General features: G+C 35.1%; 4 protein-coding genes across 4 annotated transcripts in view; 2 read left to right on the forward strand and 2 right to left on the reverse strand.

Annotated features, from left to right (window-relative positions):
- Positions 1–3971, reverse strand: part of LOC127802105 (uncharacterized) — a 5687-nt gene extending 1716 nt beyond the window's left edge. The window contains exons 1-2 of the mRNA XM_052337795.1: positions 3357–3971; positions 2442–2549 (exon numbers count right to left, since the gene is read on the reverse strand). Coding sequence (XP_052193755.1) covers positions 2442–2549; positions 3357–3971 — 723 coding nt within the window. The remainder of the gene's footprint in view (positions 1–2441; positions 2550–3356) is intronic.
- Positions 3972–35870: 31899 nt separating this feature from the next.
- Positions 35871–37878, forward strand: LOC127801098 (protein GRAVITROPIC IN THE LIGHT 1). Its single transcript, XM_052335954.1, has one exon. It carries the CDS (start codon positions 35880–35882, stop codon positions 37488–37490), a length of 1611 nt encoding a protein of 536 aa, XP_052191914.1. The 5' UTR covers positions 35871–35879; the 3' UTR covers positions 37491–37878.
- Positions 37879–42574: 4696 nt separating this feature from the next.
- On the forward strand, positions 42575–87054 carry LOC127802106 (uncharacterized). The gene is made up of 5 exons (XM_052337796.1): positions 42575–43132; positions 44486–44653; positions 86033–86102; positions 86261–86537; positions 86631–87054. Exons 1-5 carry the CDS (start codon positions 42575–42577, stop codon positions 87052–87054), a joined length of 1497 nt encoding a protein of 498 aa, XP_052193756.1.
- A 5686-nt stretch (positions 87055–92740) lies between these two features.
- Positions 92741–96035, reverse strand: LOC127801122 (axial regulator YABBY 1). The gene is made up of 7 exons (XM_052335987.1): positions 95707–96035; positions 95389–95541; positions 95129–95243; positions 94100–94148; positions 93460–93535; positions 93197–93274; positions 92741–93069 (listed from the first exon to the last, which is right to left on the reverse strand). The coding sequence occupies exons 1-7, from the start codon at positions 95821–95823 to the stop codon at positions 93001–93003; spliced, it is 657 nt and encodes a 218-aa protein (XP_052191947.1). The 5' UTR covers positions 95824–96035; the 3' UTR covers positions 92741–93000.
- Between the last annotated feature and the right edge of the window lie 48144 nt (positions 96036–144179).

The raw sequence follows: 144179 nt of genomic DNA on the forward strand, positions 1-144179 counted from the left end.
ATATGAGGACAATGGGAGCCTGAGATGGAACCATCAACACTAGGAGTGTTAATCTCAGTTGAGAAAGAATCAGTATGATAAGAGGTGATATTTGGGTCAATAACAGGTTGATGTTGAGGTTGGGGGATAACCAAATCAGGAAAAAGATCCACCATATCATGAGAAGAGTTAATATTATGAAAAGGAAAAACATTCTCATGAAAGATAACAACTCGGGAAACAAAGAATTGTTTAGTAGTGATATTATACATCATTACAAAAAAATCAACATTTAGCGACGATTTTTTTTGCATTTTGCGGTAATTCTTTTGTATTTTGTGGCAATTTTGAAAACCACAACTGTTATATCAGGCGTCACAAAGCATTAAGCGGTAGTTTTCAACACCCCTGCTAAATGCTACTTTTTATGGCAGTTCATAAATCGTCACAAACTAAGTGATTTAGCGAGATTTTTAAAATATTTAATGGCAATTTTGAAACCGCTGCAAAAAAATCGCAAAATATTGAATTTACAAAAAATTCAAAATTTTTGAATTTTAGTGGCGGTTTCAAAACTGTCACAAAAAAATTAAAAAAATTTGAATTTTAACTGTCGCTATTTATTGCACCGCACAAACAGCGAGGCTGAGCGCCCGGCTGCTAGTGGGCGCGGGCTCACACGCCCGCGCGCCACATGGCCATGTTGAAAATTTAATTTTCCAGCCTCTTCCTTTCTTGGATTCGAAACCCGCAACCCCCTATACGTGCATGCGCTCGCGAAACAATCTGATCTATGAAGTCTCCTTATTAAATATTCGCGCATATAAATTATATACTAAACCAATCCCATTTTTCAGAATTATATTCTATATTTTTTTAATATAAATTAAAAATAAATTAAAAAAATAAATTAATGGATTATTTTTAAAAGGATACTAGAATAAATTTTAAATAAATTAATTAGATTAAATTAAATAAATTAATTGATTAAAAAATAAAATGAAGATTTTATATATTTTTTAAAATTTCATTTTAAAATTATTAAAATTTTGCTGCATGTTTTTTTTATTTTTTTTAAATTAAATTTTTTAATGAAATTTTATTTTTAATTATTTAATTATTTTTTGAATTTAGCGGCGATTTCTAAAAATTGCTGGTAAGTTGATTAAAAAATTGTATTTTGCGGCGATTTTTTAAAACTATTGCAAATATTAATTTAATTTTTATTTAATTATTTTTTGAATTTAGCAAAGATGTCTAAAAGTCACCCCTAAATTGATTAAAAAATTATATTTTGCAGTGGTTTTTCAAAACCGTTACTGTAAATATTAATTTAATTTTTATTTAATTATTTTTTAAATTTAGCAGCGGTTTTAAACTGCCGTTAAATTGATTAAAAAATTGTATTTTGTAGCGGTATTAATTTAATTTTTGTTTAATTATTTAATTTTATTGGAATTTAGCGGCGATTTTTCCATAATCGCGGTAAAATTGAATTTTATTTTTTAATTATTTATTTATTGTCTAAATTTAGCGACGATTTTTTGAAAATCGTCGTAAAATTAAGTTTTTAATGAATTTTGCGACGGTTTTGATAAACCATCGCTAAATGTTAAAAAAGTCACCGCTAATCGCCGTGAAAAATCATTTTTTTTGTAATGTATACAACCTATATCCTTTCATTCCAAGAGAATATCCAAGAAAAACACAAGCAATGGCTCTAGGAGAGAATTTGCTTCTATGAGATAATAATGTAGAGGCATATCAAAGACAATCAAACACTCTAAAACAATTGTGATCCACAAGTAATTGATAAAGAAACTGATAAGGAGACTGTTGATTCAATATAAGTGTAGGAGTACGATTGATTAAGAAAATGGCATTGAGGATGCACTCACCTCAAAATTGAATAGGAACTCTATATTGAAACAACAGTTCTCTAGCAACACTAAGGAGGTGTTGATGCCTACGTTCCATTCTACAGAATTCTATTCAGGCCTCTCAACACAAGAAAACTAATGTAAGACTCCCTTAGAGGCAAAATAGTCTTGAAATTTGAATTCAGGTGCATTGTCAGATCTAAACTTCTTCACCTTAACACTAAATTGAGATTTCGCGATATTAAAGAACTTGGGAATTATGTCTTTAGCTTCAGATTTATGTATCATTAAAAATACCCAAGTGAATCGTGTGCAATCATCAACTAAAGTCAAGAAATATCTATGACCAGCATGTGTAAGAACATGATATGGACCCCAAATGTCACAATGAATAAGATCAAAAGCATGCTGAGATAAGTGATTATGAGAAACAAAAGACAGCCTCCTTTGTTTATCTAAAGGACATATTGAACAATGAGAATCAATACTATCATTTCCAAACAGCAGCAAATGTCTTAATCTGTCCAATTTTTCAAAAGAAAGATGTCCAAGTGTATTGTGCCAAGTATTTCTACTTACAACCTGTGCCACATTGACACTATTAACATGATTTGTCAAAGATTCAGCATCAAGCACATAAAGGCCTTCATGAAGCCTACCCCTGTCAATCATCTTCGATAGCCATACATCCTGAACAATACATGAACCAGAAAAAAACTAAGGTTCATATAATTCCTTCTTACTAGAGTACTCACTGATAGTAAATTAAACTTGAATTGTGGCACAAATAACACATTTTCTAGCACCAAATGTTGATTAATCCTCACATCCCCTATAGATTGAACAGATATTTGAGAGTGATCAGGTAAAGTAACATATGTGTCACTACAGGTCGTAAGAAATGAAAAAAAAGTCTTGTTAAAGCACACATGACTAGTAGCTCCTAAGTCTATTATCCAATACCTAGGGTCATTTAGCATTGGACTGACTGATATAGAAAAGAAACTACCTGATGCTTGCTCTTATGGAGCATCAGGTTTTGTCTTCATCTTTGATACCCCAAAAGAACTCAACATACTCCGCAAGTGTTGGTACTAAGTAGGATCAAATGTTTGTACAAAGTCTCCAACCTGACTGCTAGAACAATTTTTAGCATAGGCCCTACTACAACAACATTTACTTGTTTAGGAGCATTACTAGTATTGTTCTGATTAGTAAACTTCTATTTCACCTTATATCCTGGGGGATAACCATGCAATTTATAACATTTCTCTATAGTATGACCATGATATCCACAATGTGTGCATATCGGTCTCTCCTTCTTCTGACTAGATTTATTATGATTAGACTTGTTCACTTCATACTTGACATTAAAAGAAACAAAAAATCAGTATTCACATGTCTTACCACATTTCTCTGTTTCTCCTCTTGTGATATTAAGGAAAACATTTTGTTAATTGGGGGAATAAGATCCATTAATAACAGTTGAGCTCTTACCTGAGAGAAAGATTCATTCAATCCCATAAAAAAGGATATAATATACTCCATCTGATAATGGTCTGCCAAAGCCCTAATACCACCACAAGAACAGCTTGCACAACTACAAGTAGGCCTAAAATTACTAAGTTCATCCCATATTGTCTTGAGCTTTGTAAAATAAGCACTTACAAACATGGAACCCTGAGATAGGTTCACTAACTCACGCCTCAATTGAAAAATTCTTGGCCCGTTGCTTTGTTGATATTGCTCCATAAGATCAATCCAAATGTCTTGAGCAGATTCAAAGTAAATCACACTAGCCGAGATCTCTTTCGAAATAGAGTTAAGGATCCACGAGATAACCATTTTATTATTTCTAACCCAAGCATTGAGTAAAGAAACATCACCTGGTGTAGGTCGTGGAATAGTGCCATTTATAAACCCTAACTTGTTTTTCACCGATAGAGCAATTAGCATTGCACAACTCCATGAGACGTAGTTATTCCCTGTCAAAGGTTGAGAAACCAAAAGAAGACTTGGACTGTTCAAGTGATGCAAGAAAAAAGGACTAGAACCATCGTCCACAACAGAGTTAAACCTCGACGAGGAAGAAGATAAATCTGGATTTTCCATTCCGATACAACGAATAAATAGTCTGAGTAAAGGATGTGAAGGTAATCGATTTTCGAACAAAGGAGATTCGTAAGCAATCAAATAGAAATTAGAAAGGAGTTACTAATCTCTGAACAACAGAGATTCGTACCAGTTACCAGTCACCAAAGAAGAATAACACGGTGCTAAAATCAACAGAAATGATAAACGAAACTAGCAGAAGGAATACCTAGGGCTCGATGTCGAAGACCGACGGAGAAGAATCGTCGAAGCTTGATGTTGAAGTCCAACGAAGAAGAAGATGATGTCGAAGATCGACGATCGAAGCTTGATGTCAAAGACCGACAGAGAAGAAGACGATGTTGGAGATCGAAGATCGACGATCGAGTGACCTAGGGTTTTGAAGATTGCTCTAATACCATGTTATGAGACAAGACAGGCAAGAAGATGTAAAAATGCCTCATCGATCTTTTCATTCTTAGATCTCAGCTTAAATAGTAAAGTAAAGTCTACTGTTAAATTACAAGAATGCCATCTACAAAATATCTAACTAATACAACAAACAAAACAAACAAAATACAAAGAAAATAAATTGAAAAATACAACAATCACTTAATATCAGAGTGAGAAATATGACTTAGGATTTGAGGTTGTCCCCTTTACTACATTGGGCCTTCTATCTTTTTTCTTTGCTAAAAAATTTAAGAATCTAATAATATTAATAGTATATGTAACACAGTAAAATTAATTCAGAAACCCACGATAAAATGGCAGACATTGCCATTATAACAAATGTGTTCTCATATAAAACATATCATAATTTGGAATGATCATGAATTTTAATTGGACAATAGTTTAGTGATTTATTTTTATACGATTATGTCTTAAATTGTAGCTTGTTATTAATTATAGATAAATAATAAATACAAAAATACACTACTTGCGTCTAAAATTGGGCATGTTTCACTAGTTTTGGAAATTACAAAGAGATCCCTTAATGTTTAAAATTTCTATTACCCACAAATATCGTAATTAATAAAAAATAGGAGTAAAAACATAAAAATACCTTTATACTTCACTAAAAAAATCGCGTGCCACCTTTAACATTTAAAATGTCACATTAGACACCTATATTCTAAAAAATTAGAACTTTTAAACATTTTTTTACCCATTAAACAAAATCTACAAGAGCACGCGTCACTAGTACTGTTATAATTGTTATTCGAAATTCAAATTTATCTGAAATTGGGACTCTTGATTTGACACTAATTATGACTTCAAATTTGATTGTGATTGAGATGTTGTCAAATTCAATTTTAAGTGATATTTATCTCGTCTTGAGGAATATCCCCTTAAATCATCTTCTGATCAAAATATGATTTCTTGTAGTCATCTATAGATGATTTTAGGTCTATAAATAGATGCTCAATGCTCTGAGATTAGTTACAACATATTACTTTTGTTGTAGCAATATTTGCTTAGTGATATTTTATTTTTTCTACCCGTGGTTTTTCTCGATTTGGGTTTCTATATAAAAATATATGTTTGTGTATGGTTGATTGGTTTGATTATGGTTTGTTGTCGATTCAATTTCGTAACAAAGTGGTATCAAAGCCGTTGGATCAGACCATCAACATTTGGCAGATCTCAGCTATTGGATTTACACATCTTTGTCATCTTTAAGCCAGAACACAATTGCTCAGCTGCTGTTACCGCCATCATCATCGTCAAGAACTGTCTTCACCGCCGTCGCCACAAACAGCCTGGTCTTTTTCATGCTCACGACCAACCCACAACCACTATCTATGCGACATTCCTCATTCGTTTAGGGCTTCCTTCCTGTCAATCTGCCTCCTCCGATCGCTTCGCCATTAGCTGCATTTACTTATTGCCATTCGGGAAACAAATGACCCTCGCCTCCTCAAGCCACACCATTACTGGTCTTCTCCTACTACCGTTAGATGCCTTTACTTTTTGTCTGGGTCGACCATTGACACCAGCCTTCGTTGATCTTCTCTGTTGACAACCATCGAGTCTGCCCAGCATCGATAACTGTCGGCCTTCCTTTGATATACCTTGCTCGCTGTCACCGTTGATGCCACCGATGACCCTCATTTAGTTGCCATTAACACACATGTACTTTAACCATTGTTGGCTATCTGACCCAGATTTGGGTCTACCCAACGTATCAAGATTTGACCTACTTTAGATTCGATCAACCAGATTAACAGATCCAGTATTTTAGTTCATTTTCAATTGCGATTTTGTTTATGGATCGCATGACATTATTTGAGATTATTTGATCTTCGTATTGGCTACTTTAAAGTACGATATTCTTTTGTTGAATCGGAATATTTGATTTTCATTATGGTAAATTAAAATGTATGCAATTTTGGATGAAAGGATTTATATGAAGGTGGAGTCATTAAGGGAGATTTACATTGGTGAATGTGGAGTTATTAAGATTAGTAAATATATGTTAGGTTGATCTCGTTGGTTATACTTTAAGTGCGGTTGAAGATATTTACTACAATAAACTTCGTGTGGATTTGAGTGGTATTTCTTGTAGTGCAATTTTGGTCTGTATTTATCAGGAGATTAATTATCCGTTATTTAATTGGAAGAATTTTTTTTGAATAATTCTATATTTGAATTTCGTGTCAAGGTGGAGCTTGTTATAATTATGACCCGAAATTTAAATTTATTTGAAATTGCGACTCCTAATTTGACTGTGATTGGGATGATGTCAAATTTGATTTTAAGTGATATTTATCTCGTCTGGAGGAATATTCACATGAATCATCTTTTGATTAGAATATGATTTTTTGTGTACGTTTATAGATGATTTTAGATTTATAAATAGGTGCTCAATGTTCTAGAATTAGTTGCACCTATATCACTTTTATTGTAATAATATTTGCTTAATAATATTTTGGGTGTGACAATATCACTTTTGTACTAACAATTATTTGCTTAGCTAGTGATATTTTATTTGTTCTGCTCATAGTTTTTTTTTATTTGGATTTTTCACGTAAAATTCTGTATTCGTATGTGGTTGATTGGTTTAATTGTGGTTTATTATCGATCTAATTTCGTAACATGCACATTTAGCGAGGCTACTCATCTTTTAATTTCTCTCAACAAAATATGTAAGAGCATGTGCTCACTAGCACCTTTAACAAAGTCATTCACCCTTCTTTCTCTCTACCATATTTTTATTAGAGACACTAAACATGCAGTAAGATGGAGAGGGACGAGCATGAAGTACTTGGAAAAATCAGCGTGGTCCCAAGAGTCATTCATCGGACAAGTTTAGGGTAATGGCTTGGGTGCGGAGCCAGCTGAGGGCATCAAAGTAGGTAGTGGAGAGGTAGTGCTCGGGGAGAGACGATAGTCGACCGAGAGGATGAGGGCAGATAAAGTTGAAAATATTAAGATTCTTAAAGGGTAAAATTGTAAAACACTTGGTCAACTATATAAGCTGATAATAGCATTTTGAGAAAAGTTAGGAAAACTTTTTTAAAATACTATTAAAATAATATTTAACATCGGTAGCCTTAAATGTTTTTAATTTTTAATAAATATATATATAAATAAAGTACATAATATTTAAACTCTGTGTAAGCTTATTAGAGGTCGAGGGTGATTTAGTTCACCCCTCTTTAACGAGGTAACTTTACCTCTCGTTAGTTTGGGGGGTAAAGAGGTCATTTTTATAACGCCCTACTTTCTCGGGCGCGTTATAACTTGGGATAATTCCGGAGCAATAAATTTTTTGCTTTCACACTTAAAACTAAACTACATCATACCTCGAATTCGTCCCAGAATTTCTCATTTATTTTTTCTTGAAAGAGAATCACTATACACATCAAATGTGGAAGCAATGATCGAAACCTGATATCTTACATTGATCATAAATCAATCCTTACATCTTTATTAACCATAAGGATACACATCAACATTCCTCAAAACGTTCAGAATTTAAAGTAGCAGAACTCAAATACATTAGACTACATAACATACATTCCATTCCTCATGCACTCTGCTAAGTGCCATTTCATGCCTCATTTATCCTCGTATCTGTTACAATCTCCATATGGAACGTTTGAATATTCCAGGGGCAAAGCCCAAGTTAGATGATGAATCATCTAAGTAAGGATACAAAAAACATATTTTGTGCATGAATGCAATGTCTTTCCTCGTAGGTGTCAACTGCACCCCTCATGCTACCTACCATTTTTGCGGCCACCTCTTTCGAAGCCGGGATGTATGGATGCACCCTTGGTAAAGCAGCAGTGCCAGTTCGTACTCCCTACGACCTCAATGCTAATGATCAATGATATCAGCGTGTATTTATACATTTCATAGTCATGTCATGTATGCAGTCTACGTTAGACATGGCCAAAATTGAACCGGACCGGTGGTTCGAACAGGAACCGAACCGGTCGGAACCGGACCCGGAACCGGTCGAACCGGAACCGGAACCGGAACCGGACTGAACCGGCGAAATTCGGTTCGGTTCCGGTTCAAGGTTCCGGGGAACCGGAACCGTCGGTTCCGCGGAACCTGAACCGGAACCGGAACCGGAACAGCCGGTTCCAGTTCCGCGGAACCGGAAAACCCCCCCCCCCCCGTGCCCCCCCTCCCCCAACGGTCCAAAATTGGACCGTTGGCTGCCACCCCCCCAAGCCAATTTTATTAATTTTATAATTCCTATCTATATATACCCCTCCCTCCCCCACTCATTTTTCACACTTTCTCTCTCTCTCTCTCTCTCAAGTCTCAAGCTATTATTCTCTCAATTTTGTCTCTTATTTAATATTTCAATTTCAATTTCTTCAATCTTCTCATTTTGTTATTTATCAATTTATTCAATTATATTGTTAATTATTTATTACTTGTTACTATATTATTTTATCATTATTATATTTTTTTATTATCATACTTTTTTCAAAAAAATGGCAAGTGAAGGTAGAAATTTTGAAAATGTTGAAAATGTTGAGTTTGAAGCTCAAAATTTTCAAACACAAGAGAGTGAAACTCAACAAAAGGGAGGTGGAAAAATTTCTACTTCTGATATTTTTAATATTCATTTCAAGAAAACACCAAAAGGAGATGGTAAATTTGATGTATCTTGTAATTATTGTAATCAGGTATACAAATTCAAGCAAGGAGGTGGATATGGTACTTTCGCCCGACATTTGCAAACAAAGCACCCGCTCAAGGTTGGATTGAGCCGCGATCAAACACAAATATCCGGGTTTGCTACCTCTTCAAACTCTCCTCAATTATTTCATTATAATGAAGCTAATTGTAGGTCTGGTTTAGCTGAAATGGTAGCAATTGATCATTTATCTTTTAGTTTTGGTGAAAAATTAGGTTTTACTCGATTTTGTCAAAACTTTGTTAATCCTAGTTTTAAATCAATTCCTAGAAATACTTTGAAAAGGAATTTGTTAAAATTGTTTAAAAACTCAAAAATTGAATTGATAACATATTTTCAAAACAATAATATTAATGTTTCTATTTGTAGTGATATTTGGAGTGATCATTGGCAAACTCATTCATATATGGGTATTACTTGTCATTGGGTTGATGAAAATTATGTTTTACAAAAAAAAATTCTTGCGTATCGATGTTTTGATGAAAGTCATAATGCTGAAAATATTTGTAGATTAATTCAACAAATTTTACAAGAATATAGATTAGTTAATAGAATTTTTTCAATTTCTTTTGATAATGCATCGGCTAATACTGCTTCTATTAATGAATTGAAAAGAATTTGCCAACCAAATTTTGGTGGAAGATTTTTTCATGTTAGATGTGCATGCCATGTTTTAAATTTATGTGTTCAAGATGGTATTAAGTCACTTAATTCTTATTTAGATCCAATTAGAAATGTTATTTCTTATATTTGGGTACACCCTCGAACTGCAAAAGCATGGGCACATTTTTGCACCTCCAATGGTCAAACCCCAAAACGTTTTTCAAAAGATGTCCCTACTCGTTGGAACTCAACTTTTAAATTACTTAATCAATCTTTTGAATATAAAGATTTATTGTGTTCTTTTGCAGCAAATTATATTCCACAATATCCTATTTTTCCAACTATGTGGAATGTTTGTAGTTCAATTTTGAATATTTTACGAATTTTTAATGATGCTACTCATACACTTAGTAGTGTTTATAAACCAACTTCACATCAATTTTTAATAGAAGCAATGAATGTGGTCGGTGTATTAATGGAAGGAATTAATGTTGAAGAAATTTGTCATGCTGTTTTAGAAATGAGAGAAAAATGGTTACGTTATTATCAATTTATTCCTGAAATTTATCTTGTTACTATGGTATTTGATCCTAGGTGTAAATTTGATGGTTTAATTGAGTGTTTGTCTAACTATTATTCGTTGTTAGGATTAGAAAATAATGAAGAAATTGATGTGAATATTATAATTTCTAAGGTTAGAACTTTATGCAATCAATTATATGAAGCATATGTTATTGCTCCTAGTAGTGAAGAATCATTTCCATCCATGGCTTCGCATTCCTCTTCCTCCCAACCAATGAAATGGGGTCATAAATTTTTAGATCAAAGGAGGAAAAAACCTAGATCGAGCTCACATTCGGAGCTCGAAACTTATCTAACCACAGTTTTTGAGTTTGGTGATGATACAGGTTTAAATTTTGAAATTTTGGAGTGGTGGAAAAGGCACAAGGAGACATTTCCAACTCTTGCAATTATTGCAAGTCAACTTCTTGCAGTTCCAGCTTCAACTGTAGCCGTTGAACAAACATTCAGTAGTGGAGGCAACATTTTGGACGAAAGAAGATCAAGATTGGCTCTAGAATCATTGGAAGCTCAAGTTTGCCTCGATGATTGGGAAATAGCTAACATGCGACGTCAAGAAGAACTTATCCATTCATCATTATCTGACGAATGGGTTAATGATGGTTCAACAACGGCGACTTCCGACTCCAATGAAGATGCGTAGGATCCAACTCATCCAAGTCCATATTTTATTTTTTTTCACATTTGTAAAAATTAATTTCTTGTATTACATTTTTGTTGTAATTATTTTTTAATGAAATTAAGTCTAATTCTATTTTTTATTTTTCACATTTGTAAAAATTAATTACTTGTATTACATACTTGTTTAGTTGTTTTAATTATTTTTAATGAAATTATTACTTATATTTCTTCAATTTTTAGTAGTGTTTTTTTATTAAAAATATGGTTGAGAATATTTATATTTACAATTACATTTAACAATTAAAAATCGAAACCAAACCGAACCGAACAACGGAACAAGGACCAAAATTGAATACAACAATATTTAAAAAAAATTAAAAAAATTCGGTTTGAACCGGAACTGGAACCGTTGACCGAACCGGCTCAAACCGTTGACCGAACCGGTCCAAACCGTTGACCGAACCGGCACGAACCGGAACCGGAACCGAACCGTCCCAAACCGCCCTTGGGCGGTTCGGTTCAGGTTCAAAGATTTCTTGAACCGGAACCGGCGGTTCATGAACCGGAACCGGCGGTTCATGAACCGTGGCCATGTCTAATCTACGTGATGGGTACATATCAGAGTATGTCAATATGATGAAAACATTTTCGATGAACATAATTCACTTACAAACCAAGCATTTTTCATAAAACTAACTTTAATTGGGAAGTACCACTTACCTTCTCAAGCTTATCGGGCTACCTCGATATCTGTGCCTTACCTCGTACATCACCTCGATTTGCGTGCCAACCTCAAAATTTGCACAAGTCACTTCAACTTTAGCCTCAAAGCATCCTAAGCACCATAATTATTTAAATAAACATTAAAATCTATTTTTTTCATAATTTCTGGCATTTTCTTTAATTTTCTCTCTATTTCTTCTTATTTTTCCTCAATAAATCCAAACTAAATATTTCTAAAATATTTTCTCAAATATTTTAGTAGGACAATTCATAAAAAAATATTCTTGAATTTTTAGAATTTTCTAGGGAATTTTACTTACATTGACTTAGCTTTTCCAGCTTCCTCGGTATGCATGCCATATTCTCGAAACACGTGCCCGAACCGTTTTTCTCTCCAAAATCTCCGGGATATTACTGAAATATAATTTCTTATTTTCTAGAATTTTTTTGAAAATTTTTTTTCTCTATTTTTTTTTTCTTTTTCTTCTTTACTTTTTTATTTTTCTTTTCTTTCTTCCTTCTCCTTGTTCGCCTTCTTCCTCGCGCAGCCCCTGCACGCGCACAGCTTCCTACCCAGCCACTACCTCGGCTAGCTTCGTCGGTCACCGTAGCCGCCCCCACAGCCACCATCGACGTCGCCGGCTGCTCCATGCCTGCCGTCGCGGCCGCGCCTTGCTGCCCTCACGACAGCAGCTGCTCCAGCACCGCTGCTCGCTAGCATCTGCCATGGCCGCTGCCGTCTCTAGCTGCAATCGGCGAGCCCCCGGCCAACTCCATGGCTTCCCTGCGCCACCACGTTGCTGCTTCGATCGCTGCTGGAAGCTTGTCGGCCGCCCCTGCTCTTCTTGAACTTGCGGCCATGGCCGCTTGAAGCTTGCGGCTATGGCCGTTTGCTGCTTTGGGCCGCCACCGACCGGCCTCCCTCTCTCTCTCGGCCATGCTCAGCCTAAGCTCCCTCTCTCACTCAACTCTCTCTCTTGATCTCCCTGCTGCTTCTTATTTTGCCGAGCTTTGTGCCTATTTATAGGCATTTCACTACCCCCAAATCAGCTTGGACGCCACTCTTAGCGTGCAAAATCTTCCAAATATTGCAGGGAATGGGTTGCAGGGTATGGGACAATTAGCAGAGGCATGGGCGAAGCTTGCAGGGGATAGGAAATTTGCAAAGGCGCGGCTTCTCCCACGCACACAGCCATGTATACATATAAATACATATATATATAATTATATATTACACTTTAAATTAAGAGAATTTACACATTAAACCTCAATTTTATCATAATATCACTTGGGTAATTTTCTTATTGCAACCATGCCCTCAAACATCGATTAAATTTGCATATTAATATCGAAAACGCAAAATTAATAACTTGAAGCTTAGTTAAAAAGGACGATTTAACCCCAGCATCCTCACCGGGCTATCGTTTCATCCTAAAACCACTGAAGGGTTGCTCATTACGCAAAATCGAAGCCCCCATAGGGTTTCGTTGATTTTTCGAGAGCCTCCTACAACGATTCGATTTTGCAGCCTAAATGGCAGCTGCATTTTAACTGTACCGAAAATTATTCCCCTGGCAACCTCATACGAACATGAGGTATTACAATTTTTTAGGGGAGGGGGTTTCTACCTCTTCCCATTTCTCTCTATCCCTTTCCCTTGCTCTCAACTCCTTCCTCTCATTGTCGATCGTCTCGCCTCGTCGTTGCATCGTTTCTCTACCACCTCACCATTGCCTGACCGCCGCCTCTACAAGGGCCCACTCTTGAATATTCCCGCTAGTATAGGATATTCGAAAGGACATCATCACAGAGATGATATAGAACAAATCATAATAAAACAAACAATTCATTTCATTACTAGCAACATAAACTAAATTAAGGTTCAGCTACACTTCCAATATCTCATGAGTTTGGGCTCAAAGGCCATACAAAATAAATAAGAGGCTCTAATGTTGACTAACAAAATAAAAATCATTTCATCTCAAGTCTCACCAAAATACTAATTAGAATTTTCAAGTTAGGACGCGTCTCCATTACTAGATCCGCCCCCAGTAACAACCTTTCATTTACCTAGAATGACAAAGAAGATCAAGTGAGTTACAAAGTTCAGCAAGTTCGAGAAACAATGAACAATGTATAGGATCCAAGAATATGATGACACCAAGAAGAGTAATCAAGGACTCCACAGTTATATATAAGATTCATAATTCATGAATCTATCAATTCAAACTTAAATATATCATGTCACCATGTACCACTATGTAAATGTGCATAAAATTTCAATGTCAGCATCAAATGTCGCAGGCTCGCAAGCCATCAATTAACACATGCAAATGTGCATCATTTCAATGTCAGCATTAAATCTCACAGGCTCTCAAGCGATCAATCAACATATGAAAAATTGCATCATGTAAATAGAATCTTACAAATAAATATGGAGCCAACCTACCGGGCTATGGCCACCTCGTCCCGCGCCAGGTGTTCTAGGGTACCTTTTTCCCTCCACGCAAAATAGTAAGTGTGCAATATATATATATATATATGACATGTACATGTACATGTATACATCATGTATGCATTTGCCAACCACATGCATTTAAATTCTCGTTTCCTTAATAGTCGTACTTTCAACACCATTTACCCATATCGGGTATTTTACCATCATCAGATAAATTTAACAAATCTTACCTCAATGCATTTACCACATTCAATATGTAAATTATAAATTAGAAATAAATTTGGAATATGTTATTTAAGATTAAATCTTGATTCACCATTTGAGGAATATTATAGACTTAATATGTTATTTTTCCCATCATATAACCCTTTAAATTCATTTAATAATTATGCTAAATTGATATTAATGTGTATTTTTGGAAAAATTAAACAGGAGCCATTCGAATGGTGTATAAGCATATATGAGGGTGATTCAGATCATTCCAAAGGCAATTCAAATCGGCTGTATATTTGTATATATAAGGGGTGATTTGAATGGTATATGGAGCATTCGAATGGAGCATGTATGATTCGAATGGTACTTTGAATGTATATTGTAGCATTCGAATGGGGCATGCATAAGTATAGGTGATTCGAATGGCAGGGGCATGATTCGAATGGCATATGAATGTATATATAGGATGATTCACAATAGAAAATTCTAGATTGTTGTCCAAGATTGATGAGGTCATTATAGACTCAATATAAGGCCAAATAATGTGGGTAATATATCAAAACAAATCATAGGATTTCTAGTTTACAATCCAACAAACGGATCGCAATTCAGAGATGGGAATAGAAAGTTATAGGCCAAAGAACACCAGGAGGTCAAACTACACTCAAATAGTAAGTTATGAATTTCTTGGCAGAAATTAATTAGGTTGTTACGGACTCAAAATGTAACCAAATCATTCGAATAATAAATCAAATTGAAGCCTATAAAGTCTAGTTTTCAACTCATTAATCGAATTTTAAATTGGATATCATCACAAGGAGATATACCTAAAAGAATGAAGTATGGTCAGATTCACTACAATAAATCATGAATTTAAGAAGCACATTCGGATGATATATGAGAGTGATTCGGATCAGTTAGAGGCCATTCAAATGAGGCATATGCATATCTGGTGAGTGTGATTTAAATTGGGGGTGAGTGATTCGAATTGGGAGTGAGTGATTCGAAATGCTTGAGTTTCCAATGTGCGCTTATCCCATTGAAGCCCAATTTTGACCATGATGAAACTCGAATCTCTTAAAACTCAAAACATAAAAGTTGTAGATATTTCTCTTGTCATTCTATATCATCTTGAATCACCTTAATTAGAGCTCAAACGAGAGAGTTATACCCAAAACTTGAAAGGATGTCAATTCTGTCCAAATTATGCATTTTTATGTGTATATTTATATATGATTCAAATGGAACATGGGGGTGATTCGAATGGTTTAAGTATGTGCACAAGGGTGATTCAAATGGTTAAGTATGTGCATAGGGGTGATTTGAATCAAACATATGGGGGATTCGAATGGCTTTAGTTTGTATATATATATGTGGTTCGAATTAATGAGTATCATATATGGGAAGGCTATTCGAATCATGGGTATTCTATTTGTGTGTAGTGTATATATACATGTATGATTCGAATAGGACATGGATGGTTTGAATGGCCTGAATGTTTAAATGGGTGGGATTCACATGATTCTAGGAGCAATTCGCATTGTGTATGTATATGCAGATATGGCTGATTCGAATGAGTAAAAGGCATTCAAATATTCCTCTACCAATTGACTTACACAGATACAAAGGAAAGCAAAACTTCGTATCTTCCTTTATCTGATAGAATGCCATTCACAAAATAAATCTAGGGGTGGATAAATCCCCTTTGCAAAAAACAAGGAGACTCATAGATTGTTGTTCAATGCATACAATATATATATCTATATAGGTGTACTCAGGCAGAGAAAGACTTAATAGATTAGAAAACGTTATATATATATATATATATATATGCACAAAGTAAGCATGAACCAATGAATAATGAGATGTTTGCATGAAATGAAATCAAGAGACGAGAGGGGAACTTGCACTTAAAATAAAAGGCAAGTGTAAGAAGAACTTGCCTGGAGAGAAGAAGAAATCCAAGAAGGACACCACTAACCCTTTTTCCATTGACCTACTCCGCCATGATAATGGAGAAGAACAACAGCAACGCAATAGTTGCAAAAATGAATAGTGAAGGAAGACAAGGAAGCTGAATAAGAAGACTTCAATGAAGAAAGAGAGATGACAGGTGAAGAAAGTCGGACGTTGGCAAGGTTACACGGAAGACACTACAAGAAAAACGGGTTTTAACGAAGGGAAAATCAGTCGTTGAAAGTTGATTTCCGGTCGTTAAAAAGTTGTAACGACGGGAATTTTCCTGTCGTCGGTCGTCGTTATTGCCTCCGAGAATAAAAGTCTTTAATGACGGGAATGATAAATTCGTCGTTAATTGTATTAGCGACCGTATTATTCCCGTCGTTAAAAATAATTATTAACTACCAAATTATAACTCAATAACAACAATATTTTTCGTCGTTAATAGTCTAAACAATTAGCGACCGTATGATTCCTATAATTAAAAATAATTTTTAGTTATCAAAACACAAACCAATAATGACAATATTTCCTCTCGTTAATAATGTGAACAATTAGCGACAGGTTGATTCCTATCGTTAAAAAAAATATATTTTTTAATTTTTTTATATTTTTTTATATTTTTTTAATAGTATGAAAACAATTGCTAGTCATCAATGACAAAAACATCTTGTTTTGATATAAACCACCAAACTTATATATCATTATCCATAACAAATTAGAATAACACTCATAAAATTAAACACGTCATTCAAATAACACCAAAGTAATCATTATCCATTAGGATTTACACATCAAAATAGTATATATATAAGTGTTAATTGCCAACAAATTATACCAAAAAATATGTTCAACTAAAAATAACACTTTGACAATTGTATATACTATTCAAAAATGTACACCAAAAAAGATATTTAACTAAAAGTAACACTTTAACAATCATATATACTATTCAAAACTAATGTACAACAAAACACTATATATAGTCATAAAACTATTCATGTACTCCAAGACAACAGTTGCTTCCTTTAGAGTCTTGTTGTCTCATTGACCTAAAAAAAAAAAAAACATATATATATGAAATTAGAGTCAAAGAAGTGTTCATGTTTTCTTTATAAAATATTAGAAATAGAATTAACAAAGCCCAAAACGTCTGCATCACAAACTACATAACATACAATCACTAAAATATACCAAAACATAAAAACCCTTAAATATAGAGTAGATTGTGTTAGGCTTTATGAAGAAGAATTTGAAACTTTTTTCAATTATAAGTGGATTATATTATAAATACAAATATAATAAAGCAAACAACCTTCAAGTGTAGTATACCTGAAACTCAGGTGAGCTCAACCACTGCACGAAATCTCTCCATTGCTTTCTCTCAATGTCTACTTGACCCACTTGATTTCTCTCCTCATCTGTGGTGTACACGTCGTAGTATTTTGCGCCATTTAACCTTTTATTCACTCATAACTTACTTTTGGCATCTAACAAGCTCACATACAACACACTATATAAAAATATAATTAACATCTAAGGCTCACTAGACGAGTCGTTACATATTAAATCTTATCACTCACAGGATACATATAGTATTAAGCATTAAAAATTTTAAAAAATGGGTGATCACCCACCACCCGGAGGGAGTGATTAAATCCTATCACTCACAGGATACATATAATACTAAGCATTCAAAATTTAAAAAAATGGGTGATCACCCACCACCCGGAGGGAGTGATTAAATCCCATCACTCACACGATACATACCTTGAACAATGTTGGTATCACAAATAATTTTCAACTCCATTAACATACTGGTCAGAAAGTCTATCATCCAATTGCATCCAATTCTTATCTATCGTACTAGATACAACAAAAATTGATAGTATTAGAGATAGATTAAATTAGCGAGCATGAGAATATGGGATAAAAACACTACCAGTATTCATGTACATATATATATATATATCTACCAACCTAAAGAAACAAAGCTCTTGTATTAGTATTCTTTACATATATATTAATAATTCAAAAAAGTTAAAACTTTTGGTAGATAGCAGTTCAAGCAAGTATATGTATAGAATTCAACCAGCTGAGAGTAAGCAATTGTCCCTAACCTAAACAGTTGAGACATAGCACTATGGGTGTTTGATGGAAATATTAACAAAGAAAACAACCTAATCCAACTCTTTACTTTACAAGAATTTAAACTTGTGATTAAAAAAAATAATAAAAATATCCCTAACTGTAATTGTGAGTAAATACAACTAAAATAAATTACTTACAACACTTCTTCACTAAATTAAACATGAACATAGAAAAGCTTTTCATCACCAATACTTCTCCTATTTTCTTTAACACATGAGATAACTAGTAAGCCAAAAATCTCACTTACATCTATTAGTTTGATTTTGATAGTGTTTTGATGATAAATGTTTCAGCACAAAACTTTAATAAATGATGACTAAATCTTAAATTACTCTGAATGATATTTAAAAATGGCTTTTAGAAATAATGAGCCAAGGATTAATATATTTAAACAATACTTGAAATTGATAGATTACAAAATGTAGCCAAAGTTTAAAATGCAAAGGAAAAACTGTCAACTGCTCATCAATTCCAATAGCTAGTTGTCTACCGGGGATGTCAAAGACTATATAAATACAAGACCCTTGACCTAGATCTGTGACCTTTTGATCCCAGAGCAACCATACTGTTGCAACTAAGGCTCTCCCTCTCACATAATGTCCTAAGACAGACAATTACACGTTTTAAACTGTACTCTTTACATATGCCAGGAAATAAGTAAAAATCAAATTTTGAATTCAAATATGTAAGCATCTTTACAGCATGTGCATCTGGGTAAGCATGTGTGAAAAGTGTCGCAATTCACAAATCACTTGGTAATGATTACCTCCATATCTGACAAACATCACCCTGTTTGACAAAAAACCACACACACAAAACCGTGGACAACAAGAATTTACATTTTCAGATCTCACTTCATAAGCGTGTGTTTCATCATCACCTACCCAAAAAAGGTGGCGTGGAAAGTGTTCAGATAATTTCTCATTCTTTACTTTTTCCCTTCCCTAGCACTGCGCCCCCCTAGAGGAAGGGGGGGGGTGTTATTTTGACCTATCCTTAAGATTTCCTAAAGCACATCAATGTTGTTCAATAGTGGCACATAAATGATATTCATTCCTTGTATATTAGACTATCAAAATAGGATATTAAAAATGATCTGCAACACTTAATTTAATCTAAACAGTAAAAAATAAAAATCAACAAATATAAATCATGTCAGTCCGCACAACAATCTCCTAGCATCATATGGCAGGGTTCCACAACCAGTCCAATGTAAATCGACATTAAACCATTTAAATTGAAATTTGTGCTTAACGCAAACCACATATCACAAAGTTTTGCAATTACTGTAAAAATTGCCAACCAAAATATTATAGGACAATCCCACTATGTAGGATTGGCTTAGGTCTAGAACCAGATAAACTCAAAAAGGATGTACATGGTGAACAATTCCAAAAAGTTTTTACAGAAATTTATCTCAACATACACTAATTAATTAGAAACACGAAAGTTATTTCTATTATTTAAAAAAAAAAATCATCGTCTAAAAACTAGAGTCATCTAAAGCTGACAATGTTTTCAGTTACATCAGCTCTAATACCACTTATTGGATAATCAAACTGATACCACTTCATGCGGAATAAAATAAACACAGAATAAATGTTGTAACACCCACGCAATATCAAAATTAGAGAAACCCAAAAAAAATGGTTCGACAAATTGCCAACATCCACCCACGGACAAAGGAGGGACACAAGGGTTCACAAAAGAGAGAAACTCTCACGCAAACTCCATTACTCCCAAACTCACCACTCTTTATGGTACACCCTAATTGGTGAGCCCTGCCACCATCTAAGAATTAGACGTGCGGCTTTACAAATAAAGAGAACAATATATGTCCTAAATCTAGAACTTACTGAGTTTTGATGAGCGAGAGCGAGGCCGAGCTAGTGAGCGAGAGCGAGGGTGATGGCGAGGCAGCGGACGAGTCGCGAGAGCGAGGCCGAGGGCGAGCTGCAAGAGGCGAGAGAGAGAGCGAGGGCGAGGGCGATGCAGCGGGCGAGGGGTGGGAAAGGAAGAGGAGGGCGATAGAGCGAGAGCGAAGGCGAGGGCGAGCTAGAGAGCTAGAAAGGGGGGATTTGGGGGAAGTTTGGGGACTTAGGGATTTTGGGGTGATGAGTGGGATTGGGGGTGAAGAGGCGGGGGTGATTCCCGCCTCTTCAATTTATTTGGTTTTTTAATATTTAATAATTAAATACAAAATAATATCATTGATAAAAATAATATTAATAATTATTTAATTAATAAAAATAAAATAATTTAAATAAAATCTTATTATTAGATAATTTAAATTATTGTATTTCAAATTAATATTTATTTAAAAATATAATTATAATAAATTAGTTTGATATATTGAATATTTATTAATAGTTTGTTATCTCAAATAATTAATTTTTTTATAAATAAAATTATATTAAATGAAATTGGCAGAACATCTATAAATTACTAGATTAAATCTCGAGTTTCACAAAAATAAATTAAAAAATAAAAATCCAAAACTTTCACCGCACTTAGGGTAAATCAAGAGAGAGGGATCTGAATTATACATAACACTTAAACTTCAAAAATAAAAATTAACCCCCTATAATTTTTTTATAGTATAACTATTAAGGGGGAAAACCATTCCATATTTTCATTCGAAAATCATTCTGAACTTATATTGATACTCTCTTATTCTGTTCATTTTAACAAACACTACCTAAATATATTAAATAAATATTTTTTTATATTTTTTAACAAGAATAACACATGTAACTTCTCTAATTGTTTATTATGAATGACTTAATTGTACATTTAATTGTATTACAATGTTTATATATTAGATAGTGATATATGATATTGTTATCAAATACAAGATACAATGTCATCTATATATTATGGTTTTTAAATTTTTTAGCTTAGTAAAAAATTCTCTATTTATAGAGAAAAATAGATTGACAAGATAGTTCTTAGACTCCATTCTATATAATGTAATCGCTTGATATTGTTTCATTTTATGATTTCTAAAATTTAAAATAATAAAAATTTTAATAATATTATGATTTTTAAACTTTTCATTTATTTTTCAAATGTAGTGTTTAATTTCATGCTTGATAATTTTTTTTATTATTTTATGGTTCAAATTAAAAAAATTAGTCATTAACGACGGGAAAATGATATATTAACGATGACTTATTTTGCTTGTCGTTAAAAGTTATCTTATAACGACGGGATTTATATTTAGTCGTTAATAGTACTATATTAACGACCAAAACTAATGTTGTCACTAATTTTTTGTCGTTAATACCTGTTTTTGTTGTAGTGAGAGGAAAACCTCGAAACAACAGAGGGAAAAAGGAGAGGGCTGCAGGCCTGCACGCTGCATCTCTGCCGAATTACCTGATTGCCCTTCACCTTTACAATGGTCAAAAGAAAGACCAAGGGCACTATTGACAACTGACACCTATTTTTATTTTAACTTTTCATTTTTCTTATTCGCATAATAAAATTGAAGTCCTTTACTTGGCCCAACCCAACAATTTATTTAGCCCACTTGATAAACTCACGAATCCATTAACTAATTAGATGAGGCCCATTACATTATTTTTAATTTCTTAAAAAATTAGACTCATATACATTATTTTCACGATCACATGAACCATAATATAAAATTATATAATCCAAAATTATTTCTATGCCATAAGAGTAATTTATCATTAAATATCAAAATATTTAGAGCCACATTTAAAATATCATTAAACTGACATTAAGTAATAAAACACCTAGACCCAATATATGATCATTACAACCTTTCTATTGCCTTGCCACTGCATTGCCTTCTTGCCCCACCTCGCCGGCGTTGATGGCATGAGGCTAGCTAGAGAAGAAAAGGAAAAGGGGAGAGAGGAGAGGAGAGAGGAAGGTTCGAAAAAGAAGAGAGAAGCAGAAAAAGGAGAGGCCGTTAGCTTTCATGGGGTTAAAATAACCCCGTTACATGGGTGAACAAAATCGCACTCTAAGAGGTCAAATCGGAGTGCCAAACACTCTTAAACTCCTTTAATTTCTTCCTTCGCGAACAAGTATATTATGTATATATGTATATATACATATCTATTTCCCGACCTTGGAAAAGGCTGCGATTTTATCCTGCCTTTTGTCGTATTCGCCTGCTATATATATCCGCCCAAGAAACGCTCGGCCGATGCTCAAGTGCAGTCCATAGACGTTTTCTGCACTTGGGCCTAGTATGTCTTCATCAGTTATATCTCTTTGGACCATGTGCAATAGTGGAATATATGTACAGTGGTGGAGCCAGGGGGCGCAAAGGTGGTTGGGGGGTGGTTAGATTGCGACGGCGTCGTGGTGGTCGAGCGGTGGTGCGAGATCGGACCCAGCGTCAGGCTTTCTCTATTCACCGACCTCCTCGGCGACCCAATTTGCAGGGTCCGGCCCTCCCTCGCCTGTCTCATGCTGGTAAGCCCCAAATACACACACATATGTATATAACCTTTTGCCAATCGACAACGAAGTAGAGTCTCGTGAGTTTTAGTATTATCCAATCGGATATAACTTTACTCACATGAAAACGGTGGTTTTTGGCGGGGCAGAAGATAAAGAGGAAGCAAGGGAATAGGAAATAGTGGGTCATTTTGCGTGAATCTAAAATCAGTGTTCTTTCAATGTTTAAAAGTTTTATTTTTATTAGAGCATAAGTGTCTGACATTTTCAAAGTTTAGAATATCACGACGTTTTAATAAAATACATGGGTATGAACATTTTTATGCCTTCACCCAAAAATAAATGCGTGATAACTTTTTCATAATGTAAAAAATGCCCTACTGCTTCAAAATCTCTCTCTCTCTCTCTCACACACACACACTCTCACACACACACACACAAACTTGATCTCTCAAATCACAATGAAGCAAAACCATGCCTATAGTTCTTTATCCCATAGAGAGCAATTCCGCAGCCATGGGGTATTAAAATAAGATCTATGCCAGCATGTAATTGATTGTTACATGTAAATTTGACATTGTTTTCACTAAAATGAAACGATAAAGAAGGAAAGGGCCCTAAAATTGGAAATGCCTATAGAATGTTGCCTCTCGTATATCATTTTCACGTTGACATAAACAATGGTAGTAGAGATGTTAATCTAGCTACGATTAATGATGTTATGATTTTGGATAAAAAATAAATCATAATTAAACTATCAAATACACAAACAAATACAAAAATTTAACGTGAAAAACTTAAATTGAGAAACTTACGAATAGAAAGAATAAAATATCATTATCACTATAAAAAATCAACGTATCAAAATTTGTCGCTAAAAAGAGTGTTGCTAAAATTTAGCGACAGATATTTTTAACGACGGAATCAGCAACAACAACAGGTATAACCCCGTCGCTGATTAAAAAAAATATTTTTTTGTGTAAATAAAATATATAAAAAATATAAATTAAAATTATAACATAAATTTTTATTTTTATTTAATATAAATATATAAAAATAAATTTCTGATAATTAATAATTTATTTTAATTAATTAATTAAAATAACTAACTCACCAACAATATTTATAACATTATATTTTTATTTTTAATTTTAAAATTATATTTACTAAATAACTAACTCCACAACAACATTTATAACATTATATTTATACTTCTTATTTTAAAATACAAATGAGAACTAATTAAAATACAAATATTAAGCTTTTTATTTAAAATTATTATAATATATTTAATAAATAACTACTTAAAAAAAAATTTTACAAATAAATTGTATATTCATTTTATTTTTAATGTATAATTAATATTTCATTGAAAAAAATTGACATAATAATTTTTTATTTCTAATTTTTTTTATCTTGTTTAAATCATCAATAATATATACACTATACACAATAATATATATACATAATATGAAACTATATAAATGTAAAATAAATAATAATATACATGCAATAAATATGAACAAAACATGGATATTTTTTATCTAAGAAATATTCAAATATGCATTTAAAAGTTAAAATAACAAAATACTAAAAATACAATGCACAGAGAAAAAAAAATAACTTACAAATTTTGGTGATGCTCGTATCTTCTAAATGAAGACTCTACGATAAAAAAAAAAAATTAAACAAAACATTAAAAGTGAAGAGGGAGAGTGTAGAGGGGGCGAGGAAAGGGGGAAGAGAGGGGAGATAGAGAGTGAAGAGGGGAGAGACAGAAAATGTAGAGGGGCCGGGAAAGGAGGGGATTTATATAAAGGGGAGGGAAAATTCAAATAGGGGCCGTCGCGCGCGCGCGGGTGGTGTGGGGGTTTAGCGATGAGCATCTTCTCGTCGCTATTTAGGGATGGGAAGATGCCCGTCGCTAAACAGGAAAGGGGAGGGGGCGTGCGAGGAGAGGGTTTAGCGATAGGAAGATGCCAGTTACTAAATAGCGACTGGCATCTTCTGATTACTAAATGGGAAAGGGTTTAAAAAATTTTTAAAAATAAAAAAAAAAATTTCAAATATTTTTAAAAAAAATCATAAAATATAAATAGTATATATGTAATACCCCGAGAGTTTAGAGAATGGTAGTATATATAAAAGATAAATAAGGAATGAAATAACACCAATTGGATATGTTTTGGGCTGAATGTAGGCAAGGAACTCCCGGATTAAGCGTACTTGAACTAGGGAACCTCAAGGATGGGTGATCCTTGGGAAGTTCGCGTAGGCTCATCAGGGTAAGTTGTTCCGATCCTTCATATTGCTCGATGCGGGATATTATAGGTGATATCAGAGCCGACCCCTGAGCCTCTAAGCATGGTGGTGGGGTAAACCTCAACGAGGACGTTGAGTCTCTAAGGGGGGTGCGTGTAGGCACCTTAGGCGAATCCCACATCGGCCATGCAAAGGGGGTAGATCTGGGATTAGTTGTAAGATCGCATGACGCGGACGTCATGTACTCAAGGGGGGAAAATGTAATACCCCGAGAGCCTAGAGAGGGATAGTATATATAGAGGATAAGTAAGGAAGGAAACAACACCAGCTGGATACTTTTTGGGCTGAATGTAGACAAGTAACTACCGGGTTAAGCGTGCTTGAGCGAGAGAAGCTCAAGAATGGGTGACCCCCTAGGAAGTTTGCGTGGGTCTATCAGGGTAAGTTGTTCTGATCATTTTTATTGCTTAATGTGGGATGTTACAATATATATAGAGAAAAATATATTTTATACTCAATAATAAATATAAAATAATATATATAAATAATAAATAAAATTCCAAATTTGGAGTATCCTATTTTCATGCAATTCACAGGGTTCAACAAACAATTGATATTTCACGATCAATGATATATTGAAAAACATTTTTAGATCTTCTAATATTAATAGATTGATTGTTTCACCTCTTTATATTCCAAAAAGAAAAATAATATCTGAGAGTTATTTCTTAAATTTGAAATAGAGTACTTGGGTTCTCCTAATAACTAAAAAATATAACATGCTTGCATCTAAATAGGGTTTGCAATGGTGGAAGAACTGGATCGAAAAAAGAAGAATTCTAGTTGTAGGATATCTAACAAAACTGTCGTTGGAATTGAGATCTTATTCAAATAGAAGAATTAATGCATATATAAATAATACACTAAATAAAAAAATTATAAATAAAAAATACAATATAAATTATATATTTATACTAAATAAACAAAAAATATATATAAATAATATTTTTAAACTCTAATTTAATGTTAAACTAGCCAAAAAATTATTTACGATTTATATGTTAGAGAAATAATTTTATAAGTAAATAATTCTAAATATTTGATAGAAAATATATTCAAAATCTAACAAATTTTGTAACTAACTCTAAATTTATTTATACTAATAATTTTTATACAGATAAACAATGATCGAGTGCCTTCCATGATATCCGAATATGCAAATATATGTTTGTGTTTTGCATCCATATATGTTTTATTCTTTGTGTGTTATATCCGAATATGTTTTACTTATATTTGTCTTATATCTATATATATATATATATATATTGTTTTTGTTTTATATTTGAATATGAGGTTCTTTGTTTGTCTTGTATTCGAATACAGATGAAATATTCTGTCGCTAATTCAAACGTATATTAATTTTAATTTTAACGTTTATTAATTTTATTTCGTTTCTAATTCAAATGGAAGTTTTACAAATTATTATATTTCATTGCTAAAAAATATTTTTCTTGTGGTGTGAAGAAGGAATAAAATTATTTTTTAATTAAAATATTTTTCAATAGTATGCAAGTTTATTCTTAATTATAAAATGGGAGGTAAAGATTAATATTTTATTTTTTAAATGATCAATAGTTTTTATGTTATAAATAATAATAATTATATAAATTATTTTATTAATTAATTTATAATTTTAAATTATATATATTCTTCTAGCTAAAAATGATTTTTAACAAGTTATATTCTTGGACAAGTCTATTGAGAGGAAAGCAAAATGAACAATGATCACTTTAAAAGTACTCTTTGAGATAAACTTCAAGATCTTTTCATTGATTAAAGAATAAAATTTTATATTATTATTTAAATGAGTAAAACAATATAGATAAAATATGGTAGTAAAAAAGACTTTGCAGTATTGCTTTTATATTTGTTACTAAAAAAATTAAAAATATTATAAAAAATTATTCATCTCAATTATACAATTAATTGGAGTGTAGCATAATAAAAAAATTAGTTAGCTAATTAAATATATAATTTTGAGTATGATATTACAATTAAAAATATGTATCTGCTAATTGGCATTTCCTACTCCACTATTAAACTCATGTCCGTCATTGTTTAAAATAAATTTAATTTTATTCCATCATTAAAATGTTTTAATTTTAATTCAAATATTCTTCTATTTTAGCAATGAAATTGTTTTGTCCCTAAAAAATTTTAAATTTAGTTAAATTTTTGTTATTAAAAATTATTTGTATTATAGATCTAAAATTTATAATTTAATTTTTTAATTTTTTATTCTATGCTGAGAGATTTTTATATTAATTTATATTTTTAATTTAAAATTTTACTTATTTTAGAGACTGAACAATTCCATCACTAAAAGGGGATTTATTTAATTTTTAAGTTTTCTTTTTTAGCGACGGAATTTTCTGTCGTTAAAATATTTTAATATTAATTTATATTTTTTCAAATCTTTTAGCGATGAAATTAATTTGTCTCTAAAACATTTAAAATTAAATTTTAATTTTAATTTCTTTTAGTAACAGATCTCTTCCATCGCTAAAAATTATAATTTAATTTTTAATTTTTTAAGTTTAGCAATGGATCTAATCCATCGCTAAAAGATTTGTATATTAATTTTATTTTTACTGACATATTTTTGTTGTCGCTAAATATAAAAAATATTTAGTGACAGATCTTTCCATCACTAAATTTGTGATGACATTTTTCGTTGCTAATTTATCGCTAAATTTTTGCAAAGACAAATCCATCGCTGGCCCGTTGCTAATTAGTGATAGATTTTTTCCCGTAGTTAATTCCGTTGCTAAATAGTATTTTTCTCGTAGTGTATGATGATATTAGTATAATAATTTTAAAATATTGAACACTTATTTATAGATCTAACACTCATCTGTAGATATATATAATAAATTATATCTTGATTAGAAGATAAGTTAAATTTGATATCCCAATCATAATCAAATTTGAAGTCATAATCATGGTCAAATTATGAGTTTCAATCTCAAATAAACTTGAATTTTGGGTTACAATTATCACAATCTCTACCTTGACACAAAACTCAAATATGAAATTATCCATAATTCTTTTTTTCAGCAAAATTGTAGAAAATTAATCTCTCTAACAAATATCAACTAAATTCACACCACGAGGAATACCAATTAAATTCACACAATGCTTATTGTAGTAGATATCTTTAGCCACAGTCAAAATAAAGGCAACAAGATCAACCTCAACATACCTTTAAGGGAGTTTGATGTTTCTTTTAGGTTTGTATTTAGTAATACAATACTGTGATGGATCAATATTTTATTTTGGACTTTTCTTAGAGCTTGGCTTAATTTGAGACAATGACTCAGATGCATGATTCTTATCAATTTCAAACTCCACTTGAATGTCAAAACTTTGCTGACTTATAAGCTCCACCTGAATGTCAAAACTCTGCTGACCTGTAAGATTATATTCTTTTAGAGACAAATCACAAAGCATTGCAATTTTCATAAAAAATAATATTTTTGTTAATTACAATTTTAGATGCTTTTGGAACACATAATTTGTAACTCTTAACACCAGATTTATAACTAAGGAAGATGTATCATTTAAACCTTGGTTCTAATTTTCCATCATCAACGTGAAGAAATATACATCCAAAATTTTTTAAATCATAGTAGTTTGTAAGAATACCAAACTATACATCTTTTGGAGTTTTCTTATCAATGGCAAAGAAATGAGACTGATTAAACAGAAAACATGCGATATTTGTAGCCTCAGCCTAAAATGACTTAGGTAAACCTGAATTAAATAGCATACAATGTACCTTTTACATCAAGATTCTATTCATCTACTCAGTTACACCATTTTATTGTGGCATATTTGAAATTGTTAAATGCCTTAGAATTCCTTCGTTCCTACATAAATTATTAAATTTATTTGAATAAAATTTTAAACCATTATCAGTGCAAAGACGATTAATTTGTCTTTCGATTTTTTTTTCAATCATAATTTTCCTTTGTTTAAAAGTAGTAAAAACATCAGTCTTCTATTTCAAAAAGAATACCCAAACTTTTTAAAAAAAAAAATTATTGATGAAAGTTAACATATATTTGACACCACCTTTAGAGAGTACTCTGTCAAGACCCTAAAGATCAGAATAAACATAGTCTAGTATCCATTTCATATCGTGAATACCTTTATTAAATCTGACTTGATTTTGTTTACCAAGGACGCAATAATACAGAACTTCATTTTTATAGTACTGTGCTCTTCAAGAAGTCATCTTTTGCTTAATTCAACCTACCTATTTCACTCATATATCTAAGATGCATGTGCTATAATTGAGTGATATATATTGGTATCAGACAAAAAACAAGTAGAAATAGCAGTATCACTTGTAATAGTAGAACCCCATAGAACATATAATCTATTATATTGCTTTTTATCTTTCATTACAAAAATAGTACCTTTACTGGCCTTGATTTACTCCACATTTACCAATGAATTTGTACGTATTTAAATCAAGAGTACTCAATGAAATATTCTCTTAAGATTGGGAACATGTTTGACATCAGTTAAAGTTTTAACAATGCTGTAACACCTCGTTTTTCCCAAGAGTGTGTTAACCCGGAATTTTGAGAATATATATATATATATATTTTTCAACATATGCTTAACATAAATCATTCCCAACAATCCCGTTCTACCCTCTCAGTATATCAAACTTAAAAATCAATAAGGTAAGACAGGAAACATTGTCATAAAATGCAGAAACAAGGTCGAAACCTTAAATGATACATAACCGTAATTCCTTTATTTATAATATGAAAACTGTACCATTGTTTGACATGATATCTTCAAAACAAAATACATAGAGATTAATCCTTCAGCAACACAATTAAACACCTCAAACATAATCAAAATATATGCTAAGGGTCTCCAATGTAATCAACGGCTACATCTCGATAACCTCATTTCCCTTGGCGCCACTGCTTTCACCTGAAACGTTTGAATATAGTTCAAAATTAGATACTGAATCATCTAAGTGAGAGTTCAAAACATTTTCATAAATATATGCAAGACCATGAACAATAGACATATCTCGACATGCCCTAACCCAAGAGAATCTCATACATCGCTTAACCTATACCACGAGAAAAGAACAATGTCTCTAAAGGCAATATAATCACATCGATGCATTGGCATAATACAATCCTAACATAAAAGGGGCAACATCCACGCATCTCTCCTACATCTTGGGAACAATCGTTACCACTCTCACCACATGAGGGTCAACATCAACGTAGGAATCCGGCTTACCATAATCATGTCAGAGATTATGTTCCCACTCAAAAGTATGCCGAAAACACTACCCATTTCCAACACACATGCCAATGTCATAACCACAACATGTAATGATGCATTACATAACATGTAAATAAATATTTTGGATGAACCATCCACATGAAATCAACTATTCACATGCCAAAACCATTGCATGAAACAAAATCAAGTATAGGGTCGAACCACCCACAAAAATCAAGTTTGAAGTAGAAACTCTCACAATAAACCAAGTTATAGGAACGAACACTCACCTTGAACGTACTCAGAATATCTCGATTCTTGTGCCTAATCTTGATTTTCCTACTAAGTCTCAAATAATCATACTATTACTCAATCTCGAGCCCCAATGATCCCTGGACATTATATTCATTTAAAATAATATCAATATCTATTTTCCCTAATTTTCTTCCTATTTTTTCCTTAAAAATTCCAAGATAAATATCTCCTAAAGAGTTTTTCCAAAATTTTCTTCACCATAATTCATAAAATATTTTTTTAAAAATATTAAAAAAATTCAAAAAACACCTCTCATTCACGAGCCCTCACGCGCCACCCACGCGCCCTGCGCGTAATGAACAACGTGTTTAATGCATGCGTCGGTCGTCTTATACCTTTTTTTGATTGCCGGTGATGCTCTGATGGTCGATTTCTTTCTCCGACCTTGGTTTACTCCTTGTTTCGATCACGATAGCACCCTTGGATACTCGAAATAGTGGCCGAAAATGCCTTGATTGGGTGTTTTAAACCTCAACTCCAGCGACCCTACCCGTTTTTCTGGCCACCTTCAAAACCCACTTAAACTTTCATGAAAACACTCCAAATTCTCCAAAAATAATGCCCACACACTAAGAAACAAAAGCCCCTTATCCAATCTCTCAAAAAAACTCCCAAACTCGAGAGATTTGATGCTCCATTTTTGGTTGAAACCTTCGCCTATTTATAGACGAAATCCGGTTACTCCTAGGCCAATCACAGGCTATAATATTGCTTCACCATACCCTAGCAAGATCCGACTGTCCATTATCGAATTAAGGCTCCACATGACGTGGCAGGTCGGCCATGCTGTTGGCAGCAAGTTCCAAAAATTACACTTTGGCCCCCCAACTTCTTCCTTTTGCATTTTGGCCCTCTTTCTCAAGTGCTTAAACTTTGATATTTTACCACATGAACCCTTAAGTTTCATGATTCTCAATTGGCCCAAAAAATTTGGAAAAATATCATTTTCAACTTTTTTTCATTTAGATTTAAAAATTACACTTAGGCCTAAATATAAGTAAGATCGTGTTTTGACAACAAATCTTTTTGTTTCATCCTAAAATCACTTAAGGGTTATTTTTTTATGTTAAATATGAATCTAATCAGGGTTCCATTGACTTTCCAAAAGTTGCTTACGATCATTCAGTTTCTCAGCCTGAATCATAGATGTGTTGAAAATTGTCTTTGATCCAATTTCCCTTTATGTCATAAATCTTATCTCGGGACGCTTGTTGATCAAACAACATTTTCTTTAGATATCTAAGCTCTAGGGTACTACTTGCAGTTGATTCGGTTACCTATTGAGGGTATTTTGATATCCATTATCCATGAAATTTCATATTTCCATCAAGACACTTATTTACAAAATTTTTAGGTATTACAAATGTCATCAAATATTTTAATTTTAATTATTTTAATACCAATAATTTTACAAGAAAAATTATTTACCATCAATACATCACCAGTACTCAAAGTTTTATATGTCAAAAATCAATCCCTATTATGAGACATGAAAGGTGTATGTTGTGTCAATGATCAAATCTTCACAAGGCTTGATAATCTCATTAGTTACAACTATAAATTCTCCATCACTATTGTTATCTTTGACAACATTGGTTTCACCTAAAGTCTCTGATTGTTTTCCTTTTTGATCAGATTCTTGTCTCTTAAGTTTGTTCTATAGTTTTAATACTCTTTCTTGATGTGTTCCTTTTTTTTACAATAATGATAGGTTTTGTCTTTATTTCTAGACTTAGATTTACTTTTTCCTTTGTCACCAGAATTTCTATTATGTGTTCTCCCTCTAATCAACAGACATTCTCCCTAAACTTTAGAATTTTTCAATAATTGTTTATCAATTTTCTCTTTCTAAAACAAAGTATCATAAACTTCATATAAGGTGTGAGTATTACAACTATAGAGTATAGTTTTTCTAAAAGTTGAATATGAGAGCAGTAGAAAACATAACAAAATTAAGCCCAAGTCCACATCATCATATTTAACCTCCATACTTTTCAAATAAAAAATAATTTTCTTAAAAATAGTTAATTTTCAATAGATGTGTCTTCTGCCATTCGATGAGAATATAACCTTTGTTTTAAATGCAAGTTATTGGTCAAGCTTTTTGTCATACACAACTGTTCCAGTTTCAACCATAGAACAACAGTAGTATTTTCTTTCAAAACATCTTACAAAATTTGATTCGATAAATATAGATGTATTTGAGATAAGCTTTTAAGATCCTTACGTTATTTTTCTTTAGTACTTTATGATTGTGACATTTTATCAAATCCCAAAAGTGCATCATCTAAATTTATCTGTTCCAAAATTGTACGTATCTTAATCTACCATATTGAGAATCTAATATTCTGATCCAACAACGGAATATCATACTTAAAAATAGCCATTACGAAGATCAAATAACCCTAAATAATGTCAAACGATCGATAAATAAAAATTTAATTAAAAATAGACCAGGATAACAAATTTGGGTAGCAAATCTAGGCAAATATGGGTTGGATAGATCTAGCGGGTCGAATCTAGTTTGATGGGTCAGATCTAAGTTGAATAGATTTGAAGTGGATCGGAATAGGATTGGTCTGGTTTGGATCTAGGTATATTTGGCCAGATCTAGGTAGAGACTTAATCTAGGTAGAAAATAAGTTTTCAATTGAGATAAATTCCAATCGCAGTCAATTTTGATGTCTTCCTCATGGTTAAATTTGAAATCATAATTATGGTCAAATTAATAATTCTATTCTTAGATGAATTTAAATTTTGAATTACAATTACCACAAAAGAGATTGGGCATTGAGATAGGAAACATCATAGTAGCTAATGAAGAAAAGCCTAGGTTCTTTAATTTTGAGCTAGGTTACATGAAAACAGAAGCGAAAAATGTTCTGATACGAAACAGAAATGTGAAAACGAACATTTATCTAAAAAATTAGGCATAAATAGAGTTCAAAACGAGAATAAAAAACGTTTCAAAAACGGAGAAACGACTCTAAGCCTTTGTTTCCATGCAACATAGATTTTGAGTTCTCATTCTCTATTTTTCTATCTTTCTCTTTTTTCCTTCATCATGTTTCCCCTCCCCCCCTCTCCTTTTTTTTTTATATCATTCGGACCTTAATAATAAGTAATAGGTTTTGATAACTAATCACAATGATGATTGGAGTTTGATCTTGGCGTTAGTTGCCACCAGTAGTTTTTTTTTTGGTAATTCTATTGAAATGATAGAGAGGTGAAAAAGAAATGAGAGAAAAATATGGAGTAAAATATTTATTTTATTTTTAATTTTTAACAACTCTATACAATTTTAAATTAGAGAGGGAATTGCTACAATAATGTTAAACCTGAAAGATAACAAATGTAGTTTATCTTAAATAATAAAATTATGATTAACAATGAGGTGCCATTCCTAATCAAGTTTGCCACTTGAGAAAGAAAATGGTGGACAAAAAATATGTCATACATATTAGTTTGCACAAATAAATCTTAAAAAAAAACATAGATAGAGATAGTAACCGAACCAGAGAAGTTCCTTTTGAGGCGTCTTTCTTTCATTCTGTTTCTCTTTCTATAAAAAGATTGAGAGCAGAGAGCACAGCCACGTCCATCAGTCCATGTGTTGTGCAGATTAATAATAATAATAGTAGTAATAATAATAACAATGCGTGAGGGTGAGGCGGCCCGCCCGGTCCTGTCCGCGTGCTGACGACCACCCAGTGCCTCATAATTGCTGCCACTAACATTACTCCCTTCTTCTTTTGTTTGCATTTCGGAGCACAAGCCCAAAGAATCTCTCAATTTGCTCTGGACGTCTCTACTTTCTGACCTACCATAAATTTAAATGAGGAAATGGATAATATTAACAAGTGGTTTGAAAACATATAAATATATTATATTTTAAAAAAGTGAGTTTTATTCATTAAAAGATAATAAATATATTTTATTTAAAAATAAGATGTATTTATTTATTTATAATATCATTTATTTATTATTATTATTTCTCAATCTGGTTGGCTTTTTCCCAGTTGGTAAAAACAAATAGAGACCTGAGCAAAACCAGTCTAGAGAAACGAACACCCAAGTCCAAGTGGAGGAAAAAGAGATTTGTTGGACCCAGTTTAAGCAGTTTTAGTGGATAGTCTTTAGAGATTAAATAAATAATGATTTTCTGTGTCTGATTCTGATCTGCTTTTTGTTTGGAGTTCAGATTTTGTTGACTTCACCCAACAGCCCTGACCCTGCTGGCCTCGCCACACAAATATGCCCGTTTCTCCCCACTATTTTTCTCCCCACCCCCCTCTCTCAATATGAGCTGACTTTATGCAGAATCTTACCCACCGCAAGCTGTTCTATGTATAGGTTAATGGAAGATTTTTTCTCTGATACTTCCCCACCCCCCATCCCCCCAAACCCCACCCCCCCCCCCCCCCTCTCCTCTAGAAATTGTTTAATATGTTGTTAACAAATGTTAAATGGCTTTGATAATAATGTGTGCGATTACTAACATGGTTGTCACATTGCCCAAAGTCCACATTAACTTATTTTCATTGCGCCTGTATTTATAAGATTGATAATATTTTAGATTCTAACAATAACATCATTATTATTTATTTTATATTTAAATTTAAAGGAAAAACGACCCGGTTAACAAGTGCACAGTGAGTTCACTCCTTTCTGTTAATTTTAGAGGACAGGTCAGGAAAATAATGTGGATGAAAGCCTTACCTTACCTTACCTTATAAATAAATAAAGAAATAAAAAGGCGAAAACTTATTAGTATCCCCATATATGTATCCATACGAGTATTGAGTGTTTTCGGAACAGAGTCAACCTAAAGCCCGGATTTAATTATAAGGCCATAAAGTAGTGTTTTAGGGCTGAAAACATTATAAGGCCAAATTTTCAGTGGCTTTGATTAGTGTTTGATTGGTCGGCCACTGGGAAAGAGAGAGTCGCGTTGGCTGTCGTCTTAATCGTCTCTTCTCTTTTTTTGACCGTTAATCAACGCCGTGTTCTCAAATCACAAGCCCCATCCCCAACGGCATTAAAAAAATTTCAGAATACGGCATTAAATATTGATGAATAAACAAAAGGCCGAAAAGAAAAAGGTAAAGAAAGAAAGGCTTTTATGCCAAACAAAAAACTCACACATACCTTCCTTCAAAGTGATCCAAGGGACCAAAGCCGTCCACCATCGCCACCCCCCCTCCCCTGTCTCTCTCTCTCTCTCTCTCTAAATAGCAAGCACTTCAAAGGGCGGTTTCTGGAGATGCCGGTGATGGATGGGTCGGCGAAGCCACCGCAAATCTCGGAGATGTTCCAGAAATTCGCTCTGGCTTTCAAGGCCAAGACCTTCGAGTTCTTCGCCGACGAGGAAGATTCCGCCGCCGCCTGCGGTGGAATCGACGACGGCGCCGACGGATTCACCCTCCTCGACTCCGCCGAAGAATTCATCCCCGACCAGAAAGTCGTCGTCATTAAACCGGACCAAACCCACAGCAAATCACCAGTTTCAAAGTCGGCTTCGGCTTCCCCTCTTCGGCCGACCGCTACCCAGTTGAGAGAAAGCGTTGTGTCGTCAATCTTCGCCACGGTTTCGTCGTTCGAAGCCTCGTATCTCCAGTTCCAGACCGCCCACGCGCCGTTCGACGAGGACGCCATTAAAGCCGCCGATAAAGCTTTGGTTTCTCACCTCCAGCGGCTTTCCGATGTGAGAAATTGGTACAGAGATCTTCGGAAGAATTCTGATTTCAACGCCGAGTTGTCAATTGGGTCTTCCTTGGAAGCTCAGGTGCAGGAGAATCAGAGCAAGCTTCGAACATTGGAGACCGCATTCAATCGATTGCAGTCGGAAATTGATGAGAAAGACGACAGGGTTTCGGCTCTGAGGCAGGAAGTAGACAAAATTCACGTGGCTAACTCGAAACTGTCCAAAAAATTGCTGAATTCAGCTCCGAAATCGAAAGCAACCTCAAATTCGACCATGGAAGTTATGTTGACGATTCGGGTTTTTGATTCGTTACTGAGGGAAGCTTGCAGATCATTGCATAGTTTCACTAAGCTCTTGATTGGTTTGATGAAGAAAGCAGGATGGGATTTGGATTTGGCTGCAAATTCGGTCCATTCCGACATCGATTATGCGAAGAAAGGGCACAATCGTTATGCGTTTCTCTCATACGTAAGTTTGGGTATGTTTCGAGGCTTCGATTCAGAGAGGTTTGGGTTGGAAGTAAGCGGAATCGTCTCCAACGGCCATGACTTGAATTCGGGGAAAATTAATTATTTGAAGCAATTAGTCGAGCACATAGCCTGCAACCCTATGGAGGTTTTGAGTAACAATCCGAGTTGCGAATTCTCCAGATTCTGCGAGAAGAAGTATCAACAACTCATTCACCCTACAATGGAATCATCCATTTTTAGCAATTTGGACGAGAACGAAGTTGTGTTGAGTTCTTGGAAGTCCTTGAGTGCATTCTACGAGTCGTTTGTTAAAATGTCAAGCTCAATCTGGTTGCTTCATAAGTTGGCCTTTTCATTCAATCCCGGTATTGAGATTTTCCGAGTGGAGAGAGGCGTAAATTTTTCGATGGTGTACATGGAAGATGTCACGAAGAAAGGTGTAGTTCCAGGCAAGAGCAGGCCAAAAGTGGGGTTCACAGTAATTCCAGGTTTTAAGATTGGGGAAACTATCATTCAATCTCAAGTTTATCTCATAGACAGTTTGAATTGCACAGACTAGACTAGTAATAAAATGAGGCTACACTAACAATGGTTGAAAATTGAAAACTACTGATGCTGCTGGGGATTCAGAATGAATCTGGGTTGTCTGAGGTGCCTTGCCAAACCATGCAATCCAGAACGGCCACCTGCTGCTATTGCTATTGCTATTGCTGAATTCTAGTCTCTCTGTATTGTTTCTCAATTTGCTTGCTTTCTGTTGAATGGATGTAGAGGTAGCTGTAAATATGTTATATACTTGTTTGGCGGGGTGGAGGGGGCTGTTTGACATGAGTATACATATCACCAAAATTGTATGTAGTTCAGAGTTTCTATGACAAGTTGTAACTGTGTTTCAATTATTTTTGTCAATTGAAATTGCTAATTGGATTAATAATCTGTCGCCTCTGTGGTCTCCCAATTGGGTAGTGAAGGCTCATCAGTTGTAGGTTACAGGATTTGAGAGTTTTGTTTTGTGAGATCTCTTACTTAATTTGCAGTTCTATAAGGAATTATTAGCTTCAAGAACATGGCAAACCATAGGGTAGCAAAATCTAATGCCTATGGTACTCAATTCTCTTCTTCTACTCTCCCCTCTGCCACAACCAGCTGGCTGGCCACTCTTCTTTGATTCTACTTGGTGACTCTACTGGGCAGCAATTTGATTGGAACATCGCTATCCTTAGTTGAGATTCCCAAAACAGGGTCTCACAAGTCGGCCCACGTATCGCTATTCTTCTCCTACCCGAAAACAGTCTCGAAACGCACAGAAATAATCTGTGTTAGGAAACTACATTTTACAAAACAGTGCTCTTCAAACTTCTTCTCTAGTTGTTAGAGATTCAACCTAATGTTTATACCAGCCCTGTTGAGATTCAAACTTCTTCTTTACTTGCTTTCTCATTCTCCCCCTCCTCCCCCTCCTCCATTTGCATTCTCTTTTTCTAATCATAATTGGGGAGCCCCAGAAATCGTGGAGTCTAACAGAAAATTGTCCCGTTACAACATCTAAAGAAGAAAAAGCCTCAACTTTTTTCTGATTATATACCCAACAATCGCCCCCTTCTTTTTTCCTTTGACCAAGTATATTTCAAGATTATGATAACCAAAAAAATGAAAGTATGTTTTAAGATTATTACTTCTATTATTGTTGTTTTATGTTATTAAAGTAGAATTTATGTACCCAACCTCATATAAGTGGTTTAAAGTTTGATTTGTTGCTGTTTCCTGGATGAAAATCTGTAATTAATTATTCTTCATGCAAGCAGGTAAACTTATTGAGTATGCCAGTCATACATATACCATGAAAACACACAAAAATCTACAGTACACGTGGTGGGCTTGTAAAAAAATTTAAATGCTAATTGTGAAGGAGACCTCTATAATTTTTTATCTCCACACCCAACTTCTATGGCTTTAATAGGTGTGGCTTTGTTATACTCTGTAAGTGTGTTTACTTGTTGGGTCTTCTCAAGGGGGATAAGAGTTTAAAGAAATAAAATTAATTTTGCATATATATATATATATATAAAGTGAACTGTTTTAACAGGTGCTTGATTCCTGTTCTTCTTATCTTTCTTCACTTAAGTAAATATGAAAAATAAGCAGCTTTCATTTTTCACAATTCACAATCCAAGTAACATAAAAATAAAAAAATTTCGGCCCATTCTATTAGAAGTATATATGAATTAGAAGCTGTGTATATACATAATAAAAAAAACCATTGAAGAATATTTTTATTGTATGGCAGGGGAGCAAATCAGAGTTGGTCCACTCCGATTTGTGTGGTTCTACCAAGATAAGGACAATCGGAGGTGCTCTCTACTTTTTGACCTTCATTAATAATCATTCAAGGAAGACGTGGTTCTATACCTTGAGGATAAAAGATCAAGTGTTGGATGTGTTCACCAGTTTCAGGCCTTAGTTGAGAGAGAGACTGGAAAGAAATTAAAGTGTATCCGAACTGATAATGGATGTGAACATTTAGGACCGTTTGATGAGTATTATAGAAAATAGGGCATTCGACATCAAAAAGCATCACCAAAAACCCCTCAGTTAAATGGTGTGGTTGAAAGAATGAACGTGACATTCATTCAAAGAGTCGGATGTTTACTTTCACATATAGGTCTGCCAAATTATTTTTGGGGTGAAGCATTGTAGGGGTGTGCAGCAGTTCAGTTAAACCAAACTAATCGAACCAAATTGATCGAACTAGTCGGTTCGGTTTGGTTAGTTTGGAATCGGTTATCGGTTCGATTAAGGTGGGTCAAAGTTTGGTTTAAATAAAATTGGTTCGATTTACTCGGTTAACCAAACCGATCGTTAATAAAATTGACGTCATTTTGTATATGATAAAACGACGTTTTACGCAAAAAATTGAGTCTGCATCGAGAAGACTATCGCTTTGAGAATAGGGGCTACGAATGCATCCATTTAGACCATTCCAAATTCCAATCCATTGTACGAGAGAGAGAGGGAAATTGAAACCCTAGTAGTACCCTAATGTTGTTGTTGCTTCCAACTGTCGTCGTCGATTCCTTCCTTCGCAACATCGTCTTTTCCTTTGCCGTTAGATGTTGACAGAGGTGAGGTGAGTTCTTGTTTGTTAGTGACTTTGTATCTTTGATTCTTTGAGTGTTTGAGAGCCCTAATCCATCCTAACAAAAACTAAGAGAATGCCTACCGTCCATTGATTCGTCGTCATTGATTAAGTCCTTACCTCATTTCATTCTACTCCTAGTCCTAACCGAAACCCTAAGCCTAAATCATAATCGATTAGAGCTAGACCACACCTAGTCACTGATGATCGACCCACATGGCCACACCCTATGACCAACACAGAGGTTAGGTTAGTTTCGAATTTTCGTTAGGTTAGGGTTTCAGATTTTTTAAATTTTTTGGACTTTTGGTTACTGGTTTGAACTTTGGGGTTTTTTTGTTTGTTGTTGTTGCCATTATTTTTCTCATTTCTTGTTGACTTCTTGTTGTTTCCATTCTTCATTATGTTGTTGCCATTCTTTGTTATGCTGAACTTGTAGTTCTTTTTTCAAAAAAATTTCAAAATTCTAGGCATGTACTTTTTCTCCCAACCTTATTTAGTTGTGTAATGTGGTAGAAGTGGATTCCATGTTTAATCAGTTGCTTTATAATGAAGGGAAAAATTATAAACCAAACACATTTTCATTTTCATATAATTAGTAGAAGTGGACAAAATGAGATACCCTGTCCCATTTTGTCATTCTCATCTTAGACAAGATCCTTGAAAGAATAAGGTGGCCAAACCAAACACATTTTCATGAAGATCAAAGCTTGAAATCATATCACAACAATTAACACCCAACAGAAAAAAGAAAAAGAAAAAAAGGGTAGAAACAAAACAACTTTACTGAACTTATAGTGCTAGTATTAGGAGGATGATAGAATTTTAATTGCAGTCCCTTAATTTTTCTTTTAAATTACAAGATTGTAAGTTAATCACAAAAAGACATTTTAACTCACTGTTTTAATATATATTAATTATAATTGTATTAATTTTAGATGGCTAGAGAAGAAGACACTAGTCACGCTACAAACATCCCTAGTAGTATGGATGATAGTTCAAGACTTACACCAATAGTACCAAGTCAAGGTAGTCAATCTCAAGCTGATAGAGGTGCAACATCCATAGGAAAAGCAAAGAGAAAAACAATAAGAGCTAGGTCAGATGTGTGGGATCATTTTACTAAGTTTACAAATGTAGAGTGTCAGATTAAAGGAAGATGCAACTATTGTTCTAGGGAGTTCCATTGTGATCCCAAAAAAAAAAAAAAATGGGACTACGGCTCTAAAGAATCATATGGGAACATGTAAAATACACCATCATACTTTGGAAACCCATCAAATGTAATTAAACTTGCAACCAACTTCAACGAGGGCTGAGAAAGAGGGGGAGAGTATGGGATTGGTAAATTGAAAATTTGATCAAGTGCTTGGTAGAAAGGTTTTAGCTCGCATGGTAATGCTAGATGAGATGCCTTTCAAATTTGTTGAGCATAAGGGGTTTAGGTACTTCATTAATGTGATTTGTCCAAAATTTTGGATTCCTTCACGTTGGACAATTTCTCGTGATTTTTTTGAATTATTTAACGAAGAGAGGTTGAAATTGATGAATGAGGTAAAAAAATTCATGTGAAAGAGTTAGCTTAACCATTGACACATGGACCTCCATTCAAAGGATTAATTATATGTGCTTGACGACACACTATATTGATAATAATTGGACATTGAAGAAAAAAAATTAAAATTTTTGTCCAATATATAGTCACAAGGGTGATGCCATTGCTATGGCAATTAAGAAATATCTAATGGGATGGAAACTTGATAGAGTTTTGACGTTAACAGTAGATAATACTAGTTCAAATGATGTTGTTATGGGTAACTTCAGGAAAAAAAATGGCAAAATGGGATGCTAGAATTATGCGTGACAATTATTTACATATCAGGTGTGTGGCTCATATAATAAATCTGGTTGTGCAATATGGGTTGAAAGAGCTAGATGAATCAATAACAAGAGTTAGGGATGCAGTCAGATATATTAGACAATCTCCAGCAAGACTAAGAAAATTCAAAGGATGTGTGGAAGTGGAAAAAATCAAATCTAAGGGCCTATTATCGTTGGATGTTGCAACTAGATAGAACTCCACATATTTGATGTTAGAGACTGCTTAAAAGTTTGAGATGGCTTTTGAGAGATTTGATGAGGAAGAGTCATGTTTTATGCTTGATCTTGGTACAAGTAGTTGGAATAATGACCTGCAATAGGTTATTACTATTGATGTAAGACCCAATCCAGAGGATTAGACGAGCCTCAGAATGTTTGTTAGAGTGTTGCAACAATTTTATGAGTTTACTTTGTGGGTTTCAGGTACTTCATATGTTACCTCCAACATTTTTTTCCATGAGATTAGTACTGTTCATTGACTCTCACATGAGTGGGAGGAGGGTGACGATCTTGAGTTGACTAAAAAAATAAAACAAAAGTTTGATAAATATTGGGGAGATTCAAAAAAAATAAATCACCTGCTTTACATTGTTGTGGTGCTTGATCCTAGGCATAAGTTAGATTTTATGGAGTATGCACTTCAAGAGATGTATCCAGGTGAGAAAGGGATTGTTGCAGTTTTGTTCTTAAAAAATGCCGTATATGCTTTGTATGAAGAATATAAGAAAAAATTGGCACCTCAAGGTGAAGTAAGAGAGCAGTCTCAAGTGTTTACTCCACTTTTTGTGGAGAATGTCGAGAAGGAAAAATCTAGTAGACCAAACTTGCTTAGTTCTCGTTTCAAAAAGTATAAGTATGCTAGTGGTAGTGGGTCCACAACTATGCTTTCAGAATGGGATAAGTATTTAAGTGAAGTGTGTGAGAAGGAAACTGATGACTTTGACATTTTGAATTGGTGGAAAGTTAATTGTCATCGGTTTTATATTCTATCTTCTATGGCTCGGGATGTGTTGGCAATTCTAGTTTCTACCATTGTGTCCGAGTCTGCCTTTAGCACATGGGGTCAAGTACTTGATCCATTTAGGAGTTCTCTTTCTCCTAAAGTGGTTGAAATTCTGATTTGTACGCAAGATTGGCTTCAGTCATCTACCACCCCAATGAGCGTTGAAGAAGATTTGGATCATGTTGAACAACTTGAAGAAGGTAAACTCATTGTTATTCTTTTTTTTTTTTTTTTTTTAATTTTAGTTCAATACTTGTTACTTTTAAATTATTTAATTAATTTTATATATTGTTTTAGAATTGGCAAATGTTATTGTTGACAGCCCCGCACCTATGAAAATTTAGATTTTAAAGACTCATGCATTTGTAAGTAAGAGAATTTGAACCTCTCAGAATTTCAATATCTATTGGTTATTTGGTTTGTTTTGGTTAACTGTGTTTGAAGTTTTTTTTAATTGCCAGCACTCTATGTGATAATCTGTTCTGAAAATTTGTTTTAAATTCTATCATTTGGAAAAGTCTTAGGTGACCTTAACGTGCAACATACATGGAACAAAAACTGGGTCTTGGTGTGTTTGTTTGTGCGTTGTCAATTCGATGTTTCCTAGGGAGAATTTAGTTCTTTTGTTTTCTTGGTAGTTTAGTATCTACAATTTTTTCTTACTTATTCGATAATTCCTATAATGTTTGAGTTGGGATTATCGTGGTTTCAAAATTAGGTATGCGGTTGTCCAGGTGTTTGATCACTTGGATTTGTGGTTTTTAAGCCGCTAGCACATTGTCTATGACCAACTTTGTCTATTTGTCTTGTGGTTGGGAACTTGTATATTATGAATTCATGCATGTTGAAGAAAGTTGGTTAATCCTTCTAGCTCTTTTAAGTTATTGCTAATTTTCTTGACTGCTTAATTATGACCTCAAACAAGAACTGGCATCTATACCCAAAGAATTTGCACAAAAAATATCTAAAAAAAGAGAAAAAAAACCATTTGGTGTTTGATGTCTACTGTAATACCCTTAGATATCGTAAATAATAAATCAAAATTTAGTATTTTGAGACCCCAAAGAAAGTAGTAAGTGTTTATCAATAGGGTAAGTATAAATTTATTTTTAAGTTGTATGTAATTAATTTATTTTAAATCATAGTATAAAATAAAATATATAGTATAATTAAAATATAGTTATGTACCAAAAATTATAAATAGTATGTATTGGAATGCTGTTAAATGTATGTATATAGGTGTGTATATAGTATAGATAGGTATAGGTGTATATGTATATGTATGTATATGTATATATATTAAAAAAAAGAAGCAAAAATCTGGAAAAATATGGAGTAGGCGCGCGACCATGCCCTAGTTGCGCCTGCAAGTGAGTTCCAGGGAGAAGGGGGGAGCAATTAATGAAGGAGTGACCGTCGGAGTGGCTTCCCGGATGTGTGGCGATCTTGATGGGACAAGACACGCCAAGTTTGGGCTATAAATAGCCGAGTTTGAGCAAGGCTATTCATCCAAAAATTTCATTGCTTAGATCAGGTATTTGGGGTAGTGTTGAGAGGATTTGAGAGCGGGGTTTTGATCCTTGCTTCGTGGGCAACATTTCTGGAGTGTTTGGTGGCCAACAGAGCAGCGAAGAAGGAGGATTGGGCACTCATCGAAAAATCGCGACTTTGCCAGAGCCGCACCTTTAAACGCAAAATCGAGGTACTTCTCATGTTTTTTTTCTAAAATATAAGGCCATATTTGGGTTCGAGAGATCAGTTTTAGGGGGGATAAGGTCTCGTTTTGGAGCTCGGGGGGTTCGCCGGTAGCGAAATAGCTGCCGAAGAAGAAGAACCAGATCGGGCGGGTGGCTACATGCGCCCGACATAAAATAAAAAAAAAAAAGAAGAAAAGAAAAGAAAAGAAGATAAAGAAAAATAAAAATAAAAGAAATAGAATTTTGTAAAAATTTCTATTAAATTTGGAATTTTGTTTATGTCTTGTTTTGTGAAAAATATTCCGGAAAATGCTAAATTAATTATTTATTTAAATAGTTTTGCTATTATGGAAATAAGGAAAAAAAATAGGAATTTAATTTGAAAAATTCCAGAAGGCTAAAAATATTAGTAAAGATAAATTGAGTTATATGAAAGTCTAGATAATTATTATGTAATTTCGAAGAAATAAGGCTTAGAAATAAAGATAAATTGTAGAAATTATGGAAAAAAAATATATAAATTAATATTCTGAAAATAAATTTAATGTCTTAGGAATCATTGGGGTAAGAGGATTGAGAAATAGCTGCTCAACATGGTTATCGAGGTCGACACGCTTCTCGAGATAACTTAGTAGTAAGTGTACCGTTACAACCTTAGTACAGTTATAAATGTTTATCTTTGAGGATGCTTTCATCATATTGACATACTCTGATATGTACCCATCATGTAGACTATATACATGACATGATTATGAAATACATAAGTACACGTTGATATTATTGATCACACACATTGAGGCTGTAGGGGTACGAACTGGCACCGCTACCTTACCAAAGGGTGCCCCAGACACTCCGACTTCGAAAGAGGTGGCTGTAAGAACGGTAGGTAGCATGACGGGTGCAGTTGACACCTACGATGAAAGACATTGCATACACTCATAATATAACATTATGTACCCTTACTTAGATGGTTCATCATCTAATTTGGGTTTTTGCCCCTGGAATATTCAACGTTCCAGTCGGGACTTGCAGTGATGGTACGAAGGTTGAAGATGTGTAGTGACGCGAGTCGTCAAGAAACGAGCAAATGTGCCATGTTATGTTGTAATATGAATAGTTCAAGAATTATGTACGTTTTAATTTATCTTCAGAAGCTTACGTATCAACTTTGTAATAAATGCCATGTTCAGTTAATTATGTAATGCCACGAGTAGGTTCGATTTAGCTTCCGCTTTATAAGAATGTATTTATCTCTAGTATATAAAATATTTCGTCAAGCACTAGATAGGCTTTAGGGAATTTCGGGAATAATGTAATTTCGAAAAAAAAAAATAAGACCCAATTTCTTAAGGCATAACACGGGTAAGTGGGGTGTTACATCTACAATGGGAAACTAAATCCATTTGGGATCAAGTTTAGTGCTCGAGGAAAGAAGAAATATGAAACAATGTTTTTGTAATTGTTAGCTCCTTGTATCTATCATTACTACTTGGCCTTGATACTTTATGCTACAAAAAATGTGGGCAAGTATGATGCAACATAGATTTTGTATAGTACAATCAAATTATGTGTTGGTTTTTAAGTTTAAGATAAGCCATCTTTTCATGGCTATTGATTTTGCTTGCGTCATAGTTATTTTATAGATATATTAGACTCCAGGCTTTGCCTTCATTTCTTGCATTTGCTTTTATATGTAAATTTAGTCATAAGAAAGATGATTCTATGCAATGGTTTAAAAGACAGAATTTGGTAACCATGATTTTTGATATAGTAAGCTCTATTTTTGGGTGAAAAATGGAAAATGGTTTTCAATGTTTATAATATTGTTGTTTGTTATAATAATAATAAAGAGATTAAAATTACATGTACTGAAGTTCAGCTTTTTTTTTTTTTTTTTTCAAAGGTTGGAGAAGTTAGGAGCTCTTGAGTGGAGTGGAGCATAGTAGTGCACGAGCACCAACAATGGAGGCTTATTACTTGTATGTGGTTACATGCTGGTATTATTCATCTGCTTTCAAACATGTTGAGCCTTGTTTCTCGAACTTGCTGAGCCTTGTAGCTTACTTGATCTTTTTTGCCATTCCAAGTAAAGAAAATATTGTTATTAGGGGCGAGTTCAGTAGGACTGCAGCCAAGGGATAGTGGTGTATGGAGATGCGTCATAACTTCAAAGATCCTAGTTAGTGATTCGGTGAGGATTATAGTGATGAGAATTTGTTATATTATTGGCATTTGAGTCTCTTATTATTTTGTATGGCTATCAAGTCTAGAGTCATGAGATATTGAAAATGTAATTAAATCTTATTTAAATTTTCACTGCTAGAAATGAAATAAGTTGTTATTTGAGTTCAGTTTTGTTCTATATCATCTCTGTAATGACCTTCTTTCAAGTATCCAATACTAAGCGACAATATTCGGAAGTGGGCCTTATAACTACTCACATCAGATTTAGCATTAAGCTGAGTCCTTCAACAAATGAAGAGAAAGAAGATATGGAAAGAGTTTCGTATGCCTTCGCAGTGGGAAGTTTGATGTACGCCATGGTGTGTATAAGATCATATATAGCTTATGTAGTTGACAGTGTTAGTCGTTTTCTTACTAATCCAGGAAGAGAGCATTGGAATGTAATCAAATGGATTATGCGATACTTTCATGGCATTTCTGATCTGAAACTTGGTTTTAGGAGTGGACAACTAGTGTTAGTTGGCTACAATAATGCAGACATGGCGAGAGATGTTGATTCTCATAAAGTCCACTTCTAGTTATTTGGTTACTTTCTCGAGTGGGGTAGTGTCATGGCAGTTAAGGTTACAAAAATGTGTTGCACTTTCGACCATAAAAGCAGAGTTCATTGCAACAACTAAAGCCAATAAAGAGTTGTTGTGGATGGAAAATTTTGTTAGAGAGCTTGGGTTTAAGTAAGAAAAATATGTATTATTTTGTGACATTTAGAATACAATTCACCTTGGTAAGAATGCTGCATTTCATGCAAGATCGAAGCATATTGATGTGAGGTATCATTGGATTAGAGATGCATTAAATTCCAAGTTGTTAGAACTTGAGAAGATTCATACAGACCATAATGACTCAAACATGATGACGAAGGCTACAGATCGAGAAGCTTAATGTTTGTTATTCCATTACTGGGATGGCGACTTCTTCCACTGCATGAGGGGGAGATTTGTTGGGTATTTGCCACATATGTGGTGAAAGCATCTAGCACCTAGGTTAAGAAAGAGAGTAAGAAAAAGCAGAGAGGGTGAAGAATTTTTTGGAGTAGAAAAAGCAAGGTTGCAAAATTCAAAAGGTGGTTGCCTTTGCAAAAATTAAAAAGCAGCAGCCACAGTTGTTGAAGCAGCAATTGGAGAATGGATTGGGGAGCAACAATTGGAAGGAAGCTGCACGCATATACATATGGAATTGTTGAATTCGCAGTTGAAGTGGTAGAGAGAAAAATGGAGAGCAATAGTGGGCAGAAAAATCTGGGCAGCTTGCATAGTCGTCACTTTGCCCTTGATATCTTTACATCCTATGGTCCAATCGTCACGATTTTTGGATAGCAACTTTGAAACTCATTGTTCTTCAAATCCAACGGTTAAGATCAAGATCCAAAAGTCCATATGGGAGGAATCGTATCCGAACAGTGGCATTTTCTGGTGAGATCCTTCCTTGTTGTTTTTGAATAGTATTCCAAGAATTTTTATTCTTGAGAGAGTTGTGATTGGGTTGATTGTTGTTTTAGTGTACCAAGAATTATTGAGTTCTTGAGGAATTGGTGTGCCTCTAGTGTTATCTAGAGAAGATCAATTGTAATACCCCATGTTTGTATGAGGTTGCCACGTAATTTCGATGAGGTTATAACACCGAAAAATTGACTTAATAGTAGTTATAAGTACCGAATTGACTGCAGGGAATGCCTCGGAGTGAAATTGTATAAGGAAAATGATACGGCGTTGATAAACATCCTGAGATAGGATTTATGGTATCGAAAGAAATCGGATCGGGAACAGTTTTCGGTACAGCTAAAATACAGTTGCTAATCAGGCTGTAAAATCGAATCGTTGTAGGAGGCTCCCGAAAAATCAACGGAACCCTAGGGGGGCTTCAGTTTTTCATAATGAGCAACCCTTCAGTGGTTTCGAGATAAAACAAAGGTCCCGAGAGAACGCAAAGGCAAAATTGTCTATATCGAGTAAAATTTAAGTTATTAATTATGGATTTTCGATATTAAAATGCAAATTTAATCAATGTTTGAGGGCATGGTTGCAATAAGAAAATTACCCAAGTGATATTATGATGAAATTGAGGTTTAATGTGTAATTTTTCTATTATGATAATGTAATATATAATTATATATAGAGAGAGAAGCATATGCGTGTGCGCGTGAGTGGCCATGGTTAGCTTTCGTGAAGCTTTAATGGTCGAGATCTTGGGCTGCAAAATGGAAGATTGTGGCAGCGTGAATTGAGGAAAGAAGTCTGTAAGAGGTATGAAGTGAGTAATGAAGCAATTAATATGATGTATAATATATATATATGTATTCGAATGGAGCAGCGGCCAAGGCAAGGACGCCTATAAATTGAGATGCATTTTGGTTAATTGAGAGCAACAAGCAAGTGGGAGATCGAGAAAGAGAGAGAGAGAGATCAGAGTGAGAGAGAGGGAGATAGCCGAAAACGGCCATGGTAGTAGCAGCAAAGCTGCTGTTTGGCAGTCATGGCCACGTGGAAGAAGGCGCGACGAGCAGGGCAGCCGCGGGGAGGCCGGTTGCAGTGGCTGGCGACGGGGAGTGCCTTCGGGGAGGCGGTTGCAAAGCCTAATGGAGGCCCAAGAAGTGGCCTGAAGCAGCGGAGTCGCAGCCATGGTAGCTATGGCTGCGAGCTCCAGCTAGTTGGTGTGTTGCAAGGAAGATGGCCGCTGTGGAGGAGGGGTTGTGCGGGAAGCTGCTGCGGGGGCAGGCAAGGCTGAGGTGGCCGGCGGAGGGCCAAGCGGCGAAAGTTGTGGGCGGTGCTGGTTCGGCCATGGAGGAAAGAAGAAACAGAGGAAGAAGAAGATAGGTGGAGAAGAAGAAAGAAGAAAAAAAAAGAAAAGAAGAAAAAAAAAAAAGAGAAAAGAAAGAAGGAAAGAAGGCTGGTTCGTGCACGGCAATTGCAGGGGAGGAAGAAGAAGGAGAAGAGAAGAGGAGGAAGAAAAAAGAAAAAGAAGAAAGAAAAAGAAAACAAAAAGAAAGGAAAAGAAAAGGAAAAAAAGAAAAGAAAATGGAGAAAAATGATGAAAAATCCAAAAAAATTCTAGAAAATAGGTTTTGAAGATTTAGTAATATTTTGGATATTTTTGCTAGAAAAATTGTTTACGCATGCGTTTCGAGACTATGACACATATATCGAGAAAGCCGGAGAGGCTAAGTCAAGATAAGTAAAATTCCCTAGAAAATTCTAGAAATTCAAGAATATTATCTTATGAATTTTCGTAGTGGAATATTTGAGAAAATATTTTAGAAATATTTAGTTTGGATTTATTGAGGAAAAATAGGAAGAAATAGAGAGAAAAATAAAGAAAATGTAAGAAATTATGGAAAAATAGATTTTAATATTTATTTAAATAAATGTGGTGATTGGGATGCTTTGAGGCTTAAGTTGAAGTGACTTGTGCAAATTTTGAGGTTGGCACGCAAATTGAGGGGATGCAAGAGGCAAGACACGGATATCGAGGTAGCCCAATAAACTTGAGAATGTAAGTGGTGCTTTCCAAATAAATTTAGTTTTATAGAAAATGATTGGTTGTAGGTGATTTATGTTTCAAACTCCGATTTTCGAGAATGCTTACATTATATTGACATGTTCTAGTATGCACCCATCACATAGACTGCACATATGACATGGTATGAAATACATATGTACACAATGATATCATAGATCACACGCATTGAGGCTGTAGGGAGTACGAACTGGCACCGCTACTTTACCAAGGGTGCCCCCAAACACCTCAGCTTCGAAAAAGGTGACCGTAAGAATGGTAGATAGTATAAGGGGTGCAGTTGACACCTACGATGAGTAAGACATTGCATACACACATGATATAGTATTATGTACCCTTAGGTGATTTATCATCTAATTTTGGGTTTTGCCTCTAGAATATTCAAACGTTCCAGATAGAGATTGTAGCAGATACGAGGATGAATGAGGCATGAAATGACACTTAATAGAGTTTATGAGGAATGAAATGTACGTTATATAGCCAATGTATTTAAGTTCAGCTATTTTGAAATCTGAATGTTTTGAGGAATGATGATGTAAGATATGATTAATGTTAAGATATCAGGTTCGATCTTTCCTTCCGCATTTGATGTGTATAATAATTCTCTTTCGAGAAAATGTATGAGAATTCTAGGACGGATTCGAGAAATGATGTGATTTAGCATTAGTTTGAAAGAAAAAAAAAATTATTGTCCTAATTTATAACGCGTCCGGGAATGCGGGGCGTTACATCAATTGTACCAATTATTTGTTTGATAGTGAAAGTTTTTGGTTGGACTCTGGTCATGTGGTTTTTACTCTTCACATTGAGGGGTTTTTCACATAAAAATTTAATAGATCGACCATAATTAACCATAAATTCTCAAAGAGGGAAAGAAGAACAAATACAATAGGAGAGCAGTTGTCGCACCACACAAAATCCTATGGGAACGTCTCCGACAATTGCCTACAAGTAATGGCCAAACAGTGAGAAGCCCAATCAATTGATGCCTGTCGAAGGGCCAAAAATCAAAAGAAAACCAAAAGAAAAAAAATTGAGTGCCTTAGAGAGAGAAGCTTTCCACTAGGGACCTGAAACTCAATGCATGTCTTCTTTTCTTTTTTGCTAAAAAGAACTCAATGAACTCACTCTTCTTTTCAATTCAATTCTTTCTTATGTTTGCATAAACTTGCGTATCCTTTACCTTTCTTCTTTTATTCACAAACTTTTCCTTATAAGTTGTTTATTTTGTTCAATATAGTTTGTCCTATTATGAAGGAGTTTGTTAATACTTTTAGGTTTTTAGAAATTAGTTATTCATATTTAAGTTAGTTATTTTCTTGTTTCTAGTTGTTGATTGTATAGCCTATTTAAAGGTATTCACTTATGAACAAATGCGCCGCAGTAATTTTCCTTCTCTTTCAACCTTTGTTATTATGTTATTTGACGACTCTAGTAACAATGTCATCAAAGCCGTTAAAAAAGGGCAATAGTTTTTTTTACACAATAGAAAATTATCGATGGCTTATCTTAACAATTTGGTACAAGCTGCAATTCCTTTTTTTGATGGTCACCATGATGACCATTGGAGCATGTTGATGGAGAATTTCCTAGGGTTCAACAAGTATTGGCATAAGGTTGAATCTGGAGCAGCAGAACTAGTGGAAGGAGCAGTGTTGTCAGAAACGAAAGAAAGCAGATTTGGAAGCATTAAAGCTGAAGGATCTCAAGGCTAAAAATTACCTTTTTCAAGCAATTGATCGGTCAATCTTGGAGATGATTCAAGCAGATATTGGGATTCTAAGAAGAAAAAAGTATCAAGGTTCAAAAAGAGCTAAGAGGCAGCAGCTTCAAGCATTTCGTACAGATCAGTTTGAAAAGCCTTGAATGAAGTCTGGTGAGTCAGTTACAGATTACTTCTCACAAGTCATGTCGATTGCCAACAAAATGTGAATCCATGGCAACAAGTTAGAAGATCTCACCAACATTGAGAAGATACTCTGTTCCATAACATCAAAATTCAACTTTGTTGTATATTCTATAGAGGAGTCGAAGGATATTGATGAACTCTCACTTGATGAACTGTAGAGTTCCTTGTTGGTTCGTGAGCAAAAGCTTAATCAACAAGATAAGGATGAACGAGCATTACAACTTTCAACCAACAATTAGTCATAGGCTTCAAATAAACAAACAAGGGTAAAGGCAAAGGATCAAAGGATCACAAGAATCAATAGCAACAATTAGTTTTTCAAGGATGGGGAAGGGGACAAGACGATGTAAGAATTATCTTGTGACACACATGATAATTAATACAAATATTTCATCAAATAAATGAGTAAAAATTATCTGATATCTTACATAATAATTGAAATAAATATTTTATCAAATATGATGGCGTTTATCTGATGAGATAATTAAATTAGATATCAAATGTGATGGTGTTAATCTGATGAGATAATATTAAAGCATTTAATAATATAATAGATTACTTAAAGCTATTTAATTTAGAAGATGTGTAGAACTCCTTACGAGTCTTAATGGGAGACTAATTTTACTATTATAAATAAAGATTTGGTCTATTTCTGTCCAACACAGAAAACAAATTATAGTCATATTTTATATCCACCATTAAGGTTGGGGTAAAGGGGGAGAAATCAAATTTAAGTTGTTTTCATCGTCAACTGACAATCACCTTTTACAGGCTGAATTTCTAATAGATTAAGGTATGCGTTTAATTAATCGCATTATGTGAATTACATGATGTTTCTATGATTTATGGGCATGATGATTTAATTATTTGTTTTATTCGTACAAGTAATATTATAGTTAACGAACGAATCTCATACGGGTACTCACTACCCAAGGTTAAGAGATAAGTCTCATGTTAAGTGCTATAGATGCCACAAGTATGGACATTATAAGTCTGAATGATGAGCTAACTTGTCTAAGAACAATGGTGAAAAATCAACTTTTGTAGACAAAGTGGAGATGTCCCTGTTAATGGTTTGTCTTGCGAGAGAAGAAAACAACAATAAGATGTGGTCTTTAGACACTAGTTGCAACAATCACATGTGTGGAGACAAGTTAGCCTTTTCAACTCTAGATGAATCATACCGAGATGATGTGAAATTTGGAGACAACTCTGAAGTATCAGTTATGGGAAAAGGATAGGTAATCATTCAAACCAAAGATAATGCCACTCAAACAATTTCCAATATTAATCCTTTTGTTCCAGATTTGAAAACCAATTTGTTAAGTGTTGGCCAGTTACAAGAGAAAGGTTATGAGATTTCTATCAAAGATGGAGTATGTTGAATCCAAGATACCAAATTGGGCTTAATTGCTCAAGTTAGAATGATTGCAAACAGGATGTTTCCATTCTATCTCAATCATGCTTCTTAGCAAAATTAAAAGATGTGGCATGGCTATGGCATTTTCGCTACGATTATTTGAATTTTGGTGGCTTAAGGACTCTTCCATAGAAAAATATGGTAATTGGTCTTCCAAGTTTCACTAGCCCTTCAAGTGTTTGTGAAGAATGTGTTGTTAGCAAACAACATTGAGATCCATTTCCAAAGGAAAAACTTAGAGAGCAAGAAAGTTAACTGTTGGAGACTGTATATATACTCTGACATTTACAGACCAATTAATCCAACTTGCAATGGAGGTAAATGATACATCATTACTTCATTGATGATTTTAGTCTAAAAACTTGGGTTTACTTCTTATAGGAGAAGTTTGAAGCTCTAGTAGTTTTCAAAAGCTATAAAGCAATAGTTGAAAAAGAAGCAAGAGGTCCAACACAAGTGTTGTGTACAGATCATGGAGGGGAATACAATTTGTATGAATTTACAGTTTTTTTGTGAAAAGCACGGCTTTAAATGATAACTAACAACATACACCCCACAACAATATGGCATTTATGAGAAAGAATCACATAATCATGAACATGGTGAGAAGTATATTGGTCAAGAACAAAGCTCCAAAGAATTTTTGGCTAGAGGTTTCCACATTTTGAATAGTAACATTAGTAGTCCAAAATATTAATTACACCAGAAAAAGAGTGGAATGGAAGGAAACTTAAGAATTTTCAGCTGTGTTGCTTATGTTCACATACCAAATGAGAAAAGAAAAAAGTTAAATGAAAAAGGAGAAAAATATATGTTCTTGGTGTTAGTGATCATTCTAAAGTTTACAAATTGTATAATCCTAACACTAAGAGGGTTGTCATTAGCCGAGATGTAGTTTTTGATGAAGAAAATGTTTAGCAATGAAATGAAGGATTTAAACAACATCCTTGAAGGTTTTGACGAAGAAAAAGATGTTGAAGAAGGATAACAGTTTGAGGAGAATATTGAACAATTAATTGTTATTCAAGATGAGCCAATAGCTCAAACCTTACCTGCAACTGCAATAGAACAAAGGCCACATTGACTCAAAATGAGACCTACATGGATGCATGCCTGACTATGAGGTAACAGGAATTGATCAATCTGAGAACCCGCTTACTCATTTTTCTTTGTTTTCATATTGTGATCCTGTAACCTTCAAAGAGGCTATCAAACAATCAAAGTGGAGGAAGACAATGGATGATGAAATCGCAGCAATTGAAAGAAATAATACTTGGGAGTTAATTGAACTTCCAAAATGACAGAAGACCATTGATGTAAAATGGGTTTACAAATTAAACAAAATTAAAGAAGAATGGTAAGTTGACAAATACAAGGTATGCTTGGTCGCTAAAGGATGCAAGCAAGAGTTCGACATCGATTACAAATAAATTTTTTATCCAATTGTGGGGCATGATACAATCAGATTGGTGATTGCATTGGCGGCACAAAATTCATGGCCGATCTTCCAATTAGACGTCAAATCTACCTTATTACATGGAGACTTGAAAGAGCATGCATTCATTAAACAACCTCCTGTTATATTAAGATTGGCGAGGAGTATAAAGTGTATAAATTGAAAAAGGCTTTATATGGACTAAACAAAGCCCCACGGGCTTGGTAAAGTGACATTGAATCCAATTTTCTAAAGGGAGGTTCATAAATGTCCTTATGAACATACACTTTTCATAAAATTAAAAGATGATGGGAAGATGTTCATGGTTTGCTTATATGTATGTTTGACAAATTTAAGAAGTCTATAACAGTTGAATTTGACATGTTTGATCTTGGAGTGATGCATTATTTTCTCGATATAGAAGTTTTTCAATCTACTGCTGGCATATTTATTTAAAAAAAAAAAAGAAAAGAAAAGAAATTTTAGATAGGTTTCAAATGAATGATTGCAATCTCATTAGCACGCTAGTACAAACAGGTGTGAAACTTGTTAGAGACCTTGAATGAAGAAAGGTGGACAACACTCTCTATAAACAAATAGTGGGAAGCTTGATCTATTTAACTGCAACAAGATCTGATATAATGCATATTGTAAGTTTCATTAGCAGGTTCATGGAGTGTCCAAAGGAGATGCATCTCTTGGCCGTGAAACGAATTTTCAGATATTTGCGAGGAACGACTATTTATAGACTGTTGTATAAGAGTGGTGAAAGATCATATTTGCTTGGTTTTACAGACACTAGTTATGCTGGAGATTCATATGATAGAAAAAACACATCTGGTTTTGTCTTCATGATGGGATCAGGAGCAATCTCATGGTCATCAAGGAAGCAATCAATACAAAAAAAAAAAAAAAAAAAACGTTTTTAGAGACAAAAATTAAATAGACAAAAATTCCAGTGCAGAAGCTGTTTAGAATTGAATTCAAATTGCCTTATGGAAATTAAATAGTTAGGATATTCCCCAAAGTTTGGGGTGGGGGGGATTGTCTATGTTTATATGAGTTTGTTATCTTGAGCTAGTCTCTCTTTTGTCTAAAACATTAATTAATTAGCAATAGCTTTAGGTACATTAATTGTATGTCATTTATAAAGAGTAGATTTTTCATTTTTATTGACTCAAGTTGTTGCATATACATAAACCCTTATAGTTTCCTCAATAGTTTAAAATCAACTAATAAAGGTTAACTAAGATGCACTAAAGAAAATCATTAATTACTCATTAACATAAAGTGGAAAATAGTAGTTTCTTATATTTTTTTAGCCCTTTATTTATGTCTGTCTTGACTTGACTCTTTTTGTTTTGTTTTACCTTTAGATTTTTTTTTTTTGTATGTCAACCCTTATGACTTTTTTTCTCGATGTGAGAGAAATGTCGATATATTTATTTTTTTATGAGTTTTTATATTTTATATAATGATTTATTTGTAACCAAGAAAAAATATTCTCTTTTCTTTCTCAACACCATAAATAACCGGGACTTATTAAACCTTGTTGGATGCCATAAGATGGAAGCTAATTAATCTTCCTTTAGGATGGTGTGACCGCGAATAACGAGACTTGAATAGTGACTAATAAAGTGAACTTGTGTTAGTAAATAATACATGATAAAAAAGGTTAAGAATGGGATTAATAAGGAACGTTAATGTTAGCAGGTGGGAAGGCAAAACAGGCTGCTTATGGTGGGAATAAAGTGGGACAAGAATAGCCTTGGAAGGGTCCCAAGGGTTAAGATGCTTAAAGAACATACAAAGAGGCTGGCTAGTAGCCAAGAAAACCGCAGTCTTGAAAGCATACATTAATTAATAACGAGGGTTAAGAATTAAGGTACGGTTAAGAATTCATATGCTGCAAATCGCAATCTTCTTTTATTTCCCTTCTCTACTCTTTCTATTAAGCTGACTATTTGGACATGTTACTCTTAGTCATTTATTCATGTGCAATTATAGCACTATGGTTGACCACAAAATTTAGTTAAGCTATTTGGTGTATTATATGAATGCATCATATGAATGTATTATATATATGACACGAAGTCCAATTTGATTCAATCAGACTTAATGTATTATATGAATGTTTTTATTTTATATAGATGACATATCAAGCTACAAGTCAAGGTATGGGCAGGGGAAAAGTCTCGGATCAACACAACCCACACATTGCTACAACCCCTTAGACTTCCTCACCCTCCCACTCTCCAGTACCCCCATCACACAACCTTCTTAATTTTCCTCTGACCCAATCTCTCGTCACTATTTGCTTATACAACCACACAACTATATCCCCAACCTTTACCTGGGGAAGTGGATCTTAGAGACCGACGTATATGGATACGACCTAACATTGAATTAGCTAGAGTGAGTACTTACAACTCAAATCATATCTAGCTTTTAATTATTATATATACATTGGTTCTAATATTTTTTTTTTGTTTATATACTTATAGCTTTGAGCCAATTAGGGGACTCTCGGCCTATATCTCCAACATATTGAAATCCATGTTCAAGGGTGCTTGGAGATCATGGAGTGAGATGGATGCTGTTACGAAAGATATGTGGTTTGAAGAGTTTAAGATAAATGTGTATTAGTTATTGAGTAATAATATTTTTTATATAAAATGTTAACTCTTCATGATTGTTTAAAATATTCTTACATGCATGTAGAAAAAATACAAGTGGTCACCACATGATCAGTATGAAGTGAAGAAACACTTCAACAACAAGGGCTCCAAGGCATTAAAGAATGCGATGAAAAAATTGAGAGATGGAAATGATAGGGGAGAATGGATTTCGCCTGATATCCGAAAGATCTTAAAGGAAAAATGGCAAAACTCAGATTGGGTGCAAAAGAATTTAAAGAATGTCCAAAATAGACACTTTGAAGAAGGTTTTTGATCACTACACATTGGTGGTAGCATATTGGCGACTGAGCACAAGAAAAGATTGGTAAGTTATATTTACTTATCATTAATAAGTAAATTATTGTATTAAATTTAGTTACATCTCATGACAAAACTTTATATTTAGCTCAATTAAATAATGTGCATCTCTTGTTTTTTTGTAGAGAAATGAGTTGAATAGGGAACCAACTAGTTTTGAATTATTTACACGAATAAAACACTACAAAAGCATAGACGGTTGGGTCTCTTTAAAAGTTGCATCTATTGCTGTAAGTATTAATTTCTAATTAAATTTAATATTTTTATTGTAATTATAATATGACATTCAATTTTGTTTCACATAATTTACTTGACTCGAAATTTCTTGTTTTAGGATGAGTTTAATAGGTGACAAGAAGAGAGATTCATCATAAGCTAGCATCTACAAAGGGGAGTTATTCAAGTCAATTGTTAGGTATTGTTGACAATAACATATGTAATACCTTAAAATTTTGTAATTAATTTTTGAACCTAAAAGTAGTCAAATCGAAGTTTTCCCAAATTTTTGGAGTTAAAAATGTGATATTATGTGTATAATAATAATAATAATAATAATAATAATAATAATTGAAAAAAAAGTAGCAAATTGCTACAATGGCCGACAAGGGTTGGTGGTGGGGCCAAGGATCGACCAAAGTTGGTCGGAGTAGGCTCAACAATAGGCCATCTGATGCCCTAGGCCTAGGGGACACGAAGCATGGCAGAGAATGGCCAAGAAGTCAGTCGAAGAGGACGTGGCCATCGGCCAACCCATCGCCGAAAAAACTAGGGGCGATTCAGTCGGTAAGGGGTGATTTCCAAGGGTTTAAAAGGCAAACCAAGGCTTCCAGTAGCCGAGGTAAGGCTTGGGGGCAAGGATTGGCCATTAATTTGGCCGGAAAAGCGGTGGAACCCCTATATAAATAGGTAGTTCCGGCCGAAGGTTGGGGCATCACTACAAAAAAATTGAGTTTTTGTCGTGGTTTTTTTGCGGCGATTTTTTTAAAATTTAGTAGCAGTGCAAAATTCATTAAAATATTTAATTTTGTGACGATTTTCAAAAAATCATTGCTAAATTTAGAAAATAATTAAATAATTAAAAATAAAATTAAATTTAGCAGTGATTTCTTAGAAACCACCGCTAAATTCAAAATTAATTAAATAATTTAAAATAAAAATTAAATTAACATTTGCGGCGATTTCAATAAACCGCCGCAAAATTCATTAAAAATTAGAATTTAGCGTTGATTTCTCAAAAATCGCCATTAAATTTAAAAATAATTAAATAATTCAAAATTAAAATTAAATTAACATTTGCGGAGGTTTTTCAAAACCGTCGCAGAATTCATTAAAAATTTGAATTTAGCGGCGGGCCACTAAATTCAAAAATAATTAAATAATTAAATTAAAATTAAAAATTTAATTATTTTTAATAAAAGAAAAAATAATTAAAAATTAAATTTTAATTCATTAAAATTTTAAATTTTACTTAAGAAAATAACTCATTAAATATTTTAATTTTACTTAAGAAAATAATTAAAAATTAAATTAATAAAAGGAAATATAAAATCTTAAATAGAAATTTAAAATTTAATTTAAATCAATCACAAAATTAATTAAAAATTTTAATTTAAAAAAATAAAAATAAAAATTAATTTAACTAAATTTTGATATATAAAATTTTAATAATTTTAAAAAATATATAAAATCTTTTTTATTTTTTAATCAATTAATTTATTTACTTTAAACCAATTAATTTATTCCTTTATTGTTTTAAAAAATAATAAAGTAATTAATGTTTTTTAATTTATATTAAAAATATAAATAATAATTTTAGAAAATAGTTGTTAGATGAGTATATAATTTATATGGGCAAATATATAATAGGGAGACTTGGCAGATCAAACGATTACACGTGCGAGAGGTCTCGTGTTCGAACTCTGGGGAAGGGGAAGCTGGAAATTTATTTCCAGCTTGTATCGCCACGTGGCGTGTAGGGTCCAGGCGCCCGAACGAGCTGCTTGGCGTGCTCGCGAGCCCAGGCGTGGGTGCGGGCGGCTCTTGGGAGAAATTAAAATTTTAATTTCTTTTAATTTTTGTGGCTAAATATTTTAAAAATTGTCGCAAAAAATGCAATTTGTGGCAATTGGTGAAAACCGCTGCTAAATGATCCATAACAACGGTTTTTAACCATCGCTAAATGCAAAAAAAACTACCGCTAAATGTCATTTTTTTTGTAGTGCATTCGAAAGTGGTGGATTAAGACATTGTGGGCTCGAGGGGTTTTTGTTCCCCATTGCACGAGAAATGTTTTTGGAGATTTTGAGAGCATTTGGAGCCAGGACAACCAATGAACAAGTGGTCGCTAAAAAAGGCGCAACTCGTTAGAGCTGAAAGTTAATTCGGTCGAATCGAGATTTGGGGTTAGATCAGTGGTCGGACGACGAGAGGGCCATCGGAAAAGAAAAGGCATGTGCATTGCACGCACAAACAACACACGTAAGTGTGTGGTGTAGCTCGTGTGGGCGCATGTAGCAAGTATTAATTTTGATTTTTTTTAAAATTTTTCTAAAATTATTTTACAAGTGATGGTGGAGAAAAAATTGGGAAAATATGTGTGGAGATATTTATTTTGAAATTACTAAGAGAAAAATAAGAAAAATGAAAAAAAATATAATAAATAAATAAGGAAAGATAATAATACGTCAATTTGTGTGTAGGGAGTCGTTAGAATCTGAAAATCTGAGTCAATTCATTTTCCAAGATTTGGTTGAGTCAAAAGCAAGGTGAGGATCATTTTCCAAGATAATACATAAATGTTATGTTTAACATAGTCTCGTGTGACGGGATGCCTCCTACATGTATAAATGCCTTCATATGATATATTGTGATGCATATGTACATATTTGATATTCCTTGGCATGCACGACATATAATATGATGATATCGCTAATCTATTATGGATATTTGAAGCACATCCTAACCTTTGAAGTAGGGTCGCATAAATGATAATTAGCATGTAAGGAAGATGATGTCTATTGCACTTGGCATATCATACGTGAAATTTTATAAAACCTTACTTAGATGATTCACCATCTAATTGAATTTTTTTTCCTAAAATATTCACATCACTACAGAAAATCAACGTTTTAGCGATTAAAAATTTCATCAATAAAATATCAAAATCCGTCCCTAAAATTTTTAGCGACGGATTTAGTGATGGGTACCTTTTCGTTGCTAAAAGGGGCATCGTTGAAATTTAGCGACAGGATTAGCGACATGTATTTTTTGGTGACAGAATCAGAGATGGGGGTTGTACCCGTCGCTAATCAGCGATAGGGTTGACCCCGTCGCTAAATTTTTATTTTTTTATTAATTTTTTTTTTATTTTTTAGCGACGGGTTTAAGCGCGTCGCTATTTTTTTTTATTTTTTTTATTTTTTAGTGACAGGGTTGAGCTCGTCGCTAAATTTTTATTTTTTTATTTAATGTTTTTATTTTTTAGTGACGGATTTGAGCCCGTCGTTAAATTTTAATTTTTTTTTATTTTTTAGCGATAGGGCTGACCCTATTGCATGATCCAGGTAATTCAAGCCAGGCAAAAAACAAGGGGATCATCGAGGAATGAGTTGGCAGATGTTGAATTTAAGCCGTATGTAAATTATGTTGACATGTACTTTGCTCACATGGTTTGTCTGACTTTACGGTTTAATGTTACTGATATAATTAAATGTACTCTTTGTTCTCTATTGAACGTGCAAGAGTTAGGTTTCAATCCATTTCTTAGAAATACATGATTTGCAAAGTTAGACATGCCAGTGGTGTCTATATGTGCAAAAAAAAAAAAATCCATTTGAAGAAATGAATAACACTCTAAGAAGAGAGGCATTACAACATATATATTTGGATGTGGTTGGAGGATGGAATAAGAAGGGACATATTTTTGGCCTCGATAGGATTTCCAAAGTACTATATGGTGCCTTCATCTGGTAACTGTTAGGCTAATTCACAAGCGTACGAATCGCACAAGTAATATAATGAATGAGTAGAGTGTCGATCCCACGAGCATTGGATTAATTATCAAAATTAGATTAACTTTAATATTATTTAGACTATAAAAAAAGATGAATTCGACTAAATTAAACTAAAGAGAATTGAAATTAAACACAAATTTTAAAAATAACTTAACTTTGATAAAATTGAGGCAATTAGGGTGTTTCGAATCCACTTATTAATCCGTCTTAATTTTCAATCAATTGGGTTTCTATCAATTCAATGAAGCGAATATCTAAATTGTTTAGCTTCTTTTCCAAGATTTATTAACCTAATTAAATCTCAATTTGTTAACAATTAACCTATTTCCCAATAATTATAACAAATCGAAATTCATTGTTAAGTTCTAATCCATTATCCCTTATAAGATTCAAGTATCAAATTTCTTATCAACTATCTTATGAAATTTATTACTTCACCATATTATGAAAATCACCTCTCGATCTCAAATCATAATACAAAATCAATTAAATGATAATTAAATCATGTTAAGAATAAGTAATAAATAATTAAAATCACGATAAAAAATCTAATCAATAAAAAATTAAGAATTCATAACAACCTTCGTCTCAAACCCTAGTTAAATAAAATTAGTTCATAATGAAATTAATAAAATAAAAATAAAACTGAATGAAAAATGACAAAGAAGAAGGTCCTGCGCCACTGCCATTGCTGGTACGACCTTCACTGTGCGTGGAGTGCGATTTTGTTCACCCCCTATAACGGGGGTGAACATCACCCTCACAAAGATTGTGAGGGTGGAAAAGCAACGGAACGGCAATCAATTAATTCAGGCCGTTCCGTTGCTTTTTTCACCCTCACAGTTTTGTGAGGGTGATGTTCACCCCTGTTAAAGGGGGTGAACAAAATTGCACTCCTGTGCGTGAGGCTTGGCTTCCAATGCGCCACTCCGGTTGGGTCCAATCTTCCCTCTGGCAAATCAATTCTCCTCAAGTCTCCTGTCATGCCACAGCGTCCATGCTTCCAATTTTCGCTGCGCAGCCACCTCCAATTCCCCTCTTTTCTCTTTTATATATTATAATATATATATATATGTGTGTGTGTGTGTACATGGAACACTACCCCCAAATCTCCGAGTGCGATTTTGTTCACCCCCCTTCAACGGGGGTGATCATCACCCTCACTATTCATGTGAGGGTGAAAAGCAACGGAACGGTAATCAAAAACTATTTCAGACCTGTTCCGTTGCTTTTCACCCTCACATGAATAGTGAGGTAGCTGCACTCCCACCCTGCAATTAAAACACAAAACAAAACACAATAAAAATTTTATATTTTTTTCTTTATTTAGGTGAGAGGTTTATACTCGTCAGTGTACGAGTGCAGTTGTAGTCCAAATTTAAATTTATATTTTCTAAATGAGTCCAGGTCGTCCACTGAGAGATTTATTTATGGCAAAATAAAAAGAATGTCACACAAGCACACACGCATTTGGACAAATTGGCAACAAGGTTTTTTATAGTTTTTTAAACAACAGATACTAGAAAATAAATTAAGACAGTAATTGAAATAAATACTTTAAGTGAGAATATAAAATTGGATAGTACTTGAATTAAGACAATTTCAGTGCCAACCCGTTGATTCCCAAATTTTAGCATAAAAGATTAGAAACATTAATTTAATTTCAGATATGAGGGTTTGTTATTAAATGCAATTAGAGATGATGATAGTTCTAGATTAAGCAATCCCCATACATGATATGCGGAATTCTAATTTAAGCAACCACCATAAATCCAATTGCAATTAATACACAAAACAACTAAATTAATCATCCGGGTTTGGGTATGATAGCGTTTCCAGTTCTAGTAACTCTCATACATGGCATGAAAGCTCTAAGTTAGGCTTACGCTCCAATCCAAACCTAGTGATTTTTCAATAATTAAGATACACTCATACTGAAATTTAAATTAATGTTACTTATTTAAAGCGCAGCTTTCTTTGGGAATCATTGGCGTTGGACACTGTCCTTGCCTTAACCCAAGATTAGATTTAGCTACTCATTTCCATTTAAAAGTTAATTGACATGAATTTAAACGACGTAATTTAAATAACAGAATTTAAATGACCAGAAATTTAAAGGCATAAACTAACCGGCCATTTAGGCGGTGGATAATTAAATGACAAGAATTAAAATTGCAGAAATTTAAAGGCATAAACTAACCGTCCATTTAGGCGGTGAATAATTAAATGACAAGAATTAAAATTGCAGAAATTTAAAGGCACAAATTAACCGGCCATTTAGGCGGTGAATAATAAAATAAATGACATAAGAATTTAAAAGAAGAAAGGAATGAAGAAAGATCACAAGAGAGAATACTAAAGAAAAGGGGAAAGAACAAGAACAATTTTCAAAGAGAGAATTATAAGGAAACAACTAAACTTTGATTCAAGAATAATAATCACACTTACAAATGCAATCAAGTGAGCTATTTATAGGCCACAAGATGCAATACAAACCACACAATTTCAATTATTCAATTAGACATAATTATATCTAATGGGCACTCACACACTTAAAGTTAAATGGATTTTAGCTATAATACACACCTAATATTAAATGGATTTTAGCTAAAATACATACCTAATAAAGCACTCATAAAGTTAAATGGATTTTAGCTATAATATCCACCTAATAGTTAAATGGATTTTAGCTAAAAAACACACCTAATAAAGCTCTCACATAAAAAATAAAAATAGATTTCTATAAATTGATTTTTTAATCTTCATTAGGATTAAAAATAATCCTTGGGCTTTCTCCAAATAATATCTTCCATGGGTTGCTCAAATTGGGCCTTAATTCTTCATGGGCTTGAATTCTTCATGGACTTTAATTTTTCATGGGCTTGATTTCTTCATGGGTTTGATTTCTTCATGGATTTGAATTCTTCTTGGACTTGAATTCTTCATGGACTTTAAGTTTTCATGGGCTTGAATTCTTCATGCATAAAAAATAATTTAATGTTATTAATAAATTATATATTATATATATGTATTACACATGGCACATATATATATATTATATTATATTATATATATATTACATGCATGCATATAATAATGTATATGTATTATATATAATTTTATATATTATTATTATTTACTTTAGAACTTCATTTCATTCATCTTTCAATTTAAAGTTGCATATAACCATAAAATATATATTAATATCTAATTTAAGCCATTTTTAAGATCAAAAGAAGGGTATAATTATAACAAAATTTTTACAACAAAATTAACCACTAATCATACCCCCCAACTTAAACATTGCTAGTCACTTAGCAATCGGACTATACACATGCCAAGCTTTAATAACTGTATGAATGTAAAAATTTCAAATTCGAAACCGAAATGCATAAAATTAAATAAATAATTTAGCATTCTAAATCAGATTTTTGGTTAAAGGTCATACAATCTCAGGAATGAAAATTAGGATAACCAACACACAGACTTACTCCCTCGAAGTTTTGACTTCAAATCTTATTATGGATTTTCTCTCCAATAAAAAGGATTCCTCAAGTGTACACACAAGGGGATGCACCGTTATAAGAGTAAATGCAGAACAAGTTCAAAACTCGGTGTCATCCCAAATACAAGAAACATATTTTCATGAAAGAACAAGGAAATTGACATAGCTTCATGATTGGAATAATGCTCTAGATGAGTAACTTCTGAATTTAAATATGATTCCCTACTCCAAACTCGAATTCTGAGATCACATGATTTATAGCATCAAAAGGGACCAGACTGGGTTGTAATGGGACAATAAGGTTAATACGGGTTGTCAAAGAAAAGGTAGAGTGTGCAAAGGATGTGTCGGGAATTTTTTTTTTTTACCATTTATTTTGAAACAGTTATACTGAATAGCTAAGAGAATTTGCCCCCTTTTTTTTTCTCTTTTTTTTTTCTTCTTTTTTTTTTTCTTTTTTTTTTCTTCCTTTTTTTTTTTCTTTTTCTCTTTAAATATGAAAATAGATAAACAAACTAATTCCCAAAATCACACCAGGTTGGATAAAATTCATATGGTTATGGGTTAAACGAGGGTAACGAAAGAAATTATACTACAAATGGCTCAAATGGGATAGCAAATGAGGTTAATGTAAAGAAAGAAAAAAAAAAAGTTAATAGGCCCAAAATGAAAGAAATTGATCCCTCTATCATGCTTCTACAAAACGATGATACTCAGTCATCTAATTCAGAGTTTGAAACCAGTCAAACTTATCCGTTATCATACTAGACATTCAAAGCAAATTGATGTTTTGAAGCCATTGAAAAGATAAGATAAACAATAAAACATATTTAGAGTAAGTGTTATTTCACTCAGAATTAACGGTTATTAGGTTCAAACACTCACTTGGGTAATAGTCTCCACTTCTGTTGAGAGATCATACAGTGTACTAATCAGCTAATTACTGTTACCTTTGACTTTATGACTGATAACTAATTTTTAAATTTTGAATCCCCGATGAATGCAAATTACTTATTCTAATGCATATACGTTTTCAAATAAGAAATCAATGCATTCATGTTTCATATTGCAAACTTAACCGGCCATCAGTGCATAACTTCAAAGCTTTAGGAATAGCATTATTTAAAACACATAATTTTTTTTTTAAATAAGAGCAGATAAAGATAATCAATTCACACAAGACTACAAACTATCAATAGCAAACTCACAATTAAATATGAACCAGATAATTCATAACTAAACCTTACACCCCCAACTTGAATTGCAGTAATAAATTAGGGTTGTTAGGAATACCTGTAACTCCACAAGTCCATAGATTTGCTGTGAACTGCTAAAACTTAAACAACAAATGAGCATACCATATAGATATATATTTATATTTTCACACCAAAATAAAAATTTCATGCAAGTCATAAGATAAGCAAAATGCGTCTCAAGAGTACAAAAAGTACTCCTTACTCAGCCATCTTATCAAAGACTTTACCCAACAACATTCCACAGGTTTTTTTTTTTTTTTTAAGAACACAACCAAGAAAAATCCTGCAAGTTGTACAATAACTAGATGCGTCTCAAGAGTACAAAAAGTACTCATTACTCAGCCATCTTAATAAAGAGCATTTCTCACAGTGATAAATCTAAATTAATCAGACCCCTTTGGCGTTTGTTACTAATTGCCTTAGACCAGTCTATCCGAGGCTCATGAGGATCGTACTGTGGAACATAAGCGTGTAATTTCTCTAGCAGCTTATCAATAGTGGATGCAGAAATGAGAATCTTTCTTGCTGAACGAGAAATGAACTGTTGGTCCACAGCCTGATCAAGAAAAGAGAGTAACCCATCGAAAAAATGGTTAATATTTAAAAGTCCAATGGGTTTGGTATGGAGATTACTCTTGGCCCAGGAGATTATACAAAAGATTTCTTCAAGTGTTCCAAAACCTCCTGGTAAAGCAATGAAGGCATCTGACTGATAAATCTTACAAGTCATGCGCTCAGACATAGAAGTCGTTTCTATAAGTTGACTGCGTGTAATCCCAGAAATATGTGGTTCAGCTAAAGGGATTGGCATTACACCTACCACAGATGAATTTTCAAGATGTACAGCTTGTGAAACATAACCATTCAATCCACGACTTCCCCCTCCATATACCAAATTAATTTTTTTTCTCTCTTAATTTTTTACCAAGTTTGCTCGCTGCAAGTGCATAACAAATATCGCTCCCAAGTTGAGAGCCACAAAGTACACATATGGTATTGATTCGATGAACTAACTGGCCTTCCATGTTTGTTCCTTTTGTATGTCCTGAAAAGAAGTTTGGCGATCAAAAGTAGCTATACAACAATTCAACAAGAAATAAATACAAACAAAAATCATGCGTATGTATAAGTAGTTGTGATTGTGGCTCACATCTTCCTCTGGTTTTACGTCCAGAAACGGCTTAAACACTTTCTATGAAGCGGGGATAAGCTTCCCATCCAATTTTCTTATAGATTGGCAAACAGGGTCGTTTTTAGTCAGATTCCCAAGACTATAGCGTTGGTGGTCACTTCTGAACTGGGTCCATAAAGCAAGAAGTTCTCTTTGCACTATTCCACATGGATGCATCTCAAGAGTCAATCGGATATCATCCAAAGACTCCTTACTCAGTCCATCCTTTATGAAACTAATTTTATCTTCTCGATTTATGGACGTAAACCCCACAGATTTGCATCGTGTGTTACAGGTCTATCGAGCACATTTGTAACAACCATTCACTCTTTTCGCTCTTTTTTTCTTCGCAAAACTACTCTTCCCTAAGCCTGAAAAATGCTTAAAACTAGGTGAAGTTTCACCAGCTAATCGAACTTTTGCTTCGATTAGCCAACGAATATCTTCAGGGATGTTATTACGCATCAACAGCCAAAGTCTTTCACACCTAGCAGCATAAATTTTTTTTAAATCATTCTGCGGGAGAGATTGATAGTACTTGTGAATTTTTGAGAGATAAAGATCCATTTTTTTTTTAAATTATACTAAGAAGAAAGTAAAGAACTATAAACTTTACAAAAGGGATGAGAGTACCTGATCGGAGAATAACACAAAGGAGAGAAGATTGAGCTCAAGAGGGGTGACTTACCTCATACAGATATGGAGTCTCTTATAGAGCAATGGTCATCACTATTCTACACTCGAGTCGAGGAATGCCATAATTGCACCATCAGGCTTGGCGTCTCTTTTTTTTTTTTTCAACGCTTGGTGCCTCATTTTTCAACATTTGGCAGTGTGCCTTATCCTTTATAGGGCAGTGTGATTGCACTGCCTAAGAAAAGATGGCTACCACCAGCGTCAATTCTGTCTTCCTCAATTCAAATTTTTTTTTATTATTTTTTTATTGTTTATTTTTTAATTTTTTTTATTCTTATTCTTATTATTATTAGTTTTTTTTTTGATGTTTTTTTTGTTTTTAATAAATGTTTTGTTTTAGGAGCCCAATAAAATCATACATACCACACAAGACAATATTATCGAGTCTAACAAAATTATTTGCACAATGGATACAATGGATCAATTTCAAACACCAATAAATCAAGTACACCTTACCCCCCAACTTAAATTGCGCATTGCCCTCAATCGACAATAAAAGGATAGAAGATAAGCATACCTGGTGGTCTTCAATGCATGAACTCGTATGCAAAAAATTTTATTTAGACTGCACACAGAGAAACACTATTTGAATCAAAGTTAATTAAGTAATGCAGAAAATGAACAACTTATATATATACTTCTTTATTATTATTATTATTTTATTTTATTTTATTTTTTTATTTATTTTTTTATTTTATTTTTTTTTAGATCTATAAACATCCATTTAACCTAAATGGAAAGGTGGTCTTTTAACGTCAGATTCCCAGACGACATGAAACTTCCTTTATTCATCAGATGATGGTGGATCATCCAAATCCATAACTCCTTCATTCTCCTCAACACTACCTTGGTATGGTTTCAACCTATGACCATTGACTGTTAGAAGCTGTCCTGACTCCAGATTTTCTATCTCAAATGCCCCATATCCTGAGATGGACTTGATTACAAAAGGGCCGACCCATCGAGACTTCAATTTTCCTGGGAATAGATGCAATCGAGAATCATACAAGAGTACCCGTTGCCCTACCTGAAAGCTTTTTCGAATGATGTGCCTATCATGTAACTCTTTCATGCGAACCTTGGCCAATCGTGCATTTTCAAATGCTTCATTCTGAATTTCCTCAAGTTCATTCAATTGGAGCTTCCTGGATAAGCCTGCTTCAGTTAGACTCTTGTTGATCTTATGAATTGCCCAATATGCTTTATGCTCAATTTCCACCGGCAGATGACAAGATTTACCGTATACTAGCCTATAGGGAGACATTCTCAAAATTGTTTTGTAAGCTGTCCTGTACGCCCAAAGAGCGTCTACTAGTCTTAAGGATCAATCCTTACGATTAGCAGCAACAGTCTTTTCCAATATGCGCTTAATCTCCCTATTGGCTAGCTCGGCTTGACCATTGGTTTGGGGATGGTATGGTGTTGCAACCTTATGCAGTACACCATATTTCTTCATTAATCCTGCCACAACTTTATTACAAAAATGGGAACCCCCATCACTGATGATTGCTTGTGGCATCCCAAATCGACTGAATATGTTTTCTTTCAAAAATTTCACGACAGTCCTATGGTCATTTGTTCTGGCCGGGATTGCTTCTACCCATTTGGACACATAGTCAATAGCAAGTAAGATATATTCATGACCAAATGAATTGACAAATGGACCCATAAAATCCATACCCCAACAGTCAAAAACTTCTAACACTTGGATCGGATGTAATGGCATCATGTTTCTCCTTGACAGACTTCCTAACCTTTGACATCGATCGCAATTTGAACAGAACTTGTACACATCCTTGAACAGTGTCGGCCAATAAAATCCACTCTGAAAAATTTTTGCAACTGTTTTCTTGACAGAAAAATGGCCTCCACATGCAAGAGTATGACTGAAATTGATGACACTTTGTTGCTCATGATCGGGTATGCATCTACGGATGATTTGGTCAGGACAATACTTGAAGAGGTAGGGCTCATCCCAAAAGAAGGTTCTGACTTTTCTGAAGAATTTATTCCTATCTTGCTTACTCCAATGGTCTGGGATCAGACCAGTTGCCAGGTAGTTTGCAATGTCAGCATACCAAGGGACAACAGACGATGCACGAATAACATTCACTTCAAACAGTTGCTCATCAGGGAAATTGTCATGAATTGGTTCATCAAATTGTGTGAGATCTTGACTTGGAATCCTTGACAAATGGTCAGTCACCACATTTTCTACTCCCTTCTTGTCTCTGATTTCAATGTTGAACTCTTGCAGGAGTAAGATCCATCGGAGCAGACGGAGTTTTGCATCTTGCTTTGTGAACAAATACTTCAGAGCAGCGTGATCAATAAAAATGATCACTAGTGACCCTACGAGGTAAGATCGGAATTTGTCCAGGGCAAAGACAACTGCTAGTAACTCTTTCTCTGTAGTGGTGTAATTCTTTTGTGCCTCATTAAGAGTTTTGCTAGCATAGTATATCACATGAGGTTTCTTATCCTTCCTCTGCCCTAACACAGCTCCTACTGCGTAATCACTAGCATCACACATAAGTTCAAACGGGAGGGACCAATCAGGGGGCTGAATGATAGGTGCTGAAATGAATGCATCTTTCAATTTATCAAAAGCATTTTGATAGGCAGGACTCCATTCAAACGGAACATCTTGGGATAACAAATGGCACAAGGGCCTTGTTATGGTGCTAAAGGAAGCAATGAATCTCCTATAAAACCCTGCATATCCCAAAAAACTTCTGATGTCTTTCCCATTCCTAGGGATGGGGAGTTTTTGAATTGTTTCAATTTTTGACCTGTCTACCTCCATCCCCCTAGATGAAACGATGTGCCCCAAGACTATGCCATGTTTCACCATGAAGTGACATTTTTCCCAATTGAGTATCAGATTTGTTTCCTCACATCTTGCTAAAACCTTTTTCAGATTCTCCAAACAAGCCTCAAAGTTACTTCCATAAACAGAAAAGTCATCCATAAATACTTCAACAATCTGCTCAACCATTTCACTGAAAATGCTCATCATACACCTTTGAAAGGTGGCTGGAGCATTGCATAACCCAAATGGCATACGCCTGTATGCAAATGTCCCAAATGGACATGTGAAAGTTGTCTTCTCTTGATCTTCTAGTGCAATTTCTATCTGATTGTACCCTGAGTACCCATCTAAGAAACAATAGTAGGCTTGGCCTGCTATTCTCTCCAGAACTTGATCCAAGAAAGGCAAAGGAAAATGATCTTTCCTTGTCACAGAATTGAGCTTTCTATAATCAATGCACATACGCCATCCTGTCTGGATGCGCGTGGGAATCAGTTCATTGTTCTCATTTTTTACAACAGTGACTCCAGACTTTTTGGGTACTACCTGTGTTGGACTTACCCACTTAGAATCAGAGATTGGGTAAATTATTCCAGCATCCAATAGCTTAAGCACTTCTTTTCTGACAACTTCTTTCATGTTGGGATTTAATCTCCTTTGCATTTGCCTAACTAGTTTTGCTCATTCTTCCAAGAATATCTTATGAGTACAGATCAAAGGGCTAATACCTTGCAAATCTGAAATGGTCCATTCTAATGACTTCCTGTGTGCTTTTAGAACTTCTATCAGTTGTTGCTCTTGCTGAGGTGTCAAACTTGAAGAGATCACCACTAGGAATGCTTCCCCTTCTCCTAGAAAGACATACTTCAAATCACTGGGCAATGGCTTTCTCTCAGGCGTGGACTGATGGCTATCAGGAGCCATGAGCTTACTGTCCAAGTTCCTTAATGGCTCTAAACCAAGCTATCCATGTAGGCTTCTCACTTTCTTTGCCTATAACTTCCATTTCTCTTATTTCCTCAAGATCTTGATTTCCTTCTTTGGGTCTTCTCATGAACTCTTCAAAACAGTCATTGGTCAGTGTTTGGATCAAGTCTACCTCCTCCACTTCACTCTCAGTGTCTTGATGTTTGGCTACCCTGAAGATATTCATTTCTACAGGCATGTTACCAAAAGATAGCTTTAACACACCATTCCTACAGTTGATGATGGCATTTGATGTGGCAAGGAATGGTCGACCTAAGATGACTGGCACAGGAGGTTGAGGCCCCTGATGTGGCTGGGTGTCCAAAACGATGAAGTCTACTGGAAAGTAGAACTTATCGATTTGTACCAAAACATCCTCCACAATTCCTCATGGAACTTTGACTGATCGATCAGCCAGCTAAAGGGTCACTCTAGTGGGTTTAAGCTCACCTAATCCCAACTATTGATACACATTGTTTGGCAACAAATTGACACTAGCTCCTAAATCCAAGAGTGCCCGATCAACCTTTTGACTTCCTATGATGCATGTAATGGTTGGACAGCCTGGATCTTTGTATTTGGGAAGAGTTTTCAATTGGAGAATGGAGCTAACTTGTTCAGTCAAGAATGCCTTTTCATGCACATTTGTTTTCCTTTTGACAGTGCACAGATCTTTCAAAAACTTTGCATATGAAGGTGTTTGTTTGATTGCATCCAACAGCGGGATGTTGATTCTCACTTGCTTAAACACTTCATATATATCTGCATTTTGTTGCTCTTTTTTCAAATGATTCAACCTTTGTGGAAAAGGTGGTTTGGGCCTGTATTGAATTTCTTTCTCATCTTCTTTTTGTTTTTCATTTTTCTCATTTTTTTTTCATTTTTTTCATTTTTTCCACGGTGGATTCATGATCTTTTGGTTCTTTTTCTTCATCAACATGTTGGTTTATCCTAGGATCAGTTGGTTTCTCAATTATTCTTCCACTTCTTAGGGCAGTCACTGCTTGCACTTGTTCACGAGTGTTGGTTTCACTATTTGAAGCTTCTACCTGGTTGGTTTGCCTAATTGGGTTAGAATTAGTTTGGGATGGAAACCTTCGGGTTCTCTCACACTCAATGTTTGTGTTATCTTGGTCAACTGGCTCCTAATGTCTTCTATGGCTCTGTTTGTTTGGTCTTAATTTTTGACAAGCTAAGTAACCTGATTGTTGATACCTGTTTGACTTTGGATGAACTGGTGCAAGGTATCTTCCAAAGATCTCCTATGAGGAGGTTGGTAAGTATTGGATGAAGAATCTTGATTTTGTTGGAAGGTGTGTTGTTGTGTAGGGAAGGGAGGTTGAGAATGATTTCCAGAATCATTTCTCCAAGAAAAATTGGGGTGATTTCTATTATTGGGATGGTATGAATTGTAGTTCTGATTATTCCCATAATAGGCTCCACTCTGATTTTGATTTTGTCTCCCCTCAAAGTTGTGTGAATGATTGTTATTAGTCTGCCCATACAATACCTCCTTGAAAGCAGGTAGGGTAGGACATTCTTCAGTTGAATGATCTGTTGCATCACACACAGCACACTTTACTTCCACTTGATTAACAGATTGCACCTTTTTGGGTTGCATGTTTTCAACCTTCTTTGTTAAAGCAGTTAATCTTGCATTTAAATCGTCACTCTCACTCAGTTGGTATCTCCCTCTAGGTTGTGGATTTTCTCTTGAATCAAGAGCAGATGTTGGACCAACTTCCTAGTTCCTTGTATTCTCAGCCAATGTGTCAAAGAAGTGGAAAGCTTCTTCTGAAGTCTTCTCATAGAATTTTCATTGCACATTGTAGAAACTAGCATTTTCAATTGGGGAGTGAGTGAATCATGAAAGAAACTGACCACTCTCCATTGCTCAAAAGCATGGTGTGGACAAGTGTGAAGAAGGTCTTTGAACCTTTCCCACACTTGAGCAAAATTCTCACTTGGTTTACAGGCAAAGTTCATGATTTGTCTTTGAAGAGTAGCAGTTCTGTTGGCAGGGAAGTATTTTTTTAAGAAAGTTGTTTGCATTTCTCTCCAAGTTCCTATAGATCTAAGTGGGAGAGTGTTTAACCATATTTTTGCCTTATCTTTCAGTGAGAATGGAAAGAGTTTTAATCTTATGACATCCTCATTTGCTGTATGGTCCATGTAAGTGCAACATACTTCCTCAAATTCTTTCATATGAGTATATGGATTTTCAGAATCCATGCCATGAAAAGTTGGCAACAATTGGATTGTGCCAGGTTTGAAGTTAAACCTATGATGGTTGATGGGAAGAATAATGCATGAGGGGGTTGTCTACCTAGGAGGATGAAGATACTCCCTAAGGGGTCTGATCATACCTTGATCAATGGGATCAGGGTCACCGTGGTCACTACCATGTGCAGACATGTTGTGTGCAAGTGGCATGTTCTCATTGTGTTGAGACATGAGTGATTGATATTCTATAGTTTTACCTAACCTAAGTATCATACATTATGCACAAATAAAAATAAAGTAAAAAGAAACAGAGTTACCGAATTTATCAGGAGATGCCTCTTCTTATATATTTTTTTTCTTTTTGTTTTTGCCTCAATCTCCCCGGCAACGGCGCCAAAATTTGGCTGCACTCCCACCCTGCAATTAAAACACAAAACAAAACACAATAAAAATTTTATATTTTTTTCTTTATTTAGGTGAGGTTTATACTCGTCAGTGTACGAGTGTAATTGTAGTCCAAACTTAAATTTATATTTTCTAAATGAGTCCAGGTCGTCCACTGAGAGATTTATTTATGACAAAATAAAAAGAATGTCACACAAGCACACACGCATTTGGACAAATTGGCAACAAGGTTTTTTATGATTTTTTAAACAACAGATACTAGGAAATAAATTAAGGCAGTAATTGAAATAAATACTTTAAGTGAGAGTATAAAATTGGATAGTACTTGAGTTAAGACAATTTCAGTGCCAACCTGTTGATTCCCAAATTTTAGCATAAATGATTAGCAACATTAATTTAATTTCAGATATGAGGGTTTGTTATTAAATGCAATTAGAGATGATGATAGTTCTAGGTTAAGCAATCCCCATACATGATATGCAGGATTCTAATTTAAGCAACCACCATAAATCCAATTGCAATTAATACACAAAACAACTAAATTAATCATCCGAGTTTGGGTATGATAGCGTTTCTAGTTCTAGTAACTCTCATACATGGCATGAAAGCTCTAAGTTAGGCTTACGCTCCAATCCAAACCTAGTGATTTTTCAATAATTAAGATACACTCACACTGAAATTTAAATTAATGTTACTTATTTAAAGCGCAGCTTTCTTTGGGAATCATTAGCGTTGGACACTGTCATTGCCTTAACCCAAGATTAGATTTAGCTACTCATTTCCATTTAAAAGTTAATTGACATGAATTTAAACGACGTAATTTAAATAACAGAATTTAAATGACCAGAAATTTAAAGGCATAAACTAACCGGCCATTTAGGCGGTGGATAATTAAATGACAAGAATTAAAATTGCAGAAATTTAAAGGCATAAACTAACCGTCCATTTAGGCGGTGAATAATTAAATGGCAAGAATTAAAATTGCAGAAATTTAAAGGCACAAATTAACCGGCCATTTAGGCGGTGAATAATAAAATAAATGACATAAGAATTTAAAAGAAGAAAGGAATGAAGTAAGATCACAAGAGAGAATACTAAAGAAAAGGGGAAAGAACAAGAACAATTCTCAAAGAGAGAATTATAAGGAAACAACTAAACTTTGATTCAAGAATAATAATCACACTTACAAATGCAATCAAGTGAACTATTTATAGGCCACAAGATGCAATACAAACCACACAATTTCAATTATTCAATTAGACATAATTATATCTAATGGACACTCACACACTTAAAGTTAAATGGATTTTAGCTATAATACACACCTAATATTAAATGGATTTTAGCTAAAATACATATCTAATAAAGCACTCATAAAGTTAAATGGATTTTAGCTATAATATCCACCTAATAGTTAAATGGATTTTAGCTAAAAAACACATCTAATAAAGCTCTCACATAAAAAATAAAAATAGATTTCTATAAATTAATTTTTTAATCTTCATTAGGATTAAAAATAATCCTTGGGCTTTCTCCAAATAATATCTTCCATGGGTTGCTCAAATTGGGCCTTAATTCTTCATGGGCTTGAATTCTTCATGGACTTTAATTTTTCATGGGCTTGATTTTTTCATGGGTTTAATTTCTTCATGGACTTGAATTCTTCATGGACTTTAAGTCTTCATGGGCTTGAATTCTTCATGCCTAAAAAATAATTTAATGTTATTAATAAATTATATATTATATATATGTATTACACATGGCACATATATATATTATATTATATTATATATATATTACATGCATGCATATAATAATGTATATGTATTATATATAATTTTATATATTATTATTATTTACTTTAGAACTTCATTTCATTCATCTTTCAATTTAAAGTTGCATATAACCATAAAATATATATTAATATCTAATTTAAGCCATTTTTAAGATCAAAAGAAGGGTATAATTATAACAAAATTTTTACAACAAAATTAACCACTAATCATGAGGGTGATGGTCACCCCCGTTAAAGGGGGTGAACAAAATCGCTCTCCAAATCTCCATCTTCACGCCACTATATAATATATATAAATAATATAATATATAATATGTATATATAATATAATATATAATATATGATTATATCATATATATTATATCATATATAATATATGATATAATAAAATATAATATTTAATATACTATTAATCATATTACATTAATTATTTATAATACTTATTTTTTATTTTTATTATAATATTAATTTAAAATATTAATTTTAAAATTAATTTTACAATATCTTTTTTTTTTTTTTATGCCCGAATCTTCGATATATTATCCTTTGTTGGGTTCTTACAAAAAGAGATTAAAATGATGTAAAATCCATATAAACACACATTTTTTGTAAGAAAAATAGTACTAAGTTAAGATGAAAAATAGATAAAAATATACATACAATTAAACCCTATCAATAACTATGACTTTGAATGAGATGGACACTCTAACACCTCACCTACTCAAGGTGTTCTTACGTCTTTTGGAACTTATTTTTTTTTTTCCAAATTACATCATTCTTGAAATTCCCTTAGACATATCTAGTGCTCGGCGAAATTGTAACATCCCGCTCGAGCGATAGGAAGAACCGGAACAACTTACCCTGATGGGCCTACACGAACTTCCTAGGGGGGTCACCCATCCCTGGATTGCCCCAGGTCAAGCACGCTTAACTTGGGAGTTCTTTGCCAACATTCAGCCCAAAAGGTATCCAGCTGGTGTTGTTTCCTTTCTTACACTATCCTCGATATATACTAACTTCTCTGGGCCCTCAGGGTATTACAGAAATAATTCATACACTAGATATAAATAAAATCTTATAAAGTGGAAGCTGAAATTGAACCTGATCATAACATTTCTTACATAGATAACTGAACATGGCACTTATTACAAAGTTGATACAAAAGCTTTTAAAGATAATTTAAAATGTACATAATATTTAAAATATTCATGCTACAACATAACATGATACACTTGCTCATTCCTCGACCACTCGCGTCGTTACACATCTTCGACTTCCGTACCATCACTACAAATCCCGAATGGAACGTTGAATATTCCAAGGACAAAACCCGAATTAGATGATGAACCATCTAAGTAAGGGTACAAGATGTTTTAATATGTGTGTATGCAATGTCTTACCATCTAAGTCAGGGTGTATGAGGGCACATTGGGTACAGTAGCAGTGCTAGTTCGTATTCCCTACGACCATGATGCATGTGATCAATGATATCAATGTGTACATATGTATTTCATAGCATGTCATGTGTGCAGTCTACGTGATGGATACATATCAGAGCATGTCAATATGATGAAGGCATTCCTGAAGATTGGGTGTAAACATAAATATTTATAACCGTACTAATCTTGTAACAGTACACATACGTTTCACAATTAAGCTGTCTCGATAAGCGTGACGACCTTAATAAACGTGTCGAGCGAGCTATTTCCCAATCCTCGTGCCCCAAGGCTCCTAAAACATTAAATTTATTCCAAAATATCAATTTCCCATTTTCTCGTAATTTCTACAATTTCTCCTTATTTTCTAAGTTTTATTTTTCTCAAAATTTCATAATAAATATCTAAACCTTCATTTAACCCAATTTTCCTTCACTAATATTCTTAAAATAACATTTCCAGCCTTCTGAAATTTTCTTGAAATTTTTCAGATTAAATTCCTATTTTTTCCTTATTTCCATAATAACAAAATTACTTAAATAAATAATTAATTTAGCATTTTCCAGAAAATTTTTCACAAAATAACTCAAATTTTTTCAAAATTTTTGCAAAACTTTTCCTATTTTCTGTTATTTTTCTTCTTTTCTTTTTTTTTTTTATTTTCATACCTGGTGGGCGCGTGTTGCCCACGCGCCGCTTCCTCATGCACTGGCGCATGCGGCCACACACTCGACCCCTCCTGGGTCGTCTTCTCCGGTGACCATTGGTCGAGCCTCCAAGCTTCAAAAGAAGCTTCCCTTCCCCTTATTTTCCACTCCCCGAACTCGAATATGGCCTTAGAAATAAAAAAAAAAAAGAAAAGAACTAAAAGTACATCGATTTACTTGATGAAGTCTCGGCTCCAGTGAAGCTGCAATTTTTCGGCGAGGCTCGATTCTCCTTCTCATCTGCTCCGGTTGCCACCAAACGCCCTAGAAATATTACCCATGATGCAAGGACCAAAACCCCACTCACAAATCTCTCAAACTCTGCCCCAAACGCCCAATCTATGAAGTAAAAGTTTCAGATGAATAGCTTCGCTTGAATTCGGCTATTTATAGCCCAAACTCGACGTGACTTGTCCCATAAAGGGCGCCACGCATCCTAGAAGCCATCCCGATGGCCATTTCGCCTTAAATACCCCCTATCTCTGATACCTTGTTGCAGGCGGGACCAGAGCATGGCCGCGTGCCTGCTTCAATTTTTTTTAATATACATATATACATACATATACATATACACATATACCTATATACATACATATACGGGTAGTATTATTTGTAAGAAAAGCCCAATTTAATGCATAATATCTATATAATTTATGGTATTTTAACTATGATTAAACTATATACTTTTTACAATATAAATAAATAAATAAATTTATAATATAAATATACCTTACCCTATTAAATTTACCGATAAACACTAAAATTCTACTAATTTCTCTAGGGTCTTAAAATATCAAAATTACGATTATTATTTACAATGTCTTAGGGTATTACATTCTCCATTCCTTACAAAAATTTCGTCCTCAAAATTTGATCATTTTTCGCTCATTCTGACTATAGGAATCTCAAATAGGTATGGAAAATTAATCTTCATGTCTTCTTCCCATTCCCAAGTTATCTCTTTACTCACCGGGTTTCTCCACAGAACTTGCACAAGGGGAATTAACTTGTTTCTCAGAACTTGATCCCTACGATCCAAAATTTTAACCTGTTTCTCAACGTACGAAAGATTTTCTTGAACCTTGACAGTCTCGGTTGGCATTACTTGAGAGGGATCTGGCTCATGCTTACGGAGTTGCAATATATGAAATACATCGTGAAGGTTTGATAGGGCCAGGAGTAGAACGAGTCGATAAGCGACTGATTCAATTCTTTCCACTATATCATATGGACCTATATACCTGGAACTTAACTTGCTCTTTTTTTTATTGCTTCGAGTTACCATTCTTAGTGGCGATATATTTAGATACACTTTGTCACCAACTTGGAACTCTAAATTCCTTCTTCTAGTATCTGCGTAGGATTTTTGACGATCCTGAGCTTCCTTGATTCTTTCCCGAATGATCTTTATCTTCTATGACGTTTCCTGAACTATCTCGAGTCCCAAGATTTGACGTTCACCTACCTCAGTTCAGCATATCGGGGACCTACATTTTCGTCTGTATAAAGCTTCATATGGAGCCATTCCAATGCTGCTGTGATAGCTGTTATTATAAGCGAACTCTACCAATGGTAAATGTTCCTCCCAGCTTCCTGGGAAGTCAATAGCATAGGCTCGCAGCATATCTTCTAAGGTTTGAATGATACTTTCTGATTGACCATCAGTATGGGGATGATAGGCTGTACTTAGCCTAAGCCGAGTACCTAAACACTTTTGCAAGCTTCCCCAAAACCTAGAAGTGAACCTTGGGTTGCGGTCTGACACAATACTTATATGCACTCCATGCAATCGGACAATCTCGTTAAGATATGGCTAAGCTAACTTGCTGATTGGTTGGCCTACTTTCATAGCCAGAAAATGAGCAGATTTAGATAATCTGTTGTATTTGATCCATTAATTCTAGTTGCAGTGTGAGACTAGTTGCGTAGGCAAAGTTACCTCAGGATACTACTCCTACTGTCATCAAACTAAAAGCCTCAACTAGCTTCCACTCAGATACCATTATTCCAGCCACATAAGTGGTTTCTTTCCTGCTTAAGGCATCAGCCATAACGTTAGCTTTACCTGGATGGTATTGGATAGTGAAGTTATAATCTTTTAACAGCTCCATCCATCTCCGTTGCCTCATGTTCAATTCTTTCTGTGAGAATATGTATTGTAGGCTTTTGTGATCAGTAAAAATTTTGAACTTCTCACCATATAAATAATATCTCCAAATCTTTAAGGCGAACACCACCGCGGCCAGCTCCAAATCATGGGTCGGGTAATTTTGGTCGTCGTTCTTAAGTTGTCGGGACCCATAGGCAATGACCTTACCGTGCTGCATCAGCACACATCCCAAACTGTTTCTTGAGGCGTCGGTGTACACTATAAATCCTCCTGATCCGTTTGGCATAGCCATACTAGAGCGGTTGTGAGTTTATTTTTAAGCGTTTGAAAACTTTCTTCGCACCGCTCGTTCCAATCGAACTTCACCCCCTTCTAGGTTAACCTGGTGAAGGGCGTTGCGATCCTGGAAAATCCTTCCACGAATTTTTTATAATACCCAGCTAATCCCAAGAAACTCTTAACTTCTGTAACAGACTGAGGTTGCTTCCAATTCTTCACAGAAGCTATCTTTAACGGATTGACCGATATTCCTTCGGCCGATATAACATGACCTAAAAATGCCACTTGGTATAACCAAAATTCACATTTCGAGAATTTGGCATACAGCTTATGTTTTTGCAACGTTTGTAATACCACCCTTAAATGTGACTCGTGCTCCTCTTTCGAGGAAGAGTATATCAGTATGTCGTCTATAAACACGATCACGAACTTGTTCGAAAATGATTTGAAAACTCAGTTAATGGTATCCATAAAAGCTGTTGGGGCATTGGTTAGCCCGAACGGCATCACCATAAATTCGTAGTGCCCATATCGAGAACGAAAAGCTGTCTTAGGCACATCATCTGCCTTGATCCTCAATTGGTAGTACCCTAATCTTAGATCAATTTTCGAGAAGACTTTAGCTCCTTGTAATTGGTCAAACAGCTTTTCTATTCTGGAGAGTGGGTACTTATTCTTAACAGTTATCTTGTTCAGCTGCCGATAATCTATACACATCCTCAAACTCCCATCCTTTTTCTTAATAAAAAGCACTGGCGCACCCCATGGCGACATGCTTGGTCTGATGAACCCCTTTCCCTAATAGCTCTTGAAATTGGGCCTTTAATTCTCTTAATTCTGCGGGGGCCATTTTATATGGAAACCGAACTTAACCCCGGTACAATTTCTATTTAAAACTCGATCTCTCTTTGGGGTGGAAACAGCTCTTGAAGTTGGGACTTCTTTTCTTTTCTTTTCTTTTCTTTTCTTTCTTTATTTTTTATTTTCATACCTGGCGGGTGCGTGCGGCCCATGCGCCACTTCCTCAAGCACTGGTGTGTGCGGCCACGTGCCCGACCCCTCCTGGGTCGTCTTCTCCGGCGGCCATTTCGCCATCGACGACTGTGCCGAGCCTCCGAGGATCAAAAGAAGCTTCACTTCCCCTTATTTCCAACCCCCCCAACCCGAATATGGCCTTAGAAATAAAAAAAAAAAAAAAACAACTAAAAGTACCTTGATTTGCTTGATGAAACGTTGGCTCCGACGAAGTCACGATTTTTCGGCGAGGCTTGATTCTCCTTCTCCTCTGCTCCGTTGGCCACCAAATGCTCCAAAAATCTAGCCCACGACGCAAGGACCAAAACCCCACTCACAAATCTCTCAAACGCTGCCCCAAACGCCCAATCTATGAACTAAAAGTTTCGGATGAATAGCCTCGCTCGAACTCGACTATTTATAGCCCAAACTCGACGTGACTTGTCCCATCAAGGGCGCCACGCGTCCTAGAAGCCATCCCGATGGCCATTTCACCCTAAATGCCCCCTCTCTCTGATACCTTGTTGCAGGCGCGGCCAAAGCATGGCCGCGCGCCTACTCTGATTTTTTTTTTTTCTAATTTTTCTTTTAATATACATATATACATATATATACATATATATACGGGCAGTATTATTTGCAAGAAAAGCCCAATTTAATACATAATATCTATATAATTTATGATATTTTAACTATGATTAAACCATACAATTTAACTATGATTAAAAATGCATAATATAATTTCTGATATTTTAACTATGATTAAACTATATACCTTTTACAATATAAATGAATAAATTTATTTACAATATAAATATACCTTACCCTATTAAATTTACCGATAAACACTAAATTCTACTAATTTCTCTAGGGTCTTAAAATATCAAAATTACAATTATTATTTATGATATCTTAGGGTATTACAGACATTATGTGCCAAACAGTCTCTAACTTGTCGGTGAGGTGTAGTCATAACAAAAGATAATACAATCCATTTTCCAGCACTTGGGGTTCAACCGGATGCTGTAATACCCCATATCTGCTTGAGGTCGTCATGTAATTTGGATGAGTTTAAAATACCAAAAAATGGTTTGATAAAAAAATAAATTGTCGAATTAGCTGCAGGGAATGTCTCAAGACTGAGATTTCAAAGGAAAATATCAGTATCTAACTTGTCAGTGGGCGGTTTTCGGCCAAATCGGAGGGCTTCCGGTGGTTTTTTCCGACCAAACTGGGTACCATTGGGATCAACTAAGGGAGAGGAGTATCCTGGTGTCGTCGCTTCAATTTTCCGGTGTGCCGTTACCGGAGAAGATGACCGGAAGTATTTTTTTTATTTTTTAAATGCTGAAAATATAGAAAATTTGAGAAAAAATAGAATTAAAGGAAATAAAATTATGGAAAAATATCCATAAATTCAAGGAAAATGAATAGTTTATTTTGATGAATTTTTATCCTGAACATTTCTTGAGGAGATAATTATTTTGGATTTTGGAAGGGAAAGGTAAATGGAAAATAAATATGAGGGAATTTTATAAAATTCTTAAAAAATTCCATAAGGATAAGGAATTTATTTTATGAGTTATGGTGATTTTTATTGAAGTATATTTGAAGGAAATCAATGAGAAATAAATTTTCTCAAGGAAAAGTAATTATGAAAATTTGAGAAAATAGGAGAAAAATCTGGAAAATTTCCAGAAACTTCCATAGGCTTGTAAATATTTTTTTATGAATTGTTGTGGAGAAAAATTTAGAAAAAATGCTTGAAGAGGTATTTACTTGAAATTATCGAGAGAAAAATAGGAAGAAATTAAAGAAAAATAATGAAAAAATTGGGAAAATCGATATTGTTTTCCCTTTGAATGCATACGATGTTTAGGGTATCATTAAGGCTCAAGGTTGAGTTATAATACGCCTGGCACGAGAATCGAGGCAGTACACAAGGATCGAGGCAATCCGAATACATTCAAGGTGAGTGGTTCTATCGAAAAACTCGTTTGTGGCATATGAATGGTTTACTGTGAGTGTACATTTCCATGGCTAAGGTTATTGATGGTTTTCCAAATGATTATTTACACATGTATTAAATTTCGTATGGTAAATTGCACACATTGAGATGTTGATTTTATGCATGTTATGATTTTTCAGCATTGGCATGTTGTGTTGTCCATGTGGGACGTGGGTTGTAATCCTATGACGTGGCCCTCGAGTGACAGCACTCGGGATGCGTGCCGAGGATTATTGCTATGTGACCTACTTGGGACGGGGCTGAGACGGACTTCACCCTACGGTACCTAAGTGGGGGGGCTGAGAGTGGACACCACCTTAGATGTTGGCTCAAGTGGTGGGGCTGAGAGTGGACACCACCACAGGTTCCTTTGAGCGATAGCATTAATACCGAGGTGTCGTTGATTCCGAGCATAGTACTGATGTGATACTCTTGAGGCTAGGATTACGTTGGGTTTTGGAATGCATTTTGAGTGGGAACGTAATGTCTAACAATGACAATGGGGTGGTTCCCGAGTTCATATGTCGAGGTTGTCCCTTTTAAGCAGGATTGTGGTTGCCAATGGGTCGATGTGGTCGTGTCACCTTAGAGAGATTGCATTTTCCCCAATTAGGGCTAAGTGCTATGTGGGATTCTCTTAGGTTGGGTCATGTCAGGATTTGTCGGTTTTATATATGATTTTGTATATCTGTATGAAAATATTTTTGAACTCTCACTAGATGATTCAGCATCTAATTTGGACTATGTTTTTTGGAATATTCAAATGTTCCAGGTGAAAGGAATGGCGCCACGGGAAAGAATGTCATCAAGATGTAGCTGCTATGTTTAGTTTTCGTAGGTTTTTGTTTATGATTACGATGTTCAGAGGTTATGTAATATTTTGATATTTTCATGTGAAACATCGATTTGGTTATTGTAAAAGGAATTATCAGTTATATATCATTGAGGTTTTGATCTTGCTTTCACTCATGTGATTGATAATACCTGTCTTAGTCTATTAATTATTAAATTTTGATATGCTGAAAAGGTACGATCAGGATTGTCGGGAAATGACTATGATGAAGGTATGTATGTCGAGAGGCTTATGTTGTGTATATGATCTTAAAAAAAAAAAAAAAAAAATTCTGAAATCTCGAGATAATGAACGTTCTGGGAAAATGGGGCATTATAGTTGGTATTAGAGCAAACTAGCAAAAACCCCGATTGGAGACTCAGGGGTACTAGTAGAAATTGAGAATGACTAAGATAGTAATGGTTTGTCTGATGTGACATAATCTAGCTATCAAGATAAGTTTGTAAATAGGTGATATGAATCATTGAGATTCGAGTATTAGAATGATTTGGTATTTACCATGGATCCTAAGGAAATGAGAAACCTAGGATGGTTCAGTTAGTGTTATTGAAAATAGAGTCTAAGGATTCTAATAATTAAGGTTACCTCTAAGAAAGTGTCAGTGTTTTCCTTTTTCAGATGGTGAAGACTCAAAGAATCACGAACCTCAAAGAACGAAATGATGAAAGTGGTAGTAGCAGTCATCGAGGTCTCTCTGTGAGTCACACCACGAGTAGTCGCCATAGTCACTCTACGAATTCCGCTACGAGTAATCACCGTAGTCGTTCGACGAATCGCGCCACGAGCGGTAGAAGACAAGAAGAGCAATTAGGTCCTAGTGAGAGTAGACTTGATCGAATGGAGCAGATCTTAGAGGGCGTGCTGACACATGTATCGAGGAACGAGCAGCCAAGGCGCACCCCCATATGCTGGATCAGTATCGTCAGCAAAGACCCCCGGTGTTTAGAGGAAAAACGGGAGATGACCCTAGTGCAGCTGAGTACTGGATGGAGCAAACCAAGAAGCTACTCCAGCATTTGCAATGTGGTGATGAGGAGAAGGTCAACTGTGCCACATTCATGCTAGAAGAAGAAGTTGGAAGATGGTGGCAATCAACTAAGCGGGCACTGCAAAGGACACCCAGGCAAGCAGCGTAAGATCCAAGATCGAGACAAGCTCAACCGATAACCTGGGAAGCATTCAAAGAAGTTTTCAATGCTAAGTACTTTCCCCAAAGCTGTAAGGAAGAGAAGACTTGGGAATTCATGAAGTTGAGGCAGACTGATGAGATGTCAGTAACTCAATATGATGTCAAGTTTACCCAACTAATTAGATTCCTGCCTATGTATGAAGCCGATGAGTGGCAGAAGACACAAAAATTTGTGGGTGGATTAAAGGTGGGTCTACAACAAGCTCTTAGCTCATGTACCATTAGCACTTACAACGAGGCGCTGGACAGGGCTCTGACCACCGAGATGAACCTATTGCGTGCAGGACTGATAAGATCTGATGAAAAGAAAAGAGATTCGAAAGGCACGGAGCATAAGTCAGGTGGGAAAAATTTCAAAGATAGCAAACTGTGTCCTCGATGCAATAAAGAACACCCAGGAAGAAATTGTTCTCAAGGGTACATTACGTGTTTTTCATGCGGCGGAAAATGACATAAGGAGAAGGATTTCCCTAAGAATAAAGAGGCACCTCCGACTGGGAATCGAATGGGGATCACATGCTACTCATGCAATCAACCCGGTCACTACGCTAGTGAATGTCCGAAAAGACAAAAGATGGATCAACCCAGGAAGGTAAACATGACGCCAGGACCTCGTATCGGACGAGTCTATTGCCTAGCAAAAGAGAACGAAGAGGTCTACCCTGGCTTGGCAAGAGATAACGAAGAGACCCATTCGATAATGACCAAAGGTATGTCAATTTAATTCAGATTGATTTTTTCATGATCATAGCATATGCATTAGCTTGGAAGTAAACTCGGAAATTAGGTCTAGGGATAAGGTTAAGGTTTAAGGTTTAGGACACCGAAATTCAGGACGATAAGAGCATGCGAATCTTGTTAATGAGAAATTTTGATTATATGAATCAAGTGTTGCCTACCAAACATTGATTATAACCATGCTACCTGAAAGGGTTAAGCCTGATATAGGGCGTTGATTAGAGAATCAAATGATTAAGTGGGTGATGTAGAACGTTATTTTAAGGATCAGCTAGAAAGATATTTTGATGGATTGATTTAGGATCTCTTGAAGATGCAAATAGAAATGATTACGGCAAGAAAATTGTGGTAATATCAAGTGATATAGATCATTTTAGGGAGATGTGTAACTACCTGTAAATGAACTGCAATGGGAAATTTTGTGAGAAACATGTCGTACCTAATAAATAATGGGCGTTTAATAAAAGCTAATTGGGATAATTGATATTTGATTGAGGTATTTAGGACATTTCAATTGAAAGTTGTATCAATATCAATGATGTAATATGTCAAGTGCAAAATTTCGAGGACGAAATTTCTTTAAGGGGGGGAGAATGTAATACCCCATATCTGCTTGAGGTCGTCATGTAATTTGGATGAGTTTAAATTACCGAAAAATGCTTTGATAATAAAATAAATTGCCGAATTAGCTGCAGGGAATGTCTCGAGACTGAGATTTCAAAGGAAAATAACATGTTGTTACTAAGCCTCCCGAGATAGGATTTTTAGTATCAAAAGAAATTGGATTGGAGTTAATTTTCGATACAGCTTTGGTTTAGGCTGAAATTTGAATTGTCGGTATGGAGCACCTTGGAATTTAGATATTTAAAAGAAATGGTGTATTAGATTATAGTTATTTTTTAATAAAAGATGTTATTGTTAAAAGAATTGTCGGAGGGTTTTTAGTGGTTTTTTTCGACCAAGATAGGTACCATTGGGATTGACTAAGGGAGAGGAGCAGCCTGGTGTCATCGCTTCAATTTTTCGGTGTGCCGTCGCTGGAGAAGATGGCCAGAGGTATTTTTTGTATTTTTTAAATGTTAAAAATATAGAAAATTCGAGAAGAAAGGAAATAAAATTATGAAAAAATGTCCAAAAATTCAAGGAAAATGAATAGTTTATTTTGATGAATTTTTATCTTGAAAATTTCTCGAGGAGATAATTATTTTAGATTTTTGAAAGGAAAGGTAAATGGAAAATAAATATGAGGGATTTTTATAAAATTATGAAAAAATTCCAGAAGGATAAGGAATTTATTTTATGAGTTATGGTGATTTTTCTTGAAGTATATTCGAAGTAAATCAATGAGAAATAAATTTTCTCAAGGAAAAGTAATTATGGAAATTTGAAAAAATAGGAGAAAAATCTGAAAAATTTCCAGAAAATTCCATAGGCTTATAAATATTGTTTTATGAATTTTTTTGGAGAAAAATTTAGAAAAAATGCGTGAAGAGGTATTTACTTGAAATTATCAAGAGAAATAAGAAGAAATTAGAGAAAAATAATGAGAAAATTGGGAAAATAGATATTGATTTCCCTTTGAATGCATACGATGTCTAGGGTATCGTTGAGGCTCAAGGTTGAGTTATAGTACGTCTGGCACGAGAATCGAGGCAGTGCACAAGGATCGAGGCAATCCGAATACATTCAAGGTGAGTGGTTCTATCGAAAAACTCATTTGTGGCATATGAATGGTTTACTGTGAGTGTACATTCCTATGGCTAAGGTTATTGATGGTTTTCCAAATGATTATTTACACATGTATTAAATTTCGTACGGTAAATTGCATACATTGAGATGTTGATTTTATGCATGTTATGATTTTTCGACATTAGCATGTTGTGTTATCCATGTGGGACATGGGTTGTAATCCTGTACACGTGACCCTCGAGTGACAGCACTCTGGATGCGTGCCCAGGATTATTGCTATGTAACCCACTTGGGACGGGGCTGAAACGGACTTCACCCTATAGTACCTAAGTGGCGGGGCTGAGAGTGGACACCATCCCGGATGTTGGCTCAAGTGGTGGGGCTGAGAGTGGACACCACCCCAGGTTCCTTTGAGCGATAGCATTAATATCGAGGTGTCGTTGATTCCGAGCAAAGTGTTGATGTGATACTCTTGAGGCTAGGGTTACGTTGGGTTTTGGAATGCATTTTGAGTGGGAGTGTAATGCCTAACAATGACAATGGGGTGGTTCCCGAGTTCATATGTTGAGGTTGTCCCTTTTAAGCAGGATTGTGGTTGCCAATGGGTCGATGTGGTCGTGTCGCCTTAGAGAGATTGAATTTTCCCCAGTTAGAACTAAGTGCTATGTGGGATTCTCTTAGGCTGGGTCATGTCAGGATTTATCGGTTTTATATATGATTTTGTATATCTGTATGAAAATATTTTTGAACTCTCACTAGATGATTCAACATCTAATTTGGACTATGTCCCTGAAATATTCAAACGTTCCAAGTGAAAGCAGTGGCGCCAAGGGAAAGAATGTCATCGAGATGTAGCTGCTATGTTTAGTTTTCATAGGTTTTTGTCTATGATTATGATATTCAAAGGTTATGTAATATTTTGATATTTTCATGTGAAACATCGATTTGGTTATTGTAAAAGGAATTGTCAGTTATATATCATTGAGGTTTCGATCTTGCTTTCGCTGATGTGATGAAGGTTTGTATGTCGAGAGGCTTATGTTGTGTATATGATCTTAAAAAAAAAATTAAAAAAAAATTCTGAAATCTCAAGGTAATGCACGTTCTGGAAAAACGGGGCGTTACAGATGCCCCCAAGTTGTCCTTCACCAACTTCCACCCCTCCAATGGTTCCATGTTAGTGAGTCGCTCCATCTGACCCAATCGATCCAACTCATCATGACCCAACAAACAACACTCATTGGTAAGATGATGAGTTGATGACTATAGATGATGTATTTGTTGTGTAATTTGAATATTTGTAATGATACTTTATTTAATTAATAACTTTGTGTATTTGGAGTAATTTGAATATTTTGTAGATTACTAGTGTGATTGGAGTTTGGTATTATGGATATTATTTTTTAACAAGTTTTGAATCTGACATTTTTGAGTCATTTTTGGGCTTTTTTGACAAAGCTAGGAATCAAAGACGGAAGGCCCATTTTAGAGACGTAATGGATTTCGAGATTAGACATAGAATCTTGTTTCCATCTCTAAGATTAGAGATGGAACAACATTCTGTCACTAAATTTAGTGATGGAATGTACATTCAGCTCTAAGTTTAGAGACAAAAAACATTACGTCACAAAATATAGCAACGGATGTACATTCTGTTGCTAAATTTATCGACAAAAATTCTTATATCTCTAAACTTATCTTTTTTTGTCTCTAAAAACAAAATGCGATCAATTTTGTCACCGACATCAAAGACGGAAATTTTTCCTTTTGAGATGGAATTCATTAGTGATGGAGCAGAAAATCTCATTAACTAATTAGCAAGGTCGGTTTAAGTGATAGATCAAAATCTGTCGCAATGAAATCTGTCGCTAATTTGTTCATTGCTAAATAATTTGAGACGGAATTAGATGGATTTAGCGATAAATTTTGTCCATTGCTAATCCCTAATTTTTTTTTTTTGTAGTGAAGGGATTGTAACCTTATCAACCACAAAAGCCGAATTGTGCTTGTCAAGCAATTTGTCTACGAAAGATCCTTGAGGAGGTTTATTTCAAGCAAGAAGAAACCATCGTCATTTACTATGACAATAGCTCAGTTATAAAGCTATCAATGAATCATGTTCTACATGGCAGAAGCAAACACATCATTGTCAGATATCACTTTCTGTGAGATCTTACAAAAGATGAAACCATTGATCTTGTCTACTGTAGAAGTGAATATCAAGTTACCGACATTTTTACAAAGGCGCTCAAATTAGTTACATTTCAGATGCTCAGGAAGTTGCTTGGAGTTTGCATGATGGAAAGTCCAATTTAAGGGAGGGTGCTTTGTATTGTCATTAAACTGATGTTACAAATATTAGTTTAACGGAGGGATTATTGAATAAAAGTTAGTATTATTTATTTTGTTCAATAATGTGTGCTTAGTTTGTCCTAGTTTGAAGGAGTTTGTTAATACTTGGTACACATGTTCCAGGTTTTTAGGAATCAGTTTCGCATATTTAAGTTTATTGCTATTTTCTTGTTTTTAGCTGTTGATTGTAGAGCCTATATGAAGGCATTCACTTATGAAAAAACATGCAGTAATTTTCCTTCTCTTTCAATCTTTGTTGTTCTATTATTTGACTCCTCTAGTAACACCAAGACATGCATGAATGTCTATCTCGACAACACTACAAATCGTTTTGGCCATTGACATCTAATTTTTTATATTACTTTTCCTACAGATGATGATATGGGCAAAGGCAATTCTAGCGAACGAATGTCAAGTTATTTAATTGCAGGAACATTTATATATAACTGGGACAAAATTTGTACGAGTATTTCATGATGTATATTCACAAGACACAGATGCCAAAATGGCATGAAAGAGAAGACTGTCCTGTCATCGCCATAATTGGTACACAGGATTTGGTGATGTTGCTGACCATCTGGATTTGCAATAGTGGATGGAGGACAGGGATATGTGCCATCAACGTAACCCTCAAGATCATAGCCAAACAACAGAGATCGAAATTGTACTCTCCAACAGGGGCAGTTACGTTTGGTGAGTTTAAGAGGAAGTTGAGTGGCTGCGTTGATTGCTATGATTTGATTCGGTAGGCGATATATGAGGTAACAGCATTGGAGGTTGAATTGGAAGCAAAGGATGTGGTTTTGGCCATGGCAGAAGATTATGAGACCTAATTTAAAGTAGGAGGGCTCTGATACCATAAAAGATTTGATGAGTTGAATAAGAATTGTTGTTGTTTATTGATTGAGCTTAAACATATATATACATGAGATAGAGAAAACAAGGCCTTGAAAGTAGGAAACTAACAATATCTACAACAACAAAACAGTTATCTAAAAGATAGAAATTCAAAATATATTTAGATAGCTTTAGATGAAGGATTCGTTGAGGAATCTATTGAGGAGTCTGTTAGTGAGAGATTTGTGCTAATAATACTTAACCCTAAATATGATACATACGAGATAAGAAACTCAACATTACGTGTAAAACCCTCTAGAAACACGATGAAGATAGCTAGATGATTAATGAAAACTTGAGGTCATGATGAGTCTCCATTTGGCCCATGCATATATATCAATATATGCACGTTCACATTAACAAGCCTTGATGATATTTCGGAATAATAGTAAAGGAAATTAACCTGAATAAGCAAAAGAAGCAGAAAACCAAGAAAATAGAAAAAACGAATTCATGAGCAGTTATCATCAAATATCATCCAAATCTAGCTATCAACAGTACTAGAAAAGATTAATGTTAAGGTAGGTTTTCAAGGAAATGATCACTTGTCCATAATTGGCAAGGATTCAAGACTTCAAAATCCTCACCCACCCATTAACAACATAAACCATGCAAGTAACACAAGCTGTTTAAAGTCTCCATGAACGACAGCTCACAAGTACAAGAACCGTAAACGACAGAAAGCTTAAGAAAAATATAGAGAGGGAAGGCTTCAAACTTCTTAGTAGGGGGATAGCCCAACATTTGCAGGACCAAGAAACCCATCTTTCATCAGAACATCTTCTCCTTCCTACACATATCCAGGAAATTCAATATTGAAATTCTGTGAAACCCATCCGTTATATATATATACGTACGCATTTTCTAGGGTTTATATGTTGGAAAAGAGAGTTGCTCTAGGGTTTGCAGTTGTGTACCTGCTGGTGCACATTGGCCTTCTTCACGGGTTGATGATCAGGCAAAAGTCCGAAATGAATGTGAGGGAAGTGGGCCCACTGGAAGCAAAAGAAGCAACAATTTTGCACAGAAATCAATAGCCAGGAAAATTTGAATAAAAATTGAATAATGCCAATCTAAGAAAAAGAAAAACTGAGCTCTTGTTTTTCTTGGTTAAAGCGACAGAAAACCCTAAGACAAGAGTAGGATTTAGACATAGATCAGTTCTTTTCTGGGTGTTTACGTTCTTTGCAGCGGCGCTGAAGGCTTCCCTGTGACTTATATCGGGATTTCCAGCTTTGATGCGTTGGATCTCGTCCCTGCAGTTTCATATATATATATATATATATACACACACAATGCAATAACTGTCAATGTCATTAATTCTTCCTCATATTCTCAGGTACTCTAAAGAAATACCATGCATCATAAAATTAATAACCTAATTCATTATTTAAAAGAAATACTCCCACCCATTATTTGGATGATATAGATAGACAAATGTTGGAAGTTGGAACTAGAATTCTTCTCTTAACCAATGGGCATATGCCCATCCAAGAAAAACAAAACCAATGGACACGAGTACAAAATTAAATGAACATAAAAAGAAAAAGACAACTTTTTTTTCTGTACGACCATGTATATGTCAAGAGAGGTACTCTTTTTTTCTCTGGAAATAAAAGTACTCTTATTTGAGAAAACTGAAAGCATAAGGTAATTATATATAAATAAAAAATTTAAATACAAAATAAATTTGATATATTTGTTTTACAAAATTTCTGTATATATAAATGTTATATGTGCATAAAGGTTTTTTTTTTTTTTTACTAGATAAAGGTATTTTATTGATGTGCATAGATTAAGTCGTGAATATCAGTACTTACTTGATGAAGCGGTTGTAGGCAGATGGGACTCTCTGTCTTTTCTCCGGAGCTGAATATGCAGACATACAGAGACAAAATTAACAGACAAGCATTAAAATCACTTCCCTGACTTTTTCTACAGCTCTGATTTCATTATCTCTCTCTCTCTCTCTCCATCATAACTTCATCATTATCTGCATTTATCTATCTCCCCTATCAATCTCTGTACTCGCAGATTCTATTGTTTCTTAACTTCCGGGGGAGAAATCAACAATATAATATGCTCAACCCTATAACTACAGAAACTAAAAGAACTTAATTGAAAAGCTTTCTTTTCTACTTTTTCATTTTTATTAATCCCTTCTTCCTCACCGTTTTACGTTATTTGCAAAATGGAAACATCTGTGTGATAATGGAAAAAGAAAAGAAGAATCAAAATTAAACATAGTTTAAAGAACCATTTTGGGTATTTAGCGGATTCTTATCAGGTGTTTAACATGGAGTTCCACAGTATGTGTTAGGTATGTGGAACACTCATGTTTGAAAAAAGGAAAGAATACTGTGAAGAACAATGATATAGTGCTGCTAACCTATAGTTGCAGAGTCAAAATTGGCTTTCTCGTGATGCAAATATATTTGAATAGAGTTAGAAGATGTGGGGGTACAAGGAAAATGTGCCAACACTCTTCCATCTTGAAGCCGACCAATTAAACTTTGAAACTATTTGGAAGTAAACCTTCCGAAACACGTATGTGTGTTGTTCCAGGCTAGATTTCTTAATTGGTAAAGCCACTACTGTGTGTAGAAAAGCCTAATTGAAGTTGTCTTGAATGACTTGACTTCCTTAAAATATTATATAGATGAAAATGAAGAAGAAAAAAATCTCAACCGGTAACTGTTTGAATGAGGCTGAAAAAAATCTGAACCCGTAACTGTTTGAATGAGGCTGATTATGATACCACATTAATTAGCATATTCCTAATAGACTAATTAAAATGAAAAAATCAGTAGCATTGGTCACAGCAGATTAGTTAGTGTAGATAATCTCACGTCTGTTAGCAACTGGGGGCTTAGGAAGCTCTTCGGCTGCTCGAATCGGTGCAGCCGACTCAGTAGCATAGGGCTGATTGATCAACAGGTTTGAAGATGAGCTTCGGATCTCCTCCTAGTATCCATACAAATAGCGAAAAATTCAGAAATTAAAAATGTTGCTCAGGAAATAGAAGCATATAATTCATGTAGAAGTTACAGAATCAGTGCCTGAAACAACAAAACTGACTTGAATATTGAAACCCTAAACGATATCGTACCAGAATATTCTGAGGAGAAAAGAAAGTGTGGCCAAGATGGAGCTGATTGGCCGCAGGAAGAAGAAGGCCTCGCATGTTTACAGACAAGAGGTTGGTGCAGTGGCCGCATCGGACCGTCACGGTCTTGAACAAGATGGAGCAAGGAACACTCACCTAGAAGAAGAAGCACAAACCCATATCAAATGAAGGAGATTAATTTATAGAAAGAGGTATATATGGAGCAGCAGCAGAAAGTGTATAAATTAAAAGGCGGATGATGATGATAAAGAAGGAAGGAATCATTGGAAAGAGGGGGAGAGGAAGAAAGCGATGTGTTACCGCGAGGACAGTGTCGCAGAAGTTGCAATGGACGTAACAGAGCTGCTCGGAGGAGGAGGGAGAGAGGTGGTGGTGGTGGTGGTGGTCCGGTGAAAAAGCGGATGATGAGGAGGACATGATGATTTTGGGCTTTTGATTTCTTCTGTTGGCTTTTGATTTGATTGATTGATTGATGGATTGACTGAACGATGACTTGATAGATAGATTAACCACCTTGATATGATCTTCCTGAATGTTGTTGGATTATCAAAGGCTATAAATAGAAGGCAAGGCTACAGAGAGAGAGAGAGAGAGAGAGAGAGAGAGCTTCTTATGGATCACTGAATTTATAGCCCCAAAACCAATGGTTCTTTGAATAAAAAAGCACAGAAAGTGCTTCTTGTCACGCTCTTTATTTTTTAAAATTAATACACAGTAATGGCCATTTCTAAAATTTAAGTTGCTTTTGGTTACCTTCTTGCTTTAAAGCTAATAATATGAGTAGTTTATGATTCTCTATCATTTCTTTTTCTGACTTTTCTCGTTTGGAGCATCATATTTTTCTAATAAATGTTATTACCTTTCATAATGTTTAAGACACTTGTTTAATAGCATGACTGATATAGCATCTAACTGAGTAATATACTCTAAAATGGTTGATTAATTAGGTGTATATGGATTATTCTATTTTTACATGGTTGCCTATATATATTAATCTTCTTGTTTATATATAAGGATCGTACAAATAGGTAACATGCGTGCGAGCTGTATTATATATATGGGCCATGGCAGAAGGGAAGGGAAATGTATGGTTGCCATTCCCAATGGGTGTGTGGGTGTCTGAGAGAGAGAGAGAGAGAGAGAGAGAGGCGGCAGAGGTGGGGGAAAGGAGTGAGAAAGGGACGTGTGCATGGAGGTGATCAAGTTTTGGCTCATTCAGCTGTTGTTTTCGCAGTTAATATAGGAAAGGGGGCTGTGTCTAGTGTTCAAGCTTTTTCTCGCTTCCCCAAACACTGTTTCATCGCTCCCACGGTTAAATATTTATTGTGAAGGAAAGGGAGATTCTTTTCTGGTTGGAAGAAATACATACATCCATCCCCCCACCCCACATACACACACACACACACACACAAAAGCCTTGTTGACTAGCTGCCACTTAATCCTCCACTGGGATCATTTAGGAAAAAATTAGTAAAAAAAAAAAGGGAACTCACCATTTTTGAGTGATATAATCATCACAAAATTTACCAAATTTTTTTATAATTTCTTATCCATCATTTTTTATTTCTGTCATATTTTATGAGTGAACTACAGAACCCACTATCTCAAATGAATAATTATATATATAGATTGACAAGAAAAAACAAGTGGACAAAAAATACAAGAAGAATGGTTGTACATATCAATTTTGTTGAATTAGTGTTGATGTTATTTATTTTTTTTCCTAGCATTAATTAAGATTAAGGACGAGAGTCATAAATAAAGCAAGAAGCTAAATTTGCCCCAACAAGGAAGCAAGCTAGAGCAAGAAAAATAACAACCCACCAATATATTGACCTACAAAAAACCACTCTTAACAAGAAACTGACCCGATCAAGGTGAAGCAAATAGGAAAAAGAACCAAATGTCAAGCAAAGAAGATAAGAGACTAATTAGCTTTAGTGAGTGTCCCAGCAAAAATAGAAGAAATGGCTCAAAAGGGTTGTAGCCAGCGAAAAGGAGGCAACCACCTAGCTTGCTATTTCAAGTGCAACCAAATCACAAGTATAAGAGGGATGGCACCCAAAAATCACCCACACAAAAAACTACATTAATTAACAAGCAAAAACGAAACCAAAAGCAAAAATCTAAGCTCAACGACCAACTGCATGTGAGAGCACAAATAGTAACAAAACAATGAACCTTGCATCAACTTATTTGCTTTCAATAGAACCAAGGTAGTACACGAGTCAAGCTTGAGATTGACCATCGTTTGTCAAAAAGAAGAGTGGGGGGAGATCCTAAAGTAGCTTCCAAATATCCCTTGACCAACTTGATGATTATGACCCTATGAAACAATTAATAGTCAAAAGATTTCAAAAGCCAAAATTAGAACAAGGGCTTCAATCAGGACAATTAAAGCCTACCAAGTTGGCAAAGGCAGATGCTTAGTTTAAATTATAAAAAGGGAAAAGGAAGGAAAGAGTACTGAAGCAGACTTAGGCAAGATTGGGGTCTGTGAGGGAAGGGGATAGGACTACAGAAGTTATAACAAAGAATGTGAGAATTAGGGATGAAACAAAATGGAAAGGGCGATAAGTGAAGAATAACATAGGGTTTGGAAGGCGATAACTATGGAAGGAAAAAGGAGACAATGATGATGGAAAGGAGATCAACAATGAGAATCGACTGCAATTTAGTGAAAGTAGCCATAGTTGCAAGCGAAAATCCACCTAACCTAATCCTAACCTACAGTTTTGCCTCTATTTTCAAAGCTCGCCGATAATGTTGATAACCATCCCTAAATGTATGGAGTAACTTCAGCTTTACATGGTTTGTAATTGTAAAGAGAGTCGCTAGCTAGAAGGAAGGCCTCACGTTGAGTCATCCTCATTAGTACAAGATCAATCTTTTACCCATCATCAAAGATAAGTTACTAATGTCGATTCGAGAAGGTTTTTAAGGCGTAATTGCAATTGTTGAAGCTTACTCTTGTTCCCAATTGTTTTTTTGGGCTTTGGTGATGATTTGGCATTTGCCTTTATATTCTTTTAGAATATTTTGGTAATATAGTTGACGACGTTTGGAAAAATAAGGAATTACACATAAGACAAAGTGTCAAGTCATCAGAGCCAAGCTAAAGGACAAACACAGTCAAACTCACAGTTTTAGTTTGAATACCCAATTATCACAAAGAATTCAAATCCTAAACGAATTATACTCTGATGAGCAAACCAAGAGAGAGCTTAATTCACGTAAAAGATGGATGCCAAAGTATTCCCTAGGGCAAGATATGGGTAATCTTCTCACAAAGCACAATTCAAGTAAGAGAAGGTTGTGAAGCATGTATTTGCTAAGCCCTCTTCTAAAGACAATTCTAATAGATAATCCCTCAATAAAAGGCAATCCCTATGATCTAAGGAACAAATAAACCCAAGTCTAGTGTGGCGAAACATAGGATAAGCATGCCACATCTTCTTGATGACACATATCCTAATCTCCATAAACCTAAGGGGATATTCCATGTTTATCGGATAATTCAAATCCAAATCACTTCCAAATTTACAAAACTATAAGGAATCAACAAAACTTTTGTAACATGGGTGAGGCAAGATAATTCTCATTGTGATTTTCATCACAAAGCTCAACCTAAAAGGTATAAAAAGATTTCAAAGATTGAACCAAATGTAGGACATTCTACACTACTTTTTTAAGATTATAAGTTATCTCTAAAACTCTTTGTTAACTTCAGCATCGAAGTAGCATCTTCCCAAACAAGCCCTAGGCAAGTTGTTCTTGTTTCTATTGTGGAAGAAACCCAAGTTTAGATCAGCTTGGGACGTGATCCAAAACAAATGGAATTTTTTATAAATTCAATTGGTGATTAGTGCCCACATCATCAACTTAGGGTTGTTTGTGGGAATGAATGTTTTCTCTTTAACTCAATGAGATGTTAGACCACCCAATTGATCATCCCATCACCGATGATAATCCATTTGATCTAGAAACTCAACATGAAAAAAGCCAATCGGATGACCATCTAGAAGCCATAGATCCCTTAGCTTTTCTCTTGTAGTTAGACGAGCTAATTAAGGATATCAGTCCAAATCCTTGTTAATAGTCAAGGAGGAAGAAACATCAGGTGTAATATTCAATCGAAAATCAAAGCATAGTAGTTAAAGGGATGGTAGTCTCCAAAATTACACCAACGGAGACCAAATCAACAACAAAGATGAGAAAAGACTCATCCATGATGTTAAAAGGAGCACATCACCTCACTAATTGCCACCACGCAACAGTACTAACCTAGAAAACCAAAGACAAAATTCTCTAAATCATAAAAGTTAAAGAAGTCACTCTTGAACCAAAAGTGATGAGCATGGAAGGAATTAAGATCGCCACTCTCAATGATGTTGATCCCAAAGTTAAGGCATGAAAGAATGGGAAGTTTGACAAGTTATCTAAGACCTCAAGTAAAGTCTACATGGAAGGCAAGGAAGTCGAGTTGTTCAATTAGCTATGGTTCTTTTATCTTGCTAAATACTTGATCAACCTCTTCTTAAACCATTTGAATACCCTCACATTAATAAGTTTTCAAGGACAAAAAAGATCTTGTTCAGCACGTGTGTTTATATCAAGATAATATGGAGGGCTAGGGAGCCTTTGATTCTATGCTTTGCCAAGGTTTTGCTTGCACGTTACATAAAATAGCATGAGATTAGTAAGACACCCTTGCCAAATGAGGTAGTTTTCTCTCAATCAAGATGTTAATTTGTTAAAAGGTTTCAAAGAAATCAACGCCCTATGAAGACCAATTTAATACTTTTCCAAGTCAAGCATAAAATATGAGAAATGCTAAAATAGTACATGGAGAAATTCCATCTCGTTCTCTTCGAGGTATACAATGTAAACAATCTTCTAGCGATTATAGCTTTATCTTATGAGCTAAAGGACACAAGCTTTGGTTTTTCTCTGTTGAAAAGCCCTCTCAAAAAGTAAAAACAATATATATATTTGCTCGCAACATTACATCAATGTTGAAGAACAATGCTCTAGTAGAAGCTGACAAGGAGATAGGATAAGTCTCATACTCCACATATTAAAGGTAAGAGAAGAGATGACGTCTCTAATTGGAGAAGAAGGCACTGACCCTTAGAGAATGTCTCCTATAATTAACGTCCAACCTAGGTCCTCATAGAAGTCAGTGGTGATTACTGATCTTAGGCACAAAGACCTATTAAAGAAGATATCCCAATATTAAAACCAAATCCAACTAAGTATTGTGAGTATTGTTGCATGACAAGACATCACATAGATGACTGCCAAGAATTACAAAAAGAGATCGAGAATTTATTGAGATGAGGAAGTTACTAACATGTCATCAAGGAATAATAAAGAAGCAAAGAGATTGCCAATTTAGAACAAAACAACAATTTAGTTCACATTCTGAGGTTATACTCCATGTGCAAAAGAAACCTTAGGTCGACCTTTATCTGCCCATCTTTTTTTCTAAAAAGGATTTAGAAGGAATGACATTACTACATAATATCCCTATTGTTGGAAGAGCGATCATCAATAATTATGAGATATTTCATATTCTCGTAGACACTGGTAGTTTCAATAATATTTTATTTTCCAAAGCTTTCAATCAGTTGAATTTAGACTCAAAGCAATTATAATCTTCAAGATCATTCATTGAATTGAATGGGCAAGCTATAATTTCAATGAGAGTTATCATCCTATCCTTCATCATGGGAACTAATTAAGCCTTAGTAAAGGACTATCATGGTAGATTTAATAGTAGTATGGAGGTCCAAGAATTATAATGCTATTTTGGGAAGACCCACTTTAAACACTCTAGAAGTTGTGTCTACTTTCCATCTAAAGGTCATATTTTTAACCTCCAAAGACATGGGAGTCATGATAGGACATTAAAACATAGCAAAGAAATGCAATCGTCAATCTAAAGATGTAACGGTATCCAAAGAGTACCAAAAATTTTCCCCTCCTCTAGTCAAGTACTTGATCTCGATGTCCATATCTAAGATAGACCCTCATAAAATGTTGAAACTCAAGGCCACTCTCTCCCCCAAAGTCGCAACATCATCCTCATAAATTTCTTCGAGAATATTTCGATCTCTTAGCATGGAAACCATTTAAGATTCTTGAAATTGACAAAATAGTCATGAAACACTACCTTAAGCTTGATCTAAAGGTAAAGCTAATAATTCAAAATAGGAGAACTTTATTTGTTGTTAAACAAGAAGCTATTAAGAAGGAAGCTAATAAGTTTTTAACGATAGACTTCATTAGAGAGACTTATTCTCCAACTTAGGTGTCTATTGTCATCCTAGTGAAAAAGTCTAACGGTGACTAGAGGATGTGTGTAGATTTTACTAATCTTAATAAAGCTTCCCCAAAAGATCCTTTTAAGCTCCCAAAGATCAACCAATTAGTAGACGCCAAGTTAGGTAACCCACTTGAGCTTTATGGATGCCAACCTTAGATATAACCAAGTTAAGTTGAGATGATTAAAAACATACAAGTCTTGTCATGAACTAAGCATTGCATTGCTAAACAATCATGCCTTTTGATCTTAAAAATGTGAAAGCCACATACCAACAACTTGTAAATGCAATGATCAAGGCCCAAATAGGAAGAAATATGGAAGTCTATGTTGATGACCTCGATCTTGACTCAAAGTGTAAAGGTTGAAGACTATGTTAATGACTTATGCAAAACCTTCAAGACACTTAAGCAATATGAAATGAAGCTCAACTCAAAGAAATGTGCCTTTAGGTTAACTTTGAGAAAATTCCTAAGATATATGGTGACTCATCGTTGAATAGAAATGAACTCTAAAAAGATCAAGGTCATCCTCGTCATGCCAAAGCCTAGAAATACAAAATATATTCAACACCTAATCAAAAGAATCACAGCCTTTAGATGTTTTATATCATGATTGACTGATAGATGTGTCACTTTTTGTCAAGTTTTGAGGAAACCTTATCAGTTTCAATGGAATGAAAGGTGTCAAAAGGTGTTTGAAGACCTTAAGTAATACCTTACTTCTCCCTTACTCCTCACCAAACCAAAACCCAATGAGGAATTATTGGTGTATCTTTCAACAAACGAACAAGTCATAAGTAGAGTATTAGTATGAGATTGTGGTAAGCATCAATGACCAATTTACTCTATCAAAAAAGTATTTCATAGGGTCAAATCTCGATAATCCATCATTGAAAAGCTTGCACTTTCTTTTCTAACAATTGCATGGAAGATGAAGCATTATTTTAACACACAATGTAACCATCCTAATGAACACGCCCCTTAAGAAATCCTCTAAAAGCCAAACCTTGCATGGATGATTAAACTCATGAGTTCGAAATTTAGTACTGTTAAGCTCAAGGGTATGTAACTAAGATTTTCATGATAAGAAAAATATTTTTTTTAGAGATATATTTTATCAACTCATTGTGTTGAAAAGATGTGTTTTTCATGGCTATGTATTTTAAGTCAACTGATAGTTTAGCCTAAGTCAACTAAAGTAAGCAGAATGTTTGTATATATTCATGCGTAACTTAGGTTGACTAAAGTTTATCTTAGGTCAACCGAAGTTGGCCAGAATATTGGCTTCTTGACTTAGCTCGATTGGTCCTTCAATTGAAGTTAGGCCTAATGCTACTGGACGACTTAGGTCAACCAAAGTGGCAACTTCAATCGATCGAAGTTCAGTGGTTGTTTTTGAATGTATTTGTTTTCTGCATCTCTTTTTATTGCATGCTAAAGGTATATTTTTCCAATTATGTTTTTTCCCTTGTACCTCAAAATCATGGCCGGATTTCCCCATGCAAAAAGGTAAAATCTCTTTCTGAAGAAAAGGTTGTTCACTTATCTTTTTGCAAATTCTTGTCTCTAACTTGAGCTTTTTGTCTCAAAAAGATTACAGCTAATTTTGTTATTAGGTTGTCTCCCCAACTTTTCCAGATTACCTTTTTGTAAAATGATTTCTCTTTAATGTGCTATGTTAGCCACGATCCCTACAGCTGCTGTTGGAGACTGAAAAAAGGTTGAAAATGTTTCAAATTTCCAAATCATTTTATGCCCCTTTATGTAACAAGTAGTTATCTGAAGATGCTTGTATATAAAGAGTGAGTATGAAGGCCTCAAGACATAGAGAACAAACTATTAGTAGAGTTTTCAAACAAAATTAAGAAAATTCAAGTGCTGGAAGTGTGTTGGCTGTAAAATTCTCAAATTGCTGGTTACTTGTTTAATTTGTCTCTAGTTGTAAGTATGTTATTTTTACTCACTTATTGTCTGAGAGGATTGCATTTGCTAGTAGTGTGCTAGTGGTTCTTGCTTAGGCAAAGGTTTATATGTTGGTTCTAGCTCCAATTAAAAGCTAGTGTTAATTCTGTCTATAGTGGAACCTTAAACTTAGTCTTAAGAGAGAGGATTAGGCTTTTTAAAGAGTTGATCAACGTCTATAAAATTCTCTTATTCTTTGTGGTTGTTTGATTTAAATTTTCATATACCTACTCAATCATATTTTATTAAGATCACAAAAATTAAGAGTTTTCAAAAAAAGCCAAAACTATTAATTTTTTAAAAACCCAATTCCACACCCCTCCCTCTTGGGTATTTTTCTAGGCAACAAGTACAAACCTCAACTAGTATTTTTCTTGGCAATCTTCATGCCCATGCTTACCAAAGCTAATTCAATTCCAAATGAAAAAAAAAAAAAAAAACAAAGACAAACTCTAAATTCTAATCCAATGGACTTTTTATGTTAATGGTGTATCAAACAAGAAAAGTATAGCTGGGGTTGGGATATTATTCATAAGTTTGGAGGTGACACTTTCAAATACACCCTTAAGATTTGGTTTCCTAACAACAAACAATAAAGCAAAATATGAAGAAACCCTTCTAATTGAACTCAAGTTGACTCACAAATTGAAAGTGATGAACCTTAAGGCATACAATGATTCCTAGTTGGTTATGGGCCAAATATTTGGAAATTTTGAAGCAATAGATCTAAAGATGGTCAATTACTTATACAAGGTAATTGAACTAATTAATATCCACATTAAAGCAATTTTCTATTATTCAAATATCATAGTCTTAGGATAAGCAAGTAAATGAGTTATCTCATCTAGCCTTGCAATCAAAAGAATGTCCAAAGACGTCCAAGTGGAAACTTTATCAAAACCTAGTCTTAAAGAAGAGATCTATCACATTAAAGAAGATCCCAGCTAGATTGATCATGTACTCACCTATATTCATGAAGGGAAATTTCCTGAAGACTCTACAGAAGCCAAACATCTATGCATCAAAGTTGCACGCTAAGTGATATGGAGTGGATCGAAGAGGACATCTTAGACCAGTTGGAGAACAGGAAGAACAAGAAGAACAGGTGACGTTCCTGAGTAGCACGCATTGGTGGTTGACAACTAGTGGTTGCCATCCACATGATCGACAGATTAACAAGGGTCGGTCGACAACCATAATACACAAACAATAAAGACTTTGTCAGTCACACACTGGCAATTGACAATTCACTTAAGGTCAGTCGACAACCAATAGCTTTGAACATTGACGATCAACAGCTCAACGTAAAATGGTTGATCGTTCGGGCACCTCGTGTCGACAATCAACATACGCACATACTGTTGGTCGATAATTGATTCCAAGTGGTCGACTGCCAGTATGTTTTGTCGTCTAAAGGGGGTCTATTTTTAATGTTTTCCTATTTAAAAGTTTTAACATTCTTTTGTTTGGAGTTAATTTAAGGTTATTAGCATCATCTAAGCAGTTGTTTTAGCGATTTAGGGTTTGCTTTAAAAGGGTTGTGAATGATTGGAAAATTCATTCTTTTGGGTACTCAATAACAGATTCTTAGTTTTCCTTTGTTCTTTGGTGGATTCCAATATACTTCTCATGTCCGTTTGAGCAAAACTCGAGCAACGCTCATTCGTGCATTACGAATACGATAATTTATTTTGTATTCCCATTTTTGATCTGCATCAGGTGGTATTAGAACAATGGTTGATGATTATTGTAGGACTCTTGAGGCAAAGACTGATGCGATTGAGACTGATCTACAAGAAATTGGCAATCAACTCAAGGGCGTGATGGCGGCCTTGAACCTTGGAGGAGGTAACCCTAGGCAACAACCACCCAATGACCTTGTTCAGCTTGATGCCCCCAATCCTTTTCAAATCGGCGATAGTGTGAATCTGGCCCTAGTTCATTATCATGGTCGGCAAGATGACTACGACGATTATAAGATTAAGGCAAAGATTCCTATTTTCAATGGGAGTCTAGGAGTAAAGACTTTTCTTGACTAGTTGAATGAGGTCGAAAGATTTTTTGAAATCATGGAGGTCAGTAAAGAATGTAAGGTTGCAATAGTGGCATACAAACTTAAGGGGGGAGCAGGGGCTTGGTGGTAGAGCATCCTTGATGAGTGTTATAGGCTGAGGCAACCACCAATTAGAGACTATGCTTTAATGAAAGAGTTGTTGCGGCAACGGTTTCTCCTTAGGGATTACATGCAAGACTTATACCGATAGTTCTTGGATTGTAGGCAGGGTAATCACTCGATGGCTGCCTATACTAAGGAGTTCTTGAGGCTACAATCTCATTGCGATGTCATGGAGCCCAATGATTATCAAATCGCACAATTTGTGAAGGGACTAAAATATGAAGTTCAAGATAAGATGGGAGTTCAGCCCATCCATTCCTTGATAAATGCCCGGGAGATGGCGTTCCGAGTTAAATCATTACTTGCATAACAGTCAGGACACCCTTCACCTTTTCAAAAGTGTTCAGTTAATACTTTTTGAAAACAACCAAAAGGGCCGAGTCCATCCCAGGATGCAAGCAAACCTCCAACAGTTAGCAATTCAGTAGAACTAAGAAGAGTTGTAAGTAGGGAACGGTCACATAATAGGGCAGTGAAAAGCCTGGACATAAATCGAATGAGTGTCTAGAGCGAAGGGCAATACATGTTGTGGATACAATAGCTGATAATGATAAGGATCTGGATCATGAACATGGTGAAAATGAAGAAGATGAGGAGGAAGAGCATACTGATAAGGTGCATGGAGAAGAACAAGGAGATTTTGTGTGTTGTGCAGAGATATTATGATTGCCCAAGCAAGAAAAAGTAACTCAACGGAGAAAGATCTTTTAGGCTAAGTGTCGAGTCGACAAAGTTGTTTGCAATCTGGTCATAGACAACTGTAGTTGTGAGAATCTAATTGCCAAGAAACTGCTAAATCATCTAAAGCTACCCACCGAGGCACATCCAGCTCCTTATCAGGTTGGTTGGATTCAAAAGGGTTCGTCTATACAGGTAACTCAAATTTATAAAGTACCCTTGTCCATGGGGAGTTTTCACAAATCTGAAATTATATGTGATATTGTGGAGATGGATGTATGTCATATATTATTGGGCAGACCGTGGTAGTTTAACGTGGATGCTTTACATAGGGGAGGAGAGAACACCTACATGTTTTAGGGGAAAGGTAAAAAAATTAAGATCGCGCCAATAGGGAGTACACAAAAAACTTCTAAAGTGGAAGGTAAGTCTTTCCTGGCTATTGCAAATTCTGCTAAGGAGCTTTCCCCTAATATAACGGAGTTTGTGGGGGTTTTCGCTTTGGTAGCTAAGGTAGAGAAGGTCATCGAGGAAACCCCTAGGTTCGTTAAGGAGTTATTACGTGAGTTTTGGAGTGTGACTACAGAGCCCGAAGACTTACATCCCATGCAAGACATTCAGCACCAAATTGATTTGGTCCCCGAGACTTGTTTGCTAAATTACCCCATTATCGCATGAATCCGAAAGAGAGCCAGATTTTACAAGAAAGGGTTGAAGAGTTGTTGCAAAAAGGCCATGTCAGGGAGAGTATCAGTCCATGTGTCATGCCAGCCTTGTCCCCAAAAAAGATGGATCATGGAAGATGTGTGTTGATAGTTGAGCTATCAACAAAATTACAGTGCAGTACCAGTTTCCTATACCCAAGTTCGATGACATGTTAGATTAGTTGGCTGGGTCTCTTATGTTCTCGAAAATTAATTTGAAGAGCGGGTATCATCATATTCAAATTAAGCCCGATGATGCATGGAAGACTACTTTCAAGACAAATGAGGGCTTGTATGAGTGGTTAGTCATGCCTTTCGGCCTTTCCAATGCACCGAGTACTTTCATGCGACTGATGAATTAGGTATTGAAACCTTTTCTGGGCAAATTGTTGTCGTTTATTTTAACATCTTAATTTTTAGCCATAGTAAAGAGGATCATGAAATGCACTTGAGGAAAGTGTTAGAGGTGTTACAAGAGAATAAATTATTCGTCAATCTGAAAAAGTGCAATTTTATGATGAACCAAGTTCTATTTCTCGAGTACGTAGTAAGTTCTGCAAGGATACACATTGATGAATAGAAGATTCAAGCAACCAAAGACTGGCCAACACCAAAATCCCTTATTGAGGTATACAGTTTCCATGGTTTTACTACTTTTTATAGGCAATTTCTTCAAAATGTTAGCAATATTGTGGCTCCTATAACTGACTGCTTGAAGAAGAATAAGAAGAAGAAGAAGGGGGAGAATTTTAAGTGGACCGATGCTGCTGTTAGTAGCTTCGAGGAGATTAAGAAAAAAATAACTTCTGCTTCTGTTTTGGCATTATCGGATTTTGAGCGTGTTATTGAGATTGAATGTGATGCATGTGGGATAGGGGTTGGAGGCATACTTTCTCAAGGAGGCAAGCTGGTGGCATATTTTAGTGAGAAAATCAATGAGGCCCGACAAAAGTGGTCCACCTATGAGCAAGAGTTGTAAGTGGTATTCTGAGGCTTAAAGACTTGGGAGCATTATCTACTACTGTGGGAATTTGTGCTCTACAAGGACCACTAGTCTTTGGTGCACTTTAAAACCTAGAGAGATTTGAAGAATAAGATGCATGTTCGCTGGGCTGCCTATTTTAGGTAGTTTAATTACATCACAAAACACAAATTCGAGGTTACTAATAGGGTGACAGACGTGTTGAGCAGATGAGCAGCATTGCTGGTTACCATCAGTCATGAGGTAGTTGGGTTCAAATTTCTACCGGAGCTCTATGAGACCAATGAAGGCTGTGGGTTGATATAGGAGAAACATAAGGCAAAGTAGCCGATAAACGACTTTTTTGTGCATGACGGATTTCTGTTTAAGGGAAATTGGTTGTGTATCCTGCGTACATCCTTGCGTGAGAAATTAATGAGAGAGTTGCATGCTAAAGGTTTGAGTGATCGCCTAGGTCAAGAAAAGACGATTGGCAGTCTCGAGGAGTGTTACTATTGGCCAAAGAAAGGAATGATAGTCGATTTGTGTGGAAGTGTCCCATTTGCTAAACACAAAAGGGACATGGGCAGAACACTAGTTTGTATCTACCTTTCCCTATATCAAAAAAACCTTGGGAAGATCTTTCCATGGACTTTGTGCTAGGACTACCTCGTACCTAACAAGGGTTAGATTTTATCTTTGTTGTGGTGGACAGATTTTCTAAGATAACGCGTTTTATTCCTTGTCAGAACACCAGTGATGCCCCACATGTTGTGTAGCTGTTATTTCAGGAGATTGTCAGGTTGCATGGGGTCCCTCGCTCACCCTCGACCACAATCCAAAGTTCTTGGCTCATTTTTGGTCTACTTTGTGGAAAAAAATTGGGACAAAATTACACCTTAATTAGTAGCACCACGCATCCCCAAACCGATGGTCAAACGAAAGTGGTTAACAAAACCTTAGGGAATCTACTACGATGCATCTGTGGTAAGAAGAAGAAACAATATGACCTAGCTTTAGCACAGGTTGAATTTGCATATAATAGCATAGTTCATTCCTTAACAGGTATATCTCCTTTTGCTATTGTTTACAGGCGGGTTCCACGGCAAGCAATGGACTTGGTTAGGCTATCGGGTTCTATGAAAAAAAAGTCTAGCAGTTGACCAATTAGCAGAACAACATGTAAAGGTGATCAACCAAGTGAAAATAAAGTTAGAAGCCTCCAGTGCAAAGTATAAAGTTATTGAGGACACCCATCGATGCCAAAAGACATTTCAAGTGGGCGACATGGTGATGGTGTTCCTGAGGAAAGAGTGTGGTGGGAGTCAGAAAAAGTTGGAACCAAAGAAGTATGGGCCTTTCCAGATTCTACACAAGATCAATGGCAATGCCTACGTTGTTGATCTTCCATCACATGAGGTGTAACATCCAGCATTGAGCAATAGGAATGACCAAAATAACTTACCCTGATAGGCCTACGCGAACTTCCTAAGGGTTACCCATCTCTAAGCTTTCCCAGCTCAAACACGCTTAACTCGGAAGTTCTTTGCCTACATTCAACCCAAAAGGTATCCAGCTGGTGTTATTTCCTTCCTTACACTATCCTCGATATATACTAACTTCTCTAGGCTCTCATGGTATTACATTCTCCCCCCCTTAAGCACATGATGTCCTCGTCATGTGATTGTACAACTGGTCCCAAATCTTCTCTCCTTGTATAGGCCCTCAAGCCCCGACACCACTCCTAGCTCTCATCGAACCGCCTTCACCAAGGGTCGACCTGTAACATCCTGCATCGGGCGATAGGAAGGATCCGAACAACTTACCCTTATGGGCCTACGCAAAATTCGCAGGGGTCACCCATCCTTAAGCTTCCCCAGCTCAAGCATGCTTAACCCGAGAGTTCTTTGTCTACATTCAACTTAAAAGGTATCCAGCTGGTGTTGTTTCCTTCCTTACTTATCCTCGATATTGCTACCTTTCTCTGGGCTCTTGGGGTATTACATAAGGGTTTCTCAGACATTTAATGTTGTAGATCTTTACGATTATGTGGCACCTAGTGATACATTGTTGTATCCCAATGACACCTTAAGGTCGAGTTGTTCTGAAGTGGAAGGGAATGATGTGGAGCATATCGAAGAGGAAATCCTACACCAGTTAGAGAAGAGGAAGAATAGGTGGCGTGCCTGAGCAACACGCACTAGCGGTCGACAACCATCAAAAGCGATTTACAGCCAGTAGTTGTGCATCTTGGTGGTTAACAGATCATCAAGGGCTGGTCAACCACCAGAATATGTAGACAATGAAGGCTTCGTCACTCGCACACCAGCGGTTGACAGTTCACCCAAGGTTAATCGACAACCAGTAGCTTCAAACACTAATGATCGACCGCTTGGGCACCTCATGTCGACAATCAACATACGCACATACTACCGGTCAACAGTTGACCCCAAACGATCGATCGCCAATATGTTTTTCATCTAGAGGGGGTCTATTTTTAATATTTTCCTATTTAAAAGTTTTAATATTCTTTTGTTTAGAGTTAATTTAAGGTTATTAGCATCATTTAAGCAGTTATTTTAGCGATTTAGGGTTTTCTTTTAAAAGGGTTGTGAATGGTTGGAAAATTCATTCTTTTGGGTACTCAATAACTGATTCTCAATTTTCCTTTGTTCTTTGGTGGATTCCAATATACTTCTCACGTCTGTTCGAGCAAAACTCGAGCAATGCCCGTTCGTGCGTTATGAACACGATAGTTTTTTTTTTTTTTTGTCTTCCTATTTTCGTTCTACGTCACTATTTGATAGAAGGGGATCAACTCTACAGAAGATCTCACACCCCAACACTTTTTTTATACCTAAGACCAAAAAGACTAACTACACACTTCACAAAAGTCCATAAGGGAATTTCCAAGAACCACCCTAATAAAAGACTTCTTGCATTCAAAGTTCCTCGACAAGGCCATTATTGTTCATTTTTCTTTGTAGATGTCAAAGAACTAATCTCCTAATGTGATAGTTTCCGAAGACATTCAAACTAGATTGATTGAACATCACAACCGATGAAACACTTGCCCTCCACATGGTTATTCTATCAATGGGGCATTTATCTTGTGGGGTTTCTCCCTCAGGAAATTGACCAAAGGTAATGCCTCATAATAACGGTTAATTATTTCACCAAATGGGTAAAAGCAAAACTACTTGCAAAGATCCCTATGTGGAAGGCCAAAGACTTTCTGAACTGGTCAATCCTCTACCAATTTGGGGTCCTACACATTATAGTAGTAGATAACAAAACACAATCCAACTGTAGATCTTTTTGAGAAACTGTGAGGCATACAATATAGAAGCTATGATTCTCAACAATAAGCCACCTACAAGATAATGGCCAAGTTGAAGTTACTAATAAGACCATCCCATAAGGCCTCAAAACCCATCTTACTACAATGAAAAACCCTTTAGGTGGAAGAACTCCCACACATGTTGTGAGCCTACTGAACTTCAACACAAACAGCAACAAGTGAAACCTTTTTCTCCCTAGCCTTGGCACTAATGCTCTCCTCCTAGTTGAAATCTGTCTTCCAACCATAGAATGGCTAACTTCAATGTAGATATCAATCAAGTCGACCTCTAAGCCAACCTCGATCTTTGTGTGGAAAAATAAGAAGTAGCATTCATCCAACAGGTTGCGTACCACTAGAGAATAACCTGCTACTACAATCAAAGACTATAAAAGATAGACGTTATCGAAGGAGAATGGTACTCCCAAAAGTTGACTCATTAACTTGGTTCAAAAAACATGGGAAACTAGCTACTAAATGGGAAGGTCCATACATAATCCATAGGGTTATCAACCCAAGATTTATAATATCTAAATCCCAAAACAAAGCATTCTTCACCACACTTGGACTTTAAACGATCTTAAGAAAGTACTACCAATAATTAGTCAGACCCTTACCCTTTACCTTTATGTTTCACTTCTTTTATGTTGTTTAGTAATTTAGTTCATAGTTAATAAGATGGCCACTACAAACTACTTGAGGCTAATCTCCAAAGAATGTAATTCTCAAACATTGAATACTTTATTCTAGGTTCTCGCCCAATTACCATCAAAGTGATTTAAAGTTCTCAATAAGTACAACAAAAGAAGTGTATTTCATTCTCATAAGCACAAGTGTAAACCTAAAATATAAGTTGTCGGGACCCATCAAATAGCTGGCAAAAAGTAAATGCTTGATCACTACCCTTGTTCATCAAGGGACCAGCACACAGATCAAGCTTGGCTAATAAACTTGGTTAGTGAGAATTCAAGCATCATATTCCTAGGGACTGAAATCTCAAAAACCCCAACGGTGGGAACTATGACTTCAAACATGCAAGAAAATTTTGAGCTAACATCAACATGGTTTCTTAATAAAAAGTCCACCCCTAGGGAAAGAGAACTATGGATTTAAGTTTGGAGCATTCCCAAGTCAAAAGTTTGGCTACCCCATATGTTAAGGAGCTAATTTAAAATCTCCTACTCAGGGTTCGGAGTTCAATTGTGAAACGTTTTAGACCTCGAGACTTCAAAGAATGATGCATAAAGACATCCTAGATTTTTTGGTAATCAACTAGCTACCAAAACTGTGAGAGGATAAGATTCAAAGGGATAACACATGTTAAAGTTCAGTCCTAAAACAAGGAAAACTTGGGCCGAACATTGGCCAAATCAAGTCCTAGCTAGTACTAGCAAAACCTAGTCCCAGCACCAGTAATACCTTGTGTTTAGGGTGTTATGCCACCACCCTTAGAGTTATAAGTACAAAAAATCCTCAACAACAAAGAAAGCTTGAAAGCTAGAAATGTTAGAAAATGGGGAATATCAACATAATAAGTGGTTTACTTTGAAAGAGTGTCAAACTAAAACTTCTCTCAACATCTAAACTTAGTACCTTATGTTTTCCTTTAGCTTAGAATTTAGCTTCAATTGAGCATGTTAGTAATGCTCCTTTGGAAATTGTTCATAAAGATATTTTCTTCTCCCGTTCTTTCAAATTTAAATTATTGATATTTTGTTCTATTTTTTTGATGATTTTACACATTTTACTTGGTTCTTTCCTTTAAAGAATAACAATTATCTTTTCTCTATTTTCTATGAATTTAAAGCTTTTGTTGAGAAATAGTGTCATTGTTGCATTAAGGCTATCCATTCTAATTGGGGGGAGAATACTATAAGTTAAATACTTTCTTAAAATCTCAAGGAATTCTTCATCGCATTGCATGTGCCCATACTCATGAACAAAATGAGCTTGCAAAATGTAAAATTCGCCACATTGTTTATTCTAGATTAACTTTGCTTGCACATGGTGGTGTTCTTTTCAAGTACTAGCCTTATGCCTTTGATAATGTAGTTAAAATATTCAATTATCTACCTAGTATTGTTACTCACAATAGTAGTTTTTATTTTAGGCTTTTTGGCAAACATGCTCACTATGAGGCTTTTAAGGTGTTTTGGTTGTCTTGTATTTCCTTTATTACATCCATATAATAAACACTCAAATTCTCTTTCCGGTCTATTGTTTGTGTTAATCCAGGGCCCTCGTATTCTCCGAGTGGTCATAGGTGGCTTGATCCTTCCTTAAGGAAAATATATATTGCCAAATATTTGAAGTTTAATGAAAAATTATTTCCTTTTTATAAAATTCCCTCAAGATCAATAGCTCTTTTAAATTCTACATCACCATGGCTGACAATCACTTCTTCCTCACATTTAGTGCAACACATGTCCTGTATGTCTTTTTAAAATTCTAATCCCATTTTATCTCCTAATCCTATTTTTGTGCAACCTCCTATCTCTGCTTCTACTTTGACTCATTCTCTTCCTTTGACTCAACAACCAGATCCTATTCAAGTTTCTAATCCCACTAAACTTCCTACTCCCCACTTTAACTCAAACAACTCTTAATATTTCTCTCAATATAGGATCCTCTCATTAAGGCAAAAATGTTGCATGCCAACTTGAGTCCTACACTAATGGTTGTTGTTCCACCATTCTACTGGAATTGCCTTGACCAATGGTGAAATTTATCGACAACTTATGGGAGCACTTTAATATGCTACTTTTACTCTATTGGTTCTCCTCTTTGCAATTATCATGTTTGTTAATTTATAAATTGTCTAAATGATACTCATCTCAAGGTAGTCAACTAGTTACTATGTTATGTCAAGGAAACTCTTCACTGTGGACTATTTCTTAATCCCTTTGATTTGCTTCACTTACATTATTTTGCTAATAGTGTTTAGGGTGGTTCCTAATATCGGCATTCCACTAATGGCTTTGCTATGTATTTGGGATCTAATATTATTTCTTGGAGTGCTAAAAAGCACCTACAATTGCTTGATCCTCTACTAAAAGTGAGTATAAAGCACTGCCAATGTGTTTGCAAAGGTTCATTAGATTCGATCTCTACTATATATATTTAGGAACTCCAAGAATCAATTTTGGATCTTGTCACCTTCTAGTGTGACAATGTTGGAGCAATTTATCACATTGCTAATCCAGTTTATCATGCTCGTGAAAATCACATTTAGTTATACCATCATTTTGTGCAAGAACAAGTTGCCTACAAGGTGTTTTAGGTTTAATACATTCATATAGCTAACTAGATTGTTGATATTTTAACCAATCCACTTTCTCACGCTCATTTAAGGATCATACCAAGCTTTGCCTACATCCATTATTGGCATCAACTTACCCAAGGGAGTTAAAGGATCACAACTAGCAACTAGTATATCTTGTGTTGACCTTATCTTAATGACTTAGTCTATCTCATCCTATGTTTTAGGCATTAATCTTTCTTTTGTTGTAACTATATGTGGCTTCCATTATAAGAGTCATGTATGTACTACTTGCAAATACACAATAGAAATAGATTCATTCGCCATTCTATTATGTTTTTGTAACACAAATGGGCAAATGATAGAAGGGAAGTGGGATTAATGTGAGAATATTCAAAAGGTTAAAATTTAAAACCTCATCATACTTACATCCTATTAAAGGATAAGGGATGACATGGTTCTCTATCTCCTACCTTGGTTTGAAGAATAACTACTGATGTATCACATCTAAGAAATTTGAAGACCATCTGGCTTGGATAAGAAGGAACCAACTCTTTCTCTACTTGGCTCATCTCATAATCAAAAAATACAAAATAACCATCTCATTTCTATCTCCATCTAGTATGAGGCATTATCTCATAGCACATAATCATCAAGACTAGGAATATTGGAGATGATAACTCTGAGTATCTCGATCCCCTCATCTATATAAAAGTATAGAACCATCATAGGTAAACTCAAGCAACTCTAAGCATTCAATTCTCTATACTACTCATTTACTATACTAACTTGAGCGTTGGAGGCTATACTAGAGGAACAAGCCCCACCTATTCTTAAAAGTGCTCACATCAAGGCAAAACTATGGTAATCGATCTCTAATTCCATCACCAAGGATGAACCTCGTGCTTAACCAGTTCAACCTTAGCAACATTGAACCTTTGAATCCTAAAGCCATTTCTTTGGTATAAAAATATTAAGGAAATAAGTAATCTAAGATGAGAGGAAAGGAGTTGGAAGAATGCTAAAAGCTATAGGAGAGGCAGAAGGTATTAGCAAAGGAAGAGAAGGTAGGAAATCCTAAGGAAAAGATATACGAAGAAGAGGAAGATAGTACATCATCTAAAGGTGAAATCGCAGTTAGAAAAATAGAAAGCCCAAAAGCAAAAAATAGCACAATTGCATAAACCACACATAGGAAATTGAAAAATGTGACATCATGTAACACTCCAAATTTTTCGGGCATGTTATATAACTTAGGATTTCAGGAATTCTCTTTTTTTTTTTTTTCACAACACATCCACTAATGCATAGCATACAATTCCTAAAAATCTTGATCTCACATTCTCAACCTAACAAGCCCAATAAACAAATAGCTAAGGTAGGTGATATAATTACAAATAGGGAAGCTAGATCGAACCTGATATGGTACATAACCATAACACTTTATTTATCATATAAGAAACCATTCAAGACGTCTAGAAACGTATTACATGGATATCATCTCTCAAAAGCGATAACCGAATGCCTCAAACATAACCAAAACATACAAAGGTTTGCATCAACTGAATTTCTCATACATACTTAAAGGTATGCTAAAACATGTTACAAATAGCAAAACAAGCTTATTCTTCAGCCATCTCTTTTCCCTTAGAGTCGCTTATCGAACCTGGAACGTTTGAATATTCTAGGGACATAGTCCAATTAGAAAATGAATCTTCTAGTGAGAACTCCAAAACAGTTTATATAAATGCATGAATAGGTATAAAACGTATGAGGAAAAAATAAGGACTACTCCGAAGTGCCTCATGAACACGTTAACCTCCTCCAACAAGAGCTTTCTCAACGGTGTATGCATAACGCCTCTCGGGAGGTCTTTAACCATGCCACCTTGGCTCAACCTCATGCAAATACCATATCCGTTGTCCCTTAAACTCACAGTCTTCCCCACGAGAGCTTTCTCGATGGCGCACGCATAGCGCCTCTTGGGGGATATCCATACTTTTACCTTCAAGCAACAACAGATAGGTACAACAATATGGCCACACGAATTTTATAAATGCAACAGTTAAAAGCCAACAGCATATATTTCTCGAAAAACATAATTCATATATGCAACATGATTTTACGTAAGTGAACAACAAGATTTTGCATACAAGAACATTACACAAAACACGTTTCTCGCAAAAGGAGCTTTACACAAAATAGGAGCTTGAGTACCGAAGTCTCACCTTGAACTTAATTTGGGATTTCTCATTCGTGCTCGACCTCAATTCTCATGCCAGGCATACTATTGCTCAACCTCGAGCTTCAACAATCTCTAACCATCATATTTACTCAAAAGAATATCAATCTCTATTTTTCCATAATTTTTCTCATATTTTCCCCATATTTTCTCCTCGAAAATTCCAAAATAAATACCTCCTCAAGCATTTTTCTAAATTTTTCTCCACCATAAATCATAAATTATTTTTATTAAAATTTTTAAAAAAAATCAAAGAAATACCTTGATCCAGAAGCCCTCACACGCCTGCGCATAGGCTGCAAGTGTGGAACCGCGCATGAGGCCCATGTGCGACCTCTTCTCCACCAAGCTGCTCGCCGACCAGCGACTGAAATTTTTCCCTAACTTCACCAACTCGAAGCCCTCTTCCAATCGATCACCATGGCATGCCTCTTGGCCCGAAACAACGACCGAAAGGCCTCTAAATCGAGCAAAACCAGTCCATTTTTCAGCGATATGCGTGATTCCAGCCACCCCTCGAAATGGCTTCAAATCAACACGAAAATGCTCCAAAATCTCCATAAATGATCCTTAATGTCTCGAGAGAAAAACCCTCTAACCAATTCCTTCGAATCACTCTCAAACGCTCGTGTTTGATGCTTTAAAATTCAGCCAAACCTTGCCTATTTATAGGTGAAATCCGACCTCTCTTTGGCCAATCAACGGTCATTGCGTAGCCTATATGCTTCCTAGGACAGTGGTGGCCATGCTTTGACGAGATATGGCCATCCCATTACCGATTTTCGGCTCCCACGATCGGTGGCAGTTCGGCCATGCTATTTCAGCCTTTTTTGAAAATTGCATTTTCACCCCAACCTTTCTTCAAATTCCATTTTGGCCCTCTTCCTCAAGCCCCTGAATTTTCCAATAATTTTATCAAGACCAATAGGTTCTAAAGCCTTCATTTCATCCCCGCAGACTTAGAAAAACCATCATTTTGACCACTCTCGGCCAAAATTAATAATTTGCACTTATGCCCAAATATATGTTTTGATTATAAACCCTTATGTTTCAATCTAAAACCACTTAAGGGTCGTGCCAATCACAAAATTAGAGCCTCTTCAAGGTTTCGTTGACTTCTCAGAAGCCCCTTATCTTCATTCGATTTTTCAGGCCATAACTTAGTTGTACTAAAAATCATCCCGGATTTGATTTCTCTTGATACCATAAATCCCTCTTCAAGATGCTCATCAATGTCATACCCTTATCCTCATGTATTTACGCTACAGGGCGCTCCCTACTGTCGATTCGGCGATTTATTTTACTATCAAGCCATTTTTTTGGTATTTTAAACTCACTTAAAAAACGTGGCAACCTTACAAAAATATGGGGTATTACACGCCACATCAACAATATGGAATGTGTTTAATGATCAATAAATGTAGCAACAGAGTTAATGGGCATGATTGGCACAATGTTAACTTCCTAGGTTAAAAAATGTTAACATTCAAACTAAGAAAGTATGGGAGTTTTGATAATGTTTGAAAAAAGAAGGAATTACACAAAGTGTCAAGTTATCAAAGCCAAGTTGGAGGGAAAACACCTATCTAACTCATAGTTTGACTTTGAATGCCCAGTTATCAAAAAGAATTTGGATCTCAAACGAATTATACTCCTTAATTACCTAAAGATAAGCAAAGTGAGAGAAAGCTTAATTCACGTAGAATATGGATGCCAAAGTATTGCCCATGGCAAGATTTGAATAATTTTCGCAAAGAACAGTTCAAGGAAGAAAAGGTCTTGAAGTGTTAAACCATATCCAAAGGTAATTCTAGAAGGATAAGCCATCAACAATATATGATCAAGGGAATAGATAAATCTAATTAAGTCTAGTATGGAGAAACATAGGATAGACATTCCAAATCTTCTTAATACCACATGTCCTAATGTCCAAAAGCCTAAGACAAGATATTCCACAACTTATCCAATAATGTCAATCCAAATTTCCCACTCCCAAAACTAAGAGAAATCAATTAATCCTTCATGATATGGATAGGGTTAGTTAATTCTCATCATGATCCTCATCACAGAGCTCAACCCAAAAGGTATAAAAGATAGCAAGGGGTGAGCCAAAGGTAGACTTCTATATTATTCTTTAAAGCCTATAAGTTATCTCCAAAACTCTTTGCTAACTTAACCATCTGATTGTCATCTTCTCTATCTATCCTCATGGTTGTTACCCTTGTCTCTATTGTGCATAAAACCCAAGTTAATTAGATCAATTTGGGACATGGTACAAATCTCATAGGAAGTCTTATAATTTTAACTAATGATTGGTTTCTATGTCATCAATTGTTAAGATATTTTTGTATCTTACAAAACTTTTATATATTCTTTGATAATGTTTCTACATTTGTTTATTATCAATTGTTAATATATTGTAACTTTTATTTTCTTCTTTTTCAACAATTGTCACCTAATTATTACACTTTCTTTGCTAAGCTAAGCATATTGCCATATGTTGACATTAATGGAAATGCATAAGGGTCTTTCATCTCGTTGTATCGCTCCAAGTGGATACTGAAAGTTGGAAGGAATGTGTCAATTAGTTAAGTCTTGAGGTAAAGAGGTCAAACTAGTAGTGTGTGGTGTAACAATCCTCTTTTTCATGGATCTTGTCATTAATCATTCTTAAGCAACCCGAGAGGCTATTAGGACGTGTAGGTGTTTCTCTCAACTATAGGACCTCAATCATCGATCGTGCTTATCAATGACCACAATTGTCTATTCCTTCCTTGTGAGTTGCTTGCTCAATAGTCTTCACTTGGTTTTTTTGTCCCTTTCATGGTCATGGGAGGAATCAACTCAGTTGTTTTGGGATTGATGATTGTGTTTTTCATGAGATCACGAGGGTTGAGACCCTTTCAATGACTTTTGGATGACCCTATTTACCTTGACTCCCAAATATGTTAATCTAAAAGTTAACCAATTATCATTGGATGCACTAACATCTTCCTTCATTTGAGTATAAAGGGTGCATGCATATCTTTGGCACATTGTTTCTCTATCCATTTAGGGGTGGCTAGTTTTTGAGGGGTAATTTCTTGACAAAGGCAAGTTTGATTCTTGTCATTGTTGTTGTTGTTAACTTATGAGGACATGGTCACCATTGTCACAAGTTGTGTTTCCTTTCCACATACAATGTCAATCAATGTCATAGAACATTAATTAACACCAATAAATTTGTAATGACCACAACGCTTGACCTATAAATTCTTTAACTAGGCTTTAGGGATGCTAAAAGTTCAAGCTAGACTCTTGATTTATATGCAAAACAAACCAGTAGGACTACTTGGGGGTGTCCTCAAAAAACCCTCCAATGCTTTAAGTTGGGGAAGGTGTGGATGTGTTCAATGGCCAACGCAAAAAGGGGAAAAGAATCTAAAAAAATAGCTAGAGCCTAGAATAGTGGTAGAACTTATTTAGGTTAGTTACCAACGTGCATTCCTTAGGTTGGCTTTATAGGCTCCATGTTCCTTGCTCAATTTCCAAGTTTGATGGAGATCGAAGGGTCTGATTGAATTATTTCCTCAAATACTTGACTATAACAACCACTGTTTAACCAAGTCTGAGGTTTTGAGGGATATAAATCCTCTTATCCAGGAAAATCCTTTCAGGATTAAATGGGGGAACCATTGAATGGCTTTGATCAGATTGTTGTGGTAGGCATGGCTTTCTGCCTATGTGGCATACAATAGGTCCTTCATATGCGGCATCAACATCCTTAAAGATGTAGAAAAGACCAAGAATGGTGAAAGTTTATCCCACAAGTTCCAGATCTTCTTAATAAATCAGGAACTATACATATCTCACAAAATTAGATGACAATAGCAACTCAACAGGAATTTATTCCTCAATTAATTACAAAAGGAACTAATCCAATAAACACACACGCAACCACAATCTTTCAATAAAATCTTTATGTGCAACTTGATTCGAGAAACAATTACTAATTTAAGTACCGAAGAGTCTACCGCAAAAATATGTGGGATAATTATTTGTTCCAGAGGAGCATCCTATTCGCCATCCTTCTCAACAATCAACTATGCTCTCTCCCTTAGGTCCAAGGTCATCAATTCTTGAGGGTGTAAGATTGTGTGCGTTAATTCTACAGAGATGTAGTGTACACAAAAATGTGAATTTATCCTAGCATGGGTCATCCCAAGTAATTAATAAAAGGAACCTACCGTTAGCGTATGTAAGCTTCCAAGTGAAGCCACTAACTCACCTCTCTCTCTCTCTCTCTCTCTCTGTATAGTTTGTCACTATAAGTGAACATAAACGACGAAACGAACAAGGAAAGTCACAGTAACATTATCTAAACCAATCCAATACACCAAGCTCAGTACTGTTGGGTCCGAATTAATTGAAGTAAGAAAGTTCTACGATTCTTTTTTATGTTAATAGCTTGTATTGTTAATAAGGAAACAAATTAAAGAATCGTCTTGAACTGTCCTCGAATGTGTGTGGATATATATATATATATATATATCCACACACACACACACACACTGCAAATTAAAGGGCTTCCAAAAAACGTCAGTTCTACTCGCCTAGATCATATATTTTCTCATCATGCATATAAAAGTTAATTCTGGGGAGGGGAATGAGGCTTGAAGTAGAAGTGCATTGAAAAATGTACAACCAGTTAAAACATAGAATGATGTGGCGGATTTGAATTTGATTAATTTTACAAAATATCATTTCCAAAAATTGGAGCTTTTCTTTGGGCATGTAGAGACAAAATTATCAACTACGGAATATGTCTTGACAGCTCAATTAAAAGGAGAACGTACCATTTAAGATTTGATCAACTAATCGCTAATAGTGTACTGTTATTGATAATTTGGTTTCTTTTTCTTAATTTGTAGTTAATTTATTTTTAAAAAAACATTTTTGTACACTCTCAGACTAATAACTTACAAGAAGATTGCATCAAGACGAGCGTGTCCTTGAAGCTTGCATGACAGTGACGCGAGAGAGAGAGAGATCCCTAAATATTTGAATTTAAGCAATAGGGGGCTGCTGCTGCAGCTGCCGCCGCTGCCGCTAATGCTGTAGATTTCTGTATCACCAACATGAGCCAGAAATTTTCAGAATCAAAAAGCCTGGCTGTGAGCCTGCAGGCTCAAAATGCAAGTCAATCCAAATCTATGATCTACTTCGCAGCTTTCCACGCACTTTGTCTTTCTCAAATTGTTTTCTAACAAAACATTCTCTAATTAAATTTCTCTATTTTTTTTTTATTACGCCCCATTACTGGCGTCCTCAGCCACCCCGCCCCTAGAGCTACATTGAGGAGGTAAATCGAGAGATGTGTCCAAATGATCAGAGTGGTAGACCTAAGCACTACTAATATCACTCATAAGGTCCTCCCCTAGAAGGAAGCATTCTGCTTCTCCCAAGAATCGAACTCACGCTAAAAATTTCCAAACAAACTTTTCAGTCTACCCCTTTACCACTTGGCTATGCCCTTGGGGGCTAAATTTCTCCATTTTTGTTTGTATTGAAACCTAGCTATCAAGGTTGTTAAAATCGGGATTTTAAGTGAGATCGATAAAGGGTCCATAAAATCGAATCGTAAAATCGTAAGATTTTAGAGATAATTAAAAATATCCTTTAATTTTTGTAAATATATGTTTATAATAACATAATTTTGTAGAAAATGAATTAATATCATTTAATAACCTGATTATTCCTTATTATAATTCAAAAGATGATACTTTCAAAATATAGCTCAAAAACTAGCAGGTTGGTATAGGTAATTTAGAGGCAAAATATAGGTAATTTAGAGGTAAAATATAGTTTAAAATTCTTTAAAGGATGCTTCCAACGTCTTCCATTAGATTTAGATTGTAATTTTTTCTTGATTTACATTGATTAAATCAAGTAATATCCCGATTTGGGGTTGGGTGGTCCATTAATTAATTACTTATTTGTCTTGATTTACTTATGCAATCAATGTTAAATCAAGTAAAAATTATAATTTAAATCAAGTAAATTGGAACTTATGCAATTAATGTTAGATACTATGTGACATTGGAACTTATGTAATCAATGTTAAATCAAGTTCCAATTTAGAGCCAAAATATAACAATTCATTGCATAAGTTCCAATGTCAGATGCTATGTGACATTGAGACGTTGGAAGCATCCTCTAAATTACAACTTAAATCAATGGAGGTCTTTGAATCGTAAAATCGTTTGGAAATCTCTGAAGCGTAAAATCGTAAAATCATACATGTAAAATCGAGATTTTATAGGATTTTATCCCAAATTGGATTTTACATGGGATTTGAATCGTTTGGGGGTCTTCGAATCGTAAAATCGTAAAATCGTACGTGTAAAATCGGGATTTTAACAACAATGCTAGCTATGCTTAAAATATGATAGGAATCAAGATAAGCACAAGGGATAAATATGCTCTCAAATTTTTCATCTATAGTTATTTAACCTCCTAACTTTAAAGTGGACCTATTATACCCCTAAACTTTTAATTTTACTAGAATCACACACCCCATCTCTTAAATGTGTACGTGTGAGATACACACACTCTTTCTGTGGGTCATCGACGAGGGAGGTGGGTCGCTAACTAGGGAGCCCAACAAGCAATGGGTCGGTAGGCCAAGCTGAGAGACGGAACGGCTTGGTGGGTCAATCAACTGATGGGTCAATCGGCCATGATGAGAGTAGCGATGGGTAGATCAATCAACGGCATAAGGAAGAAGGAAACAGAGGTCGATCATTGGCACATGGAAGAGGAACCTCTATTGATTGTTTGTGTGAGAAAGCTCCATCGATCAGTCGTCATCCTCTTACCTTTGACCTCTGTTTCTTTCTTCTTAATACTACCAACTGACCCACCCATCGCTATTCTCACCTTGGCTAATCGACCCAAACATTGTCCCTCTCACCTTGGTCGACTGACCCACCGAGCCATCATGTCTCTCAACTAGGACAACCGACCCATTGGCCATTGGCTTCCTTAGCCAACAACCCATCTCCTCCCTCTCTCGCCAACGACCCACGGACAAAGTGCATGTATCTCATGCGCACCCATTTGAGAGATGAAATGTGTGATTGTAGTAAAATTGAAGGTTCATGAACATGATAGGTCCACTTTGAAATTGAGGGGCCAAATGGAAAAGAAAAGTTTAGGGCATATTTATGCCTCATGCCAATCAAGATATGCAACAAGTTCAAGAAGCCCAGTTGTCACATATATAATTGTTTCTGTGCCACATACAATCAATCTATGATACATACATATTCCTTTTATAAATCATTTTATCATAACTTTGCAAGAATACTCTGTGGAATAGAAGCATGCCCAACCCCTCACTCCTCAGTGAGGCCAAATTCACCCTAATTATCTTGCTCCCACTAACTCAATGACCACCAACAGCATTTCTTATTAGATTTTAATGGTAATATATCATTAACTCATTCATTTTCAATTTTGAAATAGCATTATTTTTTTTAAAGAACATGAAATAATCTCATGGTGTGAGTGATCAAATAAAAATTAAATAACAAATAAAATTACTTACAACGGTCTCAATGTCTCAAAAGATGTCTTGGTGCCTGGCACAAGCACTGTAACATAAAGGTCTAATTATGAATGCAAGCTCATATGGTGCATCAGCTGTGGTAGGTGAAGATATAACAATCATGTGAACAATGAAAATTTTTAACATATTGTTGTTTTCATATAATTTTTAACAATCATGTGAGAAATATTTTGGAAACATAGAAAATACCTTTTGTTGTTGTTAAGGTGTTTTAGAATTTGAGATATTTTGTATTTTTTGAAAGCATTTTTGGAACCAATTTCTAATATGTGTTTCTCCTTAAAAGTTTATTTAGTTAATCAAAGTTTTTGTTATTTTGATTACACCCCTAAATCTATATTTTCAAGTTCAATTTAATTCTTGTACTTTAACTTTTTTTAAGTGTGAAAATGTGAATTTTTTGTAGTTTCGATTACACTCTTGTACTTACATTTTCAAGTCAATTTAACTCAAACACTTTAATGTATAAAAAATATTATAAAATAAGATGAGTCAATTTAATGCCCCTTTTTTTTTTTACATATCAAATTACATAAGTTAAATTGGCTAAAAATATAGGTACAAGAATATAATCGAACCAACAAAAAATTTGAATTGACACACAAAAAAAGATCAAAATACAGTTATTAAATTGACTCATAAATGCATGCATAATGATATAATTGAAACAACAAAAATTAAATTTAGATGGCCACGTGAAAGTATAGGAGCAAAAATATAAATTTGGCCAATTTTGAGAACTCTTTAACTAAATTGGTACTTAATTTTTGTTAAAAAAAATCACTAGCACTTCATCAAAAATGTCTTTTAATTTAAAGTTTTGCAATGTCAAAGCTAAAGAATTCTTGTCAAAACGAAATACGAAATTATCCCCTTGTAATTGGTATCTTCATACTAATTACTAACTACTGTTAAGATTTTAGAGGCCGAAAACCCATAAGAAGTTTTGTTGCATTAATTGAGCATATCAGGTCTCTCTCCATCTCACACAGACACAAACAGGAGAATCAATTTTGAAAACTTTGAAAATAAATTTTAATGGATGTTAATGAAATTGATAGACAGACCAACGAAATTGACAGATAACCTCTTACACTTAAAAAAAAATTTAAAACCCTATTTAATTTATAGAGACCATTCATGTTGAATAGTGTTGTGTGCAATGAAAAGAGAGTATATATATACAACATGAATGGTCCCTGTACAATATACCCTTTGTCTTGTGTATCGGGACTTCATCTTGTATCCGTCACATTGTACATAACACCATTTGCATATAGGATAACGGTGATCTTGCAGTACCATAGATTTCGCAACCTAATTATATGTATGTCTATGCCCGAGTGTTTTGTCCTAATAAAACACCATAAATCTAGAGACAGAGAGAGAGAGAGAGAGAGAGAGAGAGGTGAATCAAAGCAAAAGTTCATGGACCACAAGAGGATGGAAAAGATATGAATACAGCCAAAGCAAGGGACGTTGCACCAGAAGAGGAAAAAAAAAAGTACTAAGCAATCACATGCATCATCTGGAGATTTACATTTTACACAAACAATGCTTCTCAATTCAAATATTTTACAAGTGAATCACCTTTTTCGAACCTTTTATTTTCTCTACCCACTGGCGACATCAATATTTCGCAAATTTGAAATATGAAAACTGTTTCTGGATCATTCAGACAAATTTGTAGAAAGATAGCGTGTGCTTTTAGAAGAGGGAACTTTGATTTGTTCTGGCAAACCACATATATATACAAGTGAGATATAATCTTTCTATCTCATCCTGTGGGCTGTATGAGAGAATCTTTAGTTACTTCGAAAGCCAATAGAGAACAAGAAACAACATACAAGCAGCAATGACAGCCGACAGGATGAGAGTGTCCCTTGATTTCTTTCTTCTAATGGAACCTGAAGGATTCAGTCATTCACCAGTGAAGCCGGGAAAAACAAGAAAGTGTCAACTGGAAAGCCAACTCCGTATAACAAACAGATTGAAGAAAATACCAAGAAGGTCGCGAATAACAGGGAATGTGTCACTTGGGAGCTTCACTTTTCCTTGAACATCACCAAACAAAGCTCTTTGCGATCCCAAGGCTGCCCTCGTGGATTGAGCCTGGCTGATAATGTCATCTATCTGCGTGATAGTTAAGAAAACTATGTCATAATTAAGTCCAGAGCAAATTTTCAGGAAGAATGAGAGGATCTTACAATTGAGAGTGATCTGATAATCCAAACCACTCAATTAAAAATTCAGACTTTTTTCTTCTCTTCTTTTCTATATTCTCTACTTTTCCTCTTCAGCAAGTAAAATAAGAAATCATCAAAACTCTAGATGCTTGACCCATATCCTTATGCAACGAGCCTAGAAACATGATCATAACACATCAATTTCAGTGGCTGAAAAGTGCCCTTGGGATGGGAGGCAACATTATGAAATTATTACATCAATTTTTCATGAATACAACTCAACAAATAGAAATTTAGAGATTTCACATAAGCAGAGATTAGTTACTATGAGATTTATCTCTATGTTATGACTTATGTCATGACTCATTTAGTATTAGTATATATAGTTGTACAATTTATTTTTTTAGTGAAGAATATATTTCCTCCAACTAGGGTTTCTCTCTCTCAAATCTCTGATTCAACATGGTATCAGAGCCACTATCCAAACCCTAATTTAGAGTTAGGAAATGGGCAGATCGGCCCGACCCGTCCTGCTTCCTACTTAGCCCACCCATTTGTGGGCGGGGCCGAATTTGACCTACGAGGAAGGACGATTGGGTCGGGCAATGAGAAATGGGGGCCCAGCACAGTCCTATGGCCCTTAATAAATGGTCCAAGGCGAGCCGGGCCGAGCCAATTTGGTGGGCCACCCCCATTTTGCACTACAAAAAATTTGTAATTTAGTGACGAATTTAGAGATGGAATTTTTTCGTCGCTAATTAGAGACGAAAATTTGGATTTGCGACGGAATATTCCGTTGCCAAATTTTTTACTTTTTTTTAAATTTAGCGATAGGATTACCTCGTCACTGAATTTTTTATTTTTATTTTTTTTATTTTATTTTTTAGTGATGGATGTGCCCTCGTTGCTAAATTTATATTTTTATTTTTATTTTTAGCGACGGGGGCTGCCCTATGGCTGAATTTTTTTTTTTTTTTTTTTTAGCGACGAGTGTGCCCCCATCGCTAAATTTGTATTTTTTATTTTTTTTTTTAGTGACGGGTGTTACCCCGTCGCTTAATTTTGAATTTTTATTTTTTTTATTTTTTAGCGACGGGTGTTATTTGTCGCTAAATTTGCATTTTTTATTTTTATTTTTTAACAACCAGGGTTGCCCCGTCGCTGAATTTCGTATTTTTATTTTTTTATTTTTTAGCAACGGGTATGCCCCCGTCACTAAATTTGGTTTTTTTAATTAATTTATTTTTATTTGGTAGCGACGGGATTGTTCTGTCACTAAATTTGATATTTTTTATTTAATTAAATTAAATATATTTAGCGACAGAATATTCCGTCGCTAATTAATAAAAAAAAATTAAATAATATAAAATAGTTAAATAATTAAAAAAATTAAATTAATAATTAAAAAATTTAGCCAATCGTTACAAATGAAAAAAATAAAATTTATTAATTATGTATTAAACAAAGATTAAATAAATATTAAAATGTATTAAATGCATATTTTATGTATTTTATTTACAAACCAAAAATATGTAAATTGATATGATATTGTAAAATTTATAATAACAAATATGTATTAAACTAATTTTTAATCAAATAAAACTTAAATATTTAAGAGATAAATTAATTACAATATTTAAGTGGTATATTAGTTGAGTTAAAATTTACAATATTTATTTTTTTAAGTATTAATTTATGAATTTAAAAGATTTAAAATTTAAAAACTTAATTTAAAATAAAATTAAAATGTTGTAATTTTAGCTAGGTATAGTATATAGTTAATATGTGCAGTGTATATAATAAGGAAGCTTGCAGCTCGGACGGTTGTGCGCGGGCACGGGCGACCAGGGATCGAAACTGAGGAAGGGAAGAAGGAATGCACTGAAAAATTATCCTAGCGCTACACGTGGTGGTGCAAGGCAGGGCGGGCATCCTTCCAGTGCAAGCTATTATTATTATTATTTTTAAATTAAAGTCAACGACGGAAACAATTTCGTCGCTAATCAGTGACGGAATTGTTTCCGTCACTTATTATTATTTATTTTAATTTTTTAAATATTCTAATTTTTATTGTGTATTAGCGACGGAAAGTTTTTTGTCACTATTCAGCGACAGAACGATTTCCGTCGCTAAAATAATATTTAATTTTTTAAATAAATTTTATTTTTTATTTTTTAATCAGCAACGGAAATTTCTGTCGCTGATTTTCCCCGTCGTTGATCCCATCACTAAAATTTAGCGACGCCATTTTTAGCAACGGATTTTGATGTTTTAGCGACGGATTTTTCCGTCACTAAATTTAGTTTTTCTTGTAGTGTTGGGTCAAGCTAGACGAAGTCGCACGCCATAAAGCACTGGCCCGACTCGGCCCGTTTGTTACAGTACCGGGTTGGACTGGGATGTGGGCCTACCGGGCGAGCCCATGGGCCACCCGACCCATTTGCCAACTTTACCCTAATTGCAACCCCAACTCCATTATGCCTCATTGCTACCTCAATGCCGCATCAGCCACATTGTTGTCAATCTCCTCCACTAGCTTCGGCGTGCATTCACTACACCTTTGGCCTTCTCTCCAGCAATAGTTGCTTTATCCCTAGCCTTCGACCGCCAAACGGCCATCACCAACTATGCCCACGGCTGTCGACCCCATCGTCGTACAGCCTCCGACTATGTAAAGCTTCGCAACCGTTGTTGCTCGCAGTATCACATAATCATCTAATCCGTTCGCACCATCCTCAGATCTGTTCGCGCAATCATCAGATTCGTCGCACAATTCTCAAATTTGGGAGAGATCTAGTGTAGCACCCCACCTCGCCGGGCGTATCACTATAAGGGTATATCCGGGAATCTTTTTTTTTTTTAAATAACATCATTACGCACGGTGCTTCATGAACAACTTTCACATGCACACACAAGATCCCGAAAATCCCAGTCTTACCCATTTAACCAACAAGATCAATAATCTTAACAACTAAACGAGAGATATCATGTTGCAGCAGATACATTAACATCAAACACCGTGATTCTTACATAGTATTTCCAAAACAAAATACATGATACAGATAACCAAACGATAACAATGTTATCGTACAACTATTCTTATACAAGCTGAAATACATACTGAAATCCCCAAAGGTTACAATGACTATCAAACTAAGCACCATAGACCTTCAACCGGCCATGTCCTTGCCCTCGCAGCAGTCCCTGACTGGAACATTGAACGTTCTAGGGGCATAACCCAAGTTAGATGACAAAACATCTAAGTGATGGCATGAAACAGTTTACATAATGCATGAACAAACATACGAGCATGGCATACACAAACAAACGACACATGCAAACATGTCTACCTTGAGAAATCTCCCTGACATACTCAACCTCCTGTGGAAAATCCATTCCACACACCGTTGAGGTTGACCTTGCCGCGACATACTTAATATCTCGAGTGCCCTACCATGTCACTCGTTCATCAAGATTAACCTTGTCCCATTCTCAAGAAAACCCCATCCTGTCCCATATGGACCCAATAACGACACGAAAATCAATACCCCGATGATATGAAAATCACACGCCATGCACCGACTCTTTTAAAAGTAAAAACAGTTGATGCAATATACCACATGATTAATATGTAAATGATGCCATATATACATGAATAAAACGCATACGCATAGCATTCCGAGTTCTGGTCTCGAGTGCCCTACCGTGTCACTCGTTCACCTGAACTCACACCAAGACATATCCAAAACAAAGGTAAAACTAGAGTCAAATCACTCACCTCGAACATATTCATATCGCCTCAATCCTCGTGCACAGCCTCGATTTGCGTGCCAAATCAACAAATACTTGAACTTGTACTCAACCTCGAGCCACAACACTTCCTAAACACCATATTTAATTAAGGAAGCATTAAAATCATTTTCCTCAAATTCTCCTTAATTTCTTCTATTTTCTCATTTTTCACCTCAGTAATTCCAAAATAATTATTTCCTCAAACATTTTTCCAAATATTTCAATACAGAAAATTCTAAAATAATTAAATAAAAATTCTGGAATTGAAATTAGCGAATCGCCCTTCGTCACGCGCCCTCACACGCCTAGCGCGTGGGTACGGGTGGTGTGTGGCACGTGCAGCCCACGCGCCACCATCTTCTCTGATTTTCCAGCCGCCGGCGACGACTCCGATTCCAGATCTGAGGGTACCCCCTGAAAGCCCTTTCAAAGTCGATCCAAGTGGTGCCATTTTTCGGCCGAAAGGACGCCAAAAAAGCCCCTTAACGGGCAGTTACAGGCGGCTAGTGGCGGTCCGCTACTCTCCTTCGGTCGAGTTTAAATCGGCCTTAAAACTCACCCAAAATTCTCACAAATGATCCCATTCTCTTCTCCTTGACACAAGGATGAAAACCCTCTTATTCACTCTCTCGAAATCATTCAAAATCACGACCGATCTTGATTCCAAAAACCAAAACCCTCGGCCTCTTTTTATACCCGAAAATCGACCTTCTTCCGGCCAATCACCGGCCATAACTTGGTCCCCAAGCCTCTTAGCATCGATCACTACCTCCCCAGGTCGCCCTTGGCCGTCCCATCACTGGATTTGGCCTCCACGTGTGGCGATTTGTGGCGGTCGAAATCCTTCTTGCGTTCACACTGTGCAATTTTTGCTAAATTGCACTTTAGCCCCCTGTTTTCTTCAAATGCCATTTTTACCCTTTTCATGATACCCCTGATAAGTCCAACTATACCACTAAGACCCACAAGATTAGTTGTAACGACCCGTTAGTGGGTCTAGGTGTTATGGGTATTTTAGTTTGCACATTAGAGTTGTTGCCTTTATTAATTAATTGTTAAAAATATTATATGAGTTGGTAATGGGGGTAAATTAATGAAAATAATATTTGGTGTGAAAAAGTCTCAAAGTTGTGGGCTAAATGGGTTTGGGCCTTATTTGAATTAGACCATTGATAAATAATTAAATCTTAAGTGTAAATGAATTGGGTTGAACCCAAATCTCAAGAAAAGTCCATTGGGCCTTAATTGGATTGGGCCATATATTTTGACTTGGGCTTGGGCTATATATTTTGACTTGGGCTTGGGCCATGGGCATAGAGAATGGTATCTTAATTAAAAAGAAAAAAAGATTAAGAAAATGGTAAAATGACCAAAATGGGTAAGAGATATGTGAATTGTGTGTGTTAGTATGAAGGGTAAATTAGAGAAAATTAAAAGGGAGATGGATTGAAAGGAGTTGGGAGACAAGTCTCCCACATTTTTTTTTCCTCTTTTCTTTCTTCTTACTTTCTTGTTCCCTTCTTCTTCTCCCTCTCCCGATTGTCTCTTCTTCCTCCATTGTTCTTCTTCATTGAAGCTTTAAGTGGAGACGATGGAATTTTCAATTTCAAGGGTTGTCTTCATCTCTTTGGATTTGCAACCATCTAAGGCAAGTTCCCTTCCTTCTTGTTTCATACGCAAGATCTTCTTCTTCTTCTCCTTATGATTGTGTAAGTTTTTCTTCTCTTGTTTATCTTTTAATGCAAGTTCTTCAACCTTGTTTCCATCTTAGAAGGCTTGTTTCCTTCATTTTTAAGTTGTTGCTCTTAAATTCTTATTCTCGGATTCACTGACCATGTTGTGTTCTTTGGTCTATAACTCCTTGTGTTTATATCCAAATTGAGATCCGTTTGTTGGGTTGTAAACTAGACATCTTAAGCTTCATTTTAGACACAAGAATAGAATTTTTTGACTAATATTTGATCATGTTATAGCCTTGTAAATCCATGCTAAGATCTGGAAATTTTACTGCTTTCGAGTAAACTGACCTTGTTGTACTCTTTAGGGTATAACTCTCTGTGGTTATATCCGATTCAAGATCCGTTTGTTTCTATATAAACTAGACTTGATAATATTCATTTGGTAAATTTTTTAGAATTTTTGGCTGTGTTTTGAGCCTACAGTATCCTTGTAAATTCTTGCCCAGAATCTAGAAATTTTCTGCTCTGTTTTTGAATAATCTGTTCTTGCTTCGGTTTTTGGGGTATAATGCTCTGTGGTTATATCCAAATTGTGATCCATTTATTTTTTCTATAAAATAGACATCATGGGCTTCGATTCGGTATAAGATTTGAAATTTTTGGTTATGATTTGTACCCATAACAACCTTGTTGAATTCTATGTAGAATTCTGTAAATTACTGTTATAAATTCTGCCTTGTTTCGGTTTTTGTGGAATATCTCCTTGTGGTTATTTCTGATTTCAAATCCAGTTGATGTTCCAGAAACTAGACTCATTAGGCTTTGATTTGGTATATCGTTTGTGGTATTTGACCAAATATTGAGCCCAGATTGGATTTTTGAAAATATGCTTGAAATCTGGAAATTTCTGAAATATGTTGTTATTCAACTATTCCTATGTAGTCTATCCTTCCTACGTTTAAAATTATGATTTTTGTATAGTTCTTCCATTGTTTCTTTGAATTATTCTTGATAACCCTCATTGTTGGATAAAAGGGTTTTATTTTCCTTATTTCGATAAATCTTGCAATATTAATTCGTTTTCTTGTTGAACATTGCAAAAATCTAAATAGGGTTTTGTGTTACCCTACATTTCTTAAGGAATGACATTTATTCATTAGGGTCTAGTGTCATGCAAGATTTAGTGTTTCTTGCATGTATAAATTTTGATTCCTTGCGATTATTATTGGGGTAAAAATATACCGTAAATATTGGTTTGGGCATTTCTATAAGTATGAGTCAATAAATGTATTAAAATTTACCCTGTGATCATAAGATAGTGCACACTTTAATTTATGTAATTGTGCATGTTAAGCATGATTTGAGATTTTTCTTAATCATTGAGGATTGACATGAAATGGGGATATGCATATGTGATGCATGATTATACTGATTTGCGCACCTATTATTTTGCGCGACGGCTAAGTCCGTGGATGAGAAAGGATATCCTATGAGCGCTTGACGCGGGTGAGGTGGCCATCAACCCAGAAGGCGTGGCTCAAATTGTTATCATTTGTTGATGTATTTTCATGATGCATATATATTCGTGAATGGATATATATATATATATAGGCCGTGAGAGCCTTGAGAATTATGCAGAAAAATTCCCTACTATTGGTGCATATGCATGAGCATGGGAACGAGTGCATAATATATGTAATAATCACGGCATGGGAAATTAATGTAAACCGAGAACTTATGAGTCGCGTTATACTAATATCTCCTCATAGAGTTGTTTATTCTATCTTGATTATCCCTGCCTTTGATTCTATATCTCCATGCTTTATAAATACACTTGCTGAGCCTTGTGGCTCACCTTGTTTACTCTCATGTCATTCCAGGTACAAGTAGAGCAGTGGTTGAGGGCGAGCCCAGTGGGGCTAAAGCCCAGGGTTAGAAGTGTACAGAGACCTTCCAAACTAGATGGTCTATGTTAGCATTTGTGATGAGGGCAAGTGTGAGGAAATTTTATGTTGTAAAATTTGTTAGTGCCCTTGTATTTCATTTTGTTTAGACTATGGTCTAAGATGTTGTAAACCTTTAAGTTAGCTTCCGCTGAGTTTATCTAAGGATAGTATTATGGTGTTGTATGTTATTGTTCTATATCTCACTTGTGATGACCTCCTTTCGGATATCCTATGCTAGCGGGACTATCCGGTAGTGGGCCACTACATTAGTACTTCTCATTTGAACCTCGAAACTCCCAAAAAATTACCATTTTGACCTCCCTCAGACAAATTTAGAAAATTGCACTTAGACCCGACTGGTTAATTTGACCTTAAATCCGTTCGATTCAACCCAAAATCATTTAAGGGTTGTTCTATACATAAAATATTAGTCCTTAACGCGCTCCGTCGAATTTTCGGATGATCCTTACGTCGATTCGGTTTTCTCAGCCCGACCAACAGTTGTACCGAAAACTGTTCCCGATCTAATTTCTTTCACCACTAAAAATCATAACTCGTATTACTCGTCGATGCTACACCATTTCTCTTGGCTATCTAAGGTCCGAGGTACTCCCTCCAACTAATTCGGTCGTCCAAAGCTGCGATAGTGTACCCTATAGCCTTATTTTTTCAAAAATTCCATTTATACCCTTCATTAAATATTATTTATGACCTCAAATCATTCCCGGGTATTACATCTGGCCTCTATAACCATTGTTGTCACCCACGACTTTCGTTGTTGTCACTGTTGCCTACAACCTACTCTGTCGCTGCCACCGTTGCCACTGTTCACGGCCTCTACTACTATCATAGTCGCTTGCAAACTACACTGCCACCGACCGCGGCTGTCGTAGGGGCCCTAGTCGTTAACCTTCAAATCTAGACCAAATCTGTTGTTGCTGCCATTCCAGATCTGCCCCTTATCATCTAGATCTGCCTCTCATCATTTCAATCCAAATCTGCCCCTCATTGTCTAGATCTACAACCTGTCGATTGTTGTCACCTCCAGATCTGCAGCCTCCAATCGGTCTTCTACGATTTAGATCTATCGTCAGCTATTAAATCTGCACCACCATCTTGTCGGTGACCTTTTGATCTGCCCACGACCTTCACATCTCTCGCAAGCTATCGGCCTTCATGAGTGGCTTCTTCGGCCGCCGCAGTTTAAATCCGACTGTCAATCCCTCAAATCCAATTAGATCCAACTATCGAACCTCAGATCAGAACATCGGTCTTCAAATTTGGCCATCATTTCTCCGATCTAACAGTCAATCCCTTAGATTTGGTCAGATCCGGTCGTCATTCTTCAAATCAGGCCATTTATTTTCAGATCTAATCGTTAATTCCTCATATCTGGTAGTCAATCCCTCAAATCTGGCCATCTTCTTCTTGGCCGACCTGGATCTTGCTCCAACGTCGGTATCTCAAATCTAGTTTCAAATCTTGTCATCTACTCATGACCCCTCGTCGTCGATTTGTCCCTCTGATGCCAATGTCAACCCGTTCTCTCCATCGTCGAGCCGTCTTATAATACCCCATGTTGCAAAGTGTCAAGTAAGTTCAAGGAACTGAAAATCAATTTGAGAATTTAGTTAACTAATTGTCGAATCAATTGGAAGGAGTACCCTAGACCCTAGATTTTTAAGGGAAATAGTATGGTAATGACGAGTAATACGAGTTATGATTTTGGGCATCAAAAGAAGTTAGATCGGGAACAGTTTCTAGTACAGTTATCTACTAGGTTGAGAAAATCAAATGATCGTACGGGATGTAATAATCAAGATTTTTAGATTCAGATACTTGAGGGAATAGGATATTTTAAGGGATTATGGATGTGTGGAGACAAGTTCAATTTCTGATCCAGGGGTAAAATCGTAATTTTTTATGTTCAGGTAAAAGTGTAATTTACCTAAAAATCATGGGTATTAGCGTAATTAATCCATTCTTCAGGGACTAAAATGTAATTAAAAATTAGCCCAGGGACCATGTTGAAAAGGGTCTAAGTGCAATTACCCAAAAGTTCGAGTCAAAGTGTAATTCTTGAAACCTTTTTACTAGGGGCATTTGGGAGATTCGGGAAAAACCTCAAAAATGACTAGAGATAATGATGAAGTCTCATGATGACGTTAGAGATAAGATGAAGCCTCGTAATAACGTTAGAGATAAGATGAAAGCTCATGATGACTTTAAGGATAAGATTTGGATAAGATTTGGTTGGATATGATTTGATTTGGATAAAGATTTTATTTGAATAACATTTGATTCGGATATCAATGATTGCATAAAATCTTAGAAAAATTGAAATGATTACAGAAAATCTTAGAAGATTTAGAATGATTGCAGAAGATCTTAGAAAATTTGGAAATGATTATATAAAATCTTAGAAGATTTAAAATGATTGTAGAATATCTTAGAAGATTTGGTAATGATTATATAATATCTTAGAAGATTTACAGTGATTGTAGAAGATCTTAGAAGATTTGGAATGACTGAAAAAGATTTTGAAAATTTTGAAATGATTGCAGAATATGTGTTTCTTGGTGGCTAAGTTTCCAAAACCTATAAATAGGGGGTTCATGGCTAAGGATTCTCTTATTCGAAGTTGTGATATATTTGTGTTAAATGAGAGTGCTTTGGGTTTAATGGATAAAAGGCTTTTAAAGCATACGCAAGGCATCACATGCATAGAGCACTTGGGCAGCATGTGAGGACATGTAAGGAGGTGGTTTTGTCAAAATACATGAGGAGTTACATAAAAGTCGAGGTTGGGCATAAGATTCAAGGTGTTCTGAGTTTCATTTGAGGTGAGTGTTCGCCCTCAAAACTTGATTTATTGTGGGTGCTTCTACCCTAAAAACTTGGTGTTTGTTCTATCTAAATGTATTGAGATTTCATGCAAAATGGTTTTGTTGCACGCAAACAATAACCGATGACGATTGGTTTTGTGGAGGTTCGTCCCTAAATGTTTTGAATTTGTGCATTGCATTTTATAAAATATTGTTTATATGATACATTGAATTGTGAAATGTGGCATTATCTTGCGTTTTGTGTGTTCGTATGGAATGTCAGCCTAAGATATTGTCTGGATAGTGTAGCCATAATTCTCTAAGGTCGTGGCGGAATAATAGGGGTATCTAATACTAGTGTGCATGTAAGGATAGCTGCCTTGGTTTCCGTGCCGGGTCGTTTGACCGGGGAAGTTGCACTAGGATGACTAGGTGGTCCATACTGTGTTGTTCATGTGGGATGTCAGCCTAGGATGTTGTCTGGATAGTGTAGCCGTAATTCTCCAAGAGCGTGACGGAATAATAGGGGTATCTCGTGCTGGTGAATATGCTAGGATAGCTGCCTTGGTTTCCGTGCCAGGCCATTTGGCCAGAGAAGTTGCACTAAGATGACTAGGTGGTCCATGTGAAATTTTGGAGTTGGGATTGTATGGTGGTTCCCAGATATTTAGAGTGGAAGCGCGATCTAGAGAGATGCGTTGGCTTGCCCCTCTTAAGCTAGAATCGCGTCGTGTCGTCGAGTCGCTGAGTCGGTATGATGGCATAGCTTTTAGAGATTACTCTTTTCCCGTGGTAGGGTTAAGAGCTTAGGATTCTCTTGGGCTAGGGCTTATCGGGTGTATTGGTTTATTTCATGTCTTGCATTCATTCATGAAAATGTGTTTTTGAACTTTCATTTAGATGATTCAGCATCTAATTTGGACTATGTCTCTAGAATATTCAAACGTTCCAGACGAAGGCAGTTATGCAAAGGGAAAAGGAATTGCCGAGGAGTGACGGCGATTAATGGATAGTTTACTTTATGTCGTTTTCAATTATGTTGTTAATTTTGATGACGTCATGTAAACGTTGGTTCGACTTTATAATATAAATAAAGTGGTTTCAATTATGACATGCTAAGTTTTCTATCTAGATTTCACATTTGAGTTGATGAACTTGTCTTAGTTTATTGATGATTCATAATTGATATACTAAGAAGGTGTAACGGGATCTTCGGGGAACGGTTTATGTTGGGTTTCCGTTGTTTGGAAAAAAAAAATATCCCCGGAATCTTACGTTACCTAACGCTCCAGAGAAGTGGTGTTACACGCCTCTTTTCTATCTACATCATCTCCTTGGTCGATCGACGACCTCTCTTCAACGTCGAAGCATCACTATCATCAGCGCGACCTCAAATCTTGTGTATGTTTCTCCTTCCAAAAAGGCTCCCAGATCTTGCAACCTCTTCTCCAAATCTTGTGCATCGCATAAATCTTGCATTGCCAATCTGTCATCGTCGCCGCCTCCTTCCTCACCACCATCTTCTACAGCAACGCCTACACGCGCCCTCGGATAAACTACATTTGTAACAAGTTTGACACATATGATATATATATTTCAGTTTGAAGGGGAGTGTGAGATTTATCTTTATGTCATAGCTTATATCATTAAGATTAGCTTATATTATGACTCATTTAGTATTAGTATATATAGACGTGTAATCTATTATTTGAGTGAAAAATTTATTTTCTTTAACTAAAATTTCTCTCTCAAGTTCTCTTATTCAACAATTACAAATGTGACATTGGAAATGGAACAGTTGAAAATTGGAATTCTACAACAGTGAAGAATCAATATTTCCATCTTGCAAGAGCATGAGCTCTGCCCCAGAAGTTCCTTTCTGGTATCAAATGGAACCAAAGTGTTCCTTTATGCAGCTAACTTTTAAAGGAAGCAAATGCAAGGGTTTGGTTTTGTAGTAACTAAATAGAAATGAAATGTGAAGAAAATGTGTTTCTCTGAAAAAGCATTGCCAGCATGAGATTCCAGAAATCTTGCAATTGAACATTCAGAATAAAGCCATTGAATATAAAGAACATAAGAGTTAAAAAAAAATTCAATGTGTTCACCATGTAAAGTCAAATATATGGTCCACTGACAGCAGCACGGTACAAGCCAAACACAAGTGTTAGAAAATTCAATGTTGTTTACGATTATAAAACCAACAGCAATAATAAATCAAGCTTTAATCCCACTTTACTTGCATAAATTCTAGCCTACCAATTATTTTCATCTATGATCGTATCTTCTATAAAAAAACTTAAGAGTTTCCTACCAAATTTTTTTTGGTCTTCCTCTAGCTCTTTGGTCAAAGATTTTGTTTCATCCATTAACTCACTTCACATGAGCCTCTATTTATTTTTTTCTTAAATAATACCTTTTTAATCGTGTCTCACACATCTTCAATTAAAACCACTCCAACTTTATTATAAATAACCTCATTATTGATTCTATCTTTTCTTGTATACCTACACACCTATTACCATCCTTGTATTCTTTACCTTCATATCTTGCATGTGTCAATGCTTTCCTGCCAAACATTCTGAGCAAAAGCTCTATCAAGCAAGAACCAGGTGAACAAAATTCGAAAGCCACAATTGAGGTACAAAGGAAAGCACTCAGATATTGCTGCAATCAAGACAGCCATCTCCAATCGTGGTCCCAAGCCTAAAGTTCATTTTATCTTGTTCTTCACGATGTTTTCTAATTATTTCTTGATAGATCAAAAGTAACTGATCTTAGATTAAAAAAAAAAAAAAAGCACATGTAACCTTCGGCTCAATCTGTACTTCATCCTCATTCATTTTGCACAAGCAACATAACTTGCTTGGTTTTTAAGCCCAGCAATATTTATAATAATTTAATTTCAGTAAAGATGCTTCTCATTTTAGTGATATTTGAATAAAGAAACACACAATTTCCCAGTAATTTCAAACCTCTCACATGAATGAGAAATAGAAATCTCATTTTCCTTTAAATTCAGTTTCTGTCCAAGTATATATACTCCTAATCAACAATACGTTATCTCAGAATATCATAGAATATACATATATATAATTATCCATGACATTTATAAATAAATGTATCCAAATTTTATATATATATATATATCTGAAAACCCTAAGTTAACGGTCTAAGAACCCCGCAACATGGGCATTCATCCACTTCTTACTCATGGAAAGTTCATGTAACATAATAGGTTGGACATTGTCACATTGGTACAAATGTTGACATTACAAAAGCATGTTTATCATTTCCTAAATATAAAGTGCTCAAATAGATGAGTTTGCCAACAATGTATGGTCTGAATACATGACATGACATGACCTGAACAGTTTGTGGTCCAAATCTTGTGTAAAAATGAAAATACCTTTCAGTATGCTTGTGAAGATTAATATATCTTGCCCAGTCCTGTTGTTCAATCAACTTTCTAAATCTAGGCAAAAAGTTACACTTTAAACTTGAATCTGATTCAGGCATCCTGTCTAAAACCAAGTAACCAACATATGGTTGCTTATATTTAATAGCAGTACAATATAAGAAATCCTTTAAAGATCCAGAGGTTCTGACATGTAAAGAACTGCTCTTACAACTGGGCTTTTTATCTGTATGTGGATGTAAGTTTAGCATATTATAAATATTTGAGGGTAGACTAGGTCTACAAACATGGTGAGAGGGATGAACAGAGATAAGGAAAGAGTAATGCTCCCAAAGGGTTACACCCTGTAAGTTCTTCTCATAACGGATAATCTAGGAGGTTGAGAGAAATTCAAATCAAACTGAGGCCTGGATATGCAGTTAGATGCAATAAAATATAATTATTTGGAAAAATGAGATCTGACATGAGATATGCTCCCATGTATAGCAGCCCATTCCCTTAGTTGCATTCCTGGTGACATGCTCCCAGATGCCTGAATTAATGTGAACCTTACATTTGAGATACAACAAAACAAGAATAGAAAACCTAAATAATTACATTAATCTCTCTCAGTTTGTATTCACTGATATAATGTCTCACAGAACTGAGAAGCTCTGCATGCGCGTTCTCTCATTAAGTTTATGTTTCCCTTTATCCATCTGAATTCCTAACAGCAGCACATGACATCTTGTCAATGGCCAGAAGGCGAAAAGCAGCTCTTTTAACCAAGCAGATAGAGTAACTCCTAAAGTAGTAACAGAGAATTCATTACTAGGAATACCAGCAGCTCAATTGTCTATTAAGAGCAAACTAAAAATGCTAGAATACATAACAAGAAAGAACCAGCCAAGGAAAAATATGAAAAATAATAACTAGAGATAGTTTCTGAAGACTGAAGATATACCACAAATTACTCAACCACAGAACAAATAAAACCAAAAATAAAATTAATAAAAAATATTGAAATCCTGGTCAGTCCTTAACCTTAAAATGAAACTATATCATAAAACATACAAAATTATACTCTTAAACAGTAAGGATAACTGTCTACGTTTCTTTTGCTGAGAAGATACATGGTAATTGTTTTACAAGCCAGAATCAATTATTTACTTCGGTCTTCATGATGGTTTCTTTATATTCCTTAATTATTAAGCCCTATACAAATTTAGAAACGGAATCTCTCTCCTCTTCAGTGAAGATTTTTGATCAAAAAAAGGTTTTAAGGATCACCAGGAAGGCCATTGCTTATTCAACAGAGGTAGATAAGTTATTGAATATCTGTAACAGATACAAATACTCATAATTGCTTCAGCAAAGCTGATGTAAAGGTGTAAATTGCAATTATATCCTGAGATAATTTGATTCTGGCAATTGCAAGGTATGGGGAGAATCAAATATGTGAAACATTGACCCTGAACGCAGAGAGGCTTTTTCCGTGGTTTTAAGAAAATGTTACCACAGGTTGCAATAAAATTTGTTGGCTTTAGGAGTGAAACTAGGGTTATTTTGATGGAAATACTTGTCAAAGTCGCTACAAAAAAAAATTGATTTTTTCCAATGATTTTAAAAACTACCCCAAAATGTAGTGTTTTGCGGTGGTCTACAAACTGCCGCAAAATTTTTTTAAAATTTTGTGATAATTTCATAAAATCATCGAAAAATTTATTAAAATATTTAATTTTACAACAGTTTTCAAAGAATCATTGATAAATTTAAAAAATAATTAAATTAAATTTCAAGATGATTTTTGAGAGATCACCGCTAAATTAAAAAATAATTAAATAATTAAAATTAAAATAACATTTGACCTAATTTTTAAAAATCGCCGCAAAATTCATTAAAAATTAAATTTAACGGCAGTTTTTGAAAAACCGCCACTAAATTCAAAAATAATTAAATAATTTAAAATTAAAATTAAAATAACATTTACGACAATTTTCAAAAAGAGTCACAAAATTAAATTTACCAGCGATTTTTGAGAAACCATCGCAAAATTTAAAAAAATTAAACAATTAAAAATTAAATTAACATTTGCGACAGTTTTTATAAATCGCGGCAAAATTTATTAAAAAATTAAATTTAGCTGCAATTTTTAGAAATCGTCGCTAAATTTAAAAAAAATAAAATTAAATTAACATTTATGGTGACTTTATAAACTGTTGCAAAATTCATTAAAAAATTAAATTTTACTTAAAATCTAAGAATAAGTTTAAAATTAAATTTAAATTTATTGCAAAATTCATTAAAATTTTAATTTAAAAAAATAAAAATAATTTTTTAACAAAATTTTAATAATTTTTAAAAATATATAAAATCTTCGTTTTATTTTTTAATCAATTAATTTATTTAATTTAAATCAATTAATTTTTTTTGATTTATTCCATTATTCTTTTAAAAAATAATCAATTAATAAATATTTTTAATATATTAAAAAATATAAAATATAATTCTAAAAAATAATAGTTAGATTAGTATATAATATATATATATGCACATATATATCAAGGGGGCTTTGCAGATCAAACGTTGGAGAGGGAAAGGATTCCAGCATTGCCACGTGACGCGCGCATGCAGACACGAGTAAGACTAGGCTTAGGCGCGGGCCAGGCTGCCTATGCTTGAAACTACCGTTAAAATTAAAAATTTAATTTTTTTTAATTTTTATGATAGTTTTGAAACCGTCGCTAATTAGCGACGGTTGCTGAAAATCGTCACTAAATGCTCTGTAATGGCTGATTTAGTGACGGTTAATAGAAAAAAAATTATAGCTCAATATCGATTTTTTTTTGTAGTGAGTAAAGGAAGATTTGTAAGTAAAGGAGCTTTTGCCTCGTTGAAGGATTGTTATTCAAATAGGCTACTTTGCTCGCTTGCCCTGCATTTATTTTTTTCCCACGTATTGCATTCCCAGTACACAAGAATTACAGCTTTATGACATTCAGCGGGGAATCATATTTGTGTGCAGCTTTTTCCTTACTTTTTTGCAACAAAACTATTTTTATAACTCGAATTATTAACCTTCAGGTAACAAAGGAATAATTTTATCATTGCCATTTGCCACCAAAGGATCAGCCATAACAATATAAAAGAGATCCCCTTATAACATTGTTGTGGGAAGAAAACAGTAGGGAGAAATTTTGGACTGAATTAACATCAGTATAATATGCCCACCCGAGGACAAAAAGGTTATGTGAAATACAAAATAATACTTGAGTCAACTCATTGAATGTCTCTGTGCCTTGCAAGCTTTTGGGTAACCGAAGTAAAAGCTAAGTTGTACCCAAATGATACAGAATGAAAATGAAAAAATGAAAAAAATTTCTTAAAAAATAGGTATAAACAATTTTAAAACGAGAAAGATTTCTCGTTTTAGAAATGATTCGAAAATGCCGAAACCGTGCCACCGAACCATCTCCGTGCTTCACTTAGTAGGAGCAGCAGATGCAGCACATCGACTCAGAGCATCATTTATGTCTAGTAATCTCCCAAGTAATTAAGGACTGAATCTCCATTTTCCGTGAACTTCCATGACCTATTGGACCCCACAGTTGGCAACCCGCTATCCACGTAACCTGAATAAAAGGCAAATTATTCTTAATCTATGAACAGCAAAACTTAAAGGCATGTAAT

This window comes from Diospyros lotus, chromosome 5, assembly GCF_014633365.1.
Source record: "Diospyros lotus cultivar Yz01 chromosome 5, ASM1463336v1, whole genome shotgun sequence".
Lineage (NCBI taxonomy): Eukaryota > Viridiplantae > Streptophyta > Magnoliopsida > Ericales > Ebenaceae > Diospyros > Diospyros lotus.

Bases quoted from the DNA above. Each gene is read 5' to 3' on its own strand.
- LOC127801098 (XM_052335954.1), top strand. From the start codon at position 35,880: ATGCCAAACAAAAAACTCACACATACCTTCCTTCAAAGTGATCCAAGG.
- LOC127801122 (XM_052335987.1), bottom strand. From the start codon at position 95,823: ATGTCCTCCTCATCATCCGCTTTTTCACCGGACCACCACCACCACCAC. The intron at 95,244-95,388 runs GTACGATATCGT...TATGGATACTAG, and splicing joins TTTCTCCTCAGAATATTCTG to GAGGAGATCCGAAGCTCATC. The intron at 93,536-94,099 runs GTAAGTACTGAT...ATGAAACTGCAG, and splicing joins GCCTACAACCGCTTCATCAA to GGACGAGATCCAACGCATCA.
- LOC127802106 (XM_052337796.1), top strand. From the start codon at position 42,575: ATGGAGTATGCACTTCAAGAGATGTATCCAGGTGAGAAAGGGATTGTT. The intron at 86,103-86,260 runs GTCTCTCTGTGA...CGAATGGAGCAG, and splicing joins TGGTAGTAGCAGTCATCGAG to ATCTTAGAGGGCGTGCTGAC. The intron at 86,538-86,630 runs GCAAGCAGCGTA...CTTTCCCCAAAG, and splicing joins GCACTGCAAAGGACACCCAG to CTGTAAGGAAGAGAAGACTT.